This window comes from Bactrocera oleae, chromosome 3 (assembly GCF_042242935.1).
Source record: "Bactrocera oleae isolate idBacOlea1 chromosome 3, idBacOlea1, whole genome shotgun sequence".
Lineage (NCBI taxonomy): Eukaryota > Metazoa > Arthropoda > Insecta > Diptera > Tephritidae > Bactrocera > Bactrocera oleae.
Window position 1 is genome coordinate 63,147,065 of NC_091537.1, and position 144,179 is coordinate 63,291,243.

The following is a 144,179-nucleotide window of genomic DNA, read 5'->3' on the forward strand; positions in this document are numbered from 1 at the left end:
AGTAAAAAATCTTTACATTATTTTTACGTCTTAGTCCGGTAATCTAAGCTCTCAAAAATAGTTCATTTAAAGTGATTTTCAAGAAACTTATTTTTCACCAGAAATGAATTAAATTATTTGTTTATTCTTATTTTTTTTCGCTTCCGCCAATCAATAAACTAAATTATCAAATTTTTAGATCTTGACATTTCGAAAATTACTAAAGTTCATCGATTATATTTATATAAATAATATATATTTGCTAATTTATAAACATATGTAACATATACATACATATATGAAAAATATTTGAAAAAGCATATAAAATGTATGTAATGCCCCCAACATTAAAAGAATCTTTATTCGTTTCTTTTTCCTGAAATGCTAACAAACTTTTGATATTGAGAAAACAAATATTGTATTAAATACTAAAATATTTTAATGAATTTCGTATATTTTTTCCACAATTTACGATTTTCGGTAACATTTTATTTACTTGTAAATACAGCTTGGCTGCGGAGAAAATTATTACTTTTGTGAACTTGAAATTTTAGATGACTGCAATTTAAAATTAAACTGCAATCTGAGTTAAACATAGAAATTTAATTACAGTTTATTTCACCTTAAAAAAGGTGTCCCAAATATTTTACATATATCACCATATTACTCCTCCTTATTACACTTTGTTTCTTTAACAGCTGGATTCGCTGCTAACTTTAATACATGATTTGAAAACGAGTCCACTGTAAGAGTTTTACATGTTAATTCTATTATTTGTGATTTTCCCCGAGCATAAAATCGCCTAGTAGATTGAGGCGGTACTTTTGTTATCGTTGTAGCATCCGAGCTATTTATCCAAATTTCCTCGTCATTTTTTGCAGTTATTACAATATAATCGCCAGTGTTAATTGCGTTTTCTAATTCATCAAAAGCTATGCTAGGTGTTTGCAGTCGTCGCAGAACTCGATGTGACGGATTTGTGTGTGATACACTACAACCAATAAATATAACTTCTGTTGCCTTATATTCCTTCTCGCTTATATTTTTTTTATATTGAAATAATAACAGCACACTGTTTTGACCGATTTCTAGACTAGGATAATAAATAGAACCTAAGTTTTGACCCAACTTCATATTAAAGTCATAGTTCATTAAAACATCACCACTACGATGGTCCCATATCGTTAGTTGTGTATCTCCGAAGCCAAGTAGTTTATCATCTATGCATATATAAACATATATTTTAAATAAAGTACGTGGTAAGAAAAAAAAAAACTATACCTGTGGTACATTCTAGATAACGAACACAATATTTAATATCCTTGAAGTCACGTATGCTTGCCAAGGTATCGAGATTTGGTGTTAATGAATATTTGCAGAGACCCGATCGTGGTTTGCCCAATATATTTTGCTGTGGCCAAGACATAATAAAGTATCGGGAATCAGTTATTGTGGTGTACACGACATCGGCAGGCAAACTGTAAACATAGTTTAAATTATGAACATGAAATATTTTTGATAAAATGAATAGAATAAAAATTGTACCCCTGTACGGCATCAAGTTGAATTGAGTGTGTTTTAGCGACCATATCTTCTTCATTGAAATAGTATATATTAATGTACATTGAAAGAAGGCTGCAATCACGTCTCTCATGCGGTATCTCTCGGCAACGCATTTCAACGTAAATGGGTATAGAGTTGTGTATGCAAATCCGATTTGTGTATGATGTTGAAATCTCCATATCTTTATGAATAAAAAGAACCCCATATATCATTATCATAGAAATACTATTTATACATGTGCAAATGTGTATACACTAATACTTAAGAATATATATGATATCCCTGCAAGAATAGAGAGCTGAAAAATTTTTACCAGCAAAGTATATGTCATGGCAGTGTGCCAAAACTTATATAAACAATTGCATTTGTTCTCCTTAATAGTTCTCCATGGGCCTAATTCCTGAATATTTCGTTATGTGAAACTAATTTAACATACATACATATGTATGTTTAACACCCCATCTTTATTGTGTGGTAACATACTGCTGCAGAGTATAATAGTTTTGTTCGCCTAACGATTATTTGTATCACCTAAAACTAATTGATATAGATATAGGGTTACATATATATAAATGATTAGGATGAGTTGAAATCCAGGAAAAGCTAAAAGCCCATATCTCACAAACTACTAGACCAATTTCACCCAAATCGGTACGTAGCATTATAATCAAACCACAACCATACCCACTTTCCATATAACACAATTTAAAATTTAATCGGATTCTTTCCCTTTACTGTACACAAATCAAGAACCAAAAAGCATATAGAAATTAAAATTTGCTTTTAAGATATGCTTACACAAATCAAGAACCAAAAAGCATATAGAAATTAAAATTTGCTTTTAAGATATGCTATCTTATGACGAAAAATTGGTCAAATCGGACCACAACTTTTTGAGCTGCTAGATAAATGCCAAATATGTGGACCCTAGGGCCTATCGGTCAAACTTTGCGATATATTATTGAAATTCGGGGATACTTTTTTTATGATAGCCGTATGTCCTTGTGAGTGAATACTGTTCCCATATAACTAAAATAAGAATTTTCAAACCTCCGGTTGAATTTACATCTTATATATTGTAACGGATTTCTCGATAAATCGTCTACCTATAACTCACTCTTGAGTTCGATCACTGGATTGTTAAATAAAAGTCCCAATATAATGGCTATACACTTATCTTTATTTTTAATTCCAACAACTTAACACTTATTGCTCGTTATTCGAGCTTACAACTTTTTGCGTATGTCTCAATTGCTCTTAACATGACAACACTTTAACTAGAACTGTCCGTGCAGCCCAATCTGGCAGCCCTTATATAGTACATTTTTAATAAAACTTCGCCTCTAGAACATTCTGGCAACTACGAATTCGCTGTCTAGTTGCTTCTGGCAATTTATCGTCGGTTCGATTTTGTTCTATCATCCATGTTCGTCACAATATTTATTAATATACTTGTAGGTATCTTAATGAAACTCAGAGATCATCTTTATCTGTTGATGATATGTCGTAATACCAAAAGTGGATAAAATTGGATCAATACTACCATTAGCGATCTTATACCTAATATAAGAATTTTAAATTTCTGGGTGACTTTATATCGTATACGAGTAAGCGGTCAATATGTACGATATTTCGGTTTACGTATCACCCCAGCTGTCCATATGCCGAATATGTCAGTCAGTGTGAGAGTTAAATATTTTTAAAATTGCATGAAAATGTATTCGTGAGTATACCTGCGTGAAGAGGTCCGAACAAGGACACGCCGCGATTCTCTCCTCCTTCACCTGCATTCCTGAAAATTTGGATCACTGCGGTGAGTTTTTTCACGGATGGGTCGAAGCTAGGAGGGAAAGTTGGGGGGTTTTCTGTAAAGAGCTCTCCGTCAATCTTTGCTTCAGGCTACCGGACGACTGTAGCGTTTTTCAGGCGGAAGTGGCCGCGATCAAGGTGGCGGTAGAAGTACTGTTACGTAGTGTAGCTTCGTTTAGAAAGGTGAGCATTCACTCCGACAGCAGAGCGGCAATACAAGCCCTGAGTGCGCGAACCGCGCATTCAAAGCTAGTCAAGGAGTGTCTGTCCTCGCTAGAATTAGCATCAGGCTACTTCAATTTCAGGCTCGTTTGGGTGCCTGGTCACAGCGGAATCGCTGGGAATTGCAAGGCCGATGAGCTGGCCAGGGGGGGTACCCTTGCCCCGCTCACATCGGAATGGGATCGAGTTGGTTCTCCACTAACGTCTTGCATTCTCGCTCTGGACCAATGGACCTCGCAGGAGCTCAGCAGACGCTGGTCGTCGACCAGCTCCTGCGCGATCCTTCTGGCCGAGAGTGGATCGCAGGAGGTCGGGGGATCTTCTCGCCTTGAACAAAGTTCACCTCGCCGCGATGGTAGGAGTTCTCACTGGGCACTGTCCAATGGGAACTCATGCGGTGCGGCTTAGAATACTACCCGATGGCAGTTGTCAAAGCTGTATGGAGGAGGGTGAAGTGGAAACATCCCGGCACTTTCTCCTCCATTGTCCGGCTTTTGCTAGGTTGAGATTGAAACATCTCGAAACAGATATTGGCCATCTCAACAAGTTTGTCATAGGCACAAAGCGCTTTGTCGACATGTAAGGGTCTATTGATCCGGCTCATAGGAGTTTTGGGTACCACAACGGACCGGCGTTTAAGCTGTCCAAGTGTGATCCTTCTTAGGATCGACCCGCTAACCTAACCTAACCTAACCTATACCTGCGCAATGCCAAAAGTTAATGCAATCAGTCCAAACCTCTACCCCCATTTTACCCTAATAGTGACTTTCCACCTGACTGAAATTAAATTATGTGTTTTAGCGCTTAAATATGAATAAAATTGGTCTAAATCTTGGTCTAAGCCTCATATCTAATATATTGAATTCCCATTCTCTGGTTGACGTTTTCCACATTAACTTAATACATTAAATTTAGCCAGTTCGGTTGAGCCTTATTTGATATAATATACTTGTAATTATCAAATAAAATTACTAAATAAAAAAGTGTTCCATACAAGGACTTGAGTTTAATCGTAATAATAGTAATGCGCGCAATCCAAATGGAAGCGCACATTCCTGTTACGAACTAAGAGGGATACCTCATAATTCCAACAAGAGGAAATGGATGAATAAACCTTTTTTCTCATCTCCTATTGTGGAAGTGGGAGGACAACCGCACCAACACCACCCTAAGCCAAGGTGTCGATGTGCTGATGACTAAATGGTAAGTGGGGTGTAATCGAATAACTGATCACGAACGGCCCCCTCCGATGCCCGGGCGAGGTCGGACGTACTTAAAGCCTTCTCGTAGGAAGAAATGAGCTTAAATAACAAAAACAACAACTACAAACACCTTGACGATCAGCGACAAGGACAAAGACATCGACAACAGAATATAGGACCTATAACGGATTCCGACGAATACACCCTCCTTGCCTCCACCCAGAAACCGATTCAGAGTGCTCCGGGATGTACCAATTATAGTAAGCCGGTGGAGACAGCAGCACACACATCAGGTACCAAACAAAATACCCCAAACACAACCAACAAACCATCCACCTAAAAGGAGACATGAGCACCAACCAAAGTACACTGACTACTAAAAGAGCAAAGAAAAAAAAAGGAATTCTTGAATCAAGTGAGAAAAAGCCGGTACCAGAGGGCAGTCTTTATACTAGGTCAGATTGCCAAGGATCCAGCTGCAGGCACCTCAGTTGATGAAGAGAAAATTAAGAGCCGAAAGAATAAAGTGGAGGAATATGAAAGTTTCCTGAAAAGGAAACAAACAGAACCTCCCATCGAAACCAGTAGGTAGGTAAGTTGCCAAAAATGGAATGGCTCTCAAAATGAAGCGACGGTAACTCTGCCTAAACCCAAACAAGAGCAGAACAACACAACAACAAGGCATTTCAGTGATGTGGTCAGAGACAACCTGCAGGTGGCTTTCATTGACGGGAACTCCTCCTCACCGAGCACCATACAGGAGAGATCGACGCCATATTGTCGAGTCTAGTGTGAAGCTATGTGCTCGACAATCCAGCGGGCCCCCATCCTGAGTTTGACTCTTCGGAAACCATTAGGGGCTACAGCGTCATCAAGTGCGAAGAGCGGCTAAAACTAGCGACGGCTATGAAAGCCTCACACTGAGGCTTATACTCGCTAAGGATATCCCAGGGAGGTTTCGGGCTCGCATTTGACTGCCCCCTCTAGAGGAGGAAAAGCTTCTGCGGTGCGTCAAGCTGCAGAACAAGGCTATAGTTGGTATAGACGTCTGGCAGCTGTCGATAGGGGCTCTATCGAAAGCTGACAACAAAACCAGCTTCGGTATCCGCAAGACCAGGCTGAAAATCTTCCAAGTCGACAAAGCGGCTAACGAAAACGACACGGAAGAGGTCGAAGACGCCAGACAGCTGCTAATGTTGAAATAAGAGAGCAGCAAATTGCCCCAGAAGCTTAGATGTGTGCAGATTAATCTACAGCACTCGAAAAGTTCTACAGCGAATCTGGCAATCCTCTTATATGAGAGGGGCATCGATATCAGCTATGCATGATCAAAGGGCCAAATAGCAATAGCAATAGTAGTTCCAACATTATCATCAAAAAATATATAAACACATTTCTTTGAGTCGAATGTCGAATCGTCTGTCTGTTCCGCCAGCTCCATCCCCCTACGATAGTTCGTAGTGCGCGTTAAGTCGCCAAGTACCAAACGGGGGGCAGGGGGGATATTTACATTGAATATTTCGAGGTCGATATCGCCTGACTGGATAGCTATACCTTAACATTCAAGGGTAGTATCCTCGCGGTCGATGTCGCTATCGATAAGAGGATATATTGCACGGTGTTGTATAGTATAATAGATAGGCCTCCAAAATTATCTAGCTTGCGATCCTTACGTATAACGTTGAAACCTGCACGACTCAGAAGATTAGAGCGGCTGTTTATCTTGGTTTCTTGGACCACAGCTATCGATGCGCGTTCCCGTACCATGAATGCAACTATCTCCTCGATCTTACTCTGGAGTCCGTTGCAGTTAAATTGTAGTAGTCGAGTTTGTCGCCGGTGTCAAATTATATAACGCATCATTTTGCAATGTTTTATGACGTGCACAAAGATGATGTATAAATACTGCACTCAAACTGAATCCATACTTTGTAAAATAATGTAGTTTAGCGCTGATATGATTGAAATTGGAATCGCCAGAGTATAAAATGTTCGGTTACACCCGAACTTGGCTCTTCCTTAAAAAGCTTAAAGTACGTAATTTTGCAGTTCTGTAATACAACTTTTAGCACTGCAGATGCCACAGTGGTTAAGGTTGAAAAAGATAGAGGTAACTTCTTTCTGGTTTCCTCATACATGGCCCACGACGGGGCGTGCCACCAGCATCTCTATTAAGATTAACAGAGGAGAACAGCAAGGAGGACATTCTAATAGGGTGTGACGCCAACGCGAGACACACCATATTTTGAAGCCCCAACACAAACACCAGGGGTGAGTCGCTCTTACAATTATATACTAAATAGCAATTTAAGAATTTGTAATAGGGGCGACAAGCCAACTTTCATTTTCCCAAGCTCGGTAAATTTTTCAGGTTGGGAGGAAGTTTTGGACCTAACGCTGTCGACAGAAACAAATAGCCTGGTCATTGATGACTGGAGAGTGTCCGAGGAACCATCCATGTCGGAGCACTACTGGATATTCTTCAACATTCGCGAGAAATCCAATATTCCCCTCCAATATCGAAACCAAAGAAGAACAGCATGTGATAAATTTACTAAGATAGCAACAAAAAGCTTAGTAAAAGCAAATATCAGAATAAAATCAATACTGTTCAAGAATTAAATGAAGAGGTGGAAGAGTTAGAAAAAGTCTTTACCTCTTTCAACCAATCTACACCATTAACGGTTCTCAAAAAGAGGAAATCGCCTCCTTTATGGAACGTTGACCTTAGGAACCTCAGAGCTCACTTGATAAAAGCCTTCAGCGAAAGTTATAGAACCAAAGTTTGGCAACCTTATAAAAACATATTGAAGCAATGCAAAAAAGCAGTCAGGAAAGCAAAAGCGGACTCATGGCAATCTTTCTGCATATCAATATAAAGCTGCGAAGAATCCGCAAGATTGAATAAATTATTTTCCAAGGAATATCAATATTTAAAGACGAAGGACGGTGCGTAGACGTTCTCCGCAGGAGAACTCCTTGAGGAACTCATGAAAACGCACTTCCCTGGTAACCAGAGAACCGCAGTGGAGGTACAACCGGAACTACTTGCGAGGACCGCATAGTAAGCAATATATATATGCTATAAACATCTTCTTCATATTTAAAGTGACAGGCCCGGATGGAATTATTCCCATAACGATACAGAAGCCAAGGGAACCAATGGTTCCAAGGCTAGAAAAGAGTCAAAGTGGTGTTCCTATCAAAACCGGGTAGAAGTACACACGCTAACGCAAAAGATTTTAAACCTATAATCCTCACCTCCTTTATGCTGAAAGTTCTAGAAAAGCTAATGGACAAACACCTAAGAGCAATCCTGGAGGATACCTTATCAAGTGCATACATAAAGGGTCGATCAACCGAAACTGGCCTACACGAAGTGATTAATGTATATAATAGATATAATCACGATAACTGATTCTCTGTCACATGGCGGCATTGTCGACATGGTTTCTAGATAAACACGGTCCATGTTTATGAACAGAAGGATCATACCATCAAATGGTTCAGCGACACGAACAAGCTACGTTAGCTGAGGATGTGTCCTTTTCCAGCTTTTATGCTGAATGTGATACTACTTCAACTCAACGGAAGAGGAGTGAAAGCAATAGCATACGCAAACGACATAGTGTTTATGGTATCAGGGATGTTTCCTTCCACGATCAGATTATGGAAAAAGCCTTGCAAAAGCTATATATAATACCGCGGTCAATCTTCCTTCACTCATTGGTACAACAATTCCTCTGTCCACCACGATAAAATACCTAGGGGTTGAAATCGATACCAAACTGAATTGGAATATTAACATCGGAAAATGACTGAATAAAGCGTATATGGTCAAACGCTTGCAAAAGAATACTTAGCAGGAACTGGGGTCTTAAACCAAGTAAGTCATGCGGATGTATTGACGGCCGTATACATACACATGATGCAGCGCACCATTAGACCAATTCTAACGTATAGAGCACAAGTTTGGTTGCCTGCAATAAAGATACAGTATAATATCAGGAAACTAAATGGAATACAAAGAGTAACCCGTGTAGGGGTTACCGGGGCTTGTCCGACTGATGCGCTCAATATACTCCTATATCAGCTACCCATAGATGCGTGAACTCTGAAATTAGCAACAAGCTCTGCTATTAGAATTAAGGAGGATGGAGACGGAAATATTACGGACATAGCGCCTACGCAAATCAACTAAATATAAGCAAATCAGACGATATCCTCCCAAGGTTCGATTTTAATAAACACTTTCAGGTGAGGAGTCCCTTTAGAAGTGAATGAAGAAGAGATATAGTAGGGGAGGAGGATAGTACCTCTATCTATACCGCCGGGTCCAAAATAGAGTGCGGAGTAGGGGCGCGAGTATACTCCTACGATCTCGATACTTCTATCTCTATCCTATAGAGAAGGCCTGTGAAGTTCTTTTGAATAACTAAGGGAAGATATAGAAAGCAACCATATACACGGACAGGCAGGCGACATTGATCGCCTTGTCGACACCACAGATTGATTCCAAACGGCAGACGAGTTGGTAAAGCTAGAGACAAATCCAAAGCTGAGCCAATACTACGCCCGCTAGGAACTATCAAAAGAGAGTTTTACTTGTATATGCATTTTGAGCAAATCGCGCAGAACAAATGGATCACAACAACAAGCTGCAGGATGACAAAGCAAATATGGCCCAATTACAGGAATAGATCAAAGGACTACTACTACTACAGACGTACTTTTACTTACTCTGACGGGGTACTGGCCTTTTGAGGAGCATGCGCTAAAAATTGACCTGCCTTATAATAATAGTTGCCGCAGCTGCAAGCAAGAAGATAATACGGAAACGGTCTTCCACTTTCTTTGCGAATGTCAAGCTCTATCACAAATCCTGCACAAAATACTTGGAACCCATCAGGCACCAAACCTTCGTTCACTAAACGAATAACGGATATAAGTAGTTTCATTGAGACCACCAAATGGTTTGAGGGCAACGATGAAACGGAATAGCAAGATTATAAGGTCCTACGACAGCGCATCAAAATGGCATATCCAGCGTTAATTGAGCCCATGGTGACAGCACTCATATCCATCTACCTAAATCGACTCAGCTCGTCACGCTGATAGTTTATATACATATGTTTATACTTTATAGTCTCCAACGTTTCCTTTTAATTGTTACAAACATCGTGGCAAAATAAATATACCCTCTTTAGGCTATAAATATACAGTGGATCACAGCTTATTTGATAGAGCAGCCGATATAAATTTCGAATCTCAATATTTTCTAAATTGAAAGGAATATTGAAAAAATTTAAACGCTATATTATAGAGTAAATATTATTGAAAAAGGCGCTACTAGAGGAATGGCAGAAAATTACCCTAGAAACCACACAAAAGTTGGTCCAATCAATGCCAACCAGGATCCAGGCTCTTGTTAAGGCGAAAGACTTTCATACAAAATATTAAGAATTTAAGATTGAAAGTGATTTGTTTAAGTTATTTTGGAATGAATTGAACTGTATCAAATAAGCTGTGACCTGAAATTTAGCAGTAATTTTAATTTTATATACATATATTTGAAAATAAAATATTTTTTAAATAAATGAAGTACATCATATATATAAAATTCTATACTCTATAATAAAGCGTTTAAATTTTTTCAATATTCCTCTCAGTTTAGAAAATATTGGGATTCGAAATTTATATCGGCTGCTGTATCAAATAAGCTGTGACCCACTGTACATAAGTGAATCTATGAGGTATATTTTTGAATTATATTATATATATCATATGCCTAACATTAAGATTTTCGAAATTATGATTGGCTTTATAGTTTATATATTGTTCAATATGTAAGATATCTTCCCACCGTAACCGGTTCTACGATACCGGAATTGGGATATTATTTCGGAAATCTAACCCTGGCTGGATCGGTAAGTAGAAGTTAAAAGTGTCATACTTGGATGCTGTTTTTATCCTTTCTGACCCGTTCGGGCATTAAGTTCAGCCCGGGCTCGGTGGAATTTACCGACGTGTTCTAACCTGCACTATACGTGAGTGGAGGGTGCCATACGTTGCTAAGCGGTGCAAGAGACTGCAACCGCCAGCCTATAATTGCGTCGCCACACCAACACGGTGTGACAACCGCCTCTGCGGGTGCTGCAGTACCTACAACTACCATCTGCATACTACTCCCTCACGCCCAGGATTACAACTAGACAATCGACACAAGCTAGAATTATACAATTTAACTACAACGGATTCCAGAGTAGGATCGAAGAGATAATAAAATTTTTGAGCTAGGAAAGCGTATTGATAAGATCGCGAGTGAGATAATGGTAGAAACCTTGGCCTCACACTGCATAACACTGTGCAATATCGTCGTCTCAATGACGATACTACCATAAAATGTGAGGGCAAAGCCATCCGGTCAGGCGATGACGGTCTCGAAATATTTTATTTATCGCCCAACAAGATATCACCCGAATTTAAGTGCGCTGCTTAATGATGAGAACCATTTGGTGCAATACGACTTTAACGCGCATAACTTGACGACCTATGCTAACTCTTGTATCAGACCAACCGCCCATAACCATCTCCCATCGGAAACTCCCCGACTTCACATAATTTGCTAAAAGCACTTCACCCATTCTTACGCCCTCAATCGTTGTCGATATGTGGAATATCGGAATATACCTCTCATTTCCCCAGTATTGAAGACATTTGAGGCCTTCTTGCTCCCAAAATTTACTCACCATCCGAACCACTAGCAAACAAGGTTAGGTTTTAGTAGTGCACTGCACCACCACAGCATTTATTTTTATAGGTATCTACAATAGTACTACAGATAACAGATGCACTCAGTGCCCTTAGGTTTTAAACAGGTGATTTCACAGGTATGGTGTCCTCTCCCCACTAATTTTAATTGTTACTCCTCGAAACTCCCCAACCACCAGCGGATATTTCTATCACCTCATACTCTGGTGATTGTACCATATTGACGATGGGCAATGGGATAGATGACATGTGGTCGAGAGTAAACAACTATCTCAACAGTTTTTCTTGATTCTTCTCTGCAAGGAGACTAGCACTCTAAGTCCACAGCGACCTTATTCACGAACTGGACAAAAGAGTTCAGACTGGACCTTAATATTGCATTCGATGGCTATTATTGGATATTAAGATGTTCCACTGAACTGCCTCTACTCTTTCTCTTTGCAATTATTGCCAAAGTACATCACCGCAGCAAAGTCCTCAAACCGCTAGTCGGCAGCACCTGGGGAAAAGAAAAACAACGTGCATCCAAGGCAATCGGCCGGTCGGTCTTAAACTAAGCAGCACCAGTATGGTCGTTTGTATGCAGTATGTCGTAGCAAAAGAAGCTATAGACTTGTCAGAACGTTGCATTCCGTACAATTCGACGTCTCCCATCAAACACTCAGACAGTAGTGACCATTTAATTTTGGTTAACGAACATAATTAATTTTTGGTCATTCCGAGAACCATGTGGTTATAATTTTTATTGATTGTTGAATTCTTAAAATTAAAGTTTTGCTAACACCCAAAGGTATTTCCTCGGCTTTGATTCTTGCAAATTGCCAGAGTATAAAATGTTCGGTTACATCCGAACTTAACTTCCTTACTTCTTTCATATAAAGACCACCAGGAAAAATATTAAAAAAATATCCCCGAAATATTTCGATGTCTTTAATTATTATATTTAATTATTATCAAACGCAAGATTTATATTTTAATTAATCATAATAATCTTACCGGCAGAAAGGCGTCGACACTCTCCTAGAGGCAGCCATTGAGGTGAGGTATCATCCGTAGCTGAAGAATATGGTGGTCGGTACATATCTTCATTACTTATTCGATGAGAATATTTTTCGCAATTTTGTGATTTTGCTAAGACGTTAATGAGTTTAAAAGACTTCCAAAAGCTAACGGTCCTTTCTTGAATTATAATCAGCACATCCATTTCATAATATATATAATCGATTGGACCGTTCACAGTTTTCACAGGATTATTTAATTGACGACTGGGAGCACTGAGGAAATGAATACCCAAGGGAATAACACTTTGGGTACTACTATCTTTGGTTCGAATAACATATGACGTATCATTATGATCCGATTTAGGCTCGTGTGACATTTGACTAGGACTATCAATTTTATTTAATTTCAGTAACGTCGCCTCGTCATAACTATTGGTTGTTGATGAAACAACAACTGTGTCATGATCAAGGTTGCACATTGGGGGATTTATATTCGTATTATCTATCCTGCTGTTTGCTAAATCTACTGATGAAAGCATTACAAACGATTTTGATCTAAGTCGACGTCGTCCTGTCGATGTAGTTTGGACTTTTTGTATCGGCGATGAAATGCCTGTATTTGATTTTTTCAATTCTGAACTTTCAGTAGACGTGTCGGGTGGAGATGGTGTGCTTTTATATGTTAGCCTACTTTTATGAAGGCGTTTGTATTTTTTTTTATAATCTTGATTCTTTCCTTTTTCCAATGTGGTACTCTTTGTTTTAGATATATCACTTTTGGATGTTGAAATTATACTGCAATGCTCAGGTTTTACAATATTAACAGTTGGTTTTGCAGCCTTTTGAATTTTATTAGGTGCTGTTTTTATTCTTTTTACCAACAATATTTTACGGCTTCGAAGTTGGCGATGATTTTTTATCTTATGCCAAGGTGTGGCGACAGCCAATAATTTTCGTAAGCGGTCCTTTTTCTTTTGCTTTGAGAGTAATGACAATTCTTGTTTCTGCGCATCCAATGATTCGATACCATTTATTTTTATATTTTTATCACTTTTTTCAATGCATACAACTTCTGTGTCATTTGAAAGTTGAGTATTTAGTATTTTTGTTTCAGCTGAAAAAGTTTCTACTTCTACGTCCACCATTCGATTATTTTCGCGTTGTAAATCCTGCCGCGGTTCAGGATTATGTAAAGTGTCTACAATGTAAATACTGGGCTTCATTTTACGCGAGGCTTCTAAATATTTTTTGAACTTGTTATGTAACTGTCGTTTCATAGAATTCTGGTGTTCTACACTATTCGAAATCAAGGTATTCTTAAATGACGAACACGCACTGTTCTGTGTTGGTGAAGGTCTATATTCGGTGTCTAATATATTATTGTTTTTTTGTGATTCATTTGGTGTGGGATTGCTGTTAAGCTCATAGTCATAAATAAGATCACTAACCGAAGAGCGGGGACATGTTGAAGTACCATTTGAATTTGTCGTATTACGTTTCAAATGGCATAGCAGCTTTTTGTGTATCTGCACAGTATCCTCTTCTACGCATTTTTTAGGAACTTCGCAGGATACATTACAAACGATCTTTTCTTGTTCTTTAATATTTTTTCCATTCTCTTCTCCTAAGATATAAGAGCATTTTTGATTCGCTGGAGGCCGAGACTGTTTATCCCTGAAAGTACAAAGTAAATATCTTTTTATTCGTACAGGTAAATATGCTTATGTACACAAATATACAGTTGTACAAAGGGACTGAGAGCAGTATTCGACTTCGACAAAACTTACTGAGCAAATGTACTTGTACACATTTTTTTTATCAAATTACCCTTGTCTACGAGTAATATACATTTTCCCTAGTCTCCTTTTTATCTATGTTGGTTATTTTAAACTTCTGTCTGAAGTTAGTTGCGTTCATAGTCTGGTTGTAAAGTTCTATGTCGTCGATGAATTCAAGGAATGACTTTAACCGAAAGCGTGCAGGCCTCACTATGTAGGTATTCAACGGGAGACATCGGGAGGCATCCTGTTATTCTACATAGTGTAATGTCCTGGTATGTCTGAAACTTAATCGTGCCAACAGCGTTTCTTTGTCTTTTCCTCAGGTGCTGCCGGCTAGCCACTTTTGTTCTGATCTGTACTTTGGCAATAATCGCGAGTGTACCACTTAAAATTTTAGGGTTTGGGATTTTAATGCCATCTACTTTAATATTAGGATCCCGTCTGTGCTCCTTTGTCAAGTCGTTAATATGATCTCTGTTGAGTTAGTGTAGAAGAGTATTAGGCTCCTTTCAGAGAAGAAGCGAGAAAGATGAGATAACCGCTGACTTTTGAACACATGACATCAAACCCATTGCCTGACGTCAATATTGTACAGTCCTCTGCATATGAGGTGATAAAAATTCCCTCGGGTGGTTGCGCGAGTTTCGAGATATGGAAGTTAAACGGGCGGGGAGAGGACACCACCCTGCGGAATCTCCTGTTTAAAACTTCTTAACTTAGAATACTGACCTCGATATAGTACCGATAATTAAGAATCGTCCTCTGACAGTGTGATTTTCGATTTAGGCCACGAACTATCTAGGCGTTTATGACGCTAAGTTGAATGGTGGTGCGGTGCACTTAACAGATGATGTTGATGGTGTGCTAGACTCATATGGTGAGTGGAAGTCGGGAGTAACAAGGCCTCAAGTGTATTCACTACTGGAGAAAGGAATATGATCGGATCGGATAAGACTCCCCTAGGTCGGCGGGTTTCCTAGGTTTCAGTAGGGGGACCACTCTTTCGACTTTCCACACATCGGGTATATAATATATCATACAGATCAACATATTTATTCCATATTTTTTCGATTAAGTTAAGGGTTTACGAAATATTACTGAGTATTAAAATATATGTACCATATGTATATATATATAAATATGTATATCTGTGCAAGCTGTAACTGTAAATATTGAGATATACATATACCTATATATATATATAAACTTGATACACGTGTTCCTTGGCAAAAAAGTAAGGACGAGTTCGTAAATGATGGTAATCGGACCACTGTCACGCCAACAAAACGCCATTAAAAGAAAAAGTTTAAAGTGTCATAACTAAGCACTAAATTAAGATATATAACTGTAATTTAGAATAGGGGATCGCAGTAGCAAGGGGCAAAATTAAAAAAAAAATGGGCGTGTCCCCGCTCTCTAAAAGGTTTAATGCACATATCTTCCAAACCATTGAAGCTAAAATAATCAAATTCCTTTAACCCTTATGTTAGTAACCAACTTTACCGACGTCTTTTAGCAACCACGATCTGAGTATTATTATTATTTTGTGTATTTTATTAAAAAAAAATTTTCTAAAAAATTGTTTTCTTCAAATATTAATAGTCAGTGACAATTTAAAGAAAAAAAAATAACAACGTAGAATAAAAAATAAATAAAACAAGTAAGGAAGGGCTAAGTTCGGATGTAACCGAACATTTTATACTCTCGCAAAGTCAAATGGTATACTCGTTTGAGATTTCTTTGTGGATTGACTGATATTTTCGGTAGAAGGTCAACTATAGGCACTGGGGTCCACATATTTAGTACTTAGGGGTTTGAACAGTTTTGGTTCGATTTAGACAATTTTTGGCCGCAAGGTGGCATACTTTAATTGCATTATTCACGCAAAGTTTTACCCCGATATAATCATTGTTACCTGATTTGCATAGTGGAAAGTGAAAGAATCAGATGGAATTGAAAATGGTGTTACATGGGAAGTAAGCGTGGTTGTAGTCCGATTTCGCCCATTTTCGCACTATGACATAGAAACATAAAAAGAACGTTATGCACCGAATTTGGTTGAACTCGGTTGAGCAGATCTCAAGATATGGGTTTTCACCTAAAAGTGGGCTGTGCCACGCCCACTGACTAATTTTGAACGCGGTTCCTATAAAGCCAATTTATACCATCTCAGAGATAAAATTTAATGTCTCTGGCGTGTTTAGTGCTTGATTTATCGCGCTTTTAGTAGTCTTTAACAGTACCGTTATATGGGGAGTGGGCGGAGTTGCCACCCGATTTCAACTATTTTCACACCATCAATAGAAGTGCTAAAAACATTTGCTTAAAGTGAATTTTGTTATTCTAGCATTAGCGGTTTAGGAGATATGCACATTAAACCTATTAGAGGCGGGACCACGCCCACTTTTTAAAAAAATTTTAACTGCAGATACCCCTCCCTAATGTGATCCTGTGTACCAAATAACAGTCTTGTATCTTATTGCGGAGCTTAGTTATGGCAAGTTATTTGTTTTTGATTAATGGCGTTTTGTGGGCGTGGCAGTGGTCCGATTACGCCCATCTGCAATACCAACCGTCTCATGGTACCAAGAAACATGTCTACCAAGTTTCATAAAGATATCTCAATTTTTACTCAAGTTAGAGCTTGCACGGACGGACGGACGGACGGACAGGCAGTCACCCGGATTTCAACTCGTCTCTTCATCCTGATCATTTATATATATATAACCCTATATCTAACTCCATTAGTTTTAGGTGATACAAACAACCGTTAGGTGAACAAAACTATTATACTCTGTAGCAACAGGTTGCGAGAGTATAAAAATTAACTCACAAATAGCTTTCTTTTAAGTTAAAAAACGACGATTTGAGAGCTTAAAATGAAATATTTAATTTTTTTAAGTTATTCACACAAATACACCGCGGTGGGTACCCGGTTACTAACATAAGGGATAAAGCGCGATAAATTAATGACTAAATATGCCAGAGAAATTAAATTTCACTCCCTAGATGGTATGAGAGGACTTTATAGGAGCCGTGGCGAAAATTGTACGATGGGCGTTACGTTGCACCACCCACTTTTAGGTGAAATCACATATCTCGGGACCCGCTTGACCGATTTAAACCAAACTCGGTTATAACAATATTTTGACATTCCTATGTGGCAGTGCAACCACGCCTACTTCCCATATAATACAATTTTAAATTCCATCTGATTTTTTCACTCTCCTGTTTGCAAATCAAACACCAAAGAATATTTCGGGATAAAGCTTTGCACGAATAATGATTTTAAAGTATGCCACCTTCTGAACAAAAATTGTTTAAATCAAACCAAAACAAGTAAGGAAGGGCTAAGTTCGGATGTAACCGAACATTTTATACTCTCGCAAAGTCAAATGGTATACTCGTTTGAAATTTCTTTGTGGATTGACTGATATTTTCGGTAGAAGGTCAACTATAGGCACTGGGGTCCACATATTTAGTATAATCATTGGAATTGAAAATGTGTTATATCGGAAATAGGCGTGGTTGTAGTCCGATTTTGCCCATTTTCGCACTTTAACATAGAAATATGAAAAGAACGTTATGCACTGAATTTGGTTGAAATCGGTTAAGCAGATCCCAAGATATGGGTTTGGCGATGCCACGCCCACTGTCTAATTTTGAACGCGGTTCCTATAAAGTCATCTCATACCATCCCAGAGATAAAATTTAATGTCTCTGGCGTGTTTAGTGCTTGATTTATAGCGCTTTAAGTAGTTTTTAACAGTACCGTTATATGGGGAGTGGGCGGAGTTGCCACCCGATTTCAATTATTTTCACATTTGCTTCCAGTGAATTTTGTTTTTATAGCATTAGCGGTTTAGGCGATATGCACATTAAACCTATTAGGGGCGGGACCACGACCATTTTAAAAAAAAGTTTAACTGCAGATGCCCCTCCCTAATGTGATCCTGTGTACCAACAGTCTTGTATCTTATTACGGAGCTTAGTTATGGCAATTTATTTGTTTTTGATTAATGGCGTTTTGTGGGCGATTACACCCATCTGCCGATTACACCCATCTGCAATACCAACGGTCTCACGATACTAAGAAACATGTCTACCAAGTTTCATAAAGATATCTCAATTTTTACACAAGCTTGCACGGACGGACGGACAGACAGTCACCCGGATCTCAACTCGACTATTCATCCTGATCGTTTATATATATATAACCCTATATCTAACTCGATTAGTTTTAGGTGATACAAACATTCGTTAGGTGAACAAAACTATTATACTCTGTAGCAACAGGTTGCGAGAGTTTAACAAGTAAAAACGTTAGCTTCGGTTGCACCGAAGCTATAATACCCTTCACAAATACAAAGGCTCCTTACAAGAACTTAATTCCCATCGTTTAGTTTGTATGGCAGCTATATGCTATAGTCTTCCGATCTATATTGCCTTAAATAATAATCCATGCCGAATTTCGTGAAGATATTTAAAAACTGAGGGACTATTTTGTATATATACAGACAGACGGGCATGGCTAAATAAACTCAGCTCATCAATACTACCCCCAATTCCCATATACTTGTACTACTTGTACTTATACAGTGCTTACTCATCGAATTATGACCGATAGGCGAGTTTAAAAATTACGACTTTGATAATTCATATACAAAAAATAATAAAGTTGGAATAATAAATTAGGTATCATTTTATCAGTTGGAACATTTGGTTGGTCACCTTGTCTCATACAAACGAGTTTTCTGGATTCGGATCTGTTTCGAATCGACATTTGTCACTCAAGATAACTTAAGTAATGAAATAAAATAGAAAACATTTTTTTGACAAATATTTTATATGTTGTTATATAAAATAAAATTTTAAGAATTATCTTTCTCCAGTAGGAGTTCCTGAATTCCTGATGCAACTGGGCCCAATAAAATCGCTTCTGACGCATTGTTAATGTTAACTTTGGCTTCTTTTCTGGTCGCCTGTAAATTAGCCCATTTTCATACAATCAACGATGTAGTGCACTAAATGATACCGTTATGCAGAGTCATTTAGATTCTTCAAAATTGGTTTAGATCCCGAGTTTCTATTCTCCATAACCTCTTGAAGAATTTTACGGTCAGTCGTTGTTTCTAACCATTTTTGCAAAATTTACTACAGATGATTTCGACAAATGAAGTTTTCCAACTACTTGAGAATAACTGTACTAATTTTCCTTCAGCTATGCGAAAATTTAAATTTTTTTAAACCGATAAGTCATTTTTTTACCCATACCTTTTAAAGAAAATAATATAGTTATTTCTAATGCAAAACTAATTTCTGATAACTTTTTTTACTTACCTCTGCGTTCACTTGTGGTGAAGTAATTTGTCTACCGCTTTTTATTCTTTTATTATTTACTAACTGCTGCAATTGCACGAAGGATGACCTTCCTTGATATCTCACTTTAAACAAAAAGGCCCGCTCAGTCAGATCAATTAAAAATAAAGCTTCTCTTTTGGTTGATATACTTTTAACAACATTGGCAGAGTTGTCATAGTTTATATGTATCATACATAAAAGAAGAACCATCCCGTAACTTATATTAAAGTTTTTTCGCAAAAAAAATCCATATACTAAACAAATATTACTAAGGACAGACAAATTAAAAAAAAAATTGTCATCGGTAGTAATTCAATGAGTAAGCACTATAATGATTTTTGTTATTCTAACAAATTTTTGCCGAATGTTCGGCCAGTGAGCATTATTATACTCTCGCAACCTGTTGCTACAGAGTATAATAATCAAAAACAAATAAATTGTCATAACTAAGCTCCAAAACTGTTATTTGGTTTACAGGATCACATAAGGGAGGGTCATCTGCAGTTTAAATTTTTTTTTAAGTGGGCGTGGTCCCGCTCCCTAATAGGTTTAATATGTATATCTCCTAAACCACTAAAGTATAACAAAATTTACTGAGAATAAATGTTTTTAGCACCTCTATCGACAGTGTGTAAATGCGTGAAATCGGCACTGGGATCTGCTTAACCGATTTCAACCAAATTCGGTGCATAACGTTCTTCTCACAATTCTATGTTATAGTGCGAAAATGGGCGAAATCGGATTACAACCACGTCTATTTCCCATATAACACCATTCCAATTCTATCTGATTCTTTCACTATGCAAATCAAGAAACAATGATTGTATAGGGGTAAAACTTTGCGTGAATAATGCGTTTAAAGTAGGCCACCTTGTGACCAAAAATTGTCTAAATGAATATGTGGACCCCAGTGCCTATAGTTGACTTTTTACCGAAAATATCGGTCAATGTGAAAGATATATAATGTCAGCTAGGAGTGAATAAACGACAGTTATCCCATTAGTTTCCGCTGAGTGAATCAGACGGCAACAGCGCAAGTCAATTTGCTAGCATTGATCATTTTGCGTATTGTTCTTAAAAAAATTAATAAGAATTTAAAAAACGGCAACTACAAATTGTACGCAATTTTTTTGGGGGAAGAGGACCTCATATATGAGATATGAACTTCGAACTTTTTGTATTAAGACTTCTAACATTTTGATTATAAATGCTTAGCGAATTTCTACCCATCAGTTTTTTATATCGGTGGTTACTTTTGGTAATTTAACAATGTTTTAGGCTTAAATTCGCGTACATAAGCCCCAGGTGATCAGAATAAACTACCTAAGATCTCAATGACATTGTAACGATAATCCAGACCCTGCTTAGGGGGAAAAGCTGTTTTGTATGAGTTCGGACCATAGGGAGAGGGGAGTTAACTGTCTTTTCATTGGCATGCAAAGAGTTGATTAGCTGGGACTCATTGCATGCAGGACATAGGTATTGTATGTCAGGGTATATTCTGGATAAGTTGGAGTTTCAACTGTTATAATACCCAGAACAAACAGAAGTTGCGCTAGGGTCACTCTTGTTTCACGTGGCAACTCGAGCTCTTGTTCTGCAATTGGTTATGTTTGAAATCCAAGTACGCCATTCACTAGAAGGGTGTTAATAATTCCACTGTGAATGCCGTTTAGTGCCTATCGGAAATTTGGCCGTGTCCGAAATTTGGATATTGTTCCAGTTCGTCGACGTGGTGTTGGAATGTTCTCCTGATTTCCCTAGGAGGTGGCTCCGCTACAAGTAGGCGAATGCAGGGATGGTTTCTGAGAAAACACCCGAGAAGAAACTGCTTGGGCTCCTGATTAGTACATTAACTTTTCCACGAAGTTTGTAACACCCAGAAGGAAACTTTGGAAATCCTATAAAATATATACACATAGCCAATAAAGTCTCCGTTCCCCCGACACATTTTTTCAAGTGAAGTAAAAACTCAATGTAAATAGGTAATTCAGTTCAAATTTTCTGCATGTATTTCTTCTTTATATTCTTAAGTTCAAAATGCAAACACAAAAATGTATATTCCTATTTTAATTTTTGTGATAACGGGATTTTAGGCACCATCAAGTCTGCGTTCAGTTAGCTTGAATTGGAAATACCATTACTTCTCATGAATTTCTTCGTTCTTTTTACGTAGATTCTATTGTGTTTTAATATAATTAGTCGTTTAAAGAGCTCGTGACGCGTTTTAATAATATTAAAAAAAAAATGAAAACCAAAGGAAAGAAATAAGTCTGTCGGAAAGAAAAATTATCATTAAGTTGTGGAAAGATGGCGAAAGTTTCAGAAAAATTGGGCAAACTATTGGAAGAACGTATTCTTCTGTCCAGCGCGTCGTAAACAATTTAAAAAAAAAAACGGAATTTTAACGTCAAAACCGTGATCTGGCCGTCCGAAAATATTATCAGCCCGGGAAGAACGGAAAATAATAAATATGGCGAAAGTTAACACAAAGATTATTGAAAACGTAAATATAACCATTAAAAAAACAATTTGTGCCGAAACTGCTAGAAAAATTTTACGAAAAGCTGGATATCATGGTAGAGTTGCTCGAAAGAAACCATATACAAGTATTTCACTTGTAAACAGGCGAAAGTAGATAAGTCGCCGGAATTCTGGAGACAAGTAATATTTTCGGATGAAAGTAAATTTTGTATTTTTGTCATAAAAAGTCGACAAATTGTGTGGCGCAAGTCAGGAACTGCCCTTGAAAAGCAAAATCTTGTTGGTACAGTTAAACACGGAGGTGGCGGAATTATGGTGTGGGGTTGCATGCCGGCTGGTGGTGTGGGTCAGCTTGAATTTATTGAATCCACAATGGATAAATGGGGTTATTTGAACATTTTAAAAAACAATTTGATTTTTATAGGATCTGTTGGAAAAAAGAATTCATCAGCATACAATAACAAGTAAAGAGGCTTTGCGAAGTGTTATGAAAAAAGAATGGTCCAAGATTACAGCTGAGGAAACAGATAAGTTGGTAAGATCAATGCCAAATCGATTGAGCGAGGTTTTAAAACAACGCGGGTATCCAACAAAATATTGAATTTAATTTTTCTTTATCATTTTTAATACTTTTGTAACTAATTTTAAAGCTGAACACCGACTTAATGGTGCCGATGTTTACATCTCCTTACACTAAAATTCCGTTATCACAAAAAGGAAAATAGGAATAGACATTTTTGTTTTTGCATTTTGAACTTAAAAATATAAAGAAGAAATACATGTAGAAAATTTGAACTGAATTACCTATTTACATTGTGTTTTTACTTCACTTGAAAAAATAGTGTCGGGTGAATGCAGACTTTATTGGCTATGTGTAAGTATATACACTCAGCGAAAAAAAAAACCACGCAGTCAAAAATTTTCTAATACTCCATTTTTAAACTGTTACTATTCGCTCAAAATACGCTATTTGTCTGATTTGATTTTTTTATTATGTGACTACATTGGTTTACCGGTATTCCTGAAACCATTAGTTTCCCAACGTGTTTATTTCAGTACTTGCGGTAATTTCTTTTGAGTCAATTGTAAAAATAAGCAAAGTTGGACATGGTGTAGTCAATAGAGAAGAAAGCATAGCTTTATATAAAAATAAATTATCCAAACGTTAAATAACTCGTGAAATGGACATAAGTGATTGGAGTGTGCGCAATATTATTAAAAATTATACGAAATTTAACTCTTTAAATCGAAAGAAGGGCAGTGGGGGTCCGAAAAAAGTAAAACCTTGTCATGAACGACAAATTAAATGGATGTGCATTACTGATCGCTTTCAACATGCTGGAACAATCAATTCAATATTTTACGAAACTACTGGGATAAAAATAACAACACGTTCTATGCAAAATGTCTTGAATAATCTTGGATTACGAGCGCGACGTCCAGCCAAAAAGCAACTTCTTATTATTCTTAAAGGATCTGTTAATGCCGAAATATACATTGAAATTTTAAAAAGAAGGCTCGAACACACCCAAAAAGTTTATTTTCGGGATGATTCAGCCCCTTGCCATAGATCCAAAACGGTAAGTGTTTTTTTTTTCATTGAGTGTATATACAAGTATAGGTCGAGAATCGGATGTCTGATTGGTTTGCTTCAAAAGACTAACAAATGTGTAAAAAGCAATGGTCAATATTATGATTAAATTTGTAAATGATGAGCGTGACGAATTTAACCATGTCCGTCTACCCGGCTCTATTTTTCAGATATTGATCTAAAATTGTGCAGACAAAAATTGCGAGAATATAAACTGTTTGGTTACACCCAAACTTAGGCAACCCATAATTTTTTTACAAAACTAGGATTGAGTCGATTAGTTATGTTATTAGCCAATTACTGCACCATGGCGGTTGTATTTCAGTATATCATATCATATTTTAATGTACTTTCTGTAAATGTGAAAACATTTTGCTGAATTTGTGTTTAGTTCAAATGCAGACTGTTTATCGGTCTAGACTTAACAGTTATTTGACAGCGTGTTCAATAAAACTACTGTTACTTATGTTAGTCTCCCAGCCTTGTTTAGTTTATAGTAATTTCTAACGATTAGGAGATTAACTAATATTTAAAATTTAAAAGGCGTAATAATTAAACTATTTTGTTGAATTAGTTTGTGGTTAAGGAAATATACTCGTGTATTGACATTGCATTTTGATATAGTAATAACCACACTTCACTTACCATAAATCTGCTGACATCCCGAGATTCACAGTAGATTCTTTCTTATCAACAATTTCGGCTGCATTTAACCTTTCGCCTATTGTTAATTGTACATACTCATCGTCCAATGTTAAGTCTTTTGAATTTGTGATTTTTTGGTTATTTTCACTTTTCTCCTGTTGCTTCAAACGGCGTACACGCAAAGAACGCCTTGTTAAATTACACTTGGCCAATTCAGCTACTGCATTTGCTACTGCATTGGCAGTGGACAAGCCGGTCAATCCCAAGTAATTGCAAAACTCTTGTTGTTGATGGCATGTACTGGTGGATATAAGGTTTTTGGAAGTTGGGGAAAGTGTAGAATAGGACTGCTCAGCTTCATGTAGGGATGTAGTCATTATTTCTGTTTGTAACTCATTGTCTTCTGATTGGTGAAGCGGAAATTCTGCGTTTTTATCCGTATTACTAGGATTAAAGCTATGTGTATTCTTTGACATTAATATAGATACGTTTAAGGCAGCTGAGTTCGGCGTCGGTAACTGGGTGAGAACGGGTAGCGGCAGCTGTTTTCGTGGCAATGTAGGCGTTTTAAACAATTGACTCCTTTTTTCATAGAGTTGTTGACTTTTATTTTGTATTGCAAAATCCAAACGCATTTGAATAAGACCTCGAGAATTTGTCTCAGTCTCTCCATTAAATTTATCAATTTCTTTATTCAGGCGGCGTAACTTAAAAACCGATTCCTCATCTGCAGATGGCCGAGATCGACGGGCTACATGCGATGGATATCCGCCTATTATCATTTTGGAATGACGACGAATGGTCTCTTTTGATTCTAAAATATCACACGAAGACTTTCCATTCAGAACTTGATTTCCATGCTCCGAACTTCTAGGGCGTAGCTTTTGATGATTGCTGTTGGATTTTTGTTTGGAAGTAAGACAGAAAAGTAAATCATTTTCAGAAGAGGATGTAAATGTAGGCGTAGCATTCCTTCCTCTTAATAAATGTTGATGTTGACGATTTTTGCACTCAAATTCGAGAGCTGCTCGCATACGACGTTGTGCCGAAAAAGTACCAATAGCAGAAGGTTTCGTTTTTTCATCTTTTTCTATTAAAGTAGTCGTTGTAGTAATCCTAGGCAGGATATCATTTCGAAATACGTTAAAATTATAATGTGCACTGTTGAAAGTGTCATTCATATTTTTCTTGCTTTGTAGAACTCTTTGCTGTAATTCCTCATGTTCTCGGAAAATATCATCAAAACTATCCACATCTTCCACCTCACTGAAATCAATATCACATTTCCAGGCGTTAATCTTTTCGTCCAAAGACATTTGCGGTTTTTGCGTTGTTAATAATGCCAGATTACGCTCAAAAACGTCTCCGGACAATGTGGTTTTTTGAAGAACAGCCCGTTTTCGGGGATTTGAAGGAGAACTTACTGGAAAATCGCTGGTGGTTTCAGTAGAACACTTGTTTTTGTTGCTGTTGCTATTTACCATTTGTTGATTTAAACGTAAGCGCAACTGAAGCTTGGAATTAATTTTCTGTCTCTTATATGCCTCCGAACTAGTTGTCGACTTTGAGCAGATTTCAACAATTTCATCCACAGGTTTTGGTACGAGATCATCTAAAACAAATACATATATAGATTGATAAATTGCACACCAAAATTTTGCGATATTCCTACATTTATGAATTAGGTACCAAAAAGTAACAACCGGTGGGATGCGTATGATGCCACCAATGCATATTCATGAAAAATTACAGCATTAGAAACATAGCAATAATGTTAAGTTTTATTTCGATTTAATGATCGATGATTAATCATATTATAAACAGCGATGTTCAACATATCATAGATAAGATTATATCACCCCACACACATCACAGCAGTAGATATGTGGACCAAGGACTCTCAAAATGCATCCCACGAGCCTGAAGAAGTAGAAATAAAATTTAAAAGGAGGTACAACTTATAAATAAATCAAAATCGTTTTAAAGATACAGCAGTTAGAAAAGAAGCTGTTCGGAGCGCTAAGTTACGGACTTGAAACTTTAAACGCGTTTTTCTCAAAACTGTGTTTTTCAAACTTTCCTCCATCGTATCTCAAAAACGGTTTGACCGAATAGTTGAAATTTGTAGGGAACACTCAGCACATGTAAACGCATGAAATGAACTATTATCAATCAAAAATTCTCAAAATTTTTTTAATAGCAAAAAACAAAAAAAAAACGCAAAATTCCCAACTTTTTTTTTAAATGTCTACAAAAGTCCAATTTTTCGTATATTCATTTGATAATAGTCCATTCTGTACGTTTAGGCTTACATATTAAAACGCCGCTATTTTTGTTTTAGATAAGCCAATCAGCCGGAAACGTGGAGGAAGTGCGAGCCCTTTTCGATGCGGGAATGTTCAGAACGCTTTAACTCATGTTCTTCATTCAATATTTTTAGCTTAAAATGTAAACTTATGCTGTCTTAATATATTTTAATAAATGATAATAAACTTGAAGTTCTATCTATTTACTGCCGCCAACATAGAGATCATAATTTGGCCGAACTTGTCAAATAAAAAAGTTTTTTATACAAGAACTTGACTTTGATCGGTCAGCTTGTATGGCAGCTGGCCCGATATCGGTGATACTGACAAACGAAGAGAAAAGGACGGGGAGAAAATCAGATCGATGACTCAGACACTGAGGGACTAATTCGCGTATATACAGACAGACAGACGAACAAGCCTAAACGACTCAGCTCGTCACGCGGATCATTTATATATATCGGGGTTTACAATAGATGATATGATTTCTAAGTGTCGTTTTGGCCATTTTTAATATGTCATAATATGTAATCTGTAAATTTTTCATATTATTCAGTATGTTTACAATTTCATCATGGACAGATATACGCAAGAGCAATGTTTACAAATTATACAATTTTATTATCAAAATAATCGTTCTCCAATTGCAACTTTTCGTGCGCTTTTGCCATTTTATGGTCGTAATAATCGCCCATCTGTGCCCGCTATTCGTCGAATTGTTAAAAATTTCGAGAGTACATTTTCTTGACATAATATTCAAGTGCCAGACAAGGAACCGCTCGAAGTAATGAAAATATTGCTGCCGTTCAGGCAAGTGTTGCTGAAGACCGCTATTTGTCGATAATAAGACGTTCTCAAAGATTTGGGCATGCATCCGTAAACGTCGTGAATTTGCTCACTTTACCTTGGAACAACTTGAAAACGATAACGATTTTTTTAAGAAAATCATCTTCTCCGACTGGGCTCAGTTCATCTGATTGGTGCGGCAAATGAACAAAACTGTCGATACTGGTGCGAAGAAAACTAACGTTACTTTCAATGGAGCAGTATAGAGCGATGATAACCAACTTTTTATGGCTACGTGTCACACAGCACGTGCAACAATTGAATTAATGCAAGACAAGTTTGAAACTTCGATAATTTCAAGAAATTGTGACATTGAATGACCTCCAAGAAGTTGTGATTTAACACCACTAGGCTACTTCTTGTGGGGTTATTTGAAGTGATTGGTCTATAGCAATAAACCAGACTCTCTTTAAGTTTTAGGAACCAATATTGAACGTGCTATTCAGACCATAGGACTTGATTTAGTGAAAAAAGTACTCGAAAATTGGGTGAATGGAATTCGTTCCTGCAAAAGAAGTCGTGGAGGCCATTTTAATGATGTTATACTTAGAACGTGATTGTATATACTTTATAGAGCCTCCGACGGCTCTTTCTCGGTGTTAAAAACTTCGTGGCAAACTTTATACATTTTGAAAGTTTAAAAGTTCTTTCGAAAATATAGCAAGAAATTGAAAACTATGGCAATGAGATGTGGTAATCTTCCCCTCCTCACCACAACAACCTTATAGAAACAAGGACACAATCAGTTTAAAAATAATGATCAGCAACGTCAAATTAACGAAAATTTTGAAAAACAGAAACAAAAATATTAGATCAAAATGCAAGTACTGAAGAATTACTCATTACAGAGGTTTATAAAGAATTGAAAACTTAATGACAAATGTTGCTCTAAACCTTAACGATTTTGTAGAAATTATGTCTACAGAAGATTTTAACATATCCATAACTAATATTTTAAAACAATAATCACTGAGGGAATCAATAAGGGAAAAGTTTTTCAGCCCAATATACGAAACTGAACTAAAATCAACTTAAAATATAGATGCTTGAAACGTATACCTCACCAAATAATACATAAAATATTTTTATCAGCAAACAAGATTTCTGATTTCAGGTATGTCAGTCAGGCAGCAAATAGAACCGAACCGGCAGTAAGTAAAAATAGTTGATAGAGCAAAGATGTGTGTAAATTAGAGGACTAGGAATGTTCTAGCACAACTGTGTAAGCTTACCTCTCATGTACAGTTACTCTGTAAATTTGTTTGAACAGAGCATTTTTGTCATACGCTGTCAACAACTTTATCTCACTGATATAAGTGGGATTAAATCTTCGTAATTATAATCATTGGCGAATTAAATTGGGGAAATTCTAGAAATTTAAAAAGTGTGTTGACGGAATTGTTGACGCTGTAATAATGTATACCGTTCCGACTATTTCCATAAAGATTTCTGCAAATGTGTATGTATAAGGTCTATTATATCTATTTTGTAACGGTTCGAAGGTTGTCTTTAGCTTTCAATATATTATATAATAGATCTTGAAAATTATAATTTTTAACTATTTAATCTTTAAACATGTTTTGACCCACAAATGTCTATCCTGACATTGATCCTCTGAACCAAATTCAAGTTTTGTAGCGTGCTTTATAACTTATTTGTAGTAATTTATAGTTATTCCATTAACTGTATATACTGTGCGTGAAAATGATCCGATTTCTACAATCTGCAAACGGGCGGATAAATTTTAGTTGATCATCCAGATCATTTTGAGACATTGTATATGATCAATCTCGAATGGATTTAGATGTTACTAAAAACTGTGTGTCCATTCCCTCGACAGTCGGATTTATATAACCGAAACGAGTGTGTTATATTTGCATTAGTTTATTACTAATGGCTGATTCACATACAACGTTTGTTTCGGAATTTTGCTTTGACAGATAAGTTTGATGTATGCTTTTGTACCATATGAGAACATTCACATAAAATGTTTTCAAGGCGAAGCAAACAAATCGAAGCGTAATGTTGGGAAACTCTTAACTCTATATGGTTTGACCAGCCGTTTTATAGATTTGCATCATGTTGCCACATAGTATAACAGTTTTGTGATGAAAATGATGTTAAATGATCAGGATAACGAGACGAATTGAAATATCGTAATGAAAATTTGTACACATGTTCCTTGGCAAAAAAAAAGTTCGTAGATGGACGTAATCGAACCACTGGCCCGTCAAAAAAAATGTTATGTATATATAAATGATCAGGATAACGAGACGAATTGAAATATCGTAATGAAAATTTGTACACATGTTCCTTGGCAAAAAATAAGTTCGTAGATGGACGTAATCGAACCACTGGCACGTCAAAAAAAAATGTTATGTATATATAAATGATCAGGATAACGAGACGAATTGAAATATCGTAATGAAAATTTGTACACATGTTCCTTGGCAAAAAAAAAAAGTTCGTAGATGGACGTAATCGAACCACTGGCACGTCCAAAAAACGCCGATAATCGAAAATATATAAAATTCCATAGCTAAGCACTAAATTAAGATATATAACTGTAATTTGATACAGGGAATTGTAGTGGCAAGTTTTCCGTTAATTACAGTTGCTTGCGATTTTTCGTTCAATTTGCTTTATGGTAAATATGTGTTTCATTACTGCAAGTATGAATAAGCTGACAAGTGCTCAAAAAGTGTGATTCTTACTTTAAAAGAAAAAAAGTGCGAGGACGATCGCAAAACGCATAGAATGTAGCCATTATGTGTTCATTATGAAGTTTTATAAATTATATGGCGCAACTAAATCTTTGGACAGAGCTCCTGGAAGTGGATTCGCAAAGAAAAAAACATCTACTAGGACAAAGGTGGCAACACTTCAAGCTCTTAAGCTGCAATTTTTTTAGCTGTGTACATTTGTGTTTTTATTTTAAAAAATTCTCGAAGTTTAACTGATTTTTATTACCGTGTTAATACAAATTTTTAGTGATTAAACTCTCAGTTTCATGATAAGTATTTTATGTTCTGTTTTGTGCGGTATTAAAAAGTATTAAAAAGTTGAAACTTTCCAATTTTTGGTGCCGAGTCAGCCTTTCTTTCATTTTGTTTTATTTTATTCTATTTTCTCACTTTGTTTATCTTATTTACTTCTTTATTCACAGCTGTGTTGCGTTTAGCTTTTTATTTGTTACAGTGCTTCTAAAACTGCTCGCTATATTGCTTCTTCAAATTGTCTTGGTTTTAAACTTTGATAAAAAAAAATTGTTCTTAATTGAATTTATTATTATTAATATTTTATTAACACACTAATTTATTATTAACCTATTAAATTTTGTTCTACCTACTCTTTTATTTGATCTTCATTCTTGTGGTTTATTATGTCTTGTAACTTCCCCAATTGTAACATTAAAGGCGAGTCAGATCGCTACGTTTCATGCTGGCTTTGTGATGGGCTTGCCCATATTAAATGTGCTGGACTGACTGGTAGAATCTTAGATTCTATTATCGACTGTAAGGGATTGCGTTGGTCCTGTTTAAATTGTAGATCTATTGAAATCGATCTATTTAAAGTTTATAGGGAGACACGCAATGGCTTTAACGAAATCGGTCGTGATCTTGCAACCCTCACTGAAAAATTTAGGCACTATGAAAAATTGTTCAAATCTTTTAAGTGCCTGAATGATTCTCACGAATCCTCTAAACCTGCTCCTAAGCGTAAACGTCCTTCCGATGAAGTAACACTTAGTTCTTCTGTTCATAAAAGAACGTCTCCTCCCAATGACCTAATAAATCTCTCTTCTCCTTGCCCTCAAGGTGATAAGCCGTCAACTTCCAAAGAGCTCAATTCCCCAAAAGCTCTATCTAATAGTAATAAGTGTCTCACAATTCCAGAGGCTCCCCCTATTAACTTAGTAGCATCAGTTAATAACTTGATAGTTATTCCACCTAAAAAGTCTATATTTATTTCGAGACTTGCCAAAGATACCTTGGTGGAGGACATTAAATCTTACATTTCGTCACGTTTAAAAATCGATGATATCAATATACGTAAATTTAACTTCAATTATGATAGAAGTATATCATCGTTTAAAATAGACGTATCTCTTGAAACATTCAAAAAGATCTTAGATAGTTCATTCTGGCCACCTGGGACTTTTGTACGCGAATTTAAACCTAAACTTAGAAGTCAAACTGAGGAAAACAGTGTTAAATTACCAAAAGCAACCACCGATATAAAAAACTGATTGGTAGAAATTCGCTAAGCATTTATTATCAAAATGTTAGAGGTCTTAATACAAAATTAACTGACTTGTATTTGAACAGTTCCAATTTTAATTTCCATATAATTGGATTTACAGAAACTTGGTTTTAAACAGCGAATTTCAAATTTTTAGATGTGATCGACTGAACAGAATCGGTGGAGGTGTTCTATTTGCCGTGCATTCCTCTATCCCATCTGAAAATATTCTTGTTCCAGGTACCGACTCATTTGAATTTAAATGTATTAGAGTATACGTTAATAGTTGCTTTATTTATTTAACCCTATCTTATATACCACACCATTCGGACTTATCTGTATACATGCAGCATGCTTCTTTAATAAATAGTGCTACCTCGATGGCAAATAATGCAGATTCAATAATTGTATTAGGTGATTTCAATTTACCGTGTGCTTCGTGGAAACCATTCGATGACTATATCGTGCCGATTTGCAATCGGTCATGTTTTAATGAGTTTTTCGAAAAAATGTCCGAGTTGGGTCTGAACCAAATTAATTTGATTCCGAATAAAATGCTTAGATTTAGTATACGTTGATACCTCTGCAAAGTGTTCCGTTATTCAGAGTAATCCTCTTGTTCTACCAGAGGACTCATATCATCCTGCTTTGGAAATATCTGTCGAAATCTCAGGCATTGTACGGGATAATAATCATCAAACTTCGTGCTTCTGTACTCGGTTTAACTTTGCAAAAGCTAATTTAAAAAAAATTAAATATAGAACTTTCTACAATAACATGGCCTAATTATAATGGTGACATTGAATTGAGTGTCTCTCATTTTAATAATATTATTATGAAATTATTTGAAAAGTATGTTCCAATAGTAATTGTTAACAAAAACAAAACTATAAGTCCGTGGTTTTCGAAAGAGTTATATAAATTGAAAAACAGAAAAACTCGAGCCTTTAAACATTTTAAAAAAACCGGTTCACTTGTCGACTATTCTAAATATTCGCTATTGCGTCGACAATATTTTGACCTAAACAAAAAATGTTATAATAATTACTTAAATAAAGTTAAAAAAAATATTGTAAGTAATCCAAAATCGTTTTATGATTTCGTCAACTCCAAACGCAGGATTTCCAAATTTCCGTCCGCAATGAAATACAAATCTATCATTTCAAGTGACAATGATATTATATCCAATATGTTTGCAGAATTTTTCAAGTCAAACTACTGTAATAATTCTTCCAAAACTTTTTCTTATCAGCAAGTGCTGTGTTCGAATACTTTAATTAACGCCCCAGTTATTTCTGAAGAAGACGTCCTTTTTAATTTAAATAAGTTAAAACCATCTTTTAGTTATGGCCCAGACATGATACCCTCATGCTGCCTAAAAAATAGTGCCAAATATATTTACTTGCCTTTGACAAGGATATTTAATTCCTCTCTTAAACACGGTATATTTCCTTCAATATGGAAACAGTCATTTATAATCCCTTTGCATAAAAGTGGATTTAGATCCAACATTGAAAACTATAGAGGTATCGCAAAACTATCAGTTATACCAAAACTTTTTGAAGCTATCATCACTGACCATATAACCTTTTCGATTTCTCCGTTAATTTCCCCATCTCAGCATGGATTTCGTAAAGGGAACTCGACTAAATCAAACTTACTTGAATTTGTAAACCATGTATCATTGGGTTTTAGGGAACATAAGCATACGGATGTTATATACACAGACTTTAGCAAAGCTTTCGATAAAGTAAATATCTCGATTCTCATACATAAACTTGATCTGCTGGGCTTTCAGCCAAGATTCCTTCAATGGGTATCTTCCTATCTTTATAATAGAACACAACGAGTGATATTTGAGGATACACCTTCAGATACAATTAATGTTTCTTCTGGTGTTCCGCAAGGTAGTCATCTTGGCCCGATTCTGTTCTTGTTGTTTATTAACGATATCTCTTCAGTAATAGAATTCTCAAAAATTTTATTATACGCTGACGATGTAAAGCTTTTTAAATCATACATTTCAACTGAGGAAAGGTGTCTGTTGCAAACAGACTTAAACAATTTGGTTGCATGGTGTTATAGAAATGATTTGCCATTGAATCTCAATAAATGTAAGACGATGTGCTTTTCCCGTAGATCTGTGCACCCCTCTTCTTACGTAATAAAACACCATATTCTAGAGCAAGTTTTAAACTTTGTTGATTTGGGAGTTAATATGGACCCTAAGCTTAATTTCAGTCTTCATATTGATACCATGGTCTTGAAAGCAAAAGCTGTCCTCAGTTTTGTTAAACGTTGGTCTAAAGAATTTAGAGATCCGTATATTACTAAAACACTTTATACAACTTTGGTTAGACCTATATTGGAATATGGCTCTGTGGTATGGAACCCTAGCTACCAAATCCATTCTGACAAGTTAGAGTCGGTTCAAAAACAATTTTTACTTTTCGCCTTAGCGCATTTCCGATGGGATGCTAGGGTAAGTCTACCTCCATACACAAGTCGTTAAAAACTTATTAATCTACCTACACTTTCTAGTCGTAGGGAAATGCTTGGCATAATATTCTTAGTAAAACTTTTGAATGGAACTTTTCTCCTGTCTGAAATTAAATTTAATATCCCGGTTCGCCTTTCGAGGCAGTTTAGACCTTTACTGCTAAAATCCTGTAGATCAAATTTTGAACTAAACGAGCCATTCCGCCGTATATGTCATGATTTTAATTCTCATTCCAGCACATTTGACTTATCTGACTCACTTTTCAAAATTAAAAAGACTTTATTGTTTTCTCTTAATAAATGAAAATGTAACAATTTATTATATTGTAACTTTAGATCTTAGCTGTTGAAATTTTTGTTTCTGTAGCTGAGCAGTTTTAGATCTCAACACTTAAAAAACTCTCTTGCCTTTTCTGACACGGCTAATTCCGCACGTATGCGGATTGCGCCCCTCGCGTCGGTTGGGCGGGAGGAGGGTAATCGTTGGGTTTATTATTATTAATGGATGGACTGAAATTTAAAGAACTTAAACCTGCGGAACCGATTTTTAACTTCAGTGGAGCTAAGCTTAGAGTTGAAGGAGCGATATTCGGTTATAAATGCACGCATGCCTGAATGTAGTGCAACGCAGACGAACTCCCAACTATCACGGGATGCCTCTTGATGTCCCCAAACGAACACCTACATAATGAGGCCCGTATACTTCCGGCCAAGGAACATCACAAGCTCCTCTCCAAGCACTTTCTGCTGCATTGTTTCCGTAGGAACCACCCCTGCAGTCGTCTGATTGAAGCGGAACCGCCTCCTAGGAACATCAAGAGGTCCTTCCTCTGCATGCACTGACCGCCATACATAGTGAAGCTATCAACACCTTCACCGACTCTCTCTCGGTGAATGGCGTACTTGGAGTCATACCCAATATATGTCCTGCATGCAATGAGTCTCCGCATGGCACTAATTACCTCTTTGTATGCCCAAAGAACTCCACTCATCTAACACCCATTTTCCCTTGGCTCGACACCGTCGCAGCAGCTCGTTTCCTGGGCCTCCCGTTAGATCCCATGATCTCGACGACAAAAGAACTAAAACTTACCACCCGAGCGGGGACTAAATATACCGTTACAATAACAACAACTGCAAGGCATCTGCATTGCATGGAGTCAACTAACTTCCGTCACCTTTCGCGTGTATCGAAAACCACGCTTCGTATTCCAGTATATGTTTGATTTTTCATGTCGGTATTTGCATAATTTCTCTGGCAAAAGCAAAACTTGTTTAATGCTTTCATAACCAAATTTTTAATATGTTTTGTCCTTCTCTTTTACAATTTTTTAAATCATATTAAAGGAGGACCGACCTAATTCGCTAATACTGAAATAAAATTAAAGAATAGTGACATTGGTTCAACAAAACTTTAATAGTACTTGCCATATGGAATGGGTAAATTTTAATATTAAAAGTTTTGGAAGAAAACAGGGACGAAAGGTATAGTAATATATATAACAATTAAGGTATTCACAATGTGTCATATCGTCATATTGTCTAATTTTTTTATGACTGACATATCAATGCTGTTGTTGTTTCCCATACAAAATTGAAATACGACAACTATAAAATATAAAAATATTTTGTTGTTTCTATGGTTGGAAATGATTTTATTGCAAATCGCCGCCATTTCAGCATTAAGTAAGTTTTCACATAAAGAAGCTTTACTTTTATTTTTTGTCACTTTCTCATGACATTTTTGTATTCTTAATTTTTCACTCCCAGCTGGTGAAGTATAGAAATATTGTATATGACATACAACAATTAAGGGATGCTCACAAGTGTCGTATTTTTTAAGACTATTGAAATACGACATAAGACATAAAACGAAGCTTGTGAATTGTCTAAACGTAATTCCAAAAATGTGTTGTTGTTGTAAAGAATATCGTAATTTAGTGGTGAATGAGCTATGTATTGTTATCTAAGTCATATATTGCAAGGCTCATGAAATTGCTGTTCCGTCGGAGTCGGACGAGGTATTAGATGATTTGGTATCAGTAAGCATGCAAAAGAGATTGTAAGTAAGTTGAAGTCAAGTGTGGATAAGTAGGAGTTTAATCTTTTAAAATAACCTGCTGCTCAGCTCTGGTTAGAAATCTCACAAGGGCCCCTTTTGTCAAGTTGTGAACAAAAAATATGGATTTAAAACTATTTCAATATGAGCAAAATAAATAATATTTACTGAATTAAGTAGTAATCATAAAATTTTAACTGATATTGAAACCAAATTTATATTATCACTACATTTACATTGATTTGATTGTTTTATACTAAATTTTTCACTTAATATTAGTACATATTAATATTGTTATATATATATATATATATATATATATATATATATTATATATTTGTAATATGTTGGAATTACCAATTTTCTAACCAAGCAAAACACGTTAACATCAGTTGCAACGATGCTAGAATATCCTTACAAATAAAAAAATTTCCTTACAAAAGCCAGTTTATATAGCAGCTTTCGGCTATAGCTATCTGATCTGAACAATTTATTCAGAGATTGTATCGTTGGCTTGGAAAATAATCCATACCACAGTACGTGAAGATATCTTGTCAAATAAAACAGTTTTCCATACAAGAACTTGATTTTGATCAGTTTGTATGGCAGCTATATGCTATAGTGGTCCTATCTATTATTTGGAGGTTTTACGCAATATTCTGTGCAAACATCGTGAAAATATATCTTCAAATAAAAAAGTTTTCCACACAAGGACTTGATTTTGATCGTTCAGTTTGTATGGTAGCAATATGCTGACGTCTGCAAAATGTTAGAGCGATATCTTATAAAGTGAGAACTAGCTCGCTTATATGCAGACGGACATGGCTAAATCGACTTAGCTTATCCCGCTGATCTCTTATATATATGTATATGTCATAGGATTTCTGATGTTACCTTCTTAGTATTACAAACTTCGTAGCAAACTTAATGTACCCTGTTCAGGGCATAAAAAGTATATAGATATTGGATTAATTTTTGTTTTTGTTATATTGCACGCATAGGATAATGCAAAAAAAACTTTACTTTCAGTAAACCTGTATTGACCTAATCAAACACTATTCTTCCTGCAATTATTAAACTTCAATAATTAATTTTTGATATTAACTATGAAAGGCTTACTTACCCACTTCTTTCCCATTTATTATATTTTTATGTTTATCAGGCGCGGGATTTAGTCCAATCTCTAGTTCCATTGATTCAGAATGATAAATGGATTTCAGGGACGAATGTTCTTTTTGCTGAATGATCTTTTCCTTCATATTCAAACGCCCTGACTCAATTGTTTTTTTTTTCACCGAAATTTTTGGGAAACTTTTTTTGAATTCTCTTTGCCTATCTAAGCTGCTATCACTTGAATTGGTAAGGGAGCCAAATCCAGCAAATTCACTTTCTGTATCACTTATTTGAATATGCTTTATGTCGCCATCACCACTTATTACACAAATGTTTATACTATCCTGGGTTTTCCGCTCCCGAAATAAAGGCGCACATTGTTGTAATTCTTTTGAACTATAATGGGTTTCTGGTTGTAACTCGTGGGAACTTTTGGATTGTGCAGAATTTCTCTAAGAAATTAGACGTTTTTATATCGTACTAATATCCTTAATAAATTTCTCACCTTAAAGAAATGAACGGTACTTGGGATTTCAGCAATTCCTCCTCTTCCTTGCATATCTACCTATATAACTAGTGAATTTTTTATAACAACTACTTTTATTGTACCAAATTTAACAGAAATTAGAGTTCATCATTTAATTCACTAATTCACTAAGATTTATAAAAGTTTTATTTTTTTCATTCCTTATCACGCAAGAAATTTATGCTATTGAAAAAAATACTGACACTTCGCTTTAAACCCACTTTCGAAATACTTAAAAACAGGGTTACTTAAGAGTCGTGAAGGAACGTATGTAAATAGAACCACAGAAGGATTGATTTCATAATCTGAAATAACTTTACATTCGTATTGTGGCGAACACGAGTACCAGAACTATAGATAAAATGATCCGAAACTCCTCTCTTTGCCTTCTAAAAGAGCTCATGAACATTCAGTGCTGCCAAGAAAACCAGGAGTTCATGAGCTACTGAACAGATGACAAGCAAAACAATGAACTACCACTAAGAATCCCGCAGAAATAAATTGCTAAATCAGTGGGTAATTTTTTTTTGGTGATTTTTACGTAGAAAGAGCGGTATTTTGTCGCAGAGTATTGTTTTGCTTAGCAGTACCAATTGTCAACGTATATACATATTTTGTTTAGAATTCCCAAGAAATGTTATGTAAACTTTGACTTCCGAATGAATTCTCAAAAGATAGTTGTTTATTGAGTATATAAAAAAGAAATTAGGATCATGTTTAGGTTATTTAAAACTTGTGTGTTTTGAAATCTTTTGTGATTAAAATATACATGTACTTATATTTAGAAGTCACATAGGATATCTAGCTTGTTAAACTAATTTTAATCATGTATATTTTTCTGTAAAATGGAAACCGAAAAATACCCAAGAAATACATTTAAAAATCTCAAAACTTATTTCTTCCCTTAATGGCACAATTGTCAAATGTTATAAAAAATTTGGACTTTGACAGCGCTCTCTCAAATCAAAGAGTATCGAATCATATTATCCATGACCAGAACAAATCGGAATTGACGATAAACTGCCAGAAGTAACTAGACAGCGAATTCGTAGTTGCCAGAATGTTCTAGCAGAGAACGTAAATGAATAGAGAAGGAGCAAATGTTAGCAGTACTAAAATGTTAATTAAGATGAGGGAACATCGAAAACGCGGAAGTTCGAAAATAAAATTTCACCATCCTATCAATTTACGCAACGAACTACACCACTCTATAAGCAAAATGTATACACATACATATGCACAGATGTTCTTTGGTATGCACATGAACAAAAATTAAAGTAATAAAAAGGGAAATAATTGACTTATGAAAAGAAAATGTAAATAATGAGGGAAATAATATGAAAATATAATTAAAATATCATTTAATAAAAAAGGGTTATAAAAATATAAAAAAAGTATATAAATATATCTGATAGGATTTGAACTTAAGCAAAATACTTCACGTTGCAAATAGGGAAGCGTGCTATACAAGCAGCACCACAGACAATATATAAACTACTTTGTGGAATCTGTGAACTCAAACAGCTATTGCTGTTTACTTGCTTCAAATGTTCATATATCTACTTATATGTGAATATTCTTGAAATTGCCTTCCTTCATTCGCATGTCCAAGTATATTTGCATATATGTACACATATGTACATATATATGTCCCTCAATATGTCTTTCGCAAAAAATCAAACATTCGCGCAAGTGACAAAAAAGGTAAACGCCATCATCGGCCAATAATATTCAAGCAAATTCGCGGCATATTTTCTAAGTACTTCATATTACAACGACAACAAATTCATTCATAAGGAACGTGCGTCGGCTTCAAAGCAAAGTGCGTTCGTTCATAACTCTGCGCCGCGCTATTTTTTCTGTGCGCCTGGTAAACCACATTTGGTTTTCATATAGAATTCCTACCGCAAATGCGCGAAAATAAAAATGAATGAAATTGAATTTGAAGAAGTTTTAATTTTACAACTGATCCTACTATTCCCCTCGCCCACAAGCTGTCTCCTCACAACGATGCTAAAAATCAGAAATTGAGGAATTTGTCTGGTGTTCTCTTCAGAAAGGAGAATTGGCAACGTGACCTCTTAGCGATTTGAAATATTATTTTAATTTTTTTCATATTATGCACTACATATTGTGCATTAAATTATAAAATTTATATAAAATTGCCATTTATATGAAATCATTAACTACTTCTATATATTCTAAGCACAGTCCATATAGTACTTTTATATGTTTACTTATTATCATTATTTTATAGTTTGTCGATTTAGCCCATTTCAAAAGAGCATAAGTCAATTTTCAACAGCAAAGCCCTGCAAAAAGGACAAACGAGACAACATAGCCGATCGATATTGTCGCAAAATTGTCGATTGAAACAAATTTTGTCAACTCCGCGACAATTCGCACAATTCGGTGTCAATATGTATGCGATCTCATATGTATGTATGTATGTATGTAAATATGTATGTTTGTCGGCAAAGTCGTTATTTGGTTTTTTTCAACAACACAATGTCCGCGCGAACTCGCCGTTATTTCGTTGGCTTGCCACCATACACAAAGGCGTTTCAACTGAGGGCTCATAGTATATTATTATGTTGCTTAATTTGAATTGAAAAATACTGATGCATAAATTATTTTTATTTAATATAATAATAATATACGTAAAAATATAAATACACATTTATTCATACCTATAATCGTTTTTAAACTAAATTCGATAAATAAAATATATATCTGAAATAATTGTGTGGCAGTGCGCCCCAATCCTTCCTTACCTGCGATCGTTCAACTCGCAAAAAGCAAAAAGTGTGTACAAAAGTCATTGCTTGTGCGGGGCAAGAAGAAGCAAGCATCAGCGTACGTGTATTTAAGAATGTATGTGTGATTATCACATTTGTGTAAATACGCATAAATAAGGGAATATGCAATAAACCTAAACATAGGGTGCGTTCAAACTACGTAATAATTGCAGCAGTACAGCAACTGTGCTGCATATTTGCTGATATTCTGCTGATGTGCAGACAAAAATTTAGTGTTGCCGATTATTTGCATAAATTGCGCGCAAAAAGTGACAGTTGTTGTTGTGGTCACAACAGTAGAACGTGATATGTTGACAAATTTGCAACACTGCTGTTGTGATTGCCATCTCAAATGCACCCATATTGTGATGAACACGGATGATAGAACAAAATTGAACCGATGATAAATTGCCAGAAGCAACTAGGCAGCGAATTCGTAGCTTCCAAAATGTTCTAGTAGCAAACTTTTCTTAAATATTTACTACATAAAGACTACCGGATTCTGCAGCTAACACAGTTCTAGTTATAGTGTTGTCGTCAGAGAAAAAGAGATGCCCAACTCATCTTTCACTGGAAATGAGAGCGCAATTGCTAAACGTCAAAACCTCCTGAACTTAGGTAACTGTCAAAGTTCAGGAGGTCTGACGTTTAGCAATTGGAAAAAGAGGGAGAGATTGGAATCTTACATAAAAATATGTGAACAGAGAGATTTGTTGCTGCTGTTGAAGATCACTAACAAAAATTGGATAACAATGAAAATAAAAGAAAACGCGAAATTGAAATGCATTTGATGCCATGCTTAGTAGTATTAATTTTCAATAGAAAATTATAAAAAACATTTATTAATTGAGAGCTAATACATTTATTCTTTTGATTAAGTAATGAAAACTAAAATATCAATTGATTTAATCTGTTACAAAATCATAAAAAAGGGTTCATATAGTTTTTGCATATGTTTAACGGATACATGTATAATAATATTAAAACATATATTTAACATTAATATTTATTAAAAGAACGTTAATTTTGCTATAAAGAGTTGGGCATCCCATTACCCCTGGTTGTCGTGTTAAGAGCAATTGAGATATTAGCAAGAATTTGTAAGCTCGGATAAAAAGTAGTAAAGTGTTAAGTTGTTGGATGTTGGAAGTGTATAGCCATTTAATTGGGACTTTTATTTAACAATTAAGTGAACCAACACAAGAGTGAGTTATAGGTAGACGATTTCTGGAGAAATCGATTACAATTGGTGTTAGAATTGAGATTGTCAAATAAATTCCCAAAGAGAGAATTGTTTAAAAATGGCAAAGTTTAACGATCTAAAGATTCCACTACCGAAAAAGGAGCTGGAAAAACATGGCTTGGCAACAAAGGGAGTAAAGTCCAAATTACAGTTGCGGTTACGAAGAGCCATAGAAGTAAAAAACATTAATGTTGAGGAATATGTCTTTCATTTAGAATTAGAGGAAGAGACAACAAAGATACAAGAGAAGGAAGAGACTCAATGTTCAGTAGAGGTTATTCGAAAGAGCTGGACGTGCATACATCAGCACTGGTGTTCTCACAGTTAGAAGAATAGGAAACGTGAGTACCAGTACAAGGGTCCTCACAATCAGAAGAGAAAGAAATACCAACACAAATGTCCTTATAGTTGGAGGACCAGCAAACGTGTATACCAGTACAGGCGTCCTCACCGTCGGAAGAGGTGGAAGCGTGTATACCAGTACAGGTGGAAAGAACAGGATAAAATTAAAGCTGAAACGGATGACTCTTTGCAAAAAGATCCAGAATTGCAAGATGCAATGCATGAAGTAGAGTGGAACAAACGTACAACGAGTGGAGAAAGAGCAGGAGCAGTTTAAAGTTGGTGTGTGGCTGCTTGCACCGAGTATGGCAAAGCGAAAATGGGCAAAGCTCCCGAGTACTTATGATTGTTCCAAAGGTTAGAATTCCTGAAGTTCTTAACGTGCAGTACAAAGGTCCAAGAGAACGGCACTTAGGAATCACGAAAACCTTATAGAAATTAAAACAAAATTTTTATTGGACTGGTTGTTGTCAATCGACAATGCAGAGGATTGCCAAATATGCTGAGTGATTGGAGCTGAGGAGCAAGGTCCAGGAGTCATGGCCAGATAAAACAGTACAATTCGGGTGAAATATACACAATCTCTAATCAAGAGGCTGAACCAGTGATGGCCACATTCACCAACAAGTGCGTAACGAGATGCGGTGTTCCAATGGAGTTATGTTCTGATCAAGAATGGAATCTTGAGTCAGGTTTAAGTCAAAGGATGTACCAGAAACTGGGTATCCGAAGAACGGATGGAATAAACTCCAAAAAGAGAAGGACGGCTAAGGAAGTTAACACCAGCCTAGAAGACGAGATGACGATAAACTGCCTAGAACTAGACTAAACTAGATAGCGAATTCTAGTTGCAAGAATGTTCTAGTACGAACTTTTGTTAAAGATTTACTATATAAGGGCTGCCGGATTTTGCAGCAAACACAGTTCTAGTTAGAGTATTGTCGTGTTAAGAGCAATTGAGATATAAGCAAGAGGTTGTAAGCTCGAATATGAACTGAATTGAAATCTGCAAAGATTCTAATTAATAAGATGAAAAAATTATTTATTTTATAAATTTTATTTAAGTTTCACAAGCTGCAGGATTAGCCCGTAAATCCTCATATTCGGATTGAACTTAACTTCTTCACGATTATAACCTAAGATACCTAATGAGGGAGCTCGATCGTTTTAACCAGTTTTATTATATTATCCTTGTTCAATAAGCATATTGCTTACGTAACGCACATACATAAGTTGGAAAAATTGCCTATTAAATGTTTATTTTACGAATTCTGGGGTTTTAGCCAGTAATCCTCCTTTTTAATTCAAAAGGATTTATAATAATTATAAATTGTCATATCATTGAAACTGAAAACTCAAATCTAAATAGGTAGGCGCATCGATTATTTATTTAAGAACATTCATTGTGTCTATTTATAGCCTGTTACCCGTTTCTCACATTGTATTTCTATTTTTCGAAGTTACCTCATGTGAAAGAAATTAGTTCTCAAAAAGATTTGATTGAGGATTTGCGCTTTCTCTATTCATAAATATTCTCTGATATTGCGATAAAGTTTCCAATAAGTTGAATCAAAGTCAATAAATTACGAATATTTGCTAATATACTATACATATATACATATGTATACAATACATATATACATATGTATACAATACATATATACATATGTATACAATCCATATGCAGTTTCCACAGTGGGCAATAGGCACAGGTTTTGTTGACAATTTAGATAAAATTTACTTCGAATATTCATCCTTTAATTACAGCAATTGGACGTAATTTTATACATTTTTTACTAATTCCTGCCATATGACATGTATCAACGACATCAGTAACATCTTTGTAAGATTCTGGCGCTTCTTCCATAACAAGTTTTGGTGATGCCACACGTATAGCAATACCCATCTGGTCCAATTTTTCAAGAACGTCTTTATAATCTAAGTTCCGTCGTGACTTAGCACGGGATAAAGCGCGTCCCTTTAGAATATCATTAAAATAATATTTAAAAAACATAATAAATATTATAAATAATGTATACATACTGCTCCATGACATGTAGAGCCAAAAGTTTCATGCATCCCTTTCTCGGTTCCAGTTAACACGTAACTGCATGTGCCCATTGTACCGCCTACTAAAACAGGTTGGCCAGTCAATTGATAATCCACTGGTATAAGAGGATGATGTGGTGGAAAAGCCCGTGTTGATCCCTGTTAGGTAATGTTCCATATTATGCATATAAAATATAAGTTAATATCAAAGCTAACCTTTCTATGCACCAGCAACTGTTTTTCCTTGCCGTCGACGATGTGGTTTTCTACTTTTGCAATATTATGGGACACATCATAAATCACGTGCATATCAAGATCATCAGGAGTTGTGTTGAACATTTTGGCAAAAGACTGCCGCGTAAGAAAAGTCATCGAGCTTCGATTAACCCAAGCGAAATTTGCGGCAGCTGCCATGGCTTTTAAATAATCCTGACCTTCTTGTGAATTTATGCGAGCACATGCTAATTGCCGGTCATTTGTTTCAATTTGATCTCTCTTCATGGCTTTCTCCATTTGAACCAAAGCATCAGTAGCAACTTGATGTCCAAATCCCCGACTGCCAGAATGTATCATAACGCATACTTGACCTTTTTCTTCAATTCCCATTTTACTAGCACTCCATTTGTCATAAATTTCATCAACAATTTGAATTTCTGCATAGTGATTACCTGCTCCTAATGTTCCCAATTGTGGAAGACCACGCTTTTTTGCACGCAAACTTACTTTTGATGGATCCGCATTTAACATACGACCATATTCTTCACAGTGCTCTTTGTCTTCAGCCCACACATATCCTTCACGAAGAGACCAATCCATGCCCATTTCAAGAGCTTCTTCCATGTCATGAGCATTCATTGGGATTATACCTTTAGAACCAACTCCAACTGGAATATGGTCAAAAAGAGATTGCGCCAATTGCTCTTTAACAGGTTGAACATCTTTTTCAAAGAGATTTGTACGCAGTAAACGTACACCGCAATTGATATCAAAACCAACTCCTCCAGGGCTTACCTGTATATTATATGTAATAATTTCAAATAATCATGAATTATATTTTTTGTGCTTACTATTGATGTGGGATCGAGCATATCAAATGCGGCCATATTTCCAATAGCAAACCTGAAATAATATTGCAAATGCTCAATAACTCTTAATGAATTGAATGTTATTTACCCATAACCAGAATGAATATCCGGGAGCCCTATAGATCGTCCCACAATGCCTGGCAAAGCAGCCACATTAGCAATTTGTTTTACTCCTGGCAAAAAACCTCCGACTGCTCCCGGTCTACATGAGTTTTTAAGCTCTTCTAGCATGAGCCGTTCTAACCGGCTGTTTACATAGAAACACCCCTCCACTTTCATATTGGGCTGAAATTCTCTTTTTATCCTCCAGCAGCAATCGCTTATCTTCTCGAGGTATTTCAATTCTTCGTTATAAGGCCTAACAACCATATTGTCAATTACAGTACCAATACCAAAAAGTAATACAACGTATAACAAAAGTTATTTAGATGCTTGCGAGCCGGTGTTATAGGCATGGTATAAGGAAGTAGCGAAAGTTCCATTCACAATAGTTTCGCCACCTCTAAGGCGTACGTTCACAATAAAACCAACATGGTGGCCATGGTGAGTTAGTGTGGCGAGGGGTTAAAACGGGTTACGCAAATGTATTGTGACGAACATAGATGATAGAACAAAATCGAATGAACGATAAAATGCCAGAAGCAACTAGTTAGCGAATTCGTAGTTGCCAGACTGTTCTAAAAGCAATGTTTTGTTACAGATTTACTATATAAGGGCTGCCGGACTGTGCAGCAAAAACAGTTCGAGTGTTGTCGTGATAAGAACAATTTAGCTATAAGCAAGAAGTTGTAAGCTCGAATAACGAGCAATAAGTGTTAAGTTGTTGGAATTAGAAATAAAGATAAGTGTGTAGCCATTCAATTGGGACTTTTATTTAACAATCCAGTGATCGAACTCAAGAGGGAGTTACAGGTAGACGATTTATCGAGAAATCCGTTACAATTGGTGTCAGAAGTGGGATTGTCAAATAAATTCCCAAGGAGATAATTATTTGAAAATGGCCAAGTTTAACGATCTGAAGATTCCACAACTGAAAAAGGAGCTGGAGCAACGTGGTTTGGCGACTAATGGATTAAAAACTGAATTACAATCACGGTTGAGAGAGGCCATGGAGGCGGAAAACATTAATGTTGAGGAATATGTCTTTCACATGGAATTAGAGGAAGAGACAACAATAATAGAAGAAAAGGAAGAGGCTCACTGCTCGTCAAAGATTGTGGACATAAACATGGTTTTTGCCGCAATATCGCAAATGTCAACGCAAATATCGGCACAAATTAAAGAGCAGGATACACGTATGTCTCAAATATCAACGCAAATGTCGACACAATTTAAAGAGCAAGAAACGCGATTGTCAACGCATTTGGAAGAGCAACATGCACGTTTTTCAGTACAGTTGTCAGCACCGAAAGAGCTCGACGTGCATATGTCAGCGCAGGTATTCTCACAGTTGGAAGAGGAGGAAGCATGTGAACCAGGATCTTCACAGTATGAAGAGCAAGAAACTTGTATACCAGCAAAAGTGTCTTCGCAGTCGGAAGAACTGAACGGGCGTATGCCAGCGCAGGTGTCCTCACAGTCGGAAGAGGAGGAAGCGTGTGTACCAGTACAAGGGTCCTCACAGTCGAAAGAGCTGGAACTGCGTATGTCAGGGCAGGTGTTCCCACAGTTGGAAGAGGAGGAAGCGTGTGAACTAATAAAAGGTTCCTCACAGTTAGAAGAGCAAAAAGCTTGGATACCAGCACAAGTGTCCTTACAGTTGGAAGAGCAGGAAGCGTGTATACCATCACAGGTGGAAGATCAGCTTAAAATTGAACCTGAAACGGATGACTCTGTGCAAGAAGATCCAGAATTGGAAGGTACATTACATAAGGTGGAGTTGAACCAATGTACAACGATTGGAGAAATAACTACAGGAAGGCCAGTCACAAAATCATATTGGGCAGAACGGAGCAGTTTAAAGTTAGTGTATGGCTGCTTGCATCGAGTATGGAAAAGCGAAAATGGGCAAACCTTCCGAGTACTTATGGTTGTTCCAAGGGTTGGAATTCCTGATGTTCTTAACGTACAGTACAAATGTCCAAGAGGAGGGCACTTGAGAGACATGAAATCCTTGGAGCATTTGAAGCAAAGGTTTTATTAGACTGGTTGTCAGTCAGCTATAGAAAGGATTGCGAAATATGCTGAGAACATTGTAGCTAAAGGATCAAGGTCAAGGAGTCATGGGCAGATGAAACAGCATAATTCGCGTGCGCCAGTTGAGAAAATAGGCGTGTATGAAGATGGTCCATTCCCCACCAATAAATTAGGAAATAGTCATGTTCTGGTAGTCAAGGACCATTTCAATGAATGGCCACAAGTATACACAATTCCTAACCAAGAGACTTAACCAGTGGCGGAGGCATTCATCAACAAGTGGGTAACGAGATTCGGTGTTCCAATGGAGTTACGTTCTGATCAAGAATGGAATCTCGAGTCAGCTTTAAGTCAAGGGATGTACCAGAAACTGAGTATCCGGAAAACGGATGGAATTAACTCCAAGAAGAGAAGGACGGCTAACGATGTCAGCACCAGCCTAGAAGACGAGATGGGGGACATAAAAGCTTTGTGTTTGGTATCGCAAATATGTCTAATCGGGACGATCAGACTTAGGTGGAGGGAGGTGTGACGAACATAGATGATAGAACAAAATCGAATGAACGATAAACTGCCAGAAGCAACTAGTTAGCGAATTCGTAGTTGCCAGAATGTTCTAGAAGCAATGTTTTGTTACAGATTTACTATATAAGGGCTGCCGGATTGTGCAGCAAAGACAGTTCTAGTTAGAGTGGTGTCGTGATAAGAACAATTAAGCTATAAGCAAGAAGTTGTAAGCTCGAATAACGAGCAATAAGTGTTAAGTTGTTGGAATTAGAAATAAAGATAAGTGTGTAGCCATTAAATTGGGACTTTTATTTAACAATCCAGTGATCGAACTCAAGAGTGAGTTACAGGTAGACGATTTATCGAGAAATCCGTTACAATATATATAAATAGCAAGATGCAACCATTTTCCGGTTAAAAGTCGGCCATCTTGACTGTCAGTAGAAACACAACCCCTAGGCGGACTTGACGTTTCTCCATAGACCCCTCTCAGCTGTAGCTTTGTTTACATCTATCAGATGATTCTTTCTCTACTCCGCCTTTACGATGATTCTGGTAGCGAACTTTTGTTAAAATTTTATTATATAAGGGCTGCCGGATTGTGCAGCAGACGCAGTTCTAATTCGAGTGTTGTCGTGTAAAGAGCAATTAAGCTATAATACTATGTTCGCACCGACACAAAATTCGTCTTTTCATAGACAAAAGAGGTTTTCACGCGAAAACTTGTGTTTTCATCCATACAAAATCTGTCAAACGAAAACACAGTTTTCGCTGAAAACCCCTTGAAAAATTTCATTCTACTCATTATAATCGGTGCCTGCTCTAGTTTAATCGATATTATTGGAAGACATATTTTGCCAACCCTAAATGTCAGTTGACAATTTGTTTACATTCCATAATTGGCCTAAACGTACCCTACAAGGAACTGCTGATGGGTTCACCAATGCACTCACATTTGATATGTCAGTACTGTTAATTTACATTTGTATTTTTAAATTCAGAACCCTCCGCTGATTGGAGAAAGACGTACGCAGAGCTATTGAGAGGAGGAGATGGCATCAAGTGAAAATTTATTTTTATATATTCGTATTTTATTAAATTTTTTTTTGCATTCCTTTTTATATTTAAGTATATTATTATAACTAATTTTGATTAAAAGTTTGAAACTTATTAAAGAAATAAACATTATAGTATCTACTGGGCAAAATAATTTTTCACTTCTGATAGCGTTTCAGGCATAACTGACAATTTTTAGCTATGATGGATTTATGGTCAGCAATGACTCAGAAAAAACAAAACAAACAAACAAAAAGAAAACAAGGATCTTAAGAAAATGATAGAAACTTTGTTCTCCGCACTGACAAAATTTTTTCAGCTATGACTGTCATATTACCTATCAGATGGCCGTCACTGTTCTTGTAGGGTACATAAGAAATGTAAACAAATAGATGTGTGAACTGTCAATGAAAACTCATCGAAAACACACAATGTCGATCAGACCGACTTTGGTTCCACAATCCACAAATTGTGTATTCAAAAGAATTTCAATTCGGTGCGAACATAGTATAAGCAATAAGTTGTAAACTCGAATAGCGAGCAATAAGTGTTAATTTGTTGGAATTAGAAATAAAGGTAAGTGTATAGCATTAAATTGGGACTTTAATTTAACAATCCAGTGATCGAACTCAAGAGTGAGTTACAAGGTAGACGATTTATCGAGAAATCCGTTACATTATATTTTAAATAAATGTATACATTAGTTATAGGAAAAATTGGATCCACAATTATCTCTTGATATATCTAACAATGATAAATTTTTTTTTTCAAGAGAATTATTATGAATATTAATACCAAATTCTGTTAAAAGAGTTAATTTTTCCGTTCCACTCATAGTAAAATTAAATTTCTAGTTTGTTCATGAATAAGTTAATTAAAACTCGTAAAAATTTACCGTATATTTACCAATATCAAGATGGTATAATATCATATTTTGTTAACACTATTAAGCATCATTCTATAACAAAAATTTAAAATATTTATAAATAATTATTACAGCGTTTTTTGTTTTGTGCAACCCGTTTTAACACCTTGCCACCCTAGCTCATTAGAGGCGACCATGCTGGTTTTATTGTGAATGTATGCCTGGGAGGTGAGAATGTTCTCCCTTATACCATGGTTACACACACTATTTATGAATATGTTACTAATAATACATTTTGCATTTTTAATCATTTTGTGTGTAAGGGAAAACTAAATTCTGACAGTTCATTAAATTGTCAGGTGAGCGACACTAACTATTATAGAACATCCTCCAAAATCCGAATGCCATTGAGATTTTAGTTAACTTATACGAAGTCTGGTAGCATTATTTACAAAATTTAGTTCCACTAAGCCCCAGTTCACACACGGACTCTTTTATTGCCCGTTATATTGTAATTTATTGAAGGGACGACGAGGATTGACGAAAATTCTACCGCTGCAACAACAACAACATAGACGAACGCTCGTGCTCAAGTGGCACGCTTTGTTTTCTTGTTCGTAACAGTTTGCTGCTACGCAGTTTAGAATCCCCTTTCATTTTGAAATTCTTTTCATAGTTGCAACAGCGCTCGGTTTCAAACGCATTTATACGATATGTTCGGATATTTAAATTTCGATATCTATTTAATTAGGATACTCAAAACTATTTAATTAAACTTTTAACAACATTTAGCAGTATTAAATGTGATAATACATACATATATAAATGAATTCTAGTAAAAATCGAGCTACTTTTACTATTTTATATATACATAATATCTTTCATATGTATTTATTTTAACCTCAAATAACTTATAATATCATATAACATATTATTTAAAACAAGAGTTATAATTAATTCGTGAATGTTTTATAATAATTATACGGGTTCATAGTAATTCCTTGTAAGCAATTGTTAAACCACCATACCAGAGAATGTTGATGAGTAGGGAAGGATCAAATGTTAGCAGTACTAAAATGTTAATTGCTAAGAAGGAACATCGAAAACGCGCAAGTTCGAAAATAAAATGTCACCACAGCTGTCAATTTACGCAACGAACTACACCACTCTATAAGCAAAATGTATATACATACATATGCGCAGATGTTTTTTGATATGCGCATAAACAAAAATTGAAATAATAAAAACGAAAGTAATTGACCTCCGACAAGAAAATATAAATAATAAGGGAAATAATACTAAAATAGAATTCAAATATCATTTAATAAAAAAGAGTTATAAAAATAAAAAATAGTATAATATATAAAAATATGATAGGATTTGAACTTAGGCAAAACATTTCATTGCAATAAGGAAGTGTGCTATACAAGCAGCACCACAGATCATATTAGAGCATATTTGTCTAATCTGTGAACTCAAACAGCTATTGTTGTTTACTTGCTTCAAATGTTCATATGTCCATATGTGAATATTCTTGAAATTGCCTTCTTTCATTCGCATGTCCAAATATATTTGCATATATGTACACATATGTACATATGTATGTCCATCAATATGTCTTTCGCAAAAAATCTAACACTCGCGCAAGTGACAAAAAAAGCGTAGACGCACCATCATCGGCCAATAATATTCAAGCGAACTCGCGGCATATTTTCTAAGTATTTTATATTACAACGACAACAAATTCATTCATAAGGAACGTGCGCTGCTTCAAAGCAAAGTGCGTTCGTTCATAACTCTGCGCCGCGCTATTTTTTCTGTGCGCCTGGTAAACTACATTTGGTTTGCATATAGAATTCCTAACGCAAATGCGCGAAAATAAAAATGAATGAAATTGAATTTGTCTTCAGTAAAATTGAAGAATCAGCAAAATTTAAATTTTACAATTTGTATCACTGAAAATCCTACTTACCATCCCCCTCGCGTTTGTATGTTGCCCACAAGCTGCTTCCTCACAACAATTGCTAAAAATCAGAAATTGAAGAATTTGTCTGATGTTCACTTCAAAAAGGAGAATTGGCAACATGACCTCTTAGAGAGTTTAAATAATATTTATATTTTTGCATATTATGCACTATTTATGGCATTAAATTACAAAATTTATATTAAATTGCCATTCATATGAAATCATTAACTACTTCTATATATTCTAAGCACAGTCCATATAGTACTTTTATATGTTTACTTATTATCATTATTTCATAGTTTGTCGATTTAGCCCATTTTATCTAAAAACGACGTTATGAAAATGCAGACCAATCGTTAATCGTAGCATTTCAAAAGAGCATAAGTCAATTTTCAACAGCAAAGCCCTGCAAAAAGGACAAACGAGACAACATAGCCGATCGACATTGTCGCAAAATTGTCGATTGATACAAATTTTGCCAACTCCGCCACGATGCGCCATATTCGGTGTCAATATGTATGCGAGCTCGTATGCATGTATGTGAATATGTATGATTGTCGACAAAGTCGTCTTTTCGTTTTTTTCAACATAATGTCCGCGCGAACTCGCCGTTATTTTCTTGGCTTGCCACCATGCACAGAGGCGTGTCAAGTGAGGATTCATAATATATTAATATGTTGCTTAATTTGTATTGAAAAGTACTAATGCATTAATGATTTATTTTCTTAATATAATTAATATATATGTAAAAATATAAATACCAATAAATTTAAACCTATAATCGTTTTTCGTTTAAATTCGATAAATAAAATATATATCTGATATAATTATGTGGCAGTGCGCCCCTGACCCCTTCCTGCTTATGTACGTTCAACTTGTTTCTCGCAAAAAGCAAAAAGTGTAGACAAAAGTCATTGCTTGTGCGGAGCAAGAAGAGCAAGCTTCAGCGTACGTGTATTTAAGAATGTATGTGTGATTATCACATTTGTGTAAATACGCATAATAAGGAAATATTCAATAAACCTAAACATATGAACATATTCTTCTGATATATTTTAATTATATCAGGAAGTAAAATATGCTATTAAAGTAATTGAATTATGATATGCTTAGATTCCAATTAATAAAATAAAAAAATAAAATACAATATTAATTTTATGTATTTTACGATTCGAACGTATGTGCTCGTATTCGGAATGAGCTTAACTCCTTCGCGCTTACGACCTAAGCCACCACAAAAGTGGAAACGTGGCCGCTTAGCCACCGTTTTATTATTATCATTTGTTTAATATGTATATTGCTTACGCAACGCACATACATAAGTTAGAAAACTAGCTTATTAAATGTTTATTTTATTATGAATTCTGGGGTTTTTACCGGTAATACAGATTTTTAATTCAGAAGGCTTTTCATAATTATAAAGTTGTCATATCATAGAAATTGAAAACATAAATCTAAATAGGTATGCGCAACGATTTTTCATATAGGAATATTCGTTGTGTCTATTTATAGCATTTCGCATATTGTGTGGTGTATTTTTCTTTTTCGAAGTTATACTTTTCGATGTTCCCTCTTGTGGAATTACAAATTAGTACTCAAAAAGTTTTCATTTAACATTTGCTCCTTCTCTACTCTTCAACATTCTCTGACCATACCAACATACAAAACAAGTGTCGCGTAACCGAACCGCACAACCATTTGAGAAAATTTTGTAAAAAGGAATGACAGCGACAAAAGAGTCCCCATGTGCACGCAGTATAAATTGCCTACACTGTCCAACGTCATCTTTAAGCGTGAACTAGTGAAATTTGGTAGAGTGAGTGAATATGTTGATTTCCATTAGAAAGAGATGGTAATAGAAGATGAGTTAATTTTTTTTTATTACAGGTAGAATTTTAATCAGTCTTAGGCGAATTACTGGAAGTAAGAAATTAAAGACAGTTGGGAAAAATTGTGAGTAAAGTTCAAGTAAAAATTATTTAAGTAGTATTAAATATATCAGTCTCCTTTTTTGGAATGAGGCAAATTAATTTGGGCGAATATTTCGTTTTTTCTGATTTTAATTGTCATGTGAAATACTCGTCAAATAATGTGCTAGTACACGTATAAATATAATAACTTGTGGCAAAAAATGTATGCTTCGTAGTAAATTATATATTGTCTTATATATTTATATATTGTCTAATATATTTATATATTGTCTAATATATTTATATATTGTCTAATATATTTATATATTGTCTAATATATTTATATATTGTCTTTCAATAATATGGTATGTACATTGTGCATTGTGCATTGGACTTTAATTGCTATTGACCAATGCAAATCAGTTATGTGAAACTGGCAATACAAATTATTTAAAATGGTAGAACAAAGGAAAAGTTAAAAAAATTAAAAATAAAATTTTCAGTTGAATACGGACAAGTGAACGCTATTTGTAAATGTTCGATAATTTGTGATGACCCATATTCACCTCTATCCATAGTCGGATAATATAGTCTTGGTTATTCTGCAGGTGGTTGAAGCTGCTTAGGAATGTTCTAGAGTAATTAAAGCTTAACTATGTCTGCTGTATGCTTCAAGTCTTTATTCTGTAGAAAATAGCAGTCACTTCTAAGACCCAATTCTTCCGCTCTTTGCTTCTTTATTTATAAGATATTAAGGTATGCATCTTTAACCAGCGGATTCTATAAATTCCATTTGGCCCACATAAATACTAGCCACCCCCATATCATTGCTTCTTCACAGTATGCATTAAGATTTCCTTATCAAGTGCCGTGCCCGTTTTTCGCCCTAAAATCTTACGCCCCTTGATTCCAAAGACGCAAAACATGCTCTCATAGGAAAAATGACTGCTAAAACTCCCGGGGCTTATTTACGTGATCTTTCGCGACAGCATTATGCACTTACCTATTGAGTAGCGATATGAATGAGTTCTTGTGTGCGACTAGACCATAAAACCCTGTTTTTTTTTTAATTTGCGAATAGTGTCAGTGCAAAGGGATTTATTAAAATATTTCTTAACATTTGGATTGATTTTGGATGCATTAAATCGAAGGTGTTGTTTCACACTTTGCAAAACGTTACGAATTTCACCCTGTTATAGTATTTTTGGTCGTCCTAGACGCGCCAAGATACAAAAACGCCGGTATGTTTTTAATTGTTTTATTTCTCCGTGTATGAAAGAATGTGTTCACCCAACAATTCAACCGATTTCAGGGTATGTTTTTCCTTCTTCAAAAAGTTTAACCATTATTTCCCTTTCAGAGGGTTTTATTTCTTTTTTTTAGGCAAGATTAGATACTTTAAATTTAATAACAAACTGAATTGAACAAAAATCTTTTAAAATTGTTACTTTTAATCCGATTTTACTACTTATAGGCAGACTTTCTACGCTGCCAAATTAATATTTTTTGTAAATTTTGTTTATAAAACTATTGTGTCAAATTTTCATTGCTTTAAATGCTTTGGGGTTATGCAATACATAGACTAGTAAAAAAGCGCTTAATACGATTATGCTCTAAAATTTAGTATATAAAAGTTCTTTATTAACAAAAGAAAATAGATATTAGCGTGTACGCAGACTTTTTCTGGCTAGTGCATATAATTACAGCCGCCGGAAACTACTTATAGTTATCGAGATATTCTCATTTCAAGTTGGAAACTTGACAAATTTCATCTTGCATTTTTCGATTTATAGTTAATTTTTTTTTATATTATGCACTTATTATTCACTAACACTTCACTACATTGTTTCTACATATTTAATATATATCAAAATAATTTCTCCGCGAAGGAACTGAGGACACACCGGTGTTGGACCGACCAGGGTTATTTTTTTGAAGCGCGACCGGAGATCGACAAAGCAAAAATAAATTTTATGCGAAAAGTAATTATGTGTAATTTATTTTATGCTACTAAGGTATTCTCTTTTTTTTATTTCTTTTGCTTCCTTTGCAAAATATGTACATAGATAAGGTAGCACTGATTATTTGTTAGATAGAGCGCAACACTTTTGTTATTGTATGAATAAAAAGAATTGAACATATATTAAATATTGAATTATAATTATTTTGCACTAATATAAAATAAATGTGTAAAAACGAATTAGTGAAGTGTTGGTGATTATAAATGTTAAAAATATAAATGTAAAATCGGTAATTATGTACTTAATGACCCCCACTTGGGAGGGGGTTGGGGTTGCAGATGGTATGTGAAGGGAGTCTGTGAAATACAATTTCAGTGGATTTAGCCGTCGCCCACCCTTCAAAAAAATTATATGAAGGGTTAAAATTTCGTGAAAACAGCATATTCCCAAATTCAACCCTGGTCGGTCAAAAACCGGGGTGTTCATAATTCAATCGCGTCAAACTCCTTTCTGCACTGGCGGCCTTCGGCCATATAATAATATAATTCAATCGCGTCAATTGAATTATGAACACCCCGGTTTTGGACCGACCAGGGTTATTTTTTTGAAGCGCGGCCGAAGGCCGCCAGTGCCGAAAGGAGTTCGACGATCTCCAATATTCATTCATTCCAAAAAAACGCGGCACAAAAGATCAGCCATTTAATTAATAAAAAAATATTTGTATTTCCACCCTCCATAATTTTTTTTTAAGACCGACGGGTAATTCCTTCGAATTCATAAAATGGACACTTAATTGTGTCACCCCTTACAACCCCAACCCCCTACGAAGTGGGGGTCATTAAGTACATATTTACCGTAATATCTATTATAAAACAAAGAAAAATTAAAATATCTCAAAAACTATAAGCCAGCGGCAATATATGTATGTATGTAGTAATGTACTGTGGCGAGCAAAACCGTTCGGATGTGCGCCACTTTCGAATTCTAAGTGTCGTACAATTTGTACAAACGACAGCTCAAATATTATCAAATTTTCAGGATAGGTTTATGTATTTATTGTACAATAAAATAATATTTGAAATGAATTTTCATTCACAAAAACAAAAGAGAAATATAACAAAAGCTGAAATAAACTCATTAAGTACAGATTTGCTCTTAAAAAGTAAATGACCTAAAATTACATTATTTAATATTTAGTCCAAAGACCTTTGAGTTTAATTATACATATTTTTAATACGTCTCGGCATACTTTCAACTAAATTTTCTATTGGAATTGGATGAGTTGAAATCGTTGACATTGGAGCCAGTGAGTAACAATTTTGGCGATGTGTTTGGGATCGTAACGATCTCTTCCTCTGGATAAGCACACTTGGCTATAAAATCCGATAAATTTGACTGTAAAATATTCAAATAGTCTTCTTTCTTCATAAATCTAGCGATTTTGACCAACGGACCAATGTTCCACCAAGTGAAGCACCCACCATTCGCTGACAGTCTTATTTATGGCGATAGCATCAGCGTTTTTTAACAATCGTGGGCGTCCTCACTACTTTGCATCGTTTTCTTATTGCCACAACACTGCTCAAAGCTAATTTTAAGTGACTAGCAATTTTACGTATCCAAAGGACACTTTTTGTCAAAGAAACAACCTTTGCTTCAACGTCGGATAAAACTTTTCTCATTTTGTATGAAAACACTGATAGCCCAATAACGGATGCTTATGCAACTGATAATCAACTAAAACTAAAAGTTAACCCACGCTCAGTAGTTGCTCGATCAAAAATATGAATTCGGCCCAAATAACTGTTCATTTACAGTTATGTTCTACGGCATCAAATCAAATTCAAAGCATATTAATTTCATATTTAGTAAAACGAGCAAACTGTACTGAATGAGTTTTTTTAGATTTGGTAGGGCTATCCTTTCACTTTAGTTATTGAAATGATATTGGTACTAGAATTTTGTTGTACATTAAACAAAGAACTAACACTTCAAATTTGGTAACGTTTGAGCTAACAGTTAAAATGTTAGAGCACTGAAAGTGCAGAAGTGGCGAACATCCGAACGGTTTTGCTCGCCACTGTATATATTTTCTGAATCTCGAGAACCTCTTTTATCCGTACATACCCATTTTAAACCCGAAATCGGTGCTATTTTAAAATTTACCCTCTATAATTACTATGAAATATTCCGTTCCCACAACAGTCGGGTCTACGTAACCGGAACGGACCCGGATTTTATCCGGCCAAGGACTGTCAACTCGGTAGAAATCTGCCGCTACAACAACAACAACAACAACTATGAAATATTATTTTTATTTCTTCCGCTTTTGCGAATTTAAGAAAAAGTTTTCACACATTTATTATACATATATTTAACGAATATATAATTGATTCTGGTGTAGCTCAATAAAATCGATTAATATCTACGCCTATTCAAAGGATATCGCATGAACTGTATAAGAGTGAACGAATAGAAGGCTAAGGCAAAAAAAAAATATATCATAAAATTCCATTTTCCATACTTATTGTTCAATTCTATTAATGCACACAATAACAAAAGGGTTGCAAAATGACAAACTATCGGGTTTTCCAATAGGGATGATATGATTTCTTACTGTCGTTTCGGCCTTTTTTAATATGTCATGATCTGTAATTTTTTTCATTGTATTCAGTAATGCTTACAATTTCATCATGGAAAGATATACGCAAGAACAACGTTTATAAATTATTCAATTTTATTATCAAAATAATCGTTCTCCAATTGCAACTTTTCGTGCGCTTTTGCCATTTTATGGTCGTAATAATCGCCCATCTGTGCTCGCTATTCGTCGAATTGTTGAAAATTTCCAGCGTACATTTTCTTACCATAATATTCAAGTGCCAATAAGACAACTAATGACTCGAAGTAATGAAAATATTGTTGCCGTTCACTCAAGTGTTGCTGAAGATCGCGATCTTCGGCGATCTAACCCTGTTTGGATCGGTAAGTTCTAGTTTAAGATTGTCGTTATTGGAGCAACGCCTAGCAGCAGGGTTGCTCCGTATCCTCCTGACCCATGCTGGCATCGAGTCCAACCGGGCCCCGAGGAATTTTTCAGGTTAGGTGCAATATATGCAAGTGCCATGTTCGCGCACTGCGCCGCCACTCCAGTCGAGTGGCCAAGATAGGACCTCACGGACGTCATTGTTGGCGAGTGTCAATTCCGCAAGGTGGTCGCCAAATTTCCCAGCTGAAGCAGCTGTACTAGCAAAAGAGCGCGACACCTTACGCCATGCCGATCCCTATGATCACCGAATAAGGGATCTCAATTTGGAGATTCGGCAAATGGTAAATCATCATAAGCGGATAAAATGGCCCTGCAACCTCTCCACTGGTGTAAGCAAGCTTTGGACTACTGTCAAGGAACTGTCAAATCCGAGGAGACATGACGATCGGGTTGAAATTCAATTCGATGGCCAGGCCTACTCGGACCCGAAGGAGTGCGCGGGCTATTTTAGCCGGCAGTTTACACTGCACTTATTTCGGCGATCTAACCCTGTTTGGATCGGTAAGTGTTAGTCTAAGTCTGTCGTCACTAGAGCAACACCTTGCAGCAGGGTTGCTCCGTATCCTCTTGACCCGTGCTGGCATCGAGTCCAACCCGGGCTCCGAGGAATTCTTTTGCTGGATTTCAATGGATGGAGCCATCTTAAGACCTGCTCAGGCCTTAAGACCCATAGGGAGTGGACCACGAGTTATGTGGCCCCATGCTGCCAACGCAATACTGCGACACAAGCCTTAACGGCTGTGCAATCTGCACCAGGTTCGCGCACTGTGCCGCCACTCCAACTGAATGGCCAAGAAAGATCTCTACGGCCCTAAGGAGCTCTAGGCAGCATGACTCCCAATCTGACCAAACCCCCCCTCTACCTTCATCCTGCTCCAATCTTCGTGCGAGAACCACTCAGCAACTCCTGGTTCCTCGCACAGTCTGTCCCGTGTGTTAGTCCGTAATACGCCGGAACGTCACATCAGTCAAGTGCAATTCTTGCACTGGCTGGTGTCACTTTCTGTCGTGTTCCGGACTGCGCACCACACTTGAGTGGAGTGCGTCATATGTTGCCCCATGCTGTAGGAGGATCGTAGAGTCTGCACTGCACCCTTCGACCGACAAGGCCAAACGATGTGTTACCCGATGGCTGCGCAAAATGCCAAAAGACTGCGCAAAATGCTAAAGTCATTTACTCACCACCTAAATCTAGCAGACCATCAGCATGGCTTCCGAAAAGTGCACAGCACCACCACAGCACTTAGCGTCATAAACGCCCAGATAGCCGTTCCCACGACAGTCGGGTCTACGTAACCGGAACGGACCCGGATTTATTCCGGCCAAGGACTGTCAACTCGGCAGAATTCTGCCGCTACAACAACAACAACAACCCAGATAGCTCATGGCCTGAACCAGAAGCCACCCTGCGAGAGGACGATCCTCATAGCGTCGGACTTGTCGAAAGCCTTCGACACAGCCAACCACACAGCGCTACTTGAGGACATTGAACAATCTACCCTCTCTCCAGGGCTGAAGCGGTAGACTATGAACTACCTGAGCGGTCGGCATTCATCCGTACTGTTTCGTGATCAAAACTCCAAACTGAGAAAAATTAAACCGGGGGTCCCGCAGGGCGGTGTCCTCTCCCCGCTACTGTTTAATTTCTACATATCGAAACCCCCCCAACGACCAGAGGGAATTTCCGTAACCTCGTACGCTGATGACTGTACGATATTGACGTCAGGTAATGGAATTGATGGCATGCTCTCGAAAGTAAACGGCTATCTCCGATCTTTCTCGCTTCTTCTCTGCAAGGAGTCTAAAGGGAGTCTCTCCCCCGCTAAATCAGCAGCGACTATTTTTACGAACTGGACGGAGTACAGACTGGATCTAGACATCTCAGTCGATGGCACCGAAATTCCGACAGTAAACAACCATAAAATTTTAGGCGTTACACTAGACAGTCTTTGCTTCTTCACTCCTCATACGACCGTGATAACTGCCAAAGTACAGAGCCGCAACAAAATCCTCAAATCGCTAGCCGGAAGCTCTTGGGGAAAAGACAAAGAAATACACATACACGACATACAAGGCAATCGGCCGGCCGGCCTTAAACTATGCAGCCCCAATATGGTCGCCCGGATGTAGCGCTACGCAGACGAAGAAGCTACAGACCTGTCAGAGCACTGCGCTCCGGACCATCACGGGATGCCTCTTGATGTCCTCGATCGAACACCTACACAGTGAGGCCCGTATGCTTCCGGTTAAGGAACATAACGAGCTCCTTTCCAAGCAGTTTCTGCTGGGTTGTTTTCATAGAAACCCCCCTGCAGTCGTATGCTTGAAGTGGAACCGCCTCCTAGGAACATCAAGAGGTCATTCCTTGATTACGTCGACGACATCAGACAGTACGCCGACCGGACTTCGGATGCAACGAACTTCAGACAGGCACTGATCGCCATTCACAGTGGAGCCATAAACACCTTCACCGACTCCCTCTCAGTGAATGGCGTACTACGAGTCAAACCACCACCCATAGCAGACGTAGAGCTCGAGTTGCCTCGCGAAACCAGAGTAACCTTCGCGCAACTTCGTTCTGGATATTGTATCAGGTTAAACTCCTACTTATCCAGAATAGACCCCGTGCAATGAGTCTCCGCATGACACTAACCATCTCTTTGCATGCCCAACGACCCTATGGTCCGACCCCGTCGAAACAGCTCGTTTCCTGGGCCCCCCGTTAGATGACCTCGACGACAACCAAACTGGAACTTATCACCCAAACGGGGACTAGGTAACCGTTACAACAACAACAACAACCGCAATTTGTCGATTCCAAGACGTTCCCAAAATTTGGGACTGTCTCAAACCACAACCTGGCGGATTTTGAGAAAGGATTTGGGCATGCAGCCGTATAAAATTATTCTCACTCAATAATTGAAGCCATTGGACCACCGTAAACGTCGGGAGTTTGCTGATTTTGCCTTGGAACAACTTGAAAACGATTTTTTTATGAAAATCATTTTCGATGAGGCTCACTTTCATCTGAGTGCGGTAAATAAACAAAACTGTTGATTCTGGTGCGAAGAAAATCCACAAATTATTCATGAACAACCATTATTTCTTTCGAAATTAAGCTGGTGACACCGTTACTGACAATGGAGAGAGGTATAGATCGATGATAACCAACTTTTTATGGCCGCAATTGGAAGAAATTAGTCTTGACAACATCTGGTCCCAACAGCAAGGGGCTACGTGCCACACAGCACGTGCAACAATCGAATTATTGTAAGACAAGTTTGGAGATTCGATAATTTCAAGAAGTTGTGAATTAAAATCATTAGACTACTTTTTGTGGGGTTATTTGAAGTCGTTGGTCTTTAGCAATAAACCAGACTCTCTTCAAGCTTTAGAAGTCAATGATGAACGTGCTATTCATGACATACGGCTTGATTTAGTGGTAAAAGTACCCGAAAATTTCATCGAATTCGTTCCTGCAAAAGAGGTCATGCAGGCCATTTGAATGATGTTATATTCAGAACTTAACTGTATCGATTGTACTTCACATTAAACAGTGTAGTGTGCTTTTGTTTTTTTTTGCAAAAAATCATATCACTCATATAAGAGGGCTTTATAGAGCTCGGTGTCAAAATTGGACGATGGGCTTGGCACCGTCCACTTTGGGGGAAATCACATATCTCCGGACCTATGCGACCAATTTCAACCAAACTCGGTACGTAACATTATTCTGAAATTTCTACAAAACCAAACCTTGCAAAATCGTGCTACAACGGTACATATTTCCCATAACACAACTTTTAGTTCCATCTGATTCTTACATTATGTTGAAAAGCACTAATGAATATATCGAGATAAAACTTTGCACAAGTAGTGTCTTTAAAGTATGCCATATCATGTCTAAAAATTGTCATAATCAGACCATAACTATTCAAGCCCCCAGATACCGAATATGTGAACCCTAGTGCCTATGGCTGACTAAAATATTGGTCCATGTGTGAGATATACTATAATTGAAATTCGAAGATAATCCTTTCCTGGTAATACCTTCGTAAAAGAATTATATGTGCACAATTCTGTTTCAGTGTATCGTGAATTTATAACGGTAAACTTTTTTTTCCATATGCAGTATTCTCGGTTCACGGTTCGTTTATAATTCTCATTTATACTACCTTTAATTAACAACGGCATTTCGATTTGTATAGTTCATAGAAAACAACAATATGTGCAAATTCGTCTATTTGTGTTCTGTCAGCTGTACAGACAACATAGAGAGCGGGGTAGGATAATTGGAATGCATGAAGCCGACATAAAAGTTGGGTGAATTGCTGCGTCAGTGAACCGACATCGTAATACGGTCACAAATTTATTGAAAGAGCCTCAAAATAATGGTGTCATCAGGCGGACTGGTCGGTTACCAGCAGTAGATAAGCGCACCAAGAGACGCATTTATCACTTAGCAACTAGCGAAGGCATGAATTAGGCCTACCAATCACTAGACAGAGTGTTCAGCAAATTATGAAGCATGAAATGGAACTTAACTTTTATTCAAAACTAGCCCAGCCGTGAATGAAAAAGCGGCCTTAAGATGACCGTGTTTTTAGTGATGTTAAAAAGTTTAAATTGGATGGTCCAGATATTTAAAATTTCAAAGACTTTAAGTTAATTTTATCATATACTTGCTATAATAATATTTTATATTAATTTGAAGGACATCTCTTTTGCACATATAATTATTTTCTATAGAACTTAAGTAATATATACATTTCTTGTTATAAAAAATGCAAATATAATTTGAATTTTGTTTTTGTTTACTACATCCTATGAAGACATAAATAAAAATATATACTGTCAAAATGTATAATGGTTCCCGATATTTTAAATTGAAGTTGATGTACATATAATTATTTTACGAAGGTGGCATGTCGGTGTGTCGAAAATGGGTTGAAGAAGGTGAATACTTTTCTTATCCCCCATACACTTATGGACAAAATAATAGGTGAACACAGTTTTTATTTAATAACTTTAAAGAATTTGCATTTAAAGCAATTTTGGTTTAGACATATTTACGCTTTACTTTATTAAACATAAATATGTCAAAAATCTTTCATTCCAAATTTTAAAACTGAATTTTTTTTCAAAATTAGTAATATCATAATGTGTAAAATATTTTTTCTTCTAAATAAAATAAAAAAATTAAAGTTGTCCTTTTTTGGTCCATGGGGTTTTGATAACCTGTATATCCTCCGTGGTTTTTCATTAGTTTTCCAATTCTATTCGGCATGGATTGAATTAATTTTTGAGGGGATTAACTAGGCCATTGCATACACTCAGATACCAACCTCGATGCATGTTTCGGGTAGATATCTTGTTGATAACTCCATCTCAACAGCATGTTTTCTCCAGCATATGGTAGAAATATGTTTTGCAAAATGTCTGTTCTCAATTTCGGTCATTGTGTCCTTTATCCAAAATAACGGACCAACGCTTTGGCAGGATAAACATGCCCACACCATTATTTTTCCGCCCTTATGCTTAAGTTGACTTTTGGTGTATCTACAATCAAATTATTTGCCTTTAGGGCGACGGACAGTTCTTTTATATTAATTTTCATGCAAATTAATCTTAACTTCAAAGTTTTTCGACCTCCCTAACGTATTTGCAATGAACCTGTACGTTTTTCTTTCATCACGCAATTTTGTTTACCAAGAGGCTCTACATCGGTACAGTGGCTTTTACGACCCATTCTAAATAATTTCTTGTTTTTAGTTTATTGTGTTCAAAGGAATATTAAATTACAAATACATTAATATGAAAAATACTTGGATATAACACTGTTAACACCACCACTTACGTGCTACTTCAACTCCGCGTATATGTTAATGAAATAAGAATCGTATGATTTTTAGTTTCAAAAATATTCACAAACTTTATTTCCTTTTTTTTAATATTTACAAGGATTAGCTCAACGCACTCCCTGGTCGCATACCAGTGGAGAGGTAGTAAAAAATGTTGTGCAATACAAACTGCAAGAGTATAAAAAAATGGTTGATAGCCGGAATGAATTCACGCGCGCCAAAGAAATGGTGTTTTTTACTCGACCGTCGCTGGTAGAAGGCCTGTCCGCTTCGAGGACAGATATTTTTGTACTGAGTGTTGTGTAGAGATCCTAGTCGGTGTGTGTGTGTGTGTGCGGCTGTATGATGAGTTGTGTGGGTGTTCTGCGGTTTCCAGGTGTGGTGTGTGTGCCAGTGTTGCATTGTGTGTGGTGTGTTTGAGTTCTTCGGGCGGGAATCTTAACTCATTTGGCCAAACTCTTATTTTTTAAAACATATTACTTACACCTATTTTATTGGCCTATCAAATTTAATGAAGCAATGATAACTTGTCATTCAAACGCAAAATTATTAAAATAGTGATGCAATTTGTTGATACTTACGCACTACTCTTTCACCTTCATTGTAAAAATGTAACGGTATCAAAAAAAAAAGTAACAGTTACAACACCATTTGGCTAAAAAACTATTATTTTGTCCATAAGTGTATGTATCGGCCAATATGTGAGTTATTCTAATAAAATTGAGTGAACATGTTTTTTTAATACTGGTGAAATCGTTTCAATACTATCTCTATATATATTATAGTATATAATATATATATATATATATATTTATATCTTAGCAAAATTAACTGATCTGAAATTGCTCTACGAATTACGTCGACTTCCATATACTACATATAATGATTTTCGTGTTTCTAACAAACCATATGCCAAATATGTCGGCTAGTGTGTGAGTTATATATTTATAAATTGCTTAAAGATATGTTCTCGAGTATACCTGAGCAATGTCAAAAGTTGGTGCAACTCGCCCAGACTATTTATGCCCTCAATATATCCTATATAGTAATTTCCGACTTTCCACCTGACTTTATACTGGTCAAAATATGTGACATTTTAATGAAATTAAATGGACGTATTTTCTCAAAAATTATATGGTTTAGGACTCAATATGCAGGAAATTGGTTTAGTCCTTGGTGCAACCCTCATATCCCTAATATAACCAATTCCGATCTTCTGGTTGACGTTTTGCACATCAACTCAAGATATTAAACTTGGTATCTTCGGTTGAGAAGAAATATGTGATATAATCTCATTTGAGGAATATTTTAATATAATTTTCACTGTGGCGAAGTAAGTAATAGTAATAAAATGAAACGAGTCTTTGACCTATGAGTATAAAATGTTCGGTTACACCCGTATTTAGCCCTAAGTTATAACACAAAATTGATATCTGATGTGATTGTACTAATACAATTTTATGTTCATGATAGGTATAGAAATATGTATATGTACCCAGTAAGGTTTGTCATTTCATCATGTCACGTTTCCCTTTGGTACCACATTTGTAAATTGTCCAAGATTATTACGCAAATTCACGTTCTCCTAAAAAACTATGTTAAACTATATGATGAAATCGATCCGGGAGATCCTATTTTCAATAAGACGGTGCGCCGCCTCCTGTTTCACATTGCGCGCAAAGTTTGACGACTCGTTAATTTCGAGAAATGTCCCAGTCAAACTGGCCGCCAAGATCTTGTGTTTTAACTCCTCTAGATTATTTTCTATGGGGGTATGTTAAATCAAAGATTTACGCCAAGAAACCAGCAATGCTCGAGTATCTCGAAGACACATTCAGCGCACTACAAGTATAGCCGAAATACTGTACCGGGTCATCGAATGGCCGACATTTTGTTCAAGTCATAAATGACATAAAATTATCTGCATAAAAAAAAACAACCCATTTTGATTAAATTGTAGTGTTTTATTTAATTTTAACATCACGTCGCTATGGTTGCAGCTATCCTCACACAACTTTTATAATATATGTATATGGGTTTTAATGAAAAGTTTATTCGAGTGGTAACGTGTTTCATAAGTAGTTACTGCGCTATGTTCATATACAATGGTGTTAAAAAGAAAGATAGAAGGAAAATATATACTAAATAAACATAATAAACCCCCGAAATCGGGCTTAAAATTACGAAAATATACATATCTATATATAGTTGCTGCTGTCTTATGGACCTTATTGAGATATTTAAAGCTAAAAAATTCAACAAGTGCTTCTTTGATTTATAATAAATTTTACACTTATATTTTTAACTTTTATATCCACTAACACTTCCCTAATTAGTTTCCACTCATTTATTTTATATTAAAAAGTGCGAAAATAACTTTAATTCAACATTTAACTTTTGTTCCATTCTTTTTGGTATAATCCTTATTTTTTATTTATTTTTGTTCGTTTGCTAAATATGGTAACACTTATTTTTTGTTTGCATGCTACCATTCTGTTAGGAATAAATGAATTTGAAGCATAGTTAAATATTGAATTAAAGTTAGTTTTGCACTATTTAATACAAAAAAAAACTGTATAGAAACGAATTAGTGAAGTGTTAAAACCAAATTTGTCAAAAGTTATGCCCGTAGTTGCAACGTAGAAATCAGTTGTTTTCTTTTGTTTTCATTTCACCAATGTTGCCATTGTTCTATTTGTATACACGATTTTTCACACATTTAGTTTTTTAATTATACTTTTTCATAATGTAAAAGCTCAAAACTAAAATCCAACTATTAACAAGTAAGGAAGGGCTAAGTTCGGATGTAACCGAACATTTTATACTCTCGCAAAGTCAAATGGTATACTCGTTTGAGATTTCTTTGTGGATTGACTGATATTTTCGGTAGAAGGTCAACTATAGGCACTGGGGTCCACATATTTAGTACTTAGGGGTTTGAACAGTTTTGGTTCGATTTAGACAATATACTTTACCGTCGTACGTTTAAAGTATGCCACCTTGTGACCAAAAATTCTCTAAATCGAACCAAAACTGTTCAAGCCCCTAAGTACTAAATATGTGGACCCCAGTGCCTATAGTTGACCTTCTACCGAAAATATCAGCCAATCCACAAAGAAATCTCAAACGAGTATACCATTTGACTTTGCGAGAGTATAAAATGTTCGGTTACATCCGAACTTAGCCCTTCCTTACTTGTTTTCTTTTATGTTTGTTATTTCTATACTATCACTGTTAAAAATTTTAATTTCGCTTTCACCTAATCGTTATTGGGATTTATTTTTTACAACGGATGAACAATATGTGAACGTGAAGTTGAACTTTATGCAAATTTTTCCATAACTTAATATACCTTAGACATTTTTTACTATACACATACATACTCGTACATACAGTAGCGAGCAAAACCGTTCTGACCATTCAGCACTTTAAGTGCTCTAACATTTTAACTGTTAGCTCAAACTTTACCAAATTCGAAGAGTTCATTCTTTATATAATGTACAAAAAATTATGATACCCATAAATGCCTACGAAATTTAAAACAAACTAATTCAGTAAAGTTTTTATTGTTGCGCTCAATATAAAACAAGTATGCTTTGCATTTGATTTGATGTGTCAAACATTATTATAAAGAAACAATTAATTTTTCGATTTTATACTTTTAAATTAGCAACTACTTAGTGTGGGTTTGCTGTAATTTTTAGTTGATATTCGTTTGCATTATTCGATATTAAGTAATCTGTTTTTTGGTATACAAAATATGCAAAGTTTTGGGTAAATTTTAGAATAGCATCATCCGGGGTTAAAATTTGTATGTACGAATAGAGGAGGTTCTGCAGATTAAGAATATATATACAAGATACATATAGAAAGGGTAATCCAAGTAGAGGTACATTTTTTAAAAGCCTTTTTTTGACAGATCACGCGTGAGTCGTGTCAAGTTATCATGGTTTTTTTGCTCACTATTGTTTGGCATTTTATCATGGAAAGACTTACGCCTAAACAACGTTTATATATCTTTCAATTTTATTACGAAAATTCACGTTCTGAAAAGAATGTGTTTTGCGCGCTTCAACATAATCGGCCTACTGAGCGTACTATTCGCACCACCGTCAGCCATCTTGAGACCCAGCATTCATTATTGTATAATATTCGACCGAACATACCACGTCCAGCACGCAGTGAAGAAAATATGGCGGCCGTAGCTAAGAGTGTACACGAAGACCGTGGAGAGTCGATTCGGCGCCGTTCACAGCAACTCGGACTGACGTGTGAAATGACTTGGCGCATCGAGATTTTAAATTGAAAGCGACATCGCTTCGCTCTATGGGCTTTTGAAAAGTTCCAAGAAAATCTGATTCTGGCTCAATGAGTATTTAAACAAGCAAAGTTGCCACATTTGGAACGAAGAGCAAGATGAAGAGATTCCAGAGCTGTCATTTCATCCAGAAAAAACAACGGTTTGGTGTGGTTTGTGGGCCGGTGAAATCATTGGTCCATATTTCTTCAAAAATGATGCGGGTGGGAACGTAACCCTCAATAAAATAATTCTTCCCAGACATTGCATCAATCAATGGATTTATTGAGAGAACACTTTTTCCTGTGGGGATATGTAAAAACTAAAGTCTACGAGTATGCGAACAATCCCGCTTCGATTCAGGCCTTGGGGCAAAGCATCACGCCTATCATTTGCCACTTACAAGTCGAAATGCTCGAATGAATCATCAAAAATTGGACTCAACGGATGGACCATTTCATCTCATCAATTTCTGTACACATGGTTCATTACATATTTTAGCAGCTTCAGTCCATCGTTTTGTAAAATACTTCATATCTTCTGCGTTTTATTAAGTTCTCGATTGACTATTGCCCAATATCGTCTAAGCATCGGTGCGTTCGGAGAGTTTCTAACAAAACAACACTGTACCATTATGTTTTTAGATAAACGGAACTAATCTATTTTCCAAACTTTTTTGTTCTATAAATCAGCATAAGAAAGCATTACATCTTTTTAAATTCTAAGGTAGTGATAACGGTCCACGATTTCCCGAATCCAAAACAGCGATCCAACTCCGTACCACGAAAAACATCCCCATATATGAAATAACCTCTTAACTAAGCAGTACTCTACTTAGAACTGTGTCTGCTGCACAATCCGGCAGCCCTTATATAGTAGATTGTTACCAAAACATTGCCACTCGGACATTCTGGCACTACGAATTCCGTTGTCTAGTTGATTCTAGCTATTTATCGTCGATTCTATTTTGTTCTAGCATTCATGTTCGCCACAATATGCAAAAAAAAAATTGCGAGCATTGAAGAAACCGCTATATCATAGAGCTGTAAAACTATCGATAGTCGAACCACTCGATAATTTCAATAGTTTATAAAAATTAAATGTTGTTGTAGTTGCAGAATTCTGCCGAGTTGACAGTACTTGGCCGGATAAAATTCCGGGCCCGTTCCGGTTACGTGGACCCGACTGTCGCGGGAACGGATTAAAAAAATATCGATAGTTTTTTCCCATAAAATCTACTTACTTTTCGCTGGTTTAAATTAACAGACCTTGGCTTTGTACACTTAATTTTTATGAAATAATCCTTGGACTTATTAATATTAAAAACATGAACAATAACGAAAAAATCAAAAATTAATTAAAATGATCAGGGGTGTTGTAGAATATAATAGTTGTCGGAATCAGAATTGAACCCGATAAGAAAATTCAGCAGCTGTCATGAATTCAGATATGATTGGTTTGACGTTCGAAACAGAAATTGTGTCGGTTTGGGGTGTCACAGAAACCAATCGTCGCTTACAGATTTGAAATGTAAGTTAAGAAATTAATTTATATTATTGTTACGATTTAATTTATCGTAACTTCTATAGGGTAAAACATTAGAATGAAAAACAAAATGTTATAATTATTGAGTTTATGAAAAAAATCCAATTATGTACATATGTATGTAAACATACTTACAAGTAAATCTTCCTTTTGCTTCTTTCGTTGCTTTTTTCCTCCAATAAAATAAATGCTTAAATAGCGGAACTCATTGTAAACTTTAGTAGGCTCTATTCAGTATTTTAAGTTTATCAAACCCTTCCAAATTTGTTCATTTGCAAGTTTTGTCACATTAGTAAACAGCTTATTCGAATATTGGTTTTGCATATGTTCAAAAAGACGAAAATCCAATCAGATTTTGTGACACCATTTAATTGGTTTGTAATTCTGACAACTACGCAAATCTGTCTTGGATTTAACAAGACCCCTTGATATTCGTTTATATGCACTGTAGTCATAAGTCTCTGGGTATATGTATGAGTATGTACATATATTGTGAAATTCAATCACAACTGAATGTTCACATAATACCATATGTTTCAATTTCATAATTTTATTCCCTAAAATCATTAGTACTAAATAAAGTCGAGGATTCTTTACAATTTTTATTTTTGCACGGGTCTTAATTCTTATTAAAATACACCTAATTCTGTTTGATTTCATTTCAAATTTGCGTGTATGCACAAAACGGGAATTCCCATAAATTTGTGCTATTTATAATTGCCAGTAAAATTAGACGGCTTTTACATGGGGACTCTTTTGACCCTCATTTTTTTCAAATTCTCTTTTGGTGTCGCTCTGTGCATTCACACGGGCAAAAAGAGTCCAGCTAGTCGAGTCTAGTTTTTCTGCATTCCTTTTCATAAAATTTTGGTAAATATTTGTGCGGTTCGACTGCGCAACACTTAGAGCGTGTTGCATATTTCATTTGTATGTTGGGATGATGGTCTCACATTTTGCTTGCAATGAATTACCATGAATATGGTAGAACAATATGCATAGTACCTACCCGCTTAATAGTTTCAAAGAAATACTTAAGACGGAAATTCCGTAATCCACCAGTGTATTGAATTTCCTAATCTTTAAGTATTAAAAATTCATAATTTCTTTACTCCATAATCTATATCTTAATTTTCTCCTTATGTACAAATTTTCAAAATATTTATATTATTCTATGCAAACAAGTACATATTTGCATATTACATACAAAAAATAGATAACAGAATGCAAATTTGGGAACGAATTCATTTGAAACCGAGCGCTCTTGCAACCGTTCAAAGAATTTGAAAGTGAAAAGGAATGCTGAAAAGGGTAGCAGCGAGCTGTTACGAACAAGAACACAAAGCGTGCCACCCGAACACGAGTGGCACGGTCCCTTCGTCTTTCCTCGTCGTCCCCTCGCCCACAATAAACCGGTTTGGGTTAGAGTCTGTGTGTAAAAGCGTTCTTAGTGCACTGTTACACAGGGACTCAAAAGAGTAAGATTAGGAAATTCCTATTATAAATTTGGCCTTGAAAATATTAGTAGCGGATATTCAATACATTCTTGGGGATTAGGGAATTCCCGTCTTTAGTATTTCTTTGAAACTATTTAGTATTATGCATATTGTTCTACCATATTCATGGTAATTCATTGCAAGCACAATGTGTGACCATCATCTCAACATATAAATGAAATACGCAGCATGCAGTGTTGCGCAGTCGAACCGCACAAAGATTTACGAAAATTTTGTGAAAAGGAATGCAGAAAAACTAGACTCGAGTTGCTGGACTCTTTTTGACCGTGTGAATGCACAGAGCGACACCAAAAGAAAATTTGAAAAAAATCAGACTCTTAAGTCCCTGTGTAAAAGTGCACTTACTACACAAAATACAACTATCGATAGTCCCATCGATTGTTTTTCAGCTCTACTATACAACTTTAATGAAGTATCCGCATACTCTCTTTTACGAATTCAACGCGATAAGTGCCTGTTCACTCATGGACTATTTCGTCGACAAAACCGATTTTTTTGGGCAAAGGGACAACGAGGAAAGACAAAGGGACCGTGTCGCTTGTGCTCGAGTGGCACGCTTTTTGTTTTTGTTCGTAACAGTTCGCTGCTACGCATTTCATATTTTCATGCTTGCAATCGCGCAAACATTTGAATTTTGTTATATATTTTTTGTATGTAATATGCAAATATGCATAGCTTAATAGGCTGTGTGCCAAAGGGTAAAAAAACATGCATTCAGGAATAAACGAATTTAAAGGAACCGCTGCATACAAAGCAAGTATGTTATAAAATATGTTATTAATTCGTAATTATTAATTTGTTTATGTTATTGTTTATTCCATTCAATACAAAAATGATACTCTGAATAAGGAAAGTTCTTGACTCCTTTTGAATTTGTATTATTTACCCGAAATATTGCTAACTAAAATTAAGATGAAAGAATTAAGTAAAAATAATATTTCTGTAGTTGATTAAAATATTTTAATGTAAATGTATTTATGTATTTATGTATATATGAAGATATAATTATGTATGTACATATGTGGACCGAATGAAAGTAATAACCTAGCATGGTGCTTAAAATTCTCAATTAATAGCAAATCTTCAAATCAATGAATTTTTTCTAGTTTCATTTATATTGTTTTTAGCAAGTAAAGTATTTGCGTTTAATTCAAATAATTTTTCGAATATATCTAATAATATAAATAACAAGGCAATCCTTCAAATGACGCAATTGGGTATGTTTTGACTTTCAACTGTCAAAATTTTACTTACCATTTGGCACAGCAAAATGTAAAATTTGTTTACATCATAGGAAATTTTTTCAGCTAAACTCAGCACACACAAAAATGTTTCCGTTTGGAACACAGCCATAGAGATATTTAAAAAATGGTGAATAAGGATAAAAATTAGATACTCCAAAAAATTTAGTTTAAATATTTAGTAATATTTACTAGTATTAAATGTGTTAATATATATAAATGATTTAAAAAAAAAGGGGTTTTTTATATTTGCATAAAAATATTCAGATGCGTTCATATTTTTTTCTTTTAACCGGAAAGGATTTAGTTCGAGTATCATTTTATTTAGAACAAGAAATATAATTGAAGAATGTTTTAATAAGAATAAAAAAAAATGGCGTAAAAAATTATGGGTATTTAATACATCCCGATAGATTAGGAAGTTCCCATTAATTTGGTCTTGAAAAAAATAATGGCGATATTTAATAAATTCTGATGGATTAGAAAATTCGCGTTATAAGTTTTTCTTTTTGAAAATAAATTCTAAATATGGTTTTACCACATTCAGGGTAATACCTTGTAAGCAAAATGTGAGACCACAATACCATCATACAAATGAACTATGCAACATGCTCTGAGTGTCGCGTAGCCGAACGGCAGAACCATTTGCAAAAATTTTGTGAAAAGGAATGATAGATAAACTCGACTCGAGTTGCCGGACTCGTGACGCTCGTGTGAACGCACTGAGTTCGGTTAGTCGGTTCCTGGGTAAGTGAGTAAATACTTTCTTTTCAGTTATTTTAACAGTGCAGCTAATAAAAATTTATGTATTAGGTACTTACATATATAACTTACTAATAATTGTATCAATTGTATCTAAATTTTGATAAAATATTCGGAAACTTCTAACAAGTAAGGAAGGGCTAAGTTCGGATGTAACCGAACATTTTATACTCTCGCAAAGTTAAATGGTATATTCGTTTGAGACTTCTTTATATATTTTAATAATTAGAAGTAGGAACAGTTGTCTTAGTTATTTACTTTTAACTCACAGGAATAAATATTATCAAATTTAAAAATGATATAATATTATTATATTAATTTGTATATAATATTTACAATATTAAAGATAAATTTTTGTAGAGATTCTTATACATATATCCAAATTATATTTCTTTTTTCCTTATACTATTTAATTTCTATCATATATTTATACAATAATGTCATATATAATAACAATTTATATATATAATTTAAATTTTCTTAATTAGATTATTTACATATTTTTCTTAAAATTGTCCTAAAAACTACTGTCAAAATTCCTATACCAGTCCAATTAGATTATATTTGGAAAAAAAAATGAAGAACTATTGCACTAAGTCTGAAAACTTTAGTTCGAAATAGAGACACAAATACTGTCATGATAGCTGTGTACTGTCTCAAAAGTAATTGCATTTACACGGGAAGGATCCATGTTTGAAAATGCCCAATCAATTTGTGTACCGGCTGGTGTAGTTGAATATTCTGCACCAAGCAGGGAACTAAAGTTTTTTTCTTGGAGCAGATTTCTTATTGCAGTCCCTGTAGACATTAAACAAATGTTAAAATCTCCAACAACTAGCACATTTTGATTGCTTAACTCAGAAGTAAGGACTTCCTGAAGTTCTACAATTAATTGTCTGACAGAGAAAGCTGAATTTCTATATAGAACCAGAATATTAATATTGAAACATTTAAACAACACCGCTTCTAAAACTTTGCGGCCTGAATAAATTTTCTTTACAGCCTTTGATTCTATAGAGCAAGCAATACAATGCTTTGCATATATTATAATGCCCCGTTTATTTCTGTTGGTTGTTTCCGTGCTATCTATCCTCAGCTCGTTAATTGGAGTAAATCCTGGTATATCAAAACTTTCGCAAGGATAACTCCAAGTTTTTACAAAACATAAAATATCTGAAGATAGCATCAAACAGTCGCTTTTTATATCATTAATGTGAGCGTGAAGACTCTGAACATTATGGAATAAAATTTGATGTCCTGATGTTCGGGAAATCATAAAATTGAATTTCGTTGTCAAAGCTTTATTTGTGTTCAATTCGCTCAGTTCCCTAAATACGGGATCCGATTCAGACAATTTGTTAGGAGGAATAAAATTTCCTATGATGAATAGACCTTCTGCAGAAGTAGCTCGACTACAAGCGACATATATTGAAGCTCTAGGCATTCTGGGTCGAGTATGAACTACAACTTTATTATATGTGGCACCCTGACTTTTATGAATAGTTATTCCCTCAGCCGGAACAACTGGAAACTGATTTCTTTCAATTGAAATTTGTTCATTTCTTTTATATTGAAAAGATTTTGGAACTTTTTCAATTGGTGTCCAAGAACTTTCTAGAGGATGAGGCTTTTTTGATCGTGCTATCAAACCAACAGAAGGTTCCACAAATTTAATCCACAGAATTGTTGGAAAAGAACAATGGAAATCAATTTGCATAAGTTGTCCAGCTGCCCCATTAACCAAGCCATCACACGTGTTTATATTCACTGTAATCATATATTTGGCGAAGGTTTTTAGTGTCAATTCATAGAGCAGTCCCTGCGTTTCAGAAGTTTTGAAAAGTTTAACTCTTTCCAAAATATTATCATTTTCATTTATACCAATTCCTTTAACTGAGTCTTTTGCAGTTGAAAGGAAAGCTTCTGTTGGGAGTCGACTGAGCTTAAGGGCATTGAAATTATTTGTCTCTTCATTGGACCACAATAAGAAGATGGCATCATCGGGAACTTCTTCGAAATTAACTACTGAGTTTCAATGAGTGATATGTCCTTATTTGTCATAGTACCAGATGTCATATGATTTAATGCAATTGCAAAGGCCTGATCCTCCCGTTGTCTCATTATCTCTCTTAATTCAAGGTATTTAAATAACTCCCACAAAGGGGAACCAACTAAAGTGCTGTATGCATCATTGGGATTAGGAGAGAATATCCACCTATCTCCAACAGGTGAGAGTTGCTTCAAATCACCAAACACTATGATCGGTATACCACCGAAGGGGCTGTCTGTTTTGAAAATTTGTTTTAATCTCGCATCAACAGAGCTAAACATACGAGCACCTACCATCGATATTTCATCAATTATGATTAATGTCAAATCGATAAGTCTGGAATACAATGAATACACTGTGCCATTGCTAAGGGGCCTCAACTCTCTATTCAACTGATTAACAGGTAAAGAGAATATTGAATGAAGGGTCATTCCACCTATTCCGAATGCTGCTTTACCCGTTGGTGCGCAAAGAAGAACTTTTAAGGAACTTGGATTGGATTCAGGTGTAGAATTGTAACGATGGTTAAGAGCTTGATATATTGCAGATATCAAACGACTCTTTCCTACACCTGCACCGCCGCCAATGAACTCATAAAATGGGAGATTTGATTTTAGGTGGTGCATCAAATGTGTCAAATAGGATCTTTGCTTAGTATTTAGACTTTGAACTGAAGAAAATAATTCCTCAACTGGAATTAAAGGGGGTAGTTTAATAAGTCTAATATTGCAATCAGATTCAGTGCCATTATCTGTTATATCTTCGCCATGCAAGTCCAGCAAATTTATATTTGGGTTTATTTCTGGAAGTGCCAACACTTTAAACTCATTTTCCACGATAGGTAGTTCATTTTGAGCACCTTCGTCCAAGTCTATTTCATTATAAAGACTTTCTAGAACATTTCCAAGTTCTCTTTGCTCAAAAACATCATATTTTTTTTGATTTTCCTCAATTATAATTGTTATGCAAGTCTGCTCATTATCGTTTTCAATGAGATCTTGCTGTTCATTCCGCCAAGGATAGTAAAGCATTAACATTTCGCGGAAATACTCAACTCTGGCCAAATCTGGGTTAAACCTTCTATACCGAATAATACAAGGTTTGGTACGTTTTTTCACAAAACCGCTATTGTCTTTAAGAGGCATGACAACCCCGCTTTCTGGTAAATTATCGTCTTCCCTCTCTTCTTCTTCATGATCACTATCTTGTGCTCTTCTACTAGATTTAAAATATTTATACCTAGATGCAAAATCAGCTAAACAAAGAGTTTCTAACTGATCGTATCTTTAAACATAACGGTCTAAAATACCCCCTACGAATATTTCAGTCGAACCTGAAGGAAGGTTCTGAAGTTCCGCTCTAGGTTTTACCATTCGAACGCGTTCCTAAGGTCGAGAGGTATTTATAAATATTTCTGCAGTACTTGCTGGTGAAAGATGGAGCCCAATGCAGCAATATACTGCTTCTTGTGCAGATATTTCTGTGCCTGATATAAATTTGTGACCTATATGTTTAAGTTTTTGCTTAATAGTTTAATTTCCAGCATTTACCTCTGATATAGCTTCATTTAAGAGCCTAGAAATTACCCTGTAAGACTTGTTAATATAATTAATTATATATGAACAGCAAGCATATGCATCCAGTATATATTGGATATCCATATTTGCTCTATGGAGTTCCAAAATCAGAGGATTATAAGCGTTTATAAAACGATCCTGTAATTTTCTTTTTAGAAAAATTTTGGGTTTTGTTAAACTTGACCTAAGGGCTAACAAATAGTCATCAAAAGACATATTTATTCTACTATCAGACAGGAAGTGTTCAAAATCGTTTAATGTAGTCATATTTGAATTTAAAAGGTTTTGAATTTTGAAAAAGTTTTCCTTGTGTCTTTCTGAATTTTGACTTGTTTCTGTAAGAGGTAACAGTATTTGCGTTGAAGGCATTGGTGGATATGGTATACCAAAACGACAAAACTGTTGTCCTCTTATTTCCCTAGTACAAGACCGACTGTGGTTATGCTTTTGATAACCCAAATAATTTTCTAAGTGGCTGATCGAACCATCGGTAGAAATATAATTGTCAATAAAACTAATGACATCAGGGAATGTCTGAGGATCTTGAAGGTTGATCCTTGGAGCATTATTAAGCCAATACATGCCATGTACATGCGGGGAACCTCTCTGTTGAAACTCCACTCTCCAGTAGAAATTTGTGACAAAATGCTCTCCAAAAATGCCGGTATTATCTTCAAAAAGCTTAAGAATTTGTCGATAGCGGTAGTCAAAATATCTACACAAGTAACCGCGTCTGACCGATTTAAGCGATATCTATTTTGAGTTGTTAAACTGTTAGCTTCCTCTTCCGAAATATCTTTAGAATCAACAGTTTTAGAGAGGATGACCAAAAGCTCAACCCACAGAGATTCTGCAGCCGATAAAGTGATAAAGAAGGTTGGAAGCCCAAATTGGCGAATCATAACGATTGCCTTTTTCTTCTCAGCTTCCCAGTGCGCAGGTGAGGATCTAACGCCTTTCAAAACCTTGTAACCATCATCGTGTTGAATCAAGTTTTGAACAAAGTTTTCGTTTAATAGATTTTGGGCCGTAACTTGGTTGCGACCTGAAAACTTTCTAAGGCAAATGGATGTACTATTCTTAATTTGTAGCAGTTCTAATTAGTTTTTGTAATCATAGAACAACTTTGAAATGGTACACGTTCTTCTGTCAAAACGGCGAATTTCAGAACATATTATCTTGCTATACGTTTCAGAGCATGTACGCTTCTGCCCAGCGTATATTGTTCCAAATGACAACCCTTCTGAATTATTGTCTTAAATTATGTCAATTGGTCTTTGTCCTTCACCTGGCGCTATGACTAAACGGCTATAGTCCAAGTTTTCTACAGGAATATTGTCCAAAAGAGTTTCTTGACCGCCTGGACTTAGCTCTGAAGGTAAAAGACCCGTGGGAATATTATTACCTGAGGGATTATCATGAGAAGTTTGTGCCGCATGAAAAGATTGAACCAATCGGGAATCCATTGCAGATGCAACAAACGGAACTTCTTCTTGGTCATTAAATTCTGAAATCCAGTTTTCATTAATATGTATATTGTGCTCATGATACAGAGGGGTATTCACTAAGAACTGCAAAGCTTCCATAATCTTTGCGGCGCGTATGGTATCGATCATGTAATCATGATTGTATTTCAAACGCCTTCTTAAGTGAATTTGTATAACATGAGCCACATGAAAGGACCTTGGTAGAGATGTCACAATATTGTTAACAGAAATTGGTATATTAACAAAAGCACCTTTGAGGACGGATTGTCATAAAAGGCAATCTAGGCATTATGAGACGTTCTTCAATTGGAGTTAAACCTTTCAAACAATCCGTATTTCAGGAAAGTCTAGACCGTTAGCTAAACATATTTTTGGAACGTTCTTTTTAACAATCGCATTTTTGCAAGTAGCACAAAAATTGTAATTTCCATCTTCTGAAGGAAATTTTTGCATTAAAAAGAAGGCGGATGCAGCATTCGGGTGACCTTGCGCAATAGTTTCGAAATTTAATTTGCGAACTTGGTGTGAAAACCATAAGCCGCCGCAGCAAATACATATTTCAGTAGGGCCCTTATTTATATTTTGGAAATAAATGTTTTTGAAATCTGTTAAATTGCCACTATTATCAGTTTCTATAACATTATTTTCTCTCGTTAATCGGATTCGTTGGGACTGCCTTTGGTTTTCAATTTGTCTATTGAGTGGGTTATCTCTACGAAGGCGAACTTGACCTTGTCTAAGACGTCTCTGATTCAAAATTTCTTCCCTCATACCCCTCCTTCTAAGCTGTCGACGTTGTGTTTCTCTATCACGCTCCTCTCTCCTTATTACAGGATTTCTTCTTGCGTGTTCCCTTTGCATTTGATCACGAATGCGCTCTAAATTCCGATACTCAGGATTTCTTGCGCGAAGTTCTCTATGATCCCTAGTGTTCCTACTTTGTTCATCATAACGTACCTCAGGATTTTCTCGACAAGATCTATGACCTCGAGGATTTTTTTATTTGCTCTTCAGAGCGAATTTGTGGATCTTGCCGCCTTGTTCTATGTTGAACAGTATTTGCAATTTGCTCAACAGATCGAACCTCGGGGTCTTCACGCCGAGACCTATGACCTCAAGTATCTCTTATTTGCTCTTCAGAGCGAATTTGCGGATCTTGCCGCCTTGTTCTATGTTGAACAGTATTTGCAATTTGCTCAACAGATCGAACCTCGGGGTCTTCACGCCGAGACCTATGACCTCGAGTATCTCTTATTTGCTCTTCAGAGCGAATTTGCGGATCTTGCCGCCTTGTTCTATGTTGAAAAGTATTTAAATTTTGTTCAAAAGACCGTACCTCGAGATTTTCCCGCCTGGTTCTATGTTGATTTGTATTGATAATTTGTTCGGACAGACGTACATCGGAATCTAATCTACGATTAGCGTGACTTACAGTATTTTGTGACTGCTCACTATCTCTATATAAAGAGTTTGCACAGTATTTAAATTTTGTTCAAAAGACCGTACCTCGAGATTTTCCCGCCTGGTTCTATATTGATATGTATTGATAATTGGTTCGGACAGACGTACATCGGAATCTAATCTACGATTAGCGTGACTTACAGTATTTTGTGACTGCTCACTATCTCTATATAAAGAGTTTGCACGAAGAACTCTCATACGTCTTCTATTCTGAAGACGACTTAGTAATATAGATTTTCTACTTAATCTAGGCATAATTAATTAATAATAAATGGATATATATATATAAAATACTTATAGATAATACTTATATAATTCAGTCCGTCCGGGTGTTAAAAGTTGGATCCTAGGTGCTGCTCTCTTTCACTGTAATTCCTTGTAAGTCCTTGCTATGCTATTGCTCGTCACTATACACTGTACTGTGTAATACACTAAAATTAGTTTGAATAAAACACTTTGCTTGTAAAGACATCTAGTGAAACTGAAACTACAAACACAGTGTATTGATATTTATTATACTCTTGCAACATGTTGGTACAGCTTACGTACTTTTGTATACCTATATATTACTTAGCTATTCACTAACATAATAATACATAATATTTAGTTATATTTATATTTTAGAGATTAGTAGTTTATTTCATTATATTGAAATTAAGTTCTCGGAAAATCCCTCCGTAAATTACTTTTGTTAAACGCTTTCTTAAACAGGGGGACCTATGGTACCTATTTTGAAGGGTCTACCCATGAAGGCTAAATTAACAATAACTTACATATAATTAAGTAGGGTATAAACATATGTAGAGCAGGTATGTAGATTTTCTTCTTTCTGTCTTAATATCTAAACCTTTCATAAGCTGCCAACGGCGCTAGGTAAAAATGTAATTTTTTTGAGTTTACAGTTCACCTCATGACCTTCATATTAAAATGTGTCGCAAAACTGAAATAATAGATAGTAGCATGTAAACCGATGGTCGCAGTTTATTTATAACCACATAAAAAGGGTTTTTAGCCCTTTTGATACTATATTACTAATATTTATTTCATGCAATTTTTATACTCTCGCAACCTGTTGCTACAGAGTATAATAGTTTTGTTCACCTAACGGTTGTTTGTATCACCTAAAATTAATCGAGTTAGATATAGGGTTATATATATCTAAATGATCAGGATGAAGAGACGAGTTGAAATCCGGGTGACTGTCTGTCCGTCTGTCCGTCCGTCCGTGCAAGCTCTAACTTGAGTAAAAATTGAGATATCTTTATGAAACTTGGTAGACATGTTTCATGGTACCGTGAGACGGTTGGTATTGCAGATGGGCGTAATCGGACCACTGCCACGCCCACAAAACGCCATTAATCAAAAACAAATAACTTGCCATAACTAAGCTCCGCAATAAGATACAAGACTGTTATTTGGTACACAGGATCACATTAGGGAGGGGCATCTGCGGTTAAAATTTTTTTTTGGGCGTGATCCCGCCTCTTATAGGTTTAATGTGCATATCTCCTAAACCGCTAATGCTATAATAACAAAATTCACTGGAAGCAAATGTTTTTAGCACTTCTATTGACGGTGTGAAAATAGTTGAAATCGGGTGGCAACTCCGCCCACTCCCCATATAACGGTACTGTTAAAAACTACTAAAAGCGCGATAAGTCAAGCACTAAACACGCCAGAGACATTAAATTTTATCTCTGAGATGGTATAAGATGACTTTATAGGAACCGCGTTTAAAATTAGACAGTGGGCGTGGCACAGCCCACTTTTAGGTGAAAACCCATATCTTGAGATCTGCTCAACCGATTTCAACCAAATTCGGTGCATAACGTTCTTTTCATGTTTCTATGTCATAGTGCGAAAATGGGCGAAATCGGACTACAACCACGCTTACTTCCCATGTAACACCATTTTCAATTCCATCTGATTCTTTCACATTCCACTATGCAAATCAGGTAAAAATGATTATATCGGGGTAAAACTTTGCGTGAATAATGCAATTAAAGTATGCCACCTTGCGGCCAAAAATTGTCTAAATCGAACCAAAACTGTTCAAACCCCTAAGTACTAAATATGTAGACCCCAGTGCCTATAGTTGACCTTCTACCGAAAATATCAGTCAATCCACAAAGAAATCTCAAACGAGTATACCATTTGACCTTGCGAGAGTATAAAATGTTCGGTTACATCCGAACTTAGCCCTTCCTTACTTGTTTCTACAAAGTCCAGCACTCTAAGAAAATTTTTTAGCATTGTTGTCTGGTATATTTTATAATAAGTTCAACATGATGGCTGAGAAAAGATACCTAACCACTGATTATCACCAAATATTAAAAGAAATATATGTATATAGAAATCTATATCTATCACTTTAGGTGATGGAAACAACTCTTTGGTGAACAAAACTATACTCTGTTGCAACATGTTGCGAAAGTATAAAAATGTTGCGAAAGAATTCAACATTCATTACTCGATTATTATTTGGTATCTTATTAACTTATGTTATTGATCAAAGATTTATTTTGTGTCAATACTATTTTTTTCTCCGAAATGCTAACTTTTATAAAAAGAAGCTATTTAACTCAAACATGGTATATGTGATATAAACTGAACCAAAGGGGTTAGATTTAATATATGGGGTATATGAGGTTGCTGTTGTTCCAGAGGAGCGGAAATCAGTATATTAGGGTTATAAGGTTTAAACAAAGTCTAGACCAATTTCATTCATATGCAGCGATATACATTATTTTTAAGAAAAACTGTCCATTTAATTTCATAAAATTATCAAATTGACAAAAAAAATTATACCATAAGTAGTACATGTGAGCTGGGAAAATCAAAGACCAGAAAATTCCTCCAAACCGTATATTAAAAAATGTTGAATTAAACATCCATTATTAAATGATATCGTGATTAAATTACAATCAAATTTGGTATCTTCTTGATTTATATTAAAGGCCATAAACTTAGTCTCAGTTTTATTGCTTGAAATGAGATATACATAAGTATGAATGTGATATTAACTACACGAGAAAATCCTGATATTAGTTACATTGGGGCTAAGGAAAATTTTCACCCGATTTGATCTTGTTATGAGTAAAACATGCTCTCTCATTTTCATTGAGATAACTCACATATGCGGTATAAAGTCACGCGGAAGTTCAAAAATATTTATATTAGATATTTTTGAAACAAAGACATACTAATATCGATAGTTTCATTTATTTATTTTATTATATGAATTTCTATTATATATCTTGCACAATGGCCGATATTTACGGTAAAAAGTCAACTATAAGTACTGGGGTCCACATATTCAGTACCTAGGGGCTTGAACAGTTTTGGTTCGATTTAGAGAATTTTTGGTCACAAAGTGGCATACTTTAAACGTATTATTCACGCAAAGACTTACGCCGATATAATCATTGTTGCTTGATTTGCATAGTGGAAAGTGAAAGAATCAAGTGGAATATAAAATGGTGTCATATGGAAAATAGGCGGGGTTGTAATCCGATTTCACCCATTCTCGCACCATAACATAGAAATATAAAAAGAATGTTATGTACCAAATTTGGTTAAAATCGGTTAAAAAGATCCCAAGACATGGGTTTTAACCTAAAAGTGGGCGGTGTCACGCCCACTGTCTAATTTTGAACGCGGTTCCTATAAAGTCATCTCATACCATCTCTGAGATAAAATTTAATGTCTCTGGCGTGTTTAGTGCTTGATTTATCGCGCTTTTAGTAGTTTTTAACAGTACCGCTACATGAGGAGTGGGCGGGGTTGTCACCCGATTTCACCCATTTCACCACACCGTAGGTAGAGGTGCTAAAAACATTTGCTTCCAGTGAATTTTGTTATTATAGCTTTAGTAGCTTAGGAGATATGCACATTAAACCCATTAGGGGCGGGACCACGCCCACTTAAAAAAAATTTTAAATGCAGATGCCCCTCCCTAATGTGATCTCGTGTACCAAATAACAGTCTTGTATCTTATTGCGGAGCTTAGTTATGACAATTTATTTGTTTTTGATTAACGGCGTTTTGTGGGCGTGGCAGTGGTCCGATTACGCCCATCTGCAATACCAACTGTCTTACTGTACTAAGAAACATGTGTACCAAGTTTCATAAAGATATCTTAATTTTTACTCAAGTTACAGCTTGCACGGACGGACAGACGGACGGACGGACAGACAGTCACCCGAATTTCAACTCGTCTCTTCATCCTGATCATTTATATATACATAACCCTATATCTAACTCGATTAGTTTTAGGTGATACAAACAACCGTTAGGTGAACAAAACTATTATACTCTGTAGCAACATGTTGCGAGATTATAATAAAAGTTTCTGCAGCTCAAGTTTTCCGCAGCATAGACGATTTATTTGTCCAAAAAGTTTCCTTTTACCTCGGTTACGAATAGCAACTAATAAACTTGTCATATTTTGATAAACTTAATAAAATTTCAATGGATAAATGTCCGGTGAGCGTATATTATGAAAACGCGTTATTAGTTATCTGTATGTGTTGGTGGTGCAGCTCTTACTTTATGTATTGATTTATTTTTTATTCATTAATATGATACGAATAATAACATACCAACAATTTTAAATATTATCTTATTTTTACAGAAGAAATAAAATGAGTGACGACGCAAGTAATAATCAACAGAATAACAGTTCCACCTTTTCATCTACACCACCTCAACAACAAGATAGTAATGGCACTGTATTGGAAAAAATGCAACAGCATATTCGAACAAATAAAGTCGACGTAGCTATGTGGGCTACACGCATACTCACAGTACTCTTTACATTCAGCTACTTGGTACCGCTAATTAGGTTAAATAAATTTAGATTATTTATGTGTGTTCAATCTTTTAACTGTTTAATTTACAGTAATCAACAGAGTTCATTTAATAAAGTATTACTATCGAATGCAGCGACTTCAGCACTACGCCTACATCAGCGTTTACCTTCGTTTGCATTTACGAGGGAATTTTTGGCCCGGCTCTTTATTGAAGATTCCTGCCATTATCTTATGTTTTCGTTAATATTTTTTAATGTGCAACCTACGTTACTAATTCTCATTCCAATTGTTTTGTTCGCCGTATTACATGCATCCAGTTACTCATTAAAATTATTAGACGTGAGTAAATTACGATTTTATAGACATGTTTTAATAATAGAGTTATTTGGTTATATTCTTCAAATAGATTATTGGCCAAAACTCTTGGTGGGGAGCAAGGTTTTTGATTTCGCTGGTTGAGTTCCAAGCCAGTAATATTTTGAAGGCTGCAGCTTTTGCTGAGATTTTCATTATGCCATTAGCTATTGTTTTTACGTTCAGGTAAGTTGAATTTTTTTTCATTTTAAAATGATTGATTAAAAAAAAATACATAGCAATTTACTGCTCCTCGTTGATATTTTTATATCTTGATATACCGAATACCATTTTTCTGAGAACCTAGCGGGAAGAATTCGTTGAACCCTATTCCGAGCACAGTGTTTCAGAAGCATTGTTTGAAATTTTGTTAGACGACACAGGACCTACAGTCGGTCCATCATCGCCTGTGCTGACAGGCACATCATCACTACAGATGATGATACGATCCTCCAGATATTTGAGCTATAAGTCGATCTCTGAAGAAACATTCCCATGGTCAAGAAGAGCCTTCTCCTGGGACCTATACCTTGTATGTGTACCACTTTAGGTTGTTTTCCCAGAGCAAACTCTTTTAGAATGATAGAAATTGCAGATAAGAATGTAATAGAATGAGGGAAACTCGGAGCAAAAAAATAGGCATTTGACACAGGTTCCCTCAAATATCTTACTACTAAATCCGCCAAATGCCTCAAAAAAGGTCCAAATTTGGTAAAGGGTGTTGCCATGTTATGCTATAAATATTATTTTAAGCATGATAAATTTTCAAATGTTTTTGGTTGTTTTATTTATATTATTACTAGCTTTTACCCGCGGCTTCGCTCGCATCGAATTCATCAAATAAGTATTTTACTTTTTTATTTGGAATTGGCTCGTTCGTTGTCGGATTGATGACTGAAATATTGAAATGATATCCTGATTCACCTTTACTGAAAATTAATGGATACTGCAAAGCGTCATAAAATTTATGAGTATCAACTACGCGCTTTAACGCATTATCATGTGCTCGTAACACTATGTCTCGAGGTGAGCACGGGTCACCAGTAACCAAAACAGAAACTTTATTGACCATCGGTGCATTACAACGCCTCTCATGTTCACCACGTGGACTTCGATCAGCATGAATGACAACTTTGTAATTATCTGAAGGCCAGTTGTCTATCTCACTTTTAAAAATCTTCACCAAATCATTGTGACTGTGTAACATTCGTTGAATTTTTAATAATATTTCTCTTTCTACTCAATCTATATACTGGCAACGACGATTTACTTCATTTTGTTCATCACCCATAAAATACACCTGCAAAAATTTATGCTGATCATTATTTCCTGGAAATAGTGATCCAATGTGATGATATATTTTTCCTTGTACAGTAGAGGTTGGTGAAAATCCAGGCATTCTTATCACTTTATCAACTCCGAAGGATGTCATTTTAAGCAAGAATTATATTTCCTTATTTTACTTAGAAATCGTTTTGACTCATCTGTAACACTAAACAATAAAGTTTTTAAAGGTTATTCTGGTTCACCAAATAATGGAAGTGAAACTTTACCAGTGCTGCAGCTTATTCCAGCAGGATGATTAGAATACTCAACTAAAGGATCATATTGAAAACCAGTACCATTAAATATAGACCAATCCTTAGTCATGAAATTTCGACGACGCGTGGTTCTTACTTCTGCATCATGAATTCTTCTTGCCTGCAGTTGTTCTTGCGTTTCCGTCGCTCTTTTAGCTTCCTGCTGCTTAGCTTGTCTTTCTGAACGTACTCGTGTCTGATGAGAAGTTTCAGCTGCTCTCAAAACACGTTGTCGCTCTGCTTGCTGTTGTCTTCTCAGCTCTGCGTGAACTTCAGATTCTTGATTTCGTGCAACTTTAGCTTTACGGACCAACGAAGAATTTCTTGATAGCGCAGATTTCCGCTTTCGAGGCATTTTTAAAGTATATAAGAGTATCTAATAGTATTGGTGTTATTTCTCTGATTTACGGTTTTTATACATTTGTGTTTTCTTTCATTTTAAAATTTTTCGACAAACAAGCATATCTGCCAAACTTTTTTTTTTCAAAATTCATAATTTTTAAATTTATTTTACAAACATATATATATCCTCCAAAATAATTTTTATAATAATCCGTAAAAAATTTATAGATTTTTTAATAAAAAGTATCCTATGTCCATTATGACACCTCCAAGAGTATGTGTACAAAGTTTCACGGTATCGGTTAAGTAGTTTTTGCGTAAAAGCGTAACAAACAAACGGACTTTCGCATTTATAATATTAGTATAGAAGTATAGATATAGATTTATTACGAGTCCGTTGTTTGTTTGGGGTAAGCCGCTAAACTACCGGAGTGATCTAACTGAAAATATACGATAGTTTATATTTTATTTATATGAAAAGTTCAAACAATTCATAAATAAACAAGTAATGAAGGGCTAAGTTCATGTGTAACCGAACATGTCATACTAAAAACAAAACCGTTATATGAGATGTGGGCGGGGTTATAATCCGAATTCATTAAGATTTATCCTCGGCGAATTATAGTTTGAGTGGTTTAGGAGATATGTACATTAAACATGTTAAGAGGTGGGACCATGCCTACTTTTTTAAAACAAATTTGCAACTATAGATGCCCTTTCCTAATTCTATTCGTTGTACTAAACAACAGCCTTGTATCTTATTGTGGAGCTTAGTTATGGCAATTTATTGGTTCACGATTAATGGAGTTTTGTGGGCGTGGCAATGGTCCGATTACGCGCATCTGCAATACCAACCCCCCTTGGGTGTCAAGGAACATACATATGTACCAAGTTTCTCAAATTTACTCAAGTTATCGCTTGCACGGACGGACGAACAGTCACCCGGATTTCAACTCGTCTCTTCATCCTGGTCATTTATATATCTGTCCGTCTGTCCGTCCGTGCAAGCTGTAACTTGAGTAAAAATTGAGATATCTTTATGAAATTTGCTAAACATGTTTCTTGGTACCGTGAGACGGTTGGTATTGCAGATGGGCGTAATCGGACCACTGCCACGCCCACAAAACGCCATTAATCAAAAACAAATAAATTGCCATAACTAAGCTCCGCAATAAGATACAAGACTGTTGTTTGGTACACAGGATCACATTAGGGAGGGGTATCTGCAGTTAACATTTTTTTTAAAAAATGGGCGTGGTCCCGCCTCCATTAGGTTTAATGTGCATATCTCCTAAACTGCTAATGCTATAATAACAAAATTCACTGGAAGCAAATGTTTTTAGAACCTCTACCTACAGTGTGAAAATCTCCGCCCACTCCCCATATAACGGTACTGTTAAAAACTACTAAAAGCGCGATAAATCAAGCATTAAACACGCCAGAGACATTAAATTTTATCTCAGGGATGGTATTAGATGACTTTATAGGAACCGCGTTCAAAATTAGATAGTGGGCGTGGCACAGCCCACTTTTAGGTGACAACCCATATCTTGGGATCTGCTTAACCGATTTCAACCAAATTCGGTGCATAACGTTCTTTTCATATTTCTATGTTATATTGCGAAAATGGGCTAAACCGGACTACAACCACGCCTATTTCCCATATAACACCATTTTCAATTCCATCTGATTCTTTTACTTTCCACTATGCATATCAAGCAACAATGATTATATCGGGGTAAAACTTTGCGTGAATAATACGTTTAATGTATGCCACCTTGTGACCAAAAATTGTCTAAATCGAACCAAAACTGTTCAAGCCCCTAAGTACTATATATTTGGACCCCAGTGCCTATAGTTGACCTTCTACCGAAAATATCAGCCAATCCACAAAGAAATCTCAAACGAGTATACCATCCGAACTTAACCCTTCCTTACTTGTTTAACATGTTTTTTTTTTTATCTTTGGCCTATGGGCAAAATGACTGTGCATTGGTTTAACTTACGCCATGTCTATAAAATATATGTTTAAAAGCCAAAAAATAACAACTTTCAGATCAGATTTTGAAAATTAAATCTTTTTGCAATGAACAAATATTTGAATCAATCATTTTTAAATAAGCTCTTGTGAATAATATTTTATTTTATATAATTTTGTGAAAGAATATTTTTGCAAAGAAATTTAATTTTAATTGCATACAAATATAATAACTTATCACTAAACTGACTATTCCCAGTTCGGCAAACGTATAATGTCGCAACCTGAGTTGGAAGACCAACTTGCGAAGTCCTCGGGCGTTGTCCCCTTTCACTCACCTATGAAATGATTGTCTGCACCTATTAGGCGCAATGCAATCCTCCGAAGTTGGCAGCAGAAAAACGAGCCCCAAAGAGCTCTGAAGTAGAAAATATTGATTCTGAATCTTCGGTTAAACAGGGAAATGTATATCAGAAAGCCAAAACAAATGCATATAAGGCCACTTCTCAAGCTGTAAGTAATTCAAATCGTTACGCTTTACCGGCAAACATTTCTCCAGATAATGCCCAAAATATAGAAATGTCTACTGAAACACCCGCAGAGCAGCACCTAAGCTGCCGCCTCTTTTTGTGGATAACATTCTACATAACATGTTATCCATGATTGAAAAAACGGTGGGTAAAGACCCGTTATGCTTAACGATAGTGATGGCTACAGAAAAGTAGTCAGAGCACTTACTGATATTAAAGTAGATTTTCACATATATCAGATAAAAGAGCAGTGTGCCTATAAAAATGTGCTAAAGGATCTACATTACACAACTCCTTTGGAATATATCAAGGGCGAACTTGCAAAGCTAGGACACATAGTTAGACATCTCATCAATGCCAAAAATTATGAATCATTTTGCAATAAACCTTTTAGATGTGTTAAATGTGCACAAAACCACCAAGCATCCGACTGCACTAAAGCAAAGTGTTTAAATAAGTATAAACTGACTTCTCCAAATATACCGCTCCACCCAGGAAACTAATGGCACGCCCTAATATTAACCACCATATACACCACACCTGGAAACAAACCTGAGAACACTCACAGGATCTCACCACAAACGACGACACCACCACACTCAGCATTTGAGAACATCACGCACGATGACATCCGACCTCACCAACTATACAAAAGGAGTTGGATAATTTTTCGCTAAAACAATTCGTTTCGTCAGCAGGCCTGAGCGCCACGTCAATATTCTATGCGACATTCAGCGACCCTTATTAATATAATTTTTAATAAAAATTTATATCTTTAGAACTTGATTCTGTAAAATCACATTAATTCTATTCGAAAGATAATATAAGTTGAGTAACCAAATAAACAAACATTTTCAGTTCCTTTTATAATTGTGCAAGCTGTGAGTGCGGACAAAGTTTGGTGTGATCCCTAATACATTGGGTACAATCTTGTTCATGGTCCTTCGTGCCGAAAGGCACCTTCGGATTTTTATAAAAAAAAAATATATATATTTACCTAACATAATATAACATAATATACTTAAGAAACATAATAAATAATTTAATGAAAAATAATTGTGGTGACACAAAACACAATTTACTAATCAAAAGGGATTAAAAAACCAAAAAGTACAGTGACACGAAAAAATATATGCAACAGCACAACATACCTGTACGTCGCTGGAGAAGAAGCACAGGAATTGGCATAAAACGCATAGGCATATATACAAACCTTATACCCTACAAAGGGAGCGTATTTATTTCATTTACATATCTTATTTTATGCGTATATGTCTGTTAAAATTGCAGTTTTATATATTATATTATAATATAAAACCTGTAACAGAAAATCCGTTTTAACAGCATAAAAAACGGTTACCAAACTGTCACAGTTCCGAGTTTATTTTGCGGGAAAACCGGAATACAGCCTGATATAACGTATATTTAAAATACATACTTATATATTACTAAAAAATAATAATATTAACTTATTGCCAAATTAATAGCTTATCTTCGTAAATTCAAACACACAATCAAGAAACAAAAAACAAATTCAAGTATATACTTGCACATTTCTCCAGCAATACCCCTTATGCTTAATAAAGCAATAAGCAGGATTGCATATAATAAGTAAGCGAAGGCAAAAAAGCAAACCTAACACAAGCCAGAAACAAATAAAAACACAACAAACAAACATACATATATGTATACAAAATATAAACATATATATATATATACAAAAATATATTTACAAAGTGCATATGGAAAAAAATCTGCACATTATTCACTTCGCTTTCGCGCTCTCTTCGCAGTGCGAACATACATATTTATACGTACGGCATAGAATCTACAAGCCTATGCTCATATATCCTACATACATCGGGTCAGTTACACATTGAAAATTTACAATATAAAAAGTTGTAAAATTACAAAAAAATAAAATAATAAACTTTGTAGTAAAATTAACACTACCAGAAATTAAAAAAAAATAATAAAAAATTTATTAAACACAAAAATACACATCTTTTCAAAGTCCACATTGGCATACATCCCGCAATACCTCTTGTAACAAACAAGCAGGATTGCGTACAAAAAAAACTAAAAGCACATTGATCTCTTCAACGAGCTCTCAATTGCATTAGAAAATAAACATACATACGCACAAACAATCCGTGCATACTTATGTACAAAGTGTATTGATCTCTTCAACGAGCTCTCAATTTCACGAGCGCATAAATATATACATACAAGTCCGTGTATTAGGGTGTACCTAAATACATTAACATAAGGACATAAAAAGTATTGTTAAATTAGAAGTGCGATTCTTAATACTTAAATTAAAAAAATTAAAATTACACAACAAAACAAAAATTAAAATAAAGTACAAATTAAAAAATTTATTTCGCAGGTAAATATATATCTAATCAGAAAAAACTCTTATACGTAAAAAAATATTCGGTATTAGTTATCATTTATCGCTGCGTTTAAATCAGTTTACACTAAGAAAATTTTAATCAACTTTGACACATATAGTAATAAATAACATAACAAAAATGGTTAATGACGACAAAATTCAAACTACACCTGCAGGAGCTACAGGCTCAAAACAGGTTGCCAAATTCATTTCTGAGAGTGACAGATTAATACGATACTGCACTCTATTTTCATCTTCACCGATTCAAGACGACTCTGAATGGTTATTAGAAATAAAAAAACAAAATCTTAACAATTTTTGGACACGTCTCCAAGCGGCTCATGACGCCATAGTAGAAACTGAGTCATCAGATCACAAAATTTTACAACCTCGGCTTACGTCAAGTATGAAAACTGCTTAGATCAGTACGAGGCTACAAAAGCTATGATCTCCGATCAGTTAAAGCTATTGCACCTACTCCACATCCGAGAGTAGAACTGCCACAAATTGTATCACCTCCGACACAAGTCTAAAGGTCAAGCAGGCGCAATAGTAAAACGGTTCGCACTAAATGACGACAATTTTAATTTGGCTTGGGAAGCTCTAAAAGCAAGATATGAAAATGAAACAATATTGGTCGATAAACATATAACGACACTAATAAAATTTCAAAAAGAAACAAGTGAAGAATTTATAAGACTACAATCCACTGTTTCAAACTGTTTTTCGGTTTTATCGACACAGAATATTCCCATAGGCAACTGGGACCCTATACTGGTAAACATATGCACTGCTGCATTACCAGAAAAATACGTTATGATTTGATTTGATTTTGATGATTATGGCAGCAATCGCTTTCATCACGAAGAAAATGACCCACATGCCATCAAATAAAATATTTCCTAACTACCCAATACGAAATCGCAGAAAGGGTTGACAAAAAAATAGTCAGAACGAAAAGCATTCAACACGACTTAAATAAAAGCTTCTTCAAAAATCAAACGTTCACATCCGAACAGTACAAACAAACATCATGCGAGCTGTGCACAGGGGGGCATAAGCTCAAATCTTGCGAGAGGTTTAAAAACTTAAAAGATAACCAATGAAATAACTTTGTTAAATCGAAAAAATTATGTACAAATTGCTTGTCATTGTCAAAAGACACCATGTTACTCAAAGGCAGAAAAAACTCAAACGCTACACAGCGAAAACCAAAGTAAGGTACTACTACCCACAGCAGTCGTCTCCATCGAAAACCGAGATGTACTGTTTAAACTTAGGGCCTTATAGACCAAAGATCAGAGCGATCTTTCATAGCGTCTAAGGCACAAAATGGGCTAAAACTGCCAACAAAACAATCAAATTTTGAAATTACGGGAATGGGCGGAAGAGTAGTTCAAAACTCTAATAAAATCTGCCCCATTAACCTAATTTCCCCCCAATCGGATAGGAGAATTAAAGCAGAAGCTATAGTCTTACCGCAACTTATAAATACAAGTATGCTTCCAAACTTTCACACAAATAGCAAGCATTGGCAAAAGGTTTCACACCTGAAGCTAGCAGACCCCAATTGCAATACCCCCGCTCAAATAGATATAATAGTAGATATAATAAACGGCCTTATACCGCAAATAGTACTTGAAGGTGTTAAACAAATTTCAGCGACTCTTCTAGCCCAAAATACTATATTCGGTTGGATTATAAGTGGACTAGTTACGGAACCAGTTACCACCATGAAAACTCAAGTTGAGGAAATGTCAATCGAATACCTTAATTCTCAATTAAAGAAATTTCGGTAGTTAGAAAAACGCCTCCTCATATCTATTACAAACCCAGAAGATCAGTATTGTGAAGACTTCTACAAAGCCACAACTACTCGATCAAATAATGGCCGGTACGACTACCACCAAAGTCACAATTTTCGAACACTACAAATTGGCACAAAAAACCAAGTCAAAGCTTCTTCTGACAACCCCAGTGTTAAAAACACAAATATAGGTATATAATTCAACCAAATCATCCAAATATATTACTAAATATTCCAAAAAAAATCCAATCCTGGTCACAATTCTCAAACAATCCAAACGATATTCGAATCTCCCGATTCTTGTCCACAATCGCCCACGTACATACATAATATCGTTCGCAGCATAGTTGTCCTAGAAAGTCGAAAAATCGACACCTATCTTACTATAGTGGCTCATAGTTGCCTAAATTTTCATAATTATGAAACAATTAAAAAACAAGAAAAAACGTTAACTTCGGTTGCACAAATACAAAGGCCCTTACAACAACTTTATTCCGAACGTTCAATTTGTATGGTAGCTATATGATATAGTGATCTGGTCTGACCAATTTCTGCGGAGAATAATTTGTTGCCTTAAGCGATAACTCGTGCCTAATTTCGTGAAGATACCTCGTCAAATAAACAAATCTTCCATGCAAGCACTTTACTTCGATCGTTCAGTTAATAGGACAGCTATATGCTATAGTCATCCGATCTATATAATTTCTTTGGCGGCCTTAAATAATAATCCATGCAAATGAAAGAGTTTTCCATACAAGCACTTCATTCCGATTGTTCAGTTTGTATGGCAGCTATATGCTATAGTCATCCGATCCGAATAATTTCTTAGGATATTACATTGTTGCCTTAAATAATAATCCGTGCCAAATTTCGTGGAGATACCTCGCCATATGAAAGAGTTTCCCATTCAAGCACTTGATTCCGATTGTTCAGTTTGTATGGAAGCTGTATGCTATAGTCATCCGATCCGAATAATTTCTTAGGATATTACATTGTTGCCTTAAATAATAATCCGTGCCAAATTTCGTGAAGATACCTCGTCAAATGAAAGAGTTTTCCATACAAGCACTTCATTGCGATTGTTTAGTTTGTATGGCAGCTATATGCTATAATAATCCGATCTCAATAATTTCTTCATAGATTACATTGTTGCCTTAAATAATAATCCATGACAAATTTCGTGAAGATACTTCGTCAAATGAAAGAGTTTTCCATACAAACTCTTGAATCCGTTTGTTCAGTTAGTATGGCAGTTATATGCTATAGTGGTCCGATATCGGCCGTTCTGACAAGTGAGCAGCTTCTTTGTGAGAAAAGGACAGGTGCAAAATTTTAGATCGATAGCTTAAAAACTGAGGAACTAGTTTGTATATATACAGACAGACGGACAGACAGACGGACATGGCTAAATCAACTCAGCTCATCATGCTGATCATTTATGTATATATTTTATAGGGTCTCCGACGTTTCCTTCTGGGTGTTACAAACTTCGTGGCAAACTTAATATACCCTGTTCAGGCTATAATAAAGTTATGGCATCACCATACTCCCAATGTGATGCAGTGACGCACCTAGACTTACAAAAAGCAAAGATGGCACTTATCGCATCTATCTAAGCACTCCTCATATGGGTAGTTTATGGGAATCAGCTATAAAAAGCTTCAAATCCTACTTCCAAAAAGTGGATGTATATTATAAATATAAATATATCGAGTTTACCACATTACTACCTCGAAAAAAAGCTGTTCTCAATTCTCGGCCAATCATTGTATTCTCGCAAGATCCCTCTTCAAAGATTTCAAAGGAACACCAATTCTGGTCATATCTGAGCCAGGCGTGGAGTCGCTATCCTATAAGCCGTAATAAAGAAATTGCAAAACAGTGCCGCTAATACAGAAAAATCAAATAATAAAAAATCCGCATAATAAACCGATAAAAGAAAAACTCAAATACAATAAGTAGTAAAACAAAATACATAACATCCATTTACAAAAAAAAATAGGTTTCTTACACTTACAGCATGTATGCCGCACCCTCGGCTGCTCCATCAACAGTACGCCGAAATACATGCAAAAGCATATTCGTGCAATAGTAGGCAAAATATTCGCCTCGGGGGCCCAGGATGTTTAAATGAGTATAAACTCCCTTCTCCAAATATACCGCTCCACTCGGGAAACTAATGGAACGCCCTAATATAAACCACCATCTATACAAAAGGTATTGGATAATTTTTCGATAAAACAATTCGTTTCGTCAACAGGCCTGAGCGCCACGTCAGTATTCGATGCGACAGCTCCCGCGCGCTACTACTTTGTCACAACACCGTTCAGCACGCGTCGACGCTACATTCAGCGACGTTTATTCCGATAATTTTTAATAAAAATTTATATCTTTAGAACTTGATTCTATAAAATCATATCAATTCTATTCGAAAAATAATATAAATTGTGCAACCAAATAAACAAGCATTTTCAGTTCCTTTTATAATTGTGCAAGCTGTGAGTGCGGACAAAGTTTGGTGTGATCCCTAATACATTGGGTACAATCTTGTTCAAGCCCCTGCCTGCTGTGCTCACTGTGGAGAAGAGGACACTGCATCCTACAAAGGCTGCAAAGTCTACTAGCAAACAACTCAAAGATTGTTCAAATTGGACGGCAGAAATTTTTATCCTGGTAATTAAAACGAAACTCGAGTGCTCCACCAAGTCAATTTAATCTTGGTACAACTTTTGCTAGTTTTTTGCGCAACGGATCTCAATATTAAAAATTACCATACGAACCGTTAAGTATATGCAAAAGTAGAGCCGTAGTAGGACGTTATATTAAAACCAACAACATCGATGTATTTCTTGTAGCAGAAATCCGTTTTAATAATGGGTCTTATTTTAAAAATCCCAGGATACAAACTAATCATATCGAACCATCCAAGTGGTAATGCAAGAGGTGGTGCTGCAGTTCTTATAAAATCAAGTACTTGAACCAATTCAGCATTCTTGGGTGCAGACAGCAATGGTCATGTTCTCCAGTCCTCATTAAAATCTAACGAGACTTGCCTTATACTTTCCTTCGCAACACAATCTATTCCAAGTAATGTATGAGCAGATTTATGGACAATCAATCAATATGGCCACAATATCACCATTTTCTCCAGGGAAGATATTGACTATGCTGCGGAAGCCCTGACCAGAACTATACACAATGCTGCCCACGTGAGTACACCTGTTGCTAGATCTACACAGAGCAACCACAAGCGGGACAGGCATTTCTGCTCCCATGAAGTAATGGCAAAGCTGAGAGAGAAGAGATTTCTTTGGCATGCATGGATAAACCGTGTTACGAAGGAGCTGAACGAGGTTCTCTGTATACTGCCCAAAAAGTCCCTAGAGGCGTTTCTGGTTGCTGCCAAACCAGGAGATTCAGAAAACAATCTTTGGAATGCGACTAGATAAAGAAAAAAGCTTATATCCAGATGCCCACCAATTATCAACAGCAGAGGTCTCTGGTGCTGAAATTATGCAGAAAAAGCCGATGAGTTTGCCACACATCTCCAAACATCTTTACAATGCAGAAGCTAGCAATTTTTTAGACGTTGCTTGTCAAAAGCTAGCTAGCTAGATGCTGTAGAAGTACAGGAGGAGATCAAACTGTTGGCAAACAAAAAATCATCAGGTTATGTTAGAAGTAATGTACTAGCTTTTAAAGCGCTTCTAGGAAATGCAATCAACATGGTCGTCTAGCTCTTAAATGGTATGCTCAGACTCCGCGATTTTCCTTCCCAATGGAAATGTGCTGAGATAATTTTGATTTCTTAAGCCTGGTAAACCTAAGCATCTGGTCAATTCATATCAACCGAGTAACTTACTGGTAATTATTTCGAAAATATTTGAAAGTATATTTTTGCGCAGACTTCTCCTGGAGGAAAAAGCATCTCATCCCGGATCACCAGTTTGGCTTCAGAAAGTTTCATGACACAATTGAGCAATGCCACAGCGTAGAACACTTTAAAACTGATGCAATTGAAAATTGTAAATACTGTTATGCTCTTTTCCTTGATGTCCATCAAGCATTTGAAGGTCTGGCACCTAGGCCTACAAGTATTATATAAGTTAAAGGAAAATCTACCGATGCTTTACTACATGTTGTTAAAGACCTTGCATAATCAGTCGTTCTACGTCAGGTGTTGTGATGCTGAGTCGGATCTGGGTCCCATACGCACTGCTGTACTTCAAGGCAGCGTTTTTGCGCCTGTGCTCTACAATCTTTTCACGACCAACCTCCCAGTAATTAATTCTTCACAATTACGACAACCTTGCGGATGACATTGCACTGCCGGCGCCGATTAGCAATTCTACTGTTGCCTCCAGGAAACTGCAAACGCAGTTGACTGCTCTAGAACCGTGGCTTACCAAATGGAACGTTGGCATTAATACTGAAAAGTCCATACAAGTGGTGTATACCCTCAGGCACGATTGATAAGAGACGTACATGGAGAGACCACGTGAAAATTAAAAAAAAAACCCTGCTCAAGATTTGCGCAGCTGTACTGGCTCCTAAGCGTCAAATAATGGGGGGCTCAGCTGATTCAAATTTTAAAGTTATTCAATACTTTCGACAAAAAGTTCTTCGCATATAGTCGGTGCACCTTTTTATGACGTCCTCCATAGAGACTTAAACATGCCCACAGTAATAGAAACTATAGAAGAATTTAGTACTCGTTACCTCTCTCGTTTGGAGATTCATGATAACGTAAATACTTGCGATCCAACTGTTGGATAATAATCAACAATGTAGGAGACTAAAAAGATATCATCCGTAAGATCTCCCCTTTCGATTCAATTGATTTCACCTTCATTTTTGTAAAATATTTTTCAACGTACTTCAACATCATTGTCAGCAAATTAAGTTATCGTCATTTTTATAATAAGACGTATTCTAACTAAATAAAACTGAATATTATAAAAAAAAAAAATTATTTTCAAATATCGACATCAAGTTCAACTTGGATTCTTATACCAGTAATAATGTTTTCGTCTTACTTCGTAAATAATATTTTTTACTGTATTAAATAGTTTATTATAATAATATTGAATGTATACAAGATCAGCAGTAACGCGAGAAACGGTGTTGAAATAACTAGCATGAGCTTTTACTTGTTTATTTATTGAATCGAATCTTAAGAATGACTATACGAGGGCTGCTATATATATTTCTGGCCTAATAATGAAAATACAAATATTTATCAATGAAAATGTTTTTTTTTTGTTTGCTCGGTCGATTGCTGTTTTGTTTCGGGCTCATTATAAACGTCTTTTGAAGCACCGCGATCGTATTTTTTTAGCATTTTTTTACACCAATCCACACGAGCCTTGTTTTGAGCGATTGTCAAATTGTGCGAGATCCAACGAGAACAAACCTTTTTTACGGCCAGGTGTTCATGCAATATCGAATGTACGCATAGGCATGCCTCTATCTGAAGGTATGTTACATGACGGTCTTGCATTATCAGTTCACGTACGGCATCGATGTTTTCTGGCACAACGGCTGTTTTTGGACGACCTTCACGGAATTCGTCTTTGAGCGAGCGTCGGCCACGATTGAATTCGTTGTACCAGTTTTTCACAGTGCTATAGGATGGTGCTTCATAGCCATACAAAGATTTTAGTTCATCGGTGCACTCTTGTGATAATCCACGTCGAAAGTTGTGAAAAATTATCGCACGAAAATGTTCACGAGTTAATTCCATTTTTTGGCCGAGATGAATTTTTTAATTCCCTGTAAATAAAACAATTCACGATTAAATGACAAAACGTTCTGAGTGATGTTATGCTAAAAAATGTCAAACATGTCCAATGGAAATGTCAGATTGCACCTGGCAACACTTAGTGTTGCCTAGGCCAGCCAGCTATATAGCAGCCCTCGTATTAACATTGCTTGCTGGTAGCATTGCTCCCTATCGTAAGGCTAACTGTACTAACATTCTTCGATAGTTTGGTTATTCTTACATTAAAGTTAACTGTATTGACATTATTTGTTAGTTTTCTTACTTATAATTTATGCTTTTAGTTGAGTTGGCTTTGACATATCAGCGATTTGCTCATTCTCTTATTCCACAACTGAACCGAATTTGGGTTACAAATTGGACAATTTTATTTTTCATTTCTCATGTTTAGTATCTAAAATTTTTATTTTACAAAGTGTATTAAGTTATTACCATTTATAGTATTTTTTCTTTTTGAACAGTTTTGATAAATGTTTTCAGTTATAACTATTTTAATCTGTATAGAATTATTTTCTATTGCTACGATTTCAGTTTTGTTTATTCTTTATCGACACGAGTTAGAAAAAATAATTATTGCTTAATCTTAATTCCTTGAGTTAAAGATTTTCTTTAAAATTTTTATATTAACTCGGGGTTAATTCGGCTTTTCAACTTCTATTTGTTTTTTATTTGTTATTCCAGTTATTAAAATCAATTTTGCAATAACAGGCTTTTTTATTTATATACTAATTATTTGTATATATTTATATACAATTGACATAAGTTATCGTAGTTATAGATTTCTAAACCTATTCTAGTCTACTTCAATTTAGGGAAAACAATTGCAAAATATTCGAACTCTTTTTGGAATAATTTGAAAACAGTATGTAATATGTTTCCGTATCGTATTCTAATATCTTTTTATTGGAATTTTCTATTAAATTGTGGTCATTTATCAAGCCAAATTTGCCTTTTTTTACTTTTATGAAATTTATTTGGAGTAATGGATTTTATATTTTGCATTAATAAGTTTAATTCCGTGGTAATTGTTTTTTTCCTTTCAAATTCGTTTTCAAATTTTAAAGGACGTTTAATATTTGATATATAAATATTTTTCAAATTTCTTTTGATAAATTTTAGCTCTTCTTTATGCCTTACACTTCTATAATTCTTAATAAAATCTTCACCTCCGGTTTCTAAATAGGCTTCCCTTTTGTGTTATGTTTAGAAATAATCATCAAGCTTCTTCTAATCATTTTTATCTTGCAACATGTTGCTACAGAGTATAAAAGTTGTTCACCTAACGGTTGTTTGTATCACCTAAAATTAATGAAGTTAGATATAGGGTTATACATAAATGATCAGAACGAAGAGACGAGTTGAAATCAGTCCGTCCGTCTGCGCAAGCTGTAACTTGAGTAAAAATTTAGATATCTTTATGAAATTTGGTACATATGTTTCTTGATACCGTAAGACGGTTGGTACCACTGCCACGCCCACAAAACGCCATTAATCAAAAATAAATAAATTGCCATAACTAAGCCCCACAATAAGATACAAAACTGTGATTAGGGAGGGGCATCTGCAGTTAAATTTTTTTTGTAAAGTGGGCGTGGTCTTACCGTGGTTTAATGTGCATATCTCCTAAACTGCTAAAGCTATAACAAAATTCACTGAGAACAAATGTTTTTAATGAAATCGGGTGACAACCCCGCCCACTTCCCATATAACGGTACTGTTAAAAACTACTAAAAGCGCGATAAATCAAGCACTAAACACACCAGAGACATTAAATTTTATCTCTTGGATGGTATGAGATGACTTTATAGGAACTGCGTTCAAAATTAGATAGTGGTCGTGGCACAGCCCTCTTTTAGGTGAAACCCATATTTTAGGATCTGCTCGAACCAAATTCGGCACATAACATTCTTCTAATATTTCTATGCTGTAGTGCGAATTGCTCAGAATTCAACATTCAAAGAACATCATTAAAGAGGCGAAAAAAGACTCGAACTTCCTTTACAAGATTGTGAATGGTGATATGGCACCGTGCGACTTCTACCTTTTCGGAAAAATGCATTTGCCGATGAAAGGAAAGCGTTATGCAGACGTGGAGGCCATTCAAAAGGCTTGCACCGGCATACTGGCGGCCATACCGGGCAACGAGCTAAAACATTCGTTCGACATGTTTTTGGACCGTGCAAAAAGCTGTATTAAAGCAGAAGGAGACTATTTTGAATAAAATTAATTGATTTTGCCGATAAAACCATTTGTTCTGTATTTTTTTAAAAGTCCTGTTTACTTTGGAACGCACCTTGTAGTAGTATGTTTTTGTAAAAAATGAGTTGAATCGGATCAATAGTTCCTTTAATATCATATCATATTTTCCTTTGTTGCAGATTTCGCAGTTATTTATTATATCATGTATTTTAATTTTTAGCTGTGGGTGATACATACTATGTTTTAATCCCTCCTAAGTTCGGAAAATTCCTAAACGTCCTACTTTAATTTTATTGAAGAACGCATCTTCATTTTTTGTTCATATTCTTCTTTGATATCTTTGGGAAAATGACTATACTTTACAAAAGAAATAATTTGATTTTTTTCGTAAGAACTTTAAAGAATTTGTTGAATATATATGAGTATATACCCTTTAATATTTAGCATTTCGTTTAGTATCGTCCCAAATTTTTGGAATTAACCATATTTATCTCGTTACTACCAACTCGACTTACGAAATTGGCTATTTTGTTGGCTTTATCAATTATATAATCAATTATTACATCATACTCCCCCAATGGTACTAACCAACGCTGTAGCCTGAGATATATATCCTTACCACAATTTTTCTTCTGCAACCACTTAAGCGGTTGATGATCTGATTTTAGATCGAACTCTCTTCCGTATAAATAATATTTATAATATTTTACTGCCCACACTATGGCTAATAACTCTTTTTCGATAGTTGAGTAGTTTTTTTTTTGTTTGTTTAATGTTCTCGAAGCGTATGAAATTGAATGCTTATCTTGTGTGAAAATATAACAAAGTTACTAATGTCGGTTAATAATTTAAACCTTTGGTAAAAACAGGATATCTTAAAACGTAAGGATCGCAATTATATATTTTAATCTTTCGAACGCAATTATATAACTTGGGTTATTAACGTTAATATTTGCATCTTTTTTTTTTAGATATACAATCATCGGGTAAGAGATTTTAGAATAGTCTTTTATGAACTTTCTATAGAAGCCTGTGATAGCTAAGAAAGATTTTATTTGTTTTTGTGAAGTGGGTAACTTTAATTTTTGTATGGCTTCAACCTTATTTGGGTTTGGTTTTATCCCTTCAGGTGTTAATAAATAACCTAAAAAGTCTGTATTTATTTTTTTTAGAAAACATGAGATTGTGTTGATGATTGATTTCGCCAGTTCTCTTTTTGATTCCATTGCTCACAAAACCTGCATACCAATTGATGAAACTAAAAATTATGTTGCGTATATTCAAAATATATGTGACAATAGAAATGTGTAACGGGAAAAATGTTAAAACTTACTTGGCTCAGCCTAACGAAGCTTCAAACAAGTACGACGGTTAAAAGGGCCCACGCTGTACTAGTTTCGAACGTCTTTTGATTATATATTCTCCTGTGATTGTATGAAATAGCTCTTTTCTCATCTAACAGCCTATATTTTAAAAATCTATTATACATTTGGAGTAAGGTAGGTTCGTCCAAATGAGTACAATAACTTCCGTAAATTTGTTCTATTAGAATATCCGTAAGATCTCTATTTATATTTGTAGGCATACTTACAAGTATAGGTATACTGAGTGTTTTGCCTAATCAAAATCGCATAGCTCATTAAGCTTATAACTAGAATAAAAAAAGAAATCGAAAAGTTCTCTTAAATTACTAACCCTAATATTTCTGCATCGATTGAAGATTTGAGAGTGGGATGAAGGCGAGTAAATTGTCATCTTTCGACCCGACGAATTGCTTTAAGTGAGGAGTTATAAGTGAAAGTAACTTATAACTTTATCGTCACTAAGAACGATCTGTTGCGACTGCTGGTTGTGTAGCTATTGCCTGTGTATCTGTTCTTGTTGGTACACCTGTACCTGGAGCTGCTGCATGTTACTAATCACCTCCTCCCGCTTTTTTTGATGTTGGCAAGCTCCGCTGAATCCATTATGTTTCTGTTTGTGTCGAATCACTTTTGTCGACTGTTAAAGTCGATTAAATTTACCGATGTTTTTAAAATTTTTTCCAATTTTGGAAAACGAAAATGTTTTTTTTAACACACTGTACGCAAATAGTTTCATTAAATTTTTATTACTTTTTTATTCACTACAATAATCGTAATTTTGTCACTGTTTTCGACTTTTTTCACTATTTTTTATAATCCGCACATGGTATGTTAAGTTTGCCACGAAGTTTGTAACACCCAGAGTGAAACGTCGGAGACCCGAACAATATCTATTTTTCGTAAATAAACTCTTTCCCGCTTAGTTACTGTTTTTTTTTGTTTTATGTTCGAAAATATAATAAATAGTTCTTTAATTTTTCTCAGAGTTCGCTTTAAGTTCCATTGACTGCGCCAGAAACGGTGTTGAAATCCTCTTATTGCTTGCTTATTAGTTTTTACTTGTTAATTTTTTTAATCGGATCTTAAGACTGATTAACATTGCTTTAAGTTTTCTTCCTCCTAATCGTAAGGCTAACTGTACTAACATTCTTTGTTAGTTTGGTCTTACATTATTACATTAAGACTAACTGTGTTAACATTCTTTGTTAGCTTGCTTATAATTTATGCTTTTAGTAGAGTTGGCTTTTACATACCAGGAATTCGCTCATTCTCTTATTCCACAACTCAACAGAATTTGGAACCCAAATTCTATTTTTGTATGTTAGTATGATATGCATTATATATATATATATGTATGTATATGATTACTATATGTTTAGAGTATATGAACGTAACTCTCGTTTTCTAGTATAAATATATTTATTTGTTAACGTTTAAGAAGTAGGTTATTTATTTAATGGTTAAGGGCGTATTTTCTAGATATGAGTGAATACGTTCGATAGCAAAATCTGCTACCCAGATTTAATTTTAAGAGTACTATTACCGGGCAAAGACCAAAACGAAGATTGCAATGAAATCAGCTGTGGCAAAATTTTGATGATATAGGTATTATATGATTTTTTTGTTACTGGTTTGCATGTACAACGTTGCAGAGTGTTTTTTTATTGTCGCTTTGTCCCATCGTCACTCTCGTTTATCACTCTTCGTTTGTTCGTGTTAGTGACAATCCGTGTGTGTATGTATACGACCACTGACGCTATTTTAGCATATACTAAGTCTCTGCCTAACCCTGCTTACGGCCAACAATTCATACTTAACAACGAAGTAAAGTAAAGGGTATGCCAGCGAATTTTTTTTTTGCTTTTCGTGTTTATCTCTAATAAAAATGGCAACTGTTGCTTGGCAAACCGTAAAAAGATGAGAGTTGCCCCACATTTTGCTTTGCCTCAATGATAACCATGATTTAATTAAATAAGGTTTTGTCGATAGCCAAAAAACAACAATTTGTCAAAAGTAATTCATTATGTCAAAATCAGTCGATTGGATTTGTTTTGATTCAAAGAGAGCTTTCTTGTCTATTTTCGCATTCTTCTTCTTCCTGAAATCCAGCAGCTGTTTGCGGTTCGAAAACAAACGTCGTATTGGGTATAGGACCCCTAACGCTCTTACAGCAGATATAAAGCATCTGCCCAACCTTGCATGGGAGGCTTTGCATCCGTTAAATATTGTACAACATTTTTAAGCTAGTTTGAAATTAAATTGCTCATCAACATCAAAAGTGAATAACTCATATAAAAACTTTTTTAGTATGAATGCAGTGAAAATCATTTTTAATAATTAGCATTATTTCTTATCTATTTCAGAGGAAAAGCAGGATTAATGACTCCGATAGTTTACTATCATTTCTTGGTTATGCGTTATAGTTCCAGACGTAATCCTTATACCCGGAACGCTTTTGCGGAACTTCGCGTTAAAGCCGAGGCTTTAGCCGCCTCATCACCTGCGGTTGTTGGTAAGATCATACATAGTGGTATCGCTTTTGTGAGTCGTTTAGCGCCGCAACAACAACCGGAGCAACCATCCGCAACACAATAAGCTTACTATTTTCTAGTGCATCAGCCTTTTGTTTCCAAATTATGTTCCACTAATATAAAAAGACATACATACATATGTTTATATATTTTACAAAAAAGTACCTTAAGAAATAAAAGCGTCTTAAGCAAGCGACGTTCAAACTTTTGCCTTCAAGGGTTATATGAATAACAACAAAAATGTGTAACTATAAGAAATATAATTTAAAAGTAAATTGGAACACAACACATTGAGTTTTAAATTCTACGACTATTTTTATTAGATTATAAGGTATTATGTAAGAGGTATTTGTTCAATCTTTTCCTCTTGAATTCAATTTTTTTTTAGTTTTTATGTAGTCATTGGTGTTAATGTGCAAATATGTTGATGTATGAATGATATCAATTTGAATAAACAATTGCATTTTTGTCATGGGATTCACTTTTTTATTTAAATGTGTATAAATTTCAATAAAGTATATATTATTGAAATTTTGAATTAATAATTGTTTTACAACCTTACAGAAAATATTGTAAATACCAACGAACTTTCTAATCAGTTCATCCTCAGGATAATCACTAATTTGTTAAATAAAACATAAATACTACCTTGAATATACCTTTTTTTATTTAATTTTATACTTTTTCCTGCTGTCATTTCTCCCTTCATGAAAAATAATGAAAAGGTGTTAAACCAAAAAGTTGCTGCCAGCCATAACTATATTTGCTGTTAAAATTAGTGTCATAGTTATGACTATTACTGCCGAAATCTTAAAGACGGTTACATACTACTTTCTACTAAAAAGTATAGCGACGATCTCATAAAACAAAGAATTCTCCCCAGTCGGTGGGTATTCAGGCAGCACGCGTATGTCAAAGGTCAACGTCCAGTGTGTTTAACGTGGGTACCTGTTGACGACAGCCTTACACCATGGCGCTCAAAAGTACAGCGGATCAAATCAATGCGTTGAACATCGCCCTGAAAATGCCAAGTATTTTTCAGTACCGATTGGTAGTGTGGAATGGACACACTAACCACCTTGGTAGGGTTCGAGGCCTGTCTTAAACCTCTGCCCGACTTTAGGTCTGGCACCCGGTTGCAATGCAACTCCACATTCAACTGACAAAACGTCAAATTTTCCCGCATTTGGTTATCAACCAATGACCTCGTAGTCGAAGTTACTACCAGTTAAGCCTAGTGTGCCCTAGATATCCCTCCCTCTCCACGTCATCATCTGAAATCCAGTCATTCCGCAACAATGACACTCAAGCCCCATTTTAACCTGAATGCAACAGCTCGCTGTATGTCAATCAGGTCAAGAAGGGGTGCACCTAATAAAACTTGCATCGCATCCGTTAAAACGGTGCGACATACAGGCAAATATGCAAGCATCATGCAATGTTGCACCGAGAGGAGTTTTCGGCGACCCAAGACCGTTATCGCTAATACCCACCATATTGCGGCTCTATAAGTGATACAAGCCACAAGTAAACCCCGATATATGATGGTGACTTGGGTCACATACCTGATGCTGACTACATTCACCCGTATAATCGGTGGACAAAACGGTGACAATGCCTTTAAATCGCTAAATTTGCCTTTAAGCAGCATTGTCACCGTTTTATCCATCGATATGTCAACCCCCAAACCTAAGCCCCAACTATTTACAATTTCTAAAAATTGTCCTCCCGTACGCTTTAACTCTAATCGCGATCGACCTTCAACCAGAAGGAGAAAGTCGTCCGCATACGCACAACATTTGCAGAGGGGCTCGAGCTGCCCAAGCAGAGAGTCTATACTTTTCCAAGTACTGGAAGGCGACTTATGCCCCGATAAGAACGAGCATCGTTCCTGATCTTATCAGGGGACTTCAGGAGAGGAACAACCCTAGAAAATTTCCACTCGCGCGAAAAATAACTCTGCCACACGTACTTGTCATAAATGGCCTCCAAGTTTTCCGGAATGAACTTCCACAAGCTTTTAAAGATCTCTCCGTTCAAACCATCAAAACCTGGGGACCGTTTAGACCAGACCAGGCCAAATGCATACCCCAACTAACCATCATCTAATGTAGGGACAGTTACCTCTTCTGCTTGAGGTACCACAACCTCCGCAGACTATTTCCGCGTTGATAACATAGTGTCACCAACGCGAAGAGAGGTGATGTTCCCCCTCTTACGACCCCGGAAGATCCTATAGATCTGACCCCACGGGTCGTTCCTATTCTCACCCACAAAATTCCTCCACGTCTGTTCTTTAATTTTGACCAACATTTCAATAGACTCCCTAATCGAACAACTAAATTCATACCTAAGCTGGGACAGCCTGTCAGAATTGGACCGTCGAGCGCGTTGAAACTTTCGCCTCAATCGCCTGACAGTTTTGAACTAAACATCAAACTTTCACACACTGGATCAAATTATGATCACTCAATCCCCACCCTCCCTTAACCTCACATCTAGCTACGAACGCCCTATCTGCTGCCGGATTCATAAGCTTCATGTCAATGTCACTCACGCATCTAGGCCCATCATACGTGTACCATTCACTCGGCTCATTTGCAATGTAGAGGTTTTTAGCCACCATCCGTTCACTTAATGCCTTGCCTCGACTGTGGCTTTGATATTCAGACGTATGCCGGGATATCTTACTAAACCACATCGACCACGAGGCATTCGCATCCAGCCCTAGGAAAAATGGGCTACTACTCGCAACTAGAAGTAGCTTATCCATGTAGCCTAAGTAGGGCTCTAGGGGCTGCTAAATTAGCAGTACAACCTGCAGTTTAATACGTCACGTAGTTGAGATCACTCACAACAATTGCAGCATTAGCCCCAAGGTCCGTGACGACCTTGAAAGTCCCAGGAAGACTTCGAACCACATCATTGGTGGCGTAGGGCTCCTGAAGTAAGGCAATGCTGCAACTCCCCTCAGCCATACATCCCCCAACTCACACATTACGGCATACGCCCCCTGGCAGTTTAACTGTATAATTCCCCCAATTAGTGTCTGGCGACATCATCAGATGTCCAGCTGGTCTACCCTTAAATGCGCAGTTGCGGTAATGGGGTGCATTGACGCAACCGGCAGCTCTGTGTCCTTGTTGACTTCACCACCGACTGACATCTGATTTGGCCCTACACTCAGCTACTCTGTGATCAAAATCCATACACCAGAAGCAGCCAGCAACGAGGTTATCCGGTCGCACCCGGAAGGAGAACCACTTAATATAGCACCTACCTGCCTCCAAGAGGGCGGACATCATTTGTCCATACCCTCTAGGACAACATTGGTGCTACCATCAGGGGCCACCTTCCAGGGACGACTAATCAGCCTTACGTCAGACCTCTGTGACGCCGGGCTGAAATGAACCCCCTAAACTACAACCCGAGGACCCACGTCCAACCCCACCTCCCCGAATTTGGCGTAGTCGCCAATTTCTCCCTCTCTTAAACAGAACGAGTGCGGATAACCGCCCCACCACCCTTAATAGGCCTAACCTCGTGGATCCTTATACCAAGTGAAGGACCCACCTCCTTGACGACTTTCTTAATAACTTCCTTAGAAGAAGTTGCAGGCCCCTTACTCCTGACCACAACCGACCAGGTCTCAGTAGGCTTTGGCGTTACCGGTGCAATCGGCCCCAGTACAGGTGCTGTCCCGCGGTCCCGTAACCGATTAATAATAACGAAACGCGCTTATAACTTCTCCTTCTTTTCTTCATTTGCTTCGCTCTCAACGATAGTGTTGTTGTCATCATTTTAGAAAGATAGTGACTTTCCGTCAAGAAATAAAACTTATCATCAGTGTGCAGGCATAAATTAAGTTATTAAAGGGAAATTAACCTAAAATTATTATTAAGTAATCCTACCGATGCTGGAGGTAGAGATCAAAATTACTTCACAAAGGCCCCCAAAAAACCATGAAAATCATACAACAAGCTCTTGAATCGATAAAATACGATCCCTTCAGTTCTGTCTCATTTACCAGAGACGGTGACATTCTCATTCTTACTAAAAGCAACCAGCAAACCACCAATTTCCTAAAAGCAACGAAACTATCAAACCTATCTGAGGTATCTGTTAATTTACACCCAACACTAAACACTGTCAAAGGAGTATACGCAAGCTGTGGCGCGATATTAACGGAAAGTGAAATAATTGACGGTAAACTTGTTAACACTCCTCTTCACGCTAAGTATTTCTTTTAGTGCCTACGAACTAAAGAAGATAACAGTGCATGGCTTAAAGTTAAGATTGAGCTATATAACCCATCGCCAATGTAGTGTAAAAACTGCTTTGTTTTTGGTCATACAATGTTTTGCGTAAATCAGACTCCAAATGCAATGTGTCCTCCTCTACAACCCACAACCCCTAACCCTGCAGTAATGTAGACAAAAAAGCAACGAAAATATTAAAAGATCACAGTAATCCACTTGATGCACTAGTGGAATCGCATGTGAAATTTGGCTTGTATTTACTTGTATGCTTGTATACATGCTTACTTTTCAGATTTATATCACATTATCGATTCAATAAAGACCCATTTGGGTGTAAAATTACGTTTATTACGTTTTGTAAATCCTTTTAAAATATTCGGATTTTTTCCAATAATTATTCCAAAATATTAATGACCTTTTGTGTTTTATTCATATGTCATTCTTAGCGAATATCATCTTGCTTTGTTTTTCATAACAAAACCGATAAAATTGGTTTCCGTGACACCCAAAACCGATAAAATTTCTGTTTCGAAGGTCAAACCAATAATATATGAATTTATGACACCTACTACATTTTTTTATCGGTTTCAATTCTGATTCCGACAACTATAAGTTTCCACAACATCCCTGAATACCAATAGTCGAATTTCTCTCCTCAATGCATGCACTTTTTTTAACCCAATTCTTGAATTAGAGAACTTAAAAGTTCTCTGGTATAACCAGAATGAAATGAATGAGAAAACAAAAAATACAAATGCCACTTCACATATGCATGATTATTTTTTGCCATATTAACGATTTTTATGATGAAAAATTGATAAAATATGATTTTTTTGCACAACTGCTACATTGATAAAATGTGAAAGATTACGCAAGAAATGATATTTTACTATTTTCATAATTTTCTAATTTCAGTTACAGAATTAATAATTTATGTATGTACATATGTACATCAATATGTTATATTAATTATATAATATACTTGTAATAATATATTATCAATTATCAATAAAAACATGTGAGCGCACTGCTCTATATGTAAGTATGTATGTACAAATATGCGTATGACCGCGCAAAATAAGTAACGCATACACAAATCTACATACATTTAAGCGTACAAATGTAAGTACGTCAGCCAATAGGTAAAACACAAACATTGTTGTACAAAAACAACAATTGTCTCAAATAGCATCAGCACCAGAAATTAATATGGCAGCCAAATTGACAAATCCTAAATTTGTAGTAAATCACACACCAACAACATTTTCATTCATGAACGCTGGCGCACAATCAATAAGCTAAGTCGTTTCATTCATAAAAGCAAACGCCTTACACATCTCCCCGAGCATGCGTTTTTTCGCGACGATGGCAAAAGCTAGAAATCATAAATTGAACATCTTTCTAATGTTCCCTCTAGAAAGGAAAGTGACAACCCTGCAAACATAGAAAACACAGAAATCAATGACAAAAGTGGCAATAAAGATTTTGTCGATTTAAAATATTTCACAATTCTAAAATATTTTTCCGTGGCTCGCAAAAATCTTCGTCAATATGTATGCATGTTCATATAAAAACACACATACCTACAATGATTTGTGTGCAAAGCTGTTAGAGCGGCAAGGGAAGCGATGACAATCGGCGAGCGTTCGTTTGTTTTTCGGCACATCTTGGATTTTCTACCAACAACACAATGTTGTGACGCTTTGTCGTCGCGTCAGTCCTTCGACAGATTGACTCTTTGATATAAAAGCAAAGAACGTGAGCTTCGATCATTGGTTGACCGTGTCAACGGAGTTTTCACATGAAGTAATGAGTGTAGCAATACAAAATACACTTCTCGCGTTCCCAACCGACTCTCTTAGCTAAGAAACGCATCATGACATAGAATACTTTTCCGAGAGTAGAGACTCTTCTCTTCAACCACTCAATATGGTACTTAAGATTCTACAGTGGAATCTTAATGGTTACTACAACAATTACAATGAGATCTGTTTACTATTAAAAGAAAACCAATTTCACATTATAGCTCTTCAAGAAACCCATATACCCTCCAACACCGCATCTAATATGATACCAGCAAATTCCTCTATTTATACCCATAATGATATAGAGCCAAACTCAAGTGCTAAAAGAGGAGTTGATAATTAATAAAATAAAATAACTCTTAAATCACTTTAATCTTAACATAAATACAAATATTCTAGCAGTCGCTGCTAACATTAAATCCAATATTACGTATAATATAATCAACGCTTATATAATATGTACATATATGGCCAACAGAAAATACAAATGAAAACGACTTACTAAATCTTTTTAGTAATTGAACTCTTCCTACTCCACTACTTGGGGACTTTAACGGATGGCGTACTTTATGGGGCGCACCACTCTTTAACAAGAGGGGCAAAATCATTACCGATTTTTTACAAAATAACAATCTTATTCTACTCATTGCTGATTGGGCGTCCTACCAAAAATCATCATCGAGACAGTTAAACTCTTTAACTTTTAACCCCAATAATAGCAACAAATCAGCAGCACTAACTTATGTTAAGAAAAATAAAACAAGCCGCACACTCGTCTATACCGTTCACCAATCCCAATTTTTGTAGACAATCTACTTATTGGTGGAATGCTCAACTATCTCATCTCAGACTTCCAAAAGTTAGTTTTTGCATCTTGCAAAACAAAAAAAGGAATGCAATATTTAAAAGAGAAGTTAAAATTACAAACCGCAACGCATTCATAGAATTTACGGAAGATATCAACGATCGAACTACATCTGAAATACTCTGGGAAAAAGTATTCTCCACGGGCATGTCTCTCCAATAAATATGCAAGTAATCCAAAATTCCGGATCGGAATACTAAAGAAATAGTAATTTTAGCATTGAATACGTAAACAACAAAAGTCGTTACATCAACCCAGTTCGTTCAAATTATAATATAAACCAAGAAGCGAAATTAATAGAACTACTTTTCTCAACACTTGAACTCAATGCCAGCCTAATAAACCTAAAATCACCACTGAAGGCTATCGACCAATATTACTAATTTCCTATCACTTAAAAGTAGTGGAAACAAGTAAGGAAGGGCTAAGTTCGGATGTAACCGAACATTTTATACTCTCGCAAAGTCAAATGGTATACTCGTTTGAGATTTCTTTGTGGATTGACTGATATTTTCGGTAGAAGGTCAACTATAGGCACTGGGGTCCACGTATTTAGTACTTAGGGGCTTAAACAGTTTTGGTTAGATTTAGACAATTTTTGGCCACAAGGTGGCATACTTTAATCGCATTATTCACGCAAAGTTTTACCCCGATATAATCATTGTTGCTTGATATGCATAGTGGAAAGTGAAAGAATCAGATGGAATTTAAAATGGTGTTATATGGGAAGTAGGCGTGGTTGTAGTCCAATTTCGCCCATTTTCGCACTATGACATAGAAACATGAAAATAACGTTATGCACCGAATTTGGTTGAAATCGGTTAAGCAGATCTCAAGATATGGGTTTTCACCTAAAAGTGGGCTGTGCCACGCCCACTGTCTAATTTTGAACGCGGTTCCTATAAAGTCATCTTATACCATCTCAGAGATAAAATTTAATGTCTCTGGCGTGTTTAGTGCTTGATTTATCGCGCTTTTAGTAGTTTTTAACAGTACCGTTATATGGGGAGTGGGCGGAGTTGCCACCCGATTTCAACTATTTTCACACCGTCAATAGAAGTGCTAAAAACATTTGCTTCCAGTGAATTTTGTTATTATGGCATTAGCGGTTTAGGAGATATGCACATTAAACCTATTAGAGGCGGGACCACGCCCACTTTTTAAAAAAAAATTTTAACTGCAGATGCCCCTCCCTAATGTGATCCTGTGTACCAAATAACAGTCTTGTATCTTATCGCGGAGCTTAGTTATGGCAAGTTATTTGTTTTTGATTAATGGCGTTTTGTGGGCGTGGCAGTGGTCCGATTACGCCCATCTGCAATACCAACCGTCTCACGGTACCATGAAACATGTCTACCAAGTTTCATAAAGATATCTCAATTTTTACTCAAGTTAGAGCTTGCACGGACGGACGGACAGACGGACAGACGGACGGACAGACGGACGGACGGACAGACAGTCACCCGGATTTCAACTCGTCTCTTCATCCTGATCATTTATATATATATAACCCTATATCTAACTCGATTAATTTTAGGTGATACAAACAACCGTTAGCTGAACAAAACTATTATACTCTGTAGCAACAGGTTGCGAGAGTTTAAAAATGGTAGCCAGAATGCTAGTGTGGTATTTCTTAAACCAAAGCATACTATCAAACCGACAAACTAGCTTTAAATCTGGCCGCGGTAAAAATAAGAAAATTTTAAATTCCTTTCCGGTAAAAACCAGTTCTCCATTATTTTGATTGATATGGACAAAAGCTTTAGAATTATTAATTATATACGGCATTATCTTCTATCGTTGTATTATTCGTTCGATTAAATCGCCTAATAAACTAAAATTTTGTTAACCAAATTATCACTCTTTTAAACTCTATTTTAAGCAAATTTCATCTAATAAATCCAAAAATCTTCTCATAATTAATAAACGTGATTGTTATAACATGCCATTAAGTTTCAATAGCAGTAATATAAAAAATGTCAATAATCTTAAAATAGTAGGCTCGACCTTTAATCACAAGTATATATGCAATGAGCACAACTATTGTATGTTTATCACTTCAAAACAGATAAAATATTACAAAATATCTTAGTAATACAAAAGATCAAAGCAATACTAACACACTTAATGAAATTGTAAAATCAATAATTTTATCAATAATTTTTATGGATTCCCAATATTTAATAAAACTTTAAAAAGATATTAGGCAAAGATTACGTCCGTATACCACACGGCACCCTGATTGGCCTTCGGAGCTTTTCGGACTACTCGAATAGTAAACATATTAACCGAACCAGGATTACCTACCTTAGAAAACAAGTTACTCTACATTACAAAAAGCATGAATATCAAACTTACCTACGCAGAAGAATCACCTATCAAAGCTGCTCCAAAAAATAGGTTAAACAAAAGACAAAGTCAATACCATTCTTGCAATGCCCCGTCTGCGCACTCCAACTAGGACTCTTAACAAATCTTGCGTTATTTTGGATTTGGTCAAATATTAAGAAGAAAACATATCACCTAACGTTTATTTACAACGTTTTTTTGAAGTATTAAGCCAACACACTAATTTGGAAACTCTCTACACTGATCGGTCAAAGCATAATAATATTGTTGCCTTCAGCGTCGTTAATAACAATGCAACAATAATCTCTGCAATACTACCATCATTCGCTTTAGTTTTTACAGCAGAAGCAACAGCCATTTTTCACGCTTGCCAAATAACAAATAAAAGAAGAGTCAAACATACCTATAATCTTCAGTGACTGCTTATCATCGCTCAAAGCTGTCTTAAAGGTAAATTTTGCTGACCAAACGATTTGTCAAATCAGAGATATCCTCAATTTCAATGTAGGAAAAACCACATCGGCATACACTACTACAAAATGACAAATCCCTACCGATGCTCACCAATTTTTTCTAGAACTATGACCAGGAGACAGTGCATTATACAGGGTTTCCCAATAAGAGAAATATGAATTAAAATATATAATAATTTCGAGTACTTTTTCCATTAAATCAAGTCGTATGTCATGAATAGCAGGTTGGCAAAAGCGCACGAAAAGTTGCAATTGGAGACCGATTATTTTAATAATAAAATTGAATAATTTGTAAACTTTGTTCTTGCGTATATCTTTCCATGATGAAATTGTAAACATTAACGAATACAATGAAAAAAATTACAGTTCATGACATACAAGTATTAACACATGGAAACCCCGATATATACATGCTTTCGACCTGGTTACATCAGAATAACACACAATCACAAATTGAAAAACATCCAACAACCAGTCTGCTCATATTGCAACATGGCGAATCTCTCAATTCAACACCTAATAGAAAACTGGTCATCGTTGGAGTACGTCCGCCTAGAATTAAACAACCATTAATTATCTATTTTGAAGTATGATAACACCGGTCGACATGATTTTTGGGTCAGACTTCTGCATGTTAAATTTCAGTTTCTCTTCCTTTATAGGAGCCGGTGTCAAAATTGGACGATAGGCGTGGTTTCGCACACTTTTAGGTGAAATCACATATCTCGGGACCTACCTAATAGTATGTGGTATTTACAAAAAAAGATTAAATCGGGTCAATGATTTCCGTCTTTCCACCTGACTTTAAACCATTCAGGTTGGTGATAATGTAATTTTAATGAAATTAAATGAACAAGTTTTCTTAATAATTATGTGGTTTAGCGCTGAATTAGAATTGAATTGGTCTAGGCCTTGGTCTAAATCTCATATCCCTAATGTAATGAATTTCGATCTTCTATACATTCATATGTATATTAAATTAAGGCTCTTCGGTTAAGTTGATATTACATATATATTTCTTATTGGAAGATGATTTTAATATAATTTCCGCTGATGCGAACTAAAATATAGCAATAAAATTAAGTCTAAATTATTAATCTTTAATATAAGTCAACAAGATACCAAATTGGATTCTACAATAATTTATTTACGATTTCTTCGAATAATGAATGGTAAATTCTTTCTCAACATTTTGAAGGCTTGCAAGTTGCAAGAGTATAAAATGTTCGGTTACTCCCAAACTTACAAACAGACATATACTAAGCAATGGACAAGTCACATTCTACGATAGGAAAGATATAAAAATCACTCACTATATCACTTCTGGACAGGACGCCTGCTATGCGGCCAAAAATCTAGTTATTCAATCCTAATAAAGCTCTGTTTTGGTTTTTTCTTTGATAAAAAAACTACTTGTAAGGTTGAGAGAAAATATTGATTGAAATCCTGTAGAAAAGACATTGTCGATGGCTTATGTAGCAATCTATTTAGAGAAGGTAGCTTCAGGGCGAAATTGCTGGAATAACAGTAAGTACCAAGTGAGCTTCTAATGAAGTCTCACTGCGTATTTTTATGTAAAATGGCAATTAGTAGACATTTAGTGTAAACACCCAGTCATGTAGTAATAGAAGGAAATTAAATGGCAGACGGGTTGACTCATTCTGGGGCAGCCGGGATGCAGTTCGCTTAACCTAAACTGTTCAGCTCCTTAAAGAGTTGATTGAAGCAATGTGCACACCGTAGCACAAAAGTACTTTGGGTTCTATTAGGTGAATTAAATCAAGTAATTAAAAACATAAAAGGCATAGAAAATTAACCAGCAACTTATAGTTATGCATATATGCAGTGAACATAGAAAGTGTAATAATTAAGAGTTTAATGTGCTTTATTCTCGAGCGGACAATTCTAAGTAATGCACTGGTGGCGGATATCGTTGCCACGGTATCTACAGCAGTTTTATATGCATATAAAACGTTTGGCGAATCCATTTGTGATTGGATATGCATATAACATATCACACTTTAGTCACGAGTGATGTGTAGGCTAGATTCGGTGACAAGGTGACGCTAGTTGGCACTGACTGATATCATGTTTCGATGTATTCTGGTTTGACATTGCAAACAGACAGGAATATGCGAATGTGTTTTGCACGAAAAATGGAGCTAGAAGTGGTGACGGTAGATATGTTCATTGAGGTGATACAAGGTGCGTTCCAAAGTAAACAGTAAAAAAGTAACAAAGTAAACTCTAGTGGCGCCATCTATATGTCGACTAGTGCGTTAGAATCTTTTTTGCGTTTTAAGTGTCAGTATGTTTTTGTCATCGGTGCGAAAATGAGCTCCGAACAAAGAGCCAACATTAAATTTTGTTTTAAAATTAATTAAACTTTTACCGAAACGTTTTAACTGATGAAACAAATTAATGGCGATGATTGCCTATCCCGTAGCAGAGTGCACGAGTAGTTTCAACGTTTTCAAAGTCGTGAGGACATAAATGAGAAATGAGCCGAAATCCAAAAAATCGCGCCTGGAGAAGTCAAAAGTGAAGACAATGCATTTGTTCCACCCGGCCAAAACATTAATGCGGTATTCTACCTTGGAGTTTTGAAGCGTTTGGTTCGCCGTATTCGACGTGTTGTTTGACGTTTGACCAAAAATCACATTTTAACAATCAACCATTCCCCGTATTCACCTGATATGGCACCGTGCGACTTCTACCTTTTCGGAAAAATGCATTTGGCGATGAAAGGAAAGCGTTACGCAGACGAGGAGGTCATTCAAAAGGCTTGCACCGGCATACTGGCGGCCATACCGGGCAACGAGCTAAAACACTGTTGTTGTTGTAGCGTCAGAATTCTGCCGAGTTGACAGTCCTTGGCCGGAATAAATCCGGGTCCGTTCCGGTTACGTAGACCCGACTGTCGTGGGAACGGAGCTAAAACACTCGTTCGACATGCTTTTGGAACGTGCCAAAAGCTGTATTAAAGCAGAAGGAGACTATTTTAAATAAAATTAATTGATTTTGCCGATAAAACCATTTGTTCTGTTTTTTTTAAAAGTCCTGTTTACTTTGGAACGCAGCTTGTATTGGTCACCCAATGTAAGGGATGGTATATTACGAAAATGGTAGGTATATTGTGTACAACCATGAATAATATGTAGACCACTCTCTGTCCAGACGAATCTATATATTGCATGTGTGTCACACCTAACCGTTAAGTAAAATTAGAAGTGAGCCCTTGCTTGCGCTCGTAGAAATATGAGACGGATATGATTTTATAGCAGGTGAGGAAGGGTGCTATAGCATTTATTCCAAAAAAACATTATCATCGTATCGGCTAACATTTTTTCCCAAGAGAAGTTGGAATATGTTCTCTAATTCTGCATTTGTTTCGTTGTTGTTAATTAATAATTTCAATAATAACAACAAGGAATTATTTAATACAAAATAATAAAGTGGACGTACTAAAGAGACAGCTACAGAAAATCATCAAAGATTCGAGATATGATTTTGGATGAGCGTAAAATAATTTTTATCGAGATATGTTCCTTTAAATGTTCAATTATTTTATAATTTGTTTAATGAACCAATGCTGCATATTTTTTTCCTTTTGGGTAGTTAAGGTTGTTATGGAGTTTTATTTCAACGTCGTTCATGTCAAGTATTGTTTTTGTTGATGGGAATTTTTTAACTACAAGAATGTTGTTGTTTTTTACAAATAACTACATAGCCTTTTCCGCGGCTTCGCTCGCATTAAATCACTTAAGCAAATATCAAAAGACATTAAAAAAGCATATAACTAAATACATAATAGATCAGGGTTTATAATTTTTGAAAGCAAAAAATTCATAGTAGGTTGAAACCCATTGTAAACGAAGGATAATACAAGAAAAAACGTTAACTTCGGTTGCACCGAAGCTATAATGCTATATACAAAGGTTTCTTACAAAAACTTGATTCCGATCTAATTTCGTAAAGATACCTCGTCAAATAAAAAAGTTTTCCATGCAAGCGCTTTACTCCGATCGTTCAGTTAATATGCTATAGTGATCCGATCTAAGCAATTTCTTCGGTGATTACATTTTTGCCCTAAGAAATAACTCATGCCAAATTTCGTGAAGATATTACGCCAAATAAAAAAGTTTCCCATACCAGCACTTAATTCCGATTGTTCAGTTTATATGGCAGCTATATGTTATAGTGGTCTGATATCAGCCGTTCCGACAAATGAGCAGCTTCTTGTGAAGAAAAGGCGGGTGAAAATTTTCAGATCGATAGCTTAAAAACTGTCGTATATATAATAATGTTGTGGTCAGCGAAACATATCCTCTTAGTTTTATTAAAACATTACGCATATTGACCGATATATATATATATATACGAGTATATGCAAGAACGAAAATTACTATACTGGGTATATTGGGGCTAGGAAAAGGACTGTACCGATTACAATTAATTTTGTTATTAAAGTAAAATACCTATTATTAGTCACTAAGTCAGTATTCCATTAAGAAAACCAATGCATTGCCTAGATGAATTGGAATTCATTTAATTTCAATAAGATATCTTACATATGGATCGATGTACATACCTATATGTAAAAAATCGATCATTCATATAAAGGCTAGGGAAAGTATTGAACTTCGATTACTTTTCCGGATCAAAGAAGGGACCAATAATATTACCTATATAATTCGATAAAATTAGGGACATCTTATTTAATAGTTTATTGCAGTGTATATTTCCTCTTAATAAATACCATTACCAATGATGTGGTTCATATTTGAAACAGTATGGCTTCTTAAATAGATATGTATGTTGCGGTATCGCCGCAGGGAAATTATGTAACACAAAAATAGCTAGAGAGCTTATTTTCGTCTTAAATAACTGTGTCAGTGTCAATGCCCCTAACAAATGAGCTTTTTCGGTGTATGAGCATATTTTTGAGTGTAATATAGTCTTTCGTCTGTACATATAGACATACATATATGTTTGTACGTAGATACATACAGATTGTACACTAGCTTCATATTATTTGTTTTATATTTCAAGGTATGAGATCTTTAGCATTGACCGTGGTGTAATAATTAAGGAAACTTGTTAATGGTAATTTGGATAATCTTATCTTATTAATAATAGTGAGAGAAACAACAGTGCTTCCGGTTAAAAGACGCCTCGAAAGTTAGTTGAAACGTTATCGCAGTATCAGTTGAGTCCAATTGCATGATATCTGTAAAGATTTCATCCTGGACAAATCTTTATGAACTTCTAAAACGGCATTAAAAACCACATTCAGCCGAGGGGACGTTACTGAAGAAGAAGAAAAACTGAAAAAAAACTACAGAAAATGTATATGGAGTATGAACTATTATATTTTCTATGCAGTCCAACATCAATAGTTTTACTGTTGTTTTTGTAGCAGCACAAAAAATTCCCCAATAAGTTTTTTCTGAGTAAAAAAGTAAGAAAATACCTGCTTCCACTTATACTATATATGTATGTACATACCTACATACATATGTATGTATGAAGTGTTCATGCAAATATACATACATATGTATGTATTTTAGTACGTAAGGTCTATTTGGAAATAACTGAAAACTTTCACTTTTCTTCTAAGCAATCATTCTCAAACTACCCTTAAGAAAATCATGGAATTTCTCAACGGTGGTTTTATGTACCTACAAGTGGGAACGAACAACATTGAAATGTTTCAAAAATCGCCAAGTTGCTTGGGAATGAGAAATGGAAAGTCGGATAAGAAAATAGGCGGCATTAGAAAGCACGGCATAGTTCAATGAACCCACGACCACCATCATTGGAGTACACTAGCATACATACACAAATTCATAGAAATAATGACGCTATTAATATGTAGGTGTGGTCCGACTGCATATTTTGGCTTATGTAGCAATCGCTTGTTCAGCTGAAATAATAAAATTGTATTTCATAACCATAGGCTTATTGCGCAACATTTCGATCTGAGGGGAGGGTGTAAAGACGCTGTCATCCTATAAACGTATTGTACACAAAATGGCAGTAATGCTGGAAACAGGCATCGAAGTTTCGCTCTTCCGTACTTACGGCCAGTATTAAACAAAATTTGTCAAAAGTTATGCCCGTAGTGTCAACATAAAAATCAGTTGTTCTGTTTTGTATACATGATTTTGCACACATCCAGCATTTCAGTTATAATTTTTGATAATGTAAGAGCTCAAAACCAAAATTCAACAATTAACAAGTAAGGATGGGCAACTCTCTTGCAACTTGCACGAATCAAAGCAGGTGTTATGTAAACTTAATATTAAAAAATTCAACATTCATTATTCGATGAAATTACAATCAAATTTGGTATTTTATTAAGTTATATTATAGGTCATAGACTCACTTAGTTTTATTAGTATATTTTTCTTCCCCTCAGAGAAAATTGTATTAAAGTCAACTTCAAATGATATATCTGGGATATAAACTCAATTGAAGAAGCTAATTTTAATATAACGAGTTGATGTGAAAACGTCGGATATAAGGTTTGGACCAATTTCATTCATATTCACACACAATTTTTAAGAAAACTTCGTCATTTAATTGTCTTAAAGTATCACACGTTTTGTCATGTGGAAAGTCGGAAATTATTATACTGGCTATATAGAGAAAGGAATGGGCTAATTGAGTTATTTTGACATTGCTGAGGTATATTTTCAAGCAATTTTATAAATGTATAACACATACATTGATAAAACATACATAAATATGTTGTATTTGGGAGTTGGGTAATTCGTATACTAAATTCACATATTTTCAGCATTAAACTATAGTATATCCAATATTATACGTTGAACTATGACTACTAAGATATCTTACACATGGCATAAGGCCAACTGGAGGTTTGAAAATTTTATGTTAGGTATATGAGAGATAGGGGTAGCATTGACCCAATTTTATTTATTTTGGGCAATACAACACAAGGCCATGCTTTCTGAGTTTCATTAAAGTACCTCACATATCGTCACCAACATTATGAAGTAAAATCAACCGGATGTTTGAAAATTCTGATATTAGTTATATAGGGGCTAGGGCTAGTTTTTACTCGATTTATTTTAGGCACAAAAATACACTGTTATTAGGAAAATACGCTCTCTCATTGAGATAACTCACATATTGGCTGATATATGAGTTATATAGTCACCCGGATGTTCGAAAATCTTTATATTAGGTATATGGGGGCTAAGGGAAATATTGACCCGATACAACCCATTTCTGACACTCAGACATATTGTTATGAGGAAAGCATTCTCTCGAAATTTCAATTATATATCTTACACCTTGACCGATATTTCAGGTAAAAAATCAACTATAGTCACTGGGGCCCACATATTCGGTACCTAGGGGCTTGAACACTTTCGGTTCGATTTGGACAACTTTTCGTCATAAGGTGGCACAATTCACAAATTTTTATCCCGTTATATTAATTGGTTCTTTGAATGAAAATATTTGTACATCAGTAACATAAGTTTATATAGCTATTTTGATTACAATTGATTAATCATTGTTTGCTTCGTTGGAATACGTAGATTACATTTGCTGGCTTATGCCTGAAGTTCAGTCAATAAGTTTTATGAACTCGACATTTTTCTGCTTTGCCCACTGGATACATTGTTGGAAAATTTTCTGTATGAAATTCTGTTCAACCCATCCATTCTAAGCATATAACACTAGTAAATAAAATTAAACTTTTTTTGTTTGTTTTATGAAGTTTCTGTTTTTTACTAATTTGACGTCGTTGATTTCAAATCTATTCTCAGTCTTTTTCTAGCAGCTCTAGTTTTAGTGGTACAGGTATTTCTGGAAATATCGTTACTCGGCTTACTTGAATTAATTTTTTAAAAATTACTAAACCTCATAAATAAACCGCTATGTCCACCTTAAGAAGAACTTGTTTAAATTTGTTTAAATGATCCGAATAGTTTTTGTGGTGACTATATGTTTAGATAATGTCGTTTAAAAGCCTTAAAATGGCTTCCCAAAGTAGTCCGATTTTTTTTCTTTTTTTTAACTTATTTATTTACTATCTATCACTAAGATATTAAGCAAATTAATTGAAAAATTTAATATTATACCAGCAATAGTGGAACTCCAGGGAGAACAGATATTATATACCAAATTCTATTATTAAGATTTTATTTACAATGTATACAAAACTTAATCTCTAGAGGGTAAATCTAACAGGTGGTTTCTTCTAAGTCTTCGGGGTGTATCGCTATTATCAAGTAGGGCTATTGCCAGAACATTTGTACAAGTATGATCATGTAACCTTTCAATATACAATGCTTTGTGCTTATTCTGCGAATTTCATCTTTAATGTATAGAATGTTCAAATCGTTATGAGTTTGGTCATTGGCTATAAACCAGGGCGCGTCAACAATAAATCTAAGCTTTTTGGACTGATATCGTTGAAGAATTTCAATATTTTATTGGCTTGGTCTGGATGGCATATGTCCATACAATCTTGCAAATAGCCTTGTAAAGCCAAAATTTGCTCTCCAAAATAAAGCTGCGATTTTCTCCCGAGCAGCCAATACCTTTTTAAGCTACTGCATCAGAGAACTTAAAGCAAATTGAATTTTGTATGATGCTCGATTGGTTGGCTGAAGGATTGAGATCAAGGAGTTCACCATTTTCTGTAATATTTGCCGTTATTTAACAGAAATGAGAGTTTATAACAGCGTTCTCTGACAAATTACGTATCTCTCAACATAAAGAGAAAAATGAAATGAAATGAATGAGAAAACAAAAAATACAAATGCCACTTCACATATGCATGATTTTTTTTTTGGCATATAAACGATTTTTATGATGAAAAATTGATAAAATATGATTTTTTTGCACAAATGCTACATTAATAAAATGTGAAAGATTATGCAAGAAATGATATTTAACTATTTTCATAATTTTCTAATTTCAGTTGGTACAGAATTAATAATTTATGTATGTACATATGTACATCAATATGTTATATTATTTGTTTTAAGTTCTCTGCTCTGGCTACACCACCTTTTGGAACAGTATCTCGTTTGAACAATACAATTGAACTTAGGTATTTCAATCGGATTATCAATGATATTAAATTTCAACTTATCTTGGCTGGCGTTTTCATCATCAACTTCGCTGATAAAAAATCAGAGCGGTTGACAACTTTTCTTTCGGAAAATTTTTATTTGAAAACAAGTAAGCAAGTTCTAAGTTCGGGTGTAACCAAACATTTTATACTCTCGCAACTTGCAAGAATCAAAGTCCGGGAAATTACTTCAGGTGTTGTCAAAATTTTATAATAGAGGAAGTATTGATCCGATTGAACCCATTTTTGACACAAAATCATACTATTATCGAGAGTTTTGTAAAAAGTCAACTATAGGTACTGGGGTCCACATATTCAGTAGCTAGGGGCTTGAACAGTTTTGGTTCGGGCAAAATTTTATTCCGATACATTAATTGGTGTTTGATTTTCCTACTGGAAAGCGAAAGAAGCAGATGGAATTTAAAATGGTGTTGTATGGGAGAAAGGTGTGGTTGTAATCTGATTTCGCCCATTTTCGCTGTATAACAGAGAAATATGAGAATATATACCGAATTTGGTTGAAATCGGTTAAGCAGATCCCAAGATATGGGTTTTCACCTAAAAGTGGGCTGTGCCACGCCCACTGTCTAATTTTGAACGCGGTTCCTATAAAGTCATCTCATACCATCCCAGAGATAAAATTTAATGTCTCTGGCGTGTTTAGTGCTTGATTTATGAACAAAACTATTATACTCTGTAGCAACAGGTTGCGAGAGTATAAAAAGAGTTTGAAAATGGAAAATAATGCCTAATTGCGTGGCAACAATTTCTTATGAACAAGAACACAAAGCGTGCCACTCGAGCGACACAGTTCCTTTGCCTTTTTTTGTCGTCCCCTTGCCTACAAAAAACCTGTTACATGCCTGTCGATAATGCAACCTTTTATAAACTTATGTACATGTATACGAAAATAGCATGTGATCTTGTTACAGAAAAATTTATAAAAAAGGTATTTTGTTAGAGATGAGTCTGAGTGGGTATTTTCAAAGCATGGACCAAACCTTATAAACCAGATAAACTATTTAGGCAATGTTATACTGTATGTACTTACCAATGGTGGGGGGCAATGATAGTCTTACATTCAGTGAGAATAAATGCATTCTGATTTTTATTTAATTTTTGAAGGCTTTATATACAATTTTTAAAACTATCTTAATTAGCTAAATATATGTGTATGTGTGTATGTGAATATGTATATTACTCATTGTTTATGTTACGTGATAAGGGTTGTTTTCGATGCACACAAGCAATTGCCTAAATGTATTTTTAGAACCAATTGGGTACAATGTGTACATATAAACATGTGCATGATCTTATCTTAAACATACATATTGCATGCGTATTTCATGTGTATTGCATGTTAATGCATTTTATGTGTTTTTTATGTATAAGTGTCTTTCACTGCCTTGGCATTGTCGATGCCAAAAATAAGCATGTTCAAAGATATTTGAACATATTGCCGAGGGAAGGAAATTAACTATTTAAATTTAGTGGACTGTATGTGTTTGTTATGAATAATCTACTAGTGATTAGGAATATTTACAATGATTCTGTCAGCATGATTCGCTTTACATTTATAACGGCAATATACTATTAAAAGGCATAATATTGTAATTATTATTAACACTAAAGAGAGGTGTCCGCTATGATTTCTTAAATTTAATTCCCTTAAATTTAGTTCGTCGTTGGTGATCTTCGCAATGTCTTCCCGTAGCTTTCTTTGATCTTCTTTGTTGGGAATAATGTATGTTCATACCGAGAGTATTTGTTGTCATGCAAAGGATCGCGAAGATTAAAAATCCAAATCTATTTATATGTTGCTTCTTTTTAGGCTGGATTGTGGTTGTTGAAGTTTTTACATCTTTACTCTCTTCGTTATTGGCTGTCACTCAAACACGACCATCACTTCCTGGATGTGTTTTTATGACTTTTCCAAGAGGCCACCTGGTAGGCTGTGTATTTTCATCTTTTATAATTACAACATCTCCTTCTTTTATATTATTTGTTAGAATTTTCCATTTATTTCTTTGTTGGAGTGTGTGCAAATATTCATTTTTTCACCGATTCCAAAAATCACGATGAATTTTTTCCTCCAAATGTGGGCCTGCCAGGGGCGAAAAATTAAAAGTTATTTGTTCATTAGCCAAAATAGATGATACTTCGTTGTTTTTTTTAACGGCATCTTTAAATTCTTTATCAATCCATCTATTGGCTCCCACAAAATTTGTTCCGTTGTCAGAGTAAATGTGAAGACTTTTTCTTCTTCTGGCAAAATATCGTCCTAACGCTGCTAAAAAGGCTTCTGTTGACAAATCACTTACAGCTTCTAGATGTATTGCTTTTGTTGAAAGACATACAATAACTGCAACATATCCTTTGAATGTTTTTTGTCCGCGGCCTTTGGAACATCGCATCTGGAACGACCCAGCATAGTCAACCCCGGTGTAGGTAAAAGGACTTGATGGTGATACTCTGAAGTCTGGTAAGTCGCCCATCATTTGTGTTGCTGTGACTTGGTTGTATCGTATGCACTTGCAACATTTCCGTATACAACTTTTGATTGCATTTTTTAATCCTATAATCCAATATTGTCTCCTTATTACTGCTTCTGTTAATCTGTTTGCACCATGTAGAGTGGAATGATGAGCATCTTTGATTATTAGCGAACTCAAATAGGATTTGCTTAGAATTACAGGATGCTTTTTGCAATACGATAACTCTGCGTTTGTTAGTCTTCCTCCAACTCTCATAATGCCATTTTTATCTAAAAATGGATTGAGGTTGATGATTTGACTTGCATTGCTTATGTGTTTGTCATTCACTAATTTATTTCTTTCGTCTTTGAATAGCTGCTTTTGAGTTTCTCTAATGATTACGTTTCTTGCTGATTGAAGTTCTTCTGCAGAGAAATTTATCGTTTGATGATTTCTTTGTTTTTTCCCAAATCGTAGTATATACGCTACAACTCTTTGTAGCTTCAACCAATTAGAATATCGGTTAATTAAATTCTCCATAAATTCCGATGTTCCATTATTTGTCGTTAACAATGTTCTTGCTGCGTCGTTTGTTTTGACTGTTGGCCATTGATTTTCAGATAATTGAAGCCATTTTGGACCATACCACCAAATATCTACATTCAGTATTTTGTCTGCGGAATTTCCTCTTGATGCGATATCTGCTGGGTTGTCTTTAAAGCTTACATGTTTCCATTTTACTTGAGAAGTAAGTTGTTTGATATCTCCAACACGATTTCGTATAAATTTGTCCTTGCTCTTTGAATTTTCAATCCAACCCAAGGTTATAGTAGAATCACTCCATGCATAGATTGTATGATTAATAGTAATGGTTTTTGTCACTTTACTGATCAATTTAGCTAATAAGTGTGCTGCGCAGAGTTCTAATTTCGGAATTGTTTTCCGATTTTTTAGCGGGTTTACTTTTGTTTTTGCTGTTAAAAGTTGAACACTGTTACCTTTTTTTATGTATATTGCTGCTGCATAAGCCCTTTTTGAAGCATCACAGAACCCATGTATTTGAATCTGAGAATCCCTACAAGTTCCTATCCATCTTGGAATTCGGACGTTTTCTATTAAACACAATTTTTCAATGAAGTGCATCCATTCCTTCTGTAGATCTTCTGTGAGTTGGTTATCGCAGTTGGATTGCAGAGACCAAAGTTTTTGAATATATAACATTGCAACTATAATTATTGGTGAAAGCCAACCCAGTGGGTCAAATATTTGTGCAAGTTGAGAAAGAACACTCCTTTTTGTGACACTTTTTGAGTTTTTAAAATTTATCTTGAATTGATCTTTTTGTGGGTCCCAATGCAGTCCAAGTGTTTTTACAGCTTCATTTTCCTTTATTTGTATGATTTCATTGTCTCCATTGTTAGAAATGTTATTAGTGATGCTGTTGTGATTTGATAACCACTTCCTAAGATGAAATCCAAATTCTTCAAGGTGTTTGCTGATGTTTCGTTGGATGTATTCACATTCTTCTACTGAATCTGCACCTGTCATAAGGTCATCCATGTAGAAGTCTTCTTTTATTATTGTTTGCAATTTTTCAATTGGACACTTAATTGCTATTTCAATTAATGTACGCACAGCTAGATATGGTGCTGATGCAGTTCCGTACGTCACTGTTGTTAGCTCTATTTTTTCTTTTTGATTTTCACGCCATAAGATTCTGTGATTTGGCTGATCTTTTTTTTGATATTTTAATTTGTCTGAACATTTTCTCTACGTCAGCGGTGATAACAACTTGCCATAGCCTCCATTTGAGTATGATATCGAATATGTCTCTTTGTAGTTTGGGTCCTGTACACATAATGTCATTTAGACTTCTACCATTGGACGTTTTTGCTGATGCATCAAATACCACTCTAAGTTTTGTTGTTAAATTATTTTTTTAATGGATAACAGCTTGATGGGGTAAATGATATTGGCCTTTTTCTTTATCATCTGCTTTTGTCATATGACCAAGGTCTATATATTCTCTGATGAATTTATGATATTCTTCTTTTAATTTAAGATTAGTTTTGAATTTGTTCTCCATAGAAATTAGACGCGCTACTGCTTGCCTGCGCGATTCTCTGCTGGTTAGCGTTGGTAAAACTACGGCATTTATTTTTCGGTATGTGTGCTTAGAAATCTTGGTTTAATTTCTACTTGAATTGTAGATTTTGATTCGCCTACTACAGCATCACTTAAACCATAGAGGTTTGTATTTTTTTTAATCCTCGGCAGCTTTAATATCTGCGCTGCTTCTTCGGATTTTGTGGTTATTTGCGATCCTTGATCTATGAGTGCCCGTAGTAATATATAGTCTCCACCTGCTGTCTTTGCTCTTATTTCAGCAGTAGCTAGAATAATGCCTTTTGAACTATTTTTTGTGGACATAGCTTTATTTTTCTCTTCGAAATCGAAATGTAATATTTTATGATGATTTTTATAACATCTATTGCACGTGATGTTCCTTTTGCAAATTTCTCCCCAATAATGATTTAGGCACTTGTAGCAGACTTTGTTATCCTTTACATATTTACGCCTGTCATCAATGAATATATTTTTGAATCTCCTGTATTGTTGTGTGACCTAACATTTTACAGTAGATACACATCTGTTTAATCGGCTGTCGTATAATTTCAGACCTTCTTTGTCTAATTTACGGACAATTATACGTGCAATGAATGGATCAGCATCTTCAGTGCTTATTCCTAGTGAATCGATAGCGTTAAGACACTCATTTGTAGTATCTAATAATAGCCTTACACTTTCCGAATTGTTGCTATTTACATTTGGTTGATCCAATATTCTGTCCCACTGTGTTGTGAACAGAATTTTTTTGTTGTCATACCTTTGCTTTAGTAGACTCCATGCTGCTTCATAATTTTTTGTCGATACTTGCAGGTGCTGTATTAATCGCGCAGCTTCGCCTTTTAAGCAAAGACGAAGACGTAGCATTTTTTCTGCGCTTGATAGCTGCTCGTTATTATGTACCATATCTTGGAACATAATAATGGGATTTTTAATTTTTCTAATTCCAAATTAGAGCGGTAATTAATTTTGGGCTCTTCTTTTTGTAGTCTTTCTTCACAGTTGTCAAGCTCCTGGAAATATTCTCGAATTATCTCTTCGTATATGTCCTCAACTTCTGCATTATTGAAGTCTGATTTACTGTGACAATTTTGAATGTCCAGAAAGACAGTTTCCATATGCTTTTTCTGATTATTGTTGATCTGTTCTTCCATACTTAGATCATCCATTATTCTTCTGAGAATTTCAATTTTCAATTTTCTTCATGAAAATGGAAGTTTTTTGATCTATGCCGTGGGGTTGAACATGAACTTCTTGATTGGTTTTATCTTTTTCAATTAAGGATTTATCTTCTAGACTACTCGTGTTAATTGCCTTGACTATTTCCTCAATTTTGATTACTGTATTGTTATAGACATCTTTTATGAAGTAGTCTTCTTCTCCAATGCCATCTGCCATTAGTTTTTCGTGATTCGCATCGAATTTTTTTTGGTATTTTCCAAGAGTTTTGATGATATCTTCAACGTTATATTTCCTCAATGGCTTTAGTGAAATAGTGTTGTATGTGTGCAACACTTTTTCAGATAAATCCGCTTGGGCTTCAAGAACTTTTTTTCTATTAATTCCATGTTGGATTTTTTTTTTATTACAACACTTCTTGTATTTGTATGTATTTTTGTGTATAACTGTTTTATATTCTCCAAAGAAATCGTTGGAGGTATATTGATTTGGTCGCCTTGTTGACCTTGCTGTGCCTCGATTCACAGCCGTTGAGTATTTCTTTGGATGACAGTTTATGATGACACAGCGTTTAGTTTCTTACTAATATTTAATATGCGGGAATATACAACCGTCTTACAATTTTTTTTAATAAGGATTTATTCCCTTTTTTTTTTTTAATTTGCCTGTATTTTTATAAATAGCAGGGCTTATTACTTTGGCTGAGCTCTTTATTTTTACTCGAAGGACCAATGTTAAACTGTATGTGAATGCTAAAATTCCTTACCACTGGTGGGGGGCAATGATAGTCTTACATTTAGTGAGAATAAATGCATTCTGATTTTTATTTAATTTTTAAAGGCTTTATATACAATTTTTAAAACTATCTTAACTAGCTAAATATATGTGTATATGTGTATGTGAATATGTATATTACTCATTGTTTATGTTACGTGATAAGGGTTGTTTCCGATGCACACAAGCAATTGCCTAAATGTATTTTTAGAACCAATTGGGTACAATGTGTACATATAAACATGTGCATGATCTTATCTTAAACATACATATTGCATGCGTATTTCATGTGTATTGCATGTTAATGCATTTTATGTGTTTTTTATGTATAAGTGTCTTTCACTGCCTTGGCATTGTCGATGCTAAAAATAAGCATGTTCAAAGATATTTGAACAGGCTATATATTTGTTTCCACTGATACTAGTTACAAAATTAATTTCCGCCTGAATATTTTGATTTAAAATTGATTCTCAAGAAAAGTAACTTTTAGTTTATTGCCCTATATACATATGTATGTGCATACATACATATATCTTCCATACAACCGATTACTCAAAAATGTTGTACAAATAGAAACTAAATCATGAGGAAATGCTTCTTTTATTACAATTATTAAGTATTATACTTTTGAGTTAGATTTCCAAGTGCGCGAACGCCTGTTGAGTATGAATTAGAGAACAATTTTGAAAAATTACGTGCTCTTAGGTTTTTATAAAAAACCGGAAAATAAAAAAAATCCGAATAATCGTTGTATGGGACATATGTGATATAGTTTTCCGATCTAGCCGATTCCGACAAATGATTAATAGAATATCGAAATGCACCTACTTATGTATTAAATTTCATTTCGATATCTCAAAAACTGACGAAGAAGTTTTTTAATTCCTAAAAAATAAACTTCGCCTTAAAAATCGCTGGCTCGAAATCGGTTTTAGATCCATATCCTCTCGGGCCAAGTTGTTCTGAATGATCTGTTAAATGTTTCCCGCATATGCGATTTTATTGAAAAAGTTCGAGCCACTCTAATGTATATGAGTACCTTTTCGTTTCTACATTTTACGAACCAAAAATCGCTTAAGATATTCGAAAAACGTCACCTTTTAATCTGTACGTTGAATACTCTTTAATGTATATACTTTACGAACCAAAAATTGCTCAAGATATTAGAAAATAAGAAAAAACGTTAACTTCGGTTACATCGAAGGCATAATACCCTTTACAAATACAAAAGATTCCATACAAGAACTTGATTTTGATCATTCAGATTGTATGAGAGCTATGGGCTATAGTAGTTCTGATTTGAATAAAGCCTTGGACAATAATCCAGGCCAAATTTCGCGAAGATATCACGTCAAATAAAAAGAGCTTCATTTTCATCATTCAGTTTGTATGACAGGTATATGCTACTGTGATTGGACATAGGCGGTTTCGACTAATGAAGTGTGAGTGAAAACGACGTCAACATACAGCAAGAATTTTTGTATTTATCTTGTTGGATATGTTAAGTCTCAAACTAGAAATATAACAGTGTTTCGATAATGCAAAGGCAAATAATATAAAACTCAAATTTTATCATAGAAAAAACTCACAAGAAGTTGTGAAGGAAAGGATTTTACATGAAGGAAGATTATTTTCCCAAACTATTGTACATCCCGCCAGTACGGCTGGTACAAATAAGTTTCTATTCACTAGTGATTTTACATTCTAAATGTAAATAGAGATCTCAAAAGACAATCGGACTAGTAGATCATGAGAGAGAACGGGAAAAAAGAGAATCTAGAATAATTGCGGTTACAATTTTTTTTTGGTGGGCGTGGTCCCGCCCCCTAATAAGTTTAATGTGCATATCTCCTATACCACTTAACCTATAATAACCAAGTTCACTAGGAACAAATGTTTTTAGCATCTCTATCGACGGTGTGAAAATGGGTGAAATCGACTGACAACCCCGCCCACTCCCCATATAACGGTACTGTTAAAAACTACTAAAAGCGCGATAAATAAAGCACTAAACAAGCTAGAGACATTAAATTTTATCTATGGGATGGTATATGATGATTTTATAGGAAGCACGTTCAAAATTAGATAGTGGGCGTGGCACCGCCGGCTTTTAGGTGAAAACCCATACCTTGGGATCTGCTTAACTAATTGCAACCAAATTCGGTATATAATATTCTCATATTTCTATGTTATAATACGAAAATGGGCGAAATCGGATTACAACCACACCTGTTTCCCATATAACATCATTTTAAATTCCATCTGAATTTTTTCACTTTCCCGTATGCAAATCAATGATTATATATCGGCGTAAAACTTTGCGTGAATAATACGTTTAAAGTATGCGACCTTGTGACCAAAAATTATCTAAACTAAACCAAAACTGTTCAAGCCCCTAGGTACTGAATACGTGGACCCCAGTGCTTATAGTTGACCTTCTACCGAAAATATCGGTCAATCCACAAAGAAATCTCAAACGAGTATACCACTTGACTTTGCGAGAGTATAAAATATTCGGTTACATCCGAACTTAGCCCTTCCTTACTTGTTAATTATATGTATATAGTTGCACCGTAGTAATTCTTAGTAGTGAGATAGGTAATAAGATTGAGACAGTGAGTAGTGTCAGCGTACTAAATTCATGAGCGAACAGCATTGCCGGTAATCTGGCAAGTAACCAGTGTTGATAATGTACTCACTATTTTCTCGCTAATCAATCGTACTGGTGAGTAATAAGCGTATTCATATATGTACATAAATATATAAATAGGAATGTATCCACCACCGTGCAATACTCTCAGACAAAATTTCATACCGAAGGTCTTTGAACTCCAATTTAAAGACATTGAAAATAGGTCACGGAATTTACGCAGCGCCAAGAGCATTGGAAGAAGATGTGTAGTGTAAATTCTATATACATATGTATATACAATTATATACAGTAAGTGCACTTTTACATTGGGACTCTTTTGAGTCTCAAACCAGTTTATTGTGGGCGAAGGGACGACGAGGAAAGACGAAGGGACCGTGCCACTCGTGTTCGGGTGGCACGCTTTGTGTTCTTGTTCGTAACAGCTCGCTGCTACCCTTTTCAGCATTCCTTTTCACTTTCAAATTCTTTGAATGGTTGCAAGAGCGCTCGGTTTCAAATGAATTCGATCGCAAATTTGAATTCTGTTATCTATTTTTGTATGTAATATGCAAATATGTATGCATAGAATAAAAGAAATATTATGACAAATTGTAAATAAGGAGAAAATTAAGATACAGATTATGGAGTAAAGAAATTATGAATTTTTAAGACGGAGTAAAGAAATTATGAGTTTTTAATACTTAAAGATTAGGAAATTCCTATTATAAGTTTGGCCTTGAAAATATTAGTAGCGGATATTCAATACATTTTTGTGGATTAGGGAATTCCCTAATTCTACCATATTCATGGTAATTTATTGCAACCAAAATGTGTGACCATCATCTCAACATACAAATGAAATACGCAGCACGCAGTGTTGCGCAGTCGAACGGCACAAATATTGCTGGACTCTTTTTGACCGTGTGAATGCACAGAGCGACACCAAAAGAAAATTTGAAAAAAATGAGACTCTTTTGAGTCCCTGTGTAAAAGTGCACTTACACGCATTTCTAGTCATAACTTTAATGTACGCACAAAAGCTTTACACATACAGATGTTTATAACTAAAATATATAATCGACTGTGTAGTTTTAACTTCAAGCGAAAAATTGTTGCGCATACGCAGAGCGGTGCAAAAGTGTTTGACGCCAATTTTCTCTTCATATACATGCCTAAGTAAATATGAACTCTGCAAGTCAACCAGAGAACTAAAACAACCAACCAATTGAGCATTCTACAAAATTCAATTTGCACCTTCTCGTTGTTTTAAGTTCTCTGCTTATACTATGTTCGCATCGACACAAAATTTGTGTTTTCATAGAAAAAAGAGATTTTCGCTCGAAAACTTGTGTTTTCATCCATACAAAATCTGTCAAACGAAAACACAGTTTTCGCTGAAAATCCCTTGAAAACTTTCATTCCCCTCATTATAATCGGTGTGTGCTCTAGTTTAATCGATATTATTAGAAGACATATTTTGCCAGCCGTAAATGTCACTTGACAATTTGTTTACATTCCACTGTGTTCAAATGGAGAAAAAATATATAAAAAACGAGATTCGTGGAGTGAGAGGGGAGAAACCCTACTAATTGAGTTGTGGGAAGCAAAAGTTGGCGCGCTTCGAGGGCCAAGAAAGAATAGCCACCATATTAGAGGAAATGGCAGTAAAACTGCAGCAGCAAGGGGTCACCTTCACGGCGGCAGAAGTCAAAACCAAGATGCACAATCTGTCGCAAAGATTTAGGTAAACAAAATTGAGTAAAAATAAATACTAAACAATATTGAGTAAATATTAATGCGTTATATTATAGGAAGGCGAAAACAGCAGTCGGTTCAACTAGCGGTTCCCCCTCGCAGTGGCCTTTGTTTAAAAAAATTAGCGCAATACTGTCGCCATATAAAAGCTACAACACCGAGGGCTTAGTGCAGGAAAGCTTTCAAAATAGGAGACATGTGTTTTGTATTGAATATATTATTTATATTTACATATATATATACATTTTTGAAAAGGTTCTACGAACTCCGAACCGATGGAAATTTAGGTGGAAACGGCTGCGTGTTCAACATTTGTTCCTCAATGTGGCATCCGTCTGTAAACAATTATTAATATTTACCAATTGCTCCTAAGCATTGTGGGAATCCAAGTACCTCGAAAACAGTCACCAATTCTGTTATGCTTTCTCTATTTAGTGGCAGCATTTTGAAGCAGGATGGTTGCAGATTTCGGTACAAAATTCCAGCAAACCGTAGATTTACCAACTCTGAACATATTACCGATATTCCGCAGATGAGCATAAAGAAAATATTGCTATAGCCACTCATTTCTCGAGCGGAATAGCTTTTTTGTAGCTCGCATTAATTTTTTGTAGACGCCGGAGGATTTCACATAATTTTTTAAATGAACTGCGGTTCATGCGAAAGTTTTCTTTAAAAAACCGGATCCATTTCGTTGGCAATTGTGTTCCCATAATTGATTTGCTTCAATTTTATGATTTCCCGAACATCAGGACATCAAATTTTATTGAGGATACATAGGACGGATACAAGCAACAGAAATAAACGGGGCATTATAATATAAGCAAAGCATAGAATTGCTAGCTTTATAGATTAAAGGCTGTAAAGAAAATTTATTCAGGCCGCAAAAGTTTAGAAACGGTTTTCTTTAAATGTTTCAATATTAATATTCTGGTTCTATACAGAAATTCAGCAAAATACGTGATATTGTTGAAATTATATCTACCTATAATATTCACGTCAGTCTATTGGACCTATACGAAAGTTGATGAGTGTTTTTATGTTAGTAAGTATGCAATGTACATAAGTATGTCTTCATAAGGAATTTCACAGTAATTAATATATTTTTTATCGACATAGTTATGTACCTTTCAACTTTATCATTATTATTAACCTATTGCCACTCACTGCTGCGTATGGGCCTCTTTTCCCATTTGCTATTTTTCCCTGTTTTGGGCTAATGTTGCCTATGTATTACTACAGTTGCCCTTTAACTAAAGGAGCAATAATAATTTTTCATCAAATCGTTTCAGAAGTTAACAAGACTAGGACCAAGCTGTTTAATTGTTTATTACGGGCAATCGGTTCATATAATTTAAGTTAAGGTTCATACGGTACGTATAAAAAAGACACAACAAAAGATTTGTTTTAAAATTTAATACGGATAAAAAAACAGCTATGTTAATACCAAACAAATCTGCTTAAATGAGTCACTCAACACATCATCCCACACAGATTCCACACCAACCCTACCAGCACGATCACCCCACACATGAAGACACACTACACACCATACCGAAGGAGGTAAAAAGGGGACGACGAGCGACCACAAGGCTTTTTTTTTGCGCAACGTCACCGTGAAATCGCTATCTCTGCTACCGACCTCTTTAAAATCGTTGTATTACCTTTTAGTACAAAGGTTGTGAAAAATAACATTTAATAAAAAAAAAATAAAAATAATAAAAAATTTTAATTTAAACCTTAAAAGGGCGTTTTGTGAATAAAAAGGAAATAAAATGTCTTTGGTGAGTGCTAACAGTGTAGCATAATTATTCATTGGTCCTTCAAGCCTAACGGAAAGGCACTACTAGGAAAAAAAAAAATTGAATAAAATAAAGAACAAAAGTGCGTAGATCGAATACTTATATATAAAATACATATACCTAAAACAAAAAAAAAGTCAAAAGTGTACAGTGAAACAAACAAGCAAGTGCGGTGGAAATGAATATACATTTGTATATAAAAAAAAAAAAAAGTGCCGGATATAAAAATATATACATATATACAAAAAGTGCGGAAAAATAGATATCAAGATAATATATAAATACACAAAAAAATATATATTATATATAATAATAAAATACATAAAAAAGTGCAACAAACCTTTCACATACTGTCTGTGAACAAACATAAAACATATAAAACCCGGGCGCGAAACCTGTGAACAATAACACCAAATAAACGGGCGCGATTACTAAACACAATATATAATACATATCAACATAATTAAATAGAACCGGGCGCGAAATCAAAAATAAAACACAAAAATCTTATACAACAAACTAAGGAACATACCTACGGGACAAAAGGACAACAAAAGTAAGCTCGGACAGTAGAAAGAAGGAACGGATTTTTCAGCATTGACACACCCACACGTATACACACATCTAAAACCCCCAAATACCCTTGAGGCGGTACAAAGTCAGTCGTCTCGATTCCTTTTACTTATTTATAATTTATTGGCATATATGTATGTTGAAAGTAATAAAATCGGGTTATATTTAAATATAGCGGTTATGGCCAAACTGTTTTAACGTACGGTTAATTTCGAGAAAACCAAATACAGTTTGGTGCATTATATACATCCATATATATATATATATGTATAAAACATATGTATTTATAAGAAACCAAAGCCTATACATGCTTACCTTTGTGTATCCAAATATACAAATTTAATAAACACAAAAAACAAAAAAAAAAATTTTTTTCAAGTACATACTTGACCACTTTTTCCGGCAATACCCCTTATGCTTAATAAATCATAAGCAGGATTGCGCAAAATAAGTAAGCAAGGCAAATTGGAAAAATAAATAAAATTCAAACGAAAAAAAAAATACACGGTTCCTTGCCAAGTTCATACAAATCTACATACTATATATATTACATTTTATATACGTTTACACATACGTAACTAACCAAGTTACGAAGCGAATAATTTTTTAGATATTTACAAGAACGATACGAACTCAAAAGTGCGTACCTGCACATTATTTATTTTCTTTTCCCGCGTCATTCCTATAGCCAACCTAACAAGCATATACATACATACACACGGCTTTAAATTTGCCTATGCCTGTATACTCTACATGCATTAGGTACAATATTTAAAAATAGTTAAATTTATTGCTAACAATAAAAGACCTTAAACCTAATAATAACAAAATTTCCGAACACTAAGCGTTGCGGTACATAAGAAGCAATTATTAAATTTTTAGACAGAAATAAAATTTATTACAACAAAAAACAAGGGCACAAGAACAATCGGTTTAATAAACGAAAAAACAAAGACAAACTTATACTTGGTGGGAATAGCACATAACTAGAACACACACAGTTGTACATATATTCAAAGTCCATATCGGCACTTTTCTGGCAATACCTCTTGTTCTTGTTAAAACACAAGCAAGCAGGATTGCAAACAAAATATTTAAGCATATTACATATGCACATAAAGTCGATTTTCATCTTTGCCGATTCAAGACAATTCTGAATCGGTATTAGAAATCAAAAAAGACAATCTTGACAATTTTTGGAAACGTCTCCAAACTGCATATGACGCAATCGTAGAATCTGACGACTCAGATCTACCGGAAAATTTCAAATATTCGGCTTACGCCAAATACGAAAACTGCTTAGACCAGTTCGAAGAAACAAAAGCAATGATTTCTGACCAATTAAAATTAATCAAAGCAATTGCACCTACTCCACAGCCAAGAGTAGAGCTGCCACAAATTCAATGCCAAGAGGCAAGTTCAGGCATCCATCTCAAGGTGCCTGCATATGACACAGAAATTTTTCATGGTGGTTATGAACAATGGCCGTCCTTCCGAGACATGTTTACTGTCATTTACATAAACCATCCAAAGTTACCAAATGCACAAAAATTGTATCACCTCCGATACAAAACAAAAGGTCAAGCAGGCGTAATAGTAAAACAATTCGCACTAAATGACGATAATTTCAATTTGGCTTGGGAATCTCTTAAATCAAGATTCGAAAACGAAAGAATATTGGTCGATAAGCCAATATCGATATTAATGAACTTGCCAAAAATTCAAAAAGAAACAAGTGAAGAATTTATCAAACTTCAATCCACTGTTTCAAATTGTTTGTCGGTTTTATCGACACAAAATATTCCCACAGACAGCTGGGACCCTATACTGGTAAACATATGCACTGCCGCATTACCAGAAAAATCATTACTTCTATTGGAGCAATCGCTCTCATCACGAAGAAAATGCAGCACGTGGCAACAAATGAAAGATTTCCTATCTACCCAGTTCGAAATCGCAGAAAGGGTAGATAAAAAAATGGTGACAACGAAAACTGTTCAACACGACCTAAATAGAAGCTTCCACAGACCCCAAGCCAGTAGCAACAACAATTTAAATAGAAGCTTCTTCAGAAATCAAACGTTCACATCCGAACAGTACAAACAAACGTCATGCGAACTGTGTACAGGGGGGCATAAGCTCAAATCTTACGAGGAATTCAAAAAAATGAATATTACCGATCGAAACAATTATGTAAGAACAAAAAGACTTTTTACAAACTGTATGTCACATGCGCATTCTCTCAAAGATTGCGAAAGCAAGTTCAATTGGGTTTATTGTCATAAACGACATCATTCTATGCTTCATTTAAATACTTTTTCCAGTTCACCCCCAAACAGCGCAAATGTGAAAAGAGCCACGGGTTTAGTTGCAACAGCAAATCCTGAAGTGCGAAATCCCGAAAATTGCCAAGAAGCACCATGCTGCTCAAAGGCAATAAAAACCCAAACGCTACACAGCGAAAATCAAAGTAGAGTACTACTACCTACAGCAGTCGTCTCCATCGAACACCGAGGAGAACTGTTTAAACTTAGGACCAAGGATCACAACGATCTTTCATAGCGTCTAGGGCACAAAATAGACTACAACTGCCAACAAAACAAGCCAACTTTGAAATTACAGGAATGGGCGGAAGAGTAGTGCAAAACTCTAATAAAATCTGCCCCATAAACTTAATAACTTGAATTTTATCACCATGTTGATACGAGCAGCAAATGTATTTTTTCGCAATGAATCAAATGAACTTTAAGGCTACAACGCAAAACAAACAGCTGATTTGATGTTACCAAGTAAAGAAAAAATTATCAAGCTTGAGTACTTCGTTAATCGATAGAAAGATAATCTGTTAATTTTGCAAAAAGAAAATGTACATAAAAAGCTACCGAATAACGACTAATGAATTAACAAAGCTGGTGTGAATACTCCTAATATATATTTTTTTTTTTCTTTACAAATATCTTGTTTTTATTAAATGGACTTTAAATAGAAAATCTCCGTGTTATACTTCTACTGAAAACTTCACAAAATATGTTGCACTAAACAGTAAAGTGAAGAAACATTCAGTCGATTTTATATACATAAGTACATCCGTAATGTTCTGGACGCTAATGATATTCTTGAGTTAGTTTTTATTACAAAACACTAAACATTTTTTAAAATATTTAAATGATATTCGCTATAATTCTTTGATTCAATTCGGAGCAAATAATTGACGGCCAACTGAAATACATTCTGTATGGCCCAAAACTTTAGCACACCCCAAATGCGTTTTTTTAAACAAACGTTTTTTCTTAAAACAAAGAAATAAGAAGTAAAACCGTGTTGCATATAATATTATATTATATAATATATTCACTTATAATAAAACGGCATTATTGTTATTATTTTCTTTTGATTTTAAAAGTTTGATCCAAAATAGTTTATGTTAGTCAAATATTCAATCGTTAAAACTGAATTTTTAATATATAAACTGATCTTTAAATTAACGTAAATTAAATATTTGCAAAAGCATTGGGACACATAAAAGGACTGCTTCCAAAAGACGAGTTTTGGTTTATCTCGACACAAAAAATAATGTTCAAAATATGGTATTTCAGCAATAGATCCTAGTTTATAAGTAAAAATCAACAAAACATTTGAAATAATCTAATACTTTTTTTTCAACCAAATAAAGTTAAATTTATGTTTGTGCATAATACTTTACTCGACAGCCGTCCAAATAACCTCTCATTTGAGAAGAAGAGTTAATTTGGAATTTACCAAAGCTCAAATTCTTGCGGAAACTCAAACACAAGTATTACTGCAACTACGAAATAAGCTGGTGATAAAATATTGATGTATAGTAAGAGGTCGGTTCTAGGCAAGAGATCCAACACATTCATCAAATAATACTAATTATGAATTGTTACGTATAGACCGATTTCATAAAACGTAATAAAGAGGTAAGTCATTTTGATAAAGGTACCAACGGCATAACTATTATTAACAGATACTTAATTTTAATCAAACCAGTTTGCTTATCAAGAAAAACTATAGCTTTATTCTCAAATCGCAAAATGTTATTGATAATTTTGTATATTCAATGCCCTAAAGATGTGGAGTAGTTATCTAAAATAACCATTATGTTCTTTGGTTATAAGAAAATATACTGTATAATCTAAAAATATATGAACATTTTTTTATTTCTGTTTTCTTTGTTTTAAGGAAAACAATGTTTTAAAAACTTGGAGTGTCTGTATATTTGGCCAATTGGCCAATACAGTGTACTTTCTCCACTTATGTGGTGATTGTGTTGTATGCAAATATTTGCTTATGCCTACGTGTACTTGACAAGAAAGACAATGGTAAAATATATAATGCCCTTTTAAAAATAGCGTAAATAATTTAGGCAACTAGACTTTTAAAACAACTTTTTTAAGCACCTAAAATATTTGAAAACAAAAATATTCATTCACCAAACTCAAACTTTTTCCCCTCTTTCGTTTTCACATTCGTAGAATAATAGTGATAGAACCCCAAAAAACGTTCCTACTTACTTGAATCATTCTTAACTTAGGGTGAGTGATTGTTTGACGTTGCTGTTGTGGTTGAGTAGCTTTTCTATTTTTCAATTTAGGTGACGTTACGCCGGTCAATGAACTGGAATTTTCTTGAAAGTCAAATTTTCTTTTCTCTGGAATAAATTGGGGGTGGCTATTGGGTTGATATGCGCATGGACAATTCCGAGAGGGTGGCAATCGTTAACTGAAAAATAAGTTACAAAAGCCTAAATTTCTACGTTGTTGTACTTGTAAGTTATGCTTTCCCAAAGCTTTTACTTTCTCACTAGTACATGGCGATTTCATGTAGCCCTTCAAAAATAAATTTTTTTCTTAAAAACATTTGTAGAAGTCCTGTGTTTATTATTTTGATATGTAGATTTTTTACTTAAGCATGAAGTGAGCGTTTTTTATACCCACGCAACATGTTGTTTATATCACCTGAAACTAATCAAAATAGATATAGGCTTATATACAATACATATATATTAATGATCAGGATGACGAGACGAATTGAAATCCGGGTGACTGCTGTCCGTCCGTCCGTGCAAGCGATTACTTAGTAAAAATTGATATATCTTGATGAAACTTGCATAAATGTATGTTCCTTGGCACCCAAGGGCGGTCGGTATTGCAGATGCAGTACCACGGCAACAAAACACCATTAAACGAAAAATATATAAAGTCCCATAACTGAACACTTAGTTATGATACAAAACTGTTATTTGCTAGCGAAGGACATCTGTGGGCGTGACCTCGCCCCCTAAATGTACATATCTTTCAAATCGCTGAAGCTAACTCAAACAAAATTTCTGAGAAGAAGTCATTTCAGCACTTCTTTAACTGCCATATAACGGTTATGTTGAAAACTAGTAAAACTGCGATAAATGCGCCAAAATCATTAAATTTCACATCCAAGATGGTAGGGAAGAGCTTTATAGCAGCGGGTGTAAAAATTTAATGATGGGCGTGGTACCGTGGCAGATATACATATATGTACTTGGTGTCCCTTGCTACTAAGATCCTT

The 144,179-nt window shown here is 35.4% G+C and overlaps 3 protein-coding genes and 1 long non-coding RNA gene across 7 annotated transcripts; 2 read left to right on the forward strand and 2 right to left on the reverse strand.

The window, feature by feature from the left end:
* Positions 1 to 413: 413 nt before the first annotated feature.
* LOC106620721 (uncharacterized) lies at positions 414 to 38,335 on the reverse strand. 3 transcript variants are annotated; one of them, XM_014239306.3, is made up of 7 exons: positions 37,980 to 38,335; positions 37,485 to 37,926; positions 24,410 to 26,021; positions 12,543 to 14,221; positions 1,525 to 1,723; positions 1,261 to 1,457; positions 414 to 1,199 (listed from the first exon to the last, which is right to left on the reverse strand). In XM_014239306.3, exons 1-7 carry the CDS (start codon positions 38,031 to 38,033, stop codon positions 643 to 645), a joined length of 4,740 nt encoding a protein of 1,579 aa, XP_014094781.2. In that variant the 5' UTR covers positions 38,034 to 38,335; the 3' UTR covers positions 414 to 642. The 3 variants fall into 3 exon arrangements, with proteins under 3 accessions (XP_014094781.2, XP_069962832.1, XP_036229833.2); XM_070106731.1 differs by lacking the exon at positions 37,980 to 38,335 and adding an exon at positions 26,082 to 26,329 and having other exon boundaries at positions 37,485 to 37,615; XM_036373940.2 differs by lacking the exon at positions 37,485 to 37,926 and having other exon boundaries at positions 37,980 to 38,330.
* Positions 23,048 to 26,907, forward strand: LOC106620723 (uncharacterized). Its single transcript, XR_011395416.1, has 2 exons — positions 23,048 to 23,753; positions 26,751 to 26,907. It is a non-coding gene; the product is annotated as an uncharacterized lncRNA (long non-coding RNA).
* A 5,761-nt stretch (positions 38,336 to 44,096) lies between the features above and the next one.
* Positions 44,097 to 46,007, reverse strand: RtcB (RtcB RNA ligase). Its single transcript, XM_014239305.3, has 5 exons — positions 45,606 to 46,007; positions 45,500 to 45,551; positions 44,649 to 45,443; positions 44,427 to 44,591; positions 44,097 to 44,361 (listed from the first exon to the last, which is right to left on the reverse strand). The coding sequence occupies exons 1-5, from the start codon at positions 45,884 to 45,886 to the stop codon at positions 44,134 to 44,136; spliced, it is 1,521 nt and encodes a 506-aa protein (XP_014094780.1). The 5' UTR covers positions 45,887 to 46,007; the 3' UTR covers positions 44,097 to 44,133.
* A 7,837-nt stretch (positions 46,008 to 53,844) lies between these two features.
* On the forward strand, positions 53,845 to 106,906 carry Kr-h2 (Krueppel homolog 2). 2 transcript variants are annotated; one of them, XM_070106732.1, is made up of 5 exons: positions 53,845 to 54,000; positions 85,393 to 85,602; positions 85,660 to 85,909; positions 85,977 to 86,110; positions 106,240 to 106,906. In XM_070106732.1, the coding sequence occupies exons 2-5, from the start codon at positions 85,403 to 85,405 to the stop codon at positions 106,319 to 106,321; spliced, it is 666 nt and encodes a 221-aa protein (XP_069962833.1). In that variant the 5' UTR covers positions 53,845 to 54,000; positions 85,393 to 85,402; the 3' UTR covers positions 106,322 to 106,906. The 2 variants fall into 2 exon arrangements, with proteins under 2 accessions (XP_069962833.1, XP_036229837.1); XM_036373944.2 differs by having other exon boundaries at positions 106,262 to 106,906.
* The last annotated feature ends 37,273 nt before the right edge of the window (positions 106,907 to 144,179 follow it).

Coding starts and splice junctions, on each gene's coding strand:
- RtcB (XM_014239305.3), bottom strand. CDS start 45,886: ATGGTTGTTAGGCCTTATAACGAAGAATTGAAATACCTCGAGAAGATA. Junction 45,444..45,499: donor TGCTCGATCCCACATCAATA/GTAAGCACAAAA, acceptor TATAATATACAG/GTAAGCCCTGGAGGAGTTGG. Junction 44,362..44,426: donor GCTCTACATGTCATGGAGCA/GTATGTATACAT, acceptor GATATTCTAAAG/GGACGCGCTTTATCCCGTGC.
- LOC106620721 (XM_014239306.3), bottom strand. CDS start 38,033: ATGCAAGGAAGAGGAGGAATTGCTGAAATCCCAAGTACCGTTCATTTC. Junction 37,927..37,979: donor GTACCGTTCATTTCTTTAAG/GTGAGAAATTTA, acceptor CTAATTTCTTAG/AGAAATTCTGCACAATCCAA. Junction 14,222..24,409: donor GGGATGTCAGCAGATTTATG/GTAAGTGAAGTG, acceptor TTGTACTTTCAG/GGATAAACAGTCTCGGCCTC.
- Kr-h2 (XM_036373944.2), top strand. CDS start 85,403: ATGAGTGACGACGCAAGTAATAATCAACAGAATAACAGTTCCACCTTT. Junction 85,603..85,659: donor TACTTGGTACCGCTAATTAG/GTTAAATAAATT, acceptor TTTAATTTACAG/TAATCAACAGAGTTCATTTA. Junction 85,910..85,976: donor ACTCATTAAAATTATTAGAC/GTGAGTAAATTA, acceptor TTCTTCAAATAG/ATTATTGGCCAAAACTCTTG.